Source organism: Trachemys scripta, chromosome 18 (genome assembly GCF_013100865.1).
Source record: "Trachemys scripta elegans isolate TJP31775 chromosome 18, CAS_Tse_1.0, whole genome shotgun sequence".
In the NCBI taxonomy this organism is placed as follows: Eukaryota; Metazoa; Chordata; order Testudines; family Emydidae; genus Trachemys; species Trachemys scripta.
This window is the reverse complement of record NC_048315.1, coordinates 5,422,816-5,530,995: the sequence shown is the minus strand read 5'-3', so window position 1 is coordinate 5,530,995 and position 108,180 is coordinate 5,422,816. Positions and strand designations below refer to the sequence as shown.

Here is a 108,180-nt window from a genome sequence, read left to right as displayed (position 1 = left end):
ATTTGAAATGAGCAATCAATCCATGCAAGTCCATCTGAAGCAGTTTATGAATCCATCCAAAAAATATATGTACATTAGGTTTCTCTTAAAATGTCACTACAGCATATAAAATATTACAATCTTGAGAAAAACAAATAAAATTTAACTTATTTACATACTTTACATCAATACATATGGCAAAAAGTACACCACCTTCCTACTAAAAGTGTATTAACACATGGTTATTGCAGGCTTTGACCAATCAATACGGAGATAATACTGGAATATGGATAGTACATTTGGTTTTGCAATTTCAGTATTAGCTTTTCTGCACTCTGGTCTGATACCTTTGAAGGACAAGCTACACAAAAGTGAAGGCCACTGTTTTTAAGAGAATCAGGTCATTTCTTCATGGGATTAAAAATAGGTTTAATCAAACAGAATATTTTACTTTTTTTCTTTTAGAAAGACCATGGATGCTGTCATTTTAATACAGCAGAAGATCCTCTTAGAATGGTACAGTTTAATAGCAAAATGCCTGCTAGAAGTACTACACTTACCTCACACAACAAAGCCATTTACTTTCCTCTATTTATGGCTTTAGTAGAGACTGTCATCCTGCTACACCAAAAGAGCTTGTGCATGGCTGCAGAAAGGTGTAGCAGGCACAATGCAAGCAAATGCACGCTTTATCCTGCAGTTTTCTTTCATGCAGTAACTACTCACTACTTTCAAAAGTTCTGGGTGTGTGACGGTTTGATCCTTTTAATTCACCAAACTGCACACCGCTCCACCACATGCCTCTTTTCTTAGAACCACTTTGCTATGGCTAAAATCTGCCATTCATCACAAGGCAATTTAGCGTTTATCACTTTGGCCTCAAGACCACTGATTTTTAAATCCTATCCAGATGATAAATCAAGACATCTTTTGCATTTAGTGCTTTAGGCTCCTCTCGTGTTTGTTAAAGTAAGCAATGTTAAAAAAAAAAATACTAAAGATAATTGAGCAGCATTATAAAAATAAAGTTCTTTTAAAGAATGTGCTTTTGCAGTATTAACATTTGTTTAAACTTTTTGACCAATTTCAAGACTTTCAGTCATCCCAAACTTGTTTGTACAATTTTTTAAAAGCCGACTCATTTGCAAATGAATGCCTTAATATTTTGAGAGTTGCTGATCTCATCAACTCAAACCTTGTGCAGTGGTTTGAAAAGTGAGTAAAATGATTTTTAGTCTTTGTCTAGGACTTCATGAAACTGCAGAAGCAATTTAGAGTGTTTTTTCCAGTCTTCTCCATGCTGTTCTTTAGGGAGTTTATTGCATCTTGCTTTGCAAGACACTGTTGCAACTCTCTGTTTGGGTTAATGCTTTTCAATCCCAATTTTCCCTGCATGTTTTTCTCTTGCCCACCATGTCTCTGCAAGATGGGAAGGCTCAACACCTTAAGACAAACGTTAGGCTTACTTCACAGGCTGCTTTTTAAAAGGGTGTTATATGAAAACATTGCGGGTATTCACAACCTAACTCCACTAGAAAGGTCTTCATTTAGGAACATCACTTGAGGCAGACAGGTTTTCAAAGGAAAGCAGTGCAGATCTCCTTAAGAATTCTCCTCTTTGGACAGGATCAGTCCACAATTTTGTGTAGAATCCAACAAGTGAAAGATACTACTGGTTCCAATCCAATTCCTAATTCCACTTTGGCAGTTGTTACCAAAATTAGAAACTGTACATCATACTTGCTGTAGTCCAACTTCATTTCTATTTTTCCTAAACTCCACTAACACTCATGTTAATTATTTCAATGATGGTCCTTTCAATACACTGGCATAACTGAACATCAGGGTCCATGCTTCCTATGTTCTTTAGTCCACTCTTATAAAATGAGTCTTTACAAAGTCCTGATTCTTCATTTGGTTTCTCCTTTAGTTGCTGGAGACCTATGGAAAATTAGATAGAAACAAACATAGTTCAACAAAAACTGTTTCTTCTCCTATGTATATAGACAAGTGTGCATGTTTTCAGATGGTGAACTGGAAATACTGGTACCACCACAGGGACAGATTAGAGCCCAAGTATGCACTGGTTTAAGTCCATCAACCTTTCTGGAGATACTGAGGGAACATTTCTGTTTGGTTTCACTTGGGTCTACCTGTTTATTTTTGGTTGGTTCTTTTCTGACAAAGACAATGGTTTTAATAATTCCTAGGGGAAGGGGCCCGAAGCCTCACAGCACCCTGTGAAATGGGCATTCCGTTTGCTTTAGAAAGGGGAGGAAGCGCAAACCTTGAGTGACTTGCCCAAGATGACATAAGTCAGCAGTACAACTGGGAATAGAACCTAGCTCTCCTGCGCCAGCCATTAGACACTTCTTTACCCCTTAGAGATGCAGCAGACGTCACCCACCAATGACATTCCATTACAGGCGCATATATATTATTTTTTGCCATTTTAGAATGTGAAGTACAGGCACTTGTACTTTAACTCTACACACCTCTTCACTGTGAGTTACAAGCTAGTCGCTACACAGAACCAGACTATCCCTTCTAGTGTCCATCATTCCCCTTCCCCAGACTATTGTAATTGTGATTCCACGTATCCAATAGGACACTCAGTTACAACCCTAACCAACAACTCCTCTCCTGCACAGCACAATAATCTCGCTTAATTTCCAGAAAGATATTCATATTTGCTAGAGATATATAGTAAAACTACTATACATTCTTACCTAATATGTGGATCAGCTTGATTTCAACTCATCTCCACTCTAACACCTCCTCCCCAACCCCTGCCCCAGGAAACACTGTTGCGATGGAACAAGTCAGATAGTGTATTAAGAGCTACAGCTATAATAAGAAAACAAAGCCATCTGAAGTGTCCGTAGGAGATTTTTAAAAGTTTCAAGGCCAATAATTAACAACAACAAAATGCATGGAGTGAACTTTTGCTGTTGCTCGGGTGCATATCAATTGAAGAGAAAAAAAGAAACCAGGACTTTCCACACCTTTTAATTCATGACAATTTAAGTAATAAATCTGCATCAGTCATGGATTCTGTCAGTGAACATCAAGAGCCCAGGGGAACAAATTCCAGCCAGGAATATGAAGATACTTATTCTAAGCCCAATGAACTCCTATAAATACAACAAAATGCACCTGGATAGAGAGGCTCTCTCAACAACAAAAACTAAATTACAGATGCCATGGTAAAAGGAAACAAGGAGATAATTGGTCTTTCTGGTGAAACTGAGTTTTCTTCAGGGGTGCATTTCACAGTGACCTCAAAAATCCACTCTAACCTTTCAAGGTGTTAGAGATACAGTGGTCTTGAATTATACCATTAGTTTTGGAATACGTACTGTCATTACTTACGTGTAATAATTGGATCAAAGTCTCTTGTCTGTGTAGCAACATCAGAGGCACAAACTTGTCCTATCTGTATCAGCAGAGACATAATATCATCATACAGCGGAGGAAAGGCTTGGCAGAAGGAGACCAAACAAGGCAGGGTCGGCATGAAGAAAGCATAGCGCTTTGTCTGGGTTAAAACTGGTAAGGAAGGGAAAAAGTTTAAAAGAATCAAGAGCTGTCACTACATTTATGATTGTAACCTATGTCCTAAAATGCCGTTTCATGTTATGATTAAACATGTTATGAGTATTTCTTAAAGCCAAAAAACCTTAGCAAACATGCAACATTATCCCATGCTACTTCCTGGTGCATTTAAAAAGGCATAAAATGCCAATTACTAGGATTCTTCTGTGACATCAGCAAGATAAATAGGATAAAGTTAGGCAGTAAGTTTCATTCCTGTTTTGTAATTAGGATGGAATCCAGATTTCCTACATGCTAGTCTCTTAAACATTACTTAATTCTAACAACTCATTAGGAACTCATAAGGGATGAGAGAACAGTTAAACTGTTGGTTTGCACGTTTCTTCACTGTGCCCAGCACAACTGTCTAAAACGTACACTTATATAGAGATGAAAAATTAGTATGAATATAAAGAACTTTTTTAATCTTGGTGTTTTCATGAAAAGACAGATTGGGATATCGAAAGAGTGTAGCGGAATGTATATTTCCTCTTAGAGCAGCGGTTCTCAAACTGTGGGTCGGGACCCCAAAGTGGGTTGCAACCCCATTTTAATGGGGTTGCCAGGGTTGGCTTATACTTGCTGAGGCTTGGGGCCAAAGCCCAAACCTGAGGGCTTCAGCCCTGGGCAGCAGGGCTCAGGTTACAGGCCCCCTGCATGGGGACCTGTAGTAATTTTTGTTGTCAGACATGGGTCGGGGTGCAATGAAGTTTGAGAACCCCTGCCTTAGAGCAAAATTACAACCACTTCTCCACAAAAGCATTCTAGTGTTTTGATGTTATCTGGCTGTTCACCTGTTAGCAGTGTTCCCATGACATTGATAGCTAAGCGAGCCACACTGAGAGATTTAGGTAATGCATACTGGATACACAAATATGAAAGCAGCTGGATGGCAAATATCTGTGGGGAAACAGATAAAAAGTTATTTTTAATACAGATTTGCTCTGCACTTCCATCACACTTCCAATCCAAAGATCTTTACAAAATAATTAATTTGTTCCTATTTTACAAATGGGGAAACTAAGGCACAAATGCAGTTACAATGTTTGTAAAAATGTTTTACCAAAGTTAATATTAAGGAAAAAACATGTTTGTGAATTTAACATCAATGGAAAATGTTTTTGAGCATTCCCTTGCAGTACTTTGCAGCCCAGAGAAAGGTTTCTCCAAGGTTAAATACTTCCAATGCCTCTCAGGCTATATGGCCACACAGTACCTGTTTTTCGAGTTCAGGTTGAGCAATGAGCTCTGGTATGAAATCCAGACAGATATGCATGGAAGGAATACCTGCCACTGTCAGTGACAGAAGTTCACATGGATAACCCTATTTGAACAAGAGAAGAAAACTTCATTCAATTTCATAAAGTCATAATAGAAGCTTAACTGCATTAAGTTTTTGGTTTTTTTAAAGCCCTTTGTTTACATTGTTTTCAACATTTTACTCATAACATTTACTCAGAATCTTAACACAGACCAAGATAAAGTGTCATCCAAGCCCTGTTTGCCTCAAGACAATTAATTTGCTTGCCTTTCCAGATTTTAACAAGTACCACCAGCAACTTCTGCAGAGGCAATCCTTCTCCTTCTGTTCCCTCACTCAGCCAAATTCAGGCTTTTAGCACAGGCCTATATTAACAGGCTTAAAAAGCAGCATTAATGTGAGCCAAAATACAGAATGTGGCCCTGAGCACAGATAATTCCTGCAAAGGAACAAGTAATCTGCACAAATTGTGGAACAAGTGGGTTGGTTATGGGCTGAGTACATTATAACATGGATTAGCCCCATTCCCCTCCCCAAAATGCCCACTCCAATACTATTTGTAGTGGTGCATGGATACATATGAACACACTCGAGTGGTGGGGAGCAAAAGTTGCACCTAGCTGTTTCCCCCTGGACCACTGCTTTTTGAGTGCCTGCATGAGCACTGGAAGCTGGGTGTAAAATAACTACTATACTAAGAAAAGCTGTGCCCTTGTTCTCTTTCCAACGCTACATGAGTGCACCGGTTTTGGATTCATTCTGCGTTGCCCTAGCCAACTATCACTTCCTGAAGAGCCATTACAAAAATGTGAAAATAAGACGTAGCCAACAAAAAACTGACCTGGAAGTGAACTAGTTTAACGATGTTGGGATCTGCAATGTACATTTGATGCAGTAGGCAGCAGATGAGACATTGCACTTCTCGAAGATTACACAAAAGGCTATCTTCTTCCTCTTCTAGACCCTTACTCTGAGGTCCAATGGCAGCAGCACTTTGAATATTCTTTAGCAGGCTGTGAGAGTTGCAACCCTGAGCTTTCTCCTCTTCTGTAGGTAAGCAAATCTCTAAAAGGATCTGCACAGCAGCACTGTCCTGGAAAGGAGTCAAGCAGCGCAGAAGTTAGTAAAACAAAATGAAGCATGAAGTATATATGTGTACTCATGGAGTAACTTATATACAAACATACTGTGCCCATGGAAAAAGCAGATTCATGAATGAAACATTTGCTTGTTACGTGCTCTGCTCATTCATCAGATATGGTTAAACAATATAACCGCAGCAAGGCTATTATCCACCGAATGCATGTGTTTTAAATAAGTTATGTATTCCAGGTCTCTCTTCTCGTTGCTATAAGGTTCAGCTTTTGTTCACTGAAACTGGCAGACACTAGGCAGCTATCAGGGACTATTTTATTGTTCCCTAAAATCCTAATGTCAATACCGGACGTACTCAATGCAACTTTACATAACTATATGCTGTCTGACTGTGTCAATTAGTGGCAACATAAGAAACTAAGGCATGAAAAATAGCTACAGTTCCCATACAGAAGCTGTGGATTAGCTTGTTTAAGACTGGAATAAAGGGTAATGAGTTATTAAAAGTTATTTTAAAATCAAGAATTAAAAACTTAAGCAACAAATGCCAAAAACTTTCCCTCCCCCCCCCCCCCCCCCCCCCAAAATCACTAAAGCTTCAATGGGCTATGAATCATTCTCTAGAAATCAAATATTGTTCTATAGTGCACACATATAGACCAAAGAGTTTTAATATTAAAACTTGTACACAGACTATACATGCAAATACATGTGCCTTGTATGCAAAGTATACAAATATCCTGATATAAACTATCCTAGCTAGTGTAAAATTTATCCAAGAGATCTATACTTACAGCACCCACTCTATAAAGAGGGAATCCAATGCTGACCTAAGCTGGTTCTAGATCAGACAAGGATACACCAATGGCCATGCAGTACACTGCATCCAGAGGACAATAAGCTAACCACCCAAGTATGAAAACTTCTTGCTGGCTGATCAAAAACTATAGTGGCTGTGAAACTGACTGCTCCATCACTCTCCCAGCTGGAGGCAAGTTATAAGTGGTTAATTACACTTTGATAAGAGTGAGAGAGAAAAGAAGCATGTGTGTAAAATAAAAAGTACTCACAACAAAAGCTCTGAGACATTAAGGTAACCAAATCAACAATTCCCAGCCTTGCACTTTGTAAAGTTACTTAACAGAAGCAGCTAACATTGAAATGGTCTTCAGGGGCTGTCACATTTGCTCATGCTCTATAATTCCAATGTTGTGAGGGTATAAAAATACTCCTCTGGACAATGGGAGGGAGAAGATAAAAGGGGGAACGTAAGCAGAACTCTTTGCTATTCTACTGACAGAAAGATGCTGTTATAATGGTCAGCCATCAGCATGATGCTCTGGGCTAGAAAAATAGATGAGAGAAAAGAGTTCAGGCCATTAGGTACAATCTGGAAGTTGAACAGTGCCAGTTTTCTACTTACGGTAGGACAAGTCAGTATAAACAGTCTCTCTGCTTTCGCTACAGTTTATAGTGCTTACAAATTTTGGAGCTATTATTGTTAGCTTTGTATCTTCATTACCATCCATTTCATCACTATTACCTGGGCAGCAAGCAATGCATTTTTCAGTTCCTCTCTTGTAACTTCTGGGGCCTCTGGGCCCATCATATTTTGGGATGGCCTAATGTCCTGCTCAGCCGTTTCCTTTAGGTGGGAACTAAGGTAGGCTTTTGAAGCCAGAAGATATCCATTCAGCATGTGCAGAGTAATATCCATCAGAGGAGGACACCTAACAGATGACAAACAAAAGGCAGTTACTGGGTAGAACATGCACACATGCTGGATATAGCTGAGTAAGGAAAGTGTGAAAACCGCTCTGATTGACAAGGCCCCTATAGACTTTAACTCAAGCTGCTAACCCAAGTTAAACCTCAAGTTGCCATGTCTTCACGGCTATTTTAACCCAAGTTAGCTAGTCCAAGGTAAGAACACTTTTTTTCCCCTTTGCGCAGTGAAGACATACCCTTGGTTGCAGGCTGATAATACTACAGCTCTTCCACATGATAAAGAGCAGCATGTTGTCAGCCAGAATTCCCCTTTGGAGGGCTGCCATTCAACTCTGCCTTCCACACACACAAACTAGTATAAGAGTAAATTGCAAAAGAAACTGACCTATGGCAGCCTAGGAATGAAAGGGAGCTGAAAAAACACCTTTCATACGTAAGGCAGCCCAAAGTTTGATGGTGGCAATGCCCTACCTGTATAGGCAAACATGGCTGACATCCAGCTCTCAGCAATTCCTCTCCAAGTGCTTGGGCATTAAATCCAAATTTAACTGAAAATTAATGTAGGCCACTATTCTCCCTTCCATTTTTAGAAATGTGGGATCTTTAAATTGCACCTGGATAGCCAGGTAGACAGAAGGACAGGATTTTAAATATCTCACTCAATGGATGAGATTAAAAAATGATGTCAACCCAAGCTTCAATGCCTGCAGAGAAATATTGAAAAGAGCCTGAAGTTAACTGGAAACTACTTACTCCAGTGGAATAATGGATCAATTACTAGGGAAAGAACTAAAGCTGGAAGAAAGGGGAGAAAAACACATACAAACTAGAGAACATGAAGACGAAACAAAGGTAAGTAAATGATATTTATAAATAAGTGAAATGGGAGGATGGGGAGACAAAGAAAAAAGGTAAAGAACAAATTAAAGCTTGAGAGGATTTTCAATTAGAACATTTTACAGAAGCCATCCATGGAATACCATTCCAAGGTAATACTTTAAGTAAATTCAATGAATAATAATTATTTGTATTACCATAGTGCCCAGTGACCCCAGTCATGCACCAGTACCCTGTTGTGCTAGATGCTGTACAAAGAGATCAAAAAGTCCCTGCCCCAAAGTGCTGACAGCCTCTAAGTATAAGGTAAGAGACAACAGGCAGATGCCGACAGATGGGAGAGTACAAGGAAACAATAAGTCTATTGGTCAGCATGATAGGCGGTGATCTCAGAACACCTGAGTATTATGAAAAGTTAGCTGGAGTTCACTTACCTATGAACTCTCTGATCACATCTCAGTACAATCAGAGGGTCAATCATCAGATCATTCTGAGTGTACTTTTGCTGTCGGACTATCTTTACGGAAGGCTGCAACGCGTTAACAGTCATCACCCACAACCTACAAGGACATTTCTTTTTAAATCTAAAAGCTGCTGCTTAAGTAAAACAGGATCACACAGATTAACAGACAACAGTTGAAATAAATGAGTGCCAGCTAATTACACATTCTCAGCCTACAGTTAAAATCCTCAGTTTACTACACTGATTAATCCTTGAATTAATATTTCATAAACAAGACACCTTCTTACAATATGCATTTTTCTGGAAAGTCATCCATCCAAAATGTATTTTCAGAGCAATACAGAGAATCTACTTGTTCTAAAAAGCAAGGTGTCACTAAATATATTTTTCAGCACCCGGGTCCTAAATTTTATATTCAGCCAGCCACCATAAATGGATGCATTCTTAAAGTGTATGTGAAGACAGTTGTAGGTTTCTACCTTTTTTTTTTTAAATGTGACCTTTGTTCCTTTTTACTTATCTGTGAAGTCTTTTATAACAGTAAGAGGTACTTTTCTTTGGAGAACAGGTACAAGTTTAGCTCCTGCAATGTCATTATAAAAAGGACCTGATCTCACGAGGTGCCAAGCTAATTTCTGGGATCAAATCCATAGCCTACCACCATTCAGAGCAGCAGTGTGTCAAAGCATAGGAAACAGGAGGTGGCATTCTACCACTTTATCTGCTGTGTTAACTGAACAGTAAGCTGAATCTACCTTCTAGGCATCACAGTGTTAAGGACCATCCAAAGCTTATTGACTGTCTGAAGAATTCTTCGTGGGACTCCAGTATTCAGCAGTTGGTTCATATTTGCTGTCAATACCTCTGCATAGGGAATCAGCTCACCAGCAGATAGTAGTGTTAAGTTTTCTAGAATCTGCATCACCTGGGTGTGATTTCCTGGGAGCATGGAAAATGCTACAGAAAAAAAAAAAGCAGTGGGAAATCTGATCATCAAACTAGCCTTCTGCCAATTTCCAAAGCCATGTTTAAAATGAACTATTTATAAACCTCGGTGCTAACCAGCTCGCTGCTGTATACTCAAGTGCAACCTGATGGAGTGGTCAGAAAGAGCAAATAGCTTCCAGCCAGTTGGGTGGTGCAAATCACAAACGCAGTTTGTGTAATGAATAGAATTAGAACCCATACTAAAGAAATGGCATGGCTTTTGTGCCTCCTCTCAAAGGAAAGAGTGAAATTTTCACTGCAACTAAGGAGCTAATATTTCTAGAGTTCAGTGAACTCTATGAAGACCCACTGATGTGGTCTAGGACTGTGATTTCAAATAATTTCTATATCATAGGTAGCAATTCCAAATACCTTCTATGCTGCACATAATAGATCTGAACTGTACAGCATAAAACCATATGCGGGGAGCCATCTTCACTATGTCCATCATGTTATACTGCAGTGAAGCAAACAGATATATCTTCCAGTCTAGTGACAGTATTTGTAGTGGCACATTTGGGAATCTGATCTAGGGGGTGTTTTTCCTATCTAGCTATTATAATCCTCAATTATCATGCACCTACAAACACAAAATGAAGGGAGGGAAGAAACAGCTACATTGTATATCACATGCACATTATTTTCAATGTTTATGTAGGCCAGACAATTAAACTATTAGGAAAGAAACCAGGAACCGCCTAGTTCACAGATGAAGTTATTATTTACCTTCTTGGAGTTGTTTGGAAGAATGGTTTTTGGCAGTGTTGGTAAGAAGCATCCGTCGCAGCAAGGCATCAGTACCCGTGATTTGCTCCTCACAGATCCAATCGTCCACAATACACAAGTGTGGGTAGTTAGTAGCAAGGAGGCGCAGCAACGCAGAATGCAAGCCTTCAAAAGTTAAAAAGAGATCAGAGTCTCCAATCTAAATCCCAATATATTTTTGGCTGAATAAATTGTGTCCCTATCACCTCAATAACAAAGTTTCATTGAATGAGTTCTTGGAATGTACTAAAGTGCATGTAGTTCACCTCATCTGTATTAGATAAGCTCGTGTATTTACAGCCTCAGATTAGAACTCAAGCATCTACAATACCATCATAATTTCCTTTGTATCTTCTACCTTTCCAAAATGTCTCACACTGCAGCAGGTAGATTGAGGGAGACAGTAAATTAAAAACTCAGTCACTTTTGAATGTTTGACTTATGTCAGGATCCACTGAAACAAATGGAAATTTGTTCCACAAGTTTCAGACAGGCGTACGTTACGGTTATTGTTATATGGTAGCTTTCTCCAAATATGGACCTAAGCTCACTCTAAACTGTTGACAGATTTTAACACAGGTAAAAGCAGAAAGACAGCATAAATTTGAGGACCTAAAGATAGGAGAACTGCAAGTTATACAAGTATTAATAAAAACACACCACAAAGCAGGAGAAAGCTACTTTCTTATAGTTCTGCTCAACAAATACAGGACATCAGAAAACAGAGATTATGCTCAGTTTCCTTTCTCATATGTTAGACACTCAGATATACCTCCCAGTTCCTGCTGTAGTCCTTGTGCCTGCCGGATAAGGTACTTGATTGGAATCTGATCCATCAGTGCTGAAGAGTAAGACTTGGGCTTTTTTTGCATGGCAGCTGTAAGGAAAGACGTTTATAACCTAATTAAGAATTCCCACCACTGTTAAAATCTTATGAGTTAGACTAAAAGGCAAAAGCGAATTGAGAGCTCAGGCTGCCAATCTACTTGCTCACATTGCAGTTCATAAGGACAACAGAATCATCCTCTGTTTTAAGGACTACTGATAAGTGGCACTATTTAAATAGCAATATGGAGATACACGGGGATGAAGTCAGAATGAACTTTTGATCCAGCCACATTTTCCTGCTCTTGAACATGAAATCAGGGCCCTACACAAGCTCTCTTAAAAATATATATATATATTTTTAAAGTAATAAACTCACCTCTTCCTTGCATTTTCATAGCATTTCTCCCCCAGCCCCACATCTTGAATGACCACAAAGTGCTGTGCAATTTGTACATATAGAGTTCATTTGACCCACCAATGAAACACAATCACTTCTGAGGCAGCCATTTTGTGCCAGGAATATTACACAACAATTACTGCTAGGAAACTATAAGTTTTGTCAACTGAAGTTGCAATGAGAATGTCAAGAACCAGATTAGAATTATTCAAGATTAATTTTGACTAGGACACTTAAGGTAACACTCAGTCTTGTGAAAAGTATCAGGGGATCCTTAATGACCAGCTCTGCAAAGAGTTTCCCCTACCACCTCTCCCTTCAGTTCATGGATTATCACTGGATTTCTGCCTCACTGGTTTTGACCAGGTCCAACCTTATCTTACGAAATTACAGCCCAAGTCTGAATGTTCTTTATTCAAAGAACAACATGGAAAGATGGTACGGTACTACGTAGAATATATTCTGCCGGCACACACCATATTCTACAGCAGTATGCAAGCTATCAGCATGGGAGGAAGCTTGATGAATTTTAATATGCCATTTTACGCTCACATAATGCTAGGTAGCATAGCACACATTCAGTTGATATGCATATTGATGAATGCTGGAAGATTTGCAAGGTAAAATGGTGGCTGGAAATGCACACCATGCTTACCAGCAGGTTTCCACGGAAATCAAATGTGAGTTCATGAATTATAGAACACTCAAAGTGTTGGTTTAAAGTATTTCATAGGAAGAGAGTTACTTAGCCATATCCACATTTGAAAAAACACCCACAAAGCCAGAAAATAATTGCCAATAATATAAATTCATTGCCATGTGAAAAGAGCATCCAAAGCTACCAAAAATGTTTTGGTATTTTCATCACTTAGAACACAATTTATTATAGAAAAATTTGAGGTAACTTTTCTGCCAAGTTTCACTCTGTCTAGATCCGAAATGGCTGACCTAGAATACAGACAACAGAGCCGTGGGTTTATAATAGAAGCTATGCTGGCTTCTACTCCTGACCTCGAGAGTCTTCTGATCAGCTACATAATATTGTGTTAGATACAAGAGTCAGTGCTAGCTCTGCCAGAGTGAATAGGAACATCAGAAGGTTCTTACTGCTGTGCTCATTACTACGGCAACTGAAACTGAGGTCATGTGATCTGTTTTAGGAAGTCTCAGTTCTTGTTGTAGTCAGATTCTGACATTTGTTCATAAAAGATCTCTTCCGTTTCCATTTGACTTTCAGTCACAATGATTTGCGCAACACTCACCCACACATACCTAATGTCTTTGTGTTAGCCAGGAGGGCCTCTTCATAAGAGAGGACATAATAGAGGACAAGCAGCTGGGCTGTGATACTGTAACGCTGATTAACACGAGCATTTTCTCCCTGCACATAAAACCATACAGAGGTCATGTTGCAATATTGCCCTTATTCTTAAAGGAAATGTTTGGACTCAGCAGAGAACACTGGGGGGAGGCAAGGCAGCCAAGTTGAAGTCAAAGTGACATTGTAAAGCTAAATTTGGCCCCAAGTTTACTGTATTTTTGTTTTTAAAGAAGTAATTTAGAAAAAACTTCAGACCACTAAAAATGTTTTGACATCTTGGACATTTCTACGGTTAGAAGCAAGTGCTGATTTGCCTTGGGAAGCCTGGAACAAACCCCTTATGAAAGATTCAGCCTCCCAGTCTCACTCCACATGTAAACAACTGCTTCCCAGAAATGTAATATAGGGCCCTTCTAATTAAAATTTGATCTTTAACCTGGGCGCATACAAGACAATGCAAGGATTGGTACTGTGAAAGCCAGCTTCATTTGACACTTCAATTTGTTGCTGGAAAGAGAAGTCATTATTTGAAACCCACATATTTAGCAAAGGCAAAGGTTGGTGGTGCTGCAAAGACAGCAAGTTCAGCATTTTCCAGGGAGCAGGACAAAGAGTGGCAACAATAGGATCTGAAGGGAACCTCGTCTGACCATCTTTGGCCAGAAAGGTACAGTTTAGGACATGGGGAGTAAAAGCAGGGAAACATAAAAAGGCAATGGCCAGATTTTCTAGCAAGTTTCCGTTCAACATATTGAAGAAATTTCTGAATTGCCACTTCTGAGAACAGACATGCAAGAATAAAAAAAAATAAATTTACCCCAGTGAGTCCTTGAAAAACATTCAAGATTTCCTGTTCTGTGACTGGCTGATTTGTGGCCTCTGGGTTAGATTTAGAAGCGGGAGTAAGAATAGAGTTAATGTAGACATCAATAAGAGGAAGTAACTGAGGATGAAGTGGTGTGGTGGTTTCACACAGCTGTCTATAAATCCAGTCCTGGAACAAACACATTACACTTAATAGCAGCATGTGAAACTAAAAATACTGTTCCTACTTTTAAGTGCAATTACAACTCTATTTTCCAAAGTGTTAATTTTGCAAGTGTGAATTTAACTGTCTAGTGAATCTAAATTCATTTAGTTAAAATAAAGGAAAAGCATCAGCTCTGGACTGAGCAAGACATCATATCTCAAGGAGTGGGAGAGTTTCCCCATGCTGCATAGCTCTAGTAATACCTCTTGGTCCTATTCAGCAACATTCTTACTCTTCCTTCTTCCTGACTAGGATTTTAACAAGTTTACAAATGGAAGCTGGGATAAATTATGTGTGACTTAATTAGGTTGTGATCACTGGTTTACAGAGCTTAAAGCCTTGCACGCTAACCCAATGTACTCTACAAACCCCAGTTACCAGATAATGGTCACTCACCAGCTCAACAAAGATTTCATTCAGACTGTAAATTTTTATTAAATTGAGAATACACAGAAACAGTAGAAATATGTACCCCTGTAGATTCCAGTTAGCAGCAGGAACTATTAATGGAACCTAAGCCCGATCATCATGCAGTTTTCTGGAATGTGAATGGAACAACTCTCATACCTTTATGGACACTTTGTGTTTGGTGAATGACCGGCTCCTTAGAAGCTGGTAGATACAGTGAATGGGCAAAAACCCAGTGATGTTGGCACTCAGATTTCCTGTTACAGGCACACGAACTGCATGGGCTGTGACAACCTGTGGAAAAAATTATAATATTCAAGAAAAATATTTTCATTCCTTCTTCATTATCAAATGATTTTCTAGAGTACTTGCATAAAACCAGTTTATATAAACATTACATACAAAGAACTCTGTTAAAAGACTACAGAATCAAGCGCTCAACAGTCAGGAAATGCCAGAATTAAAATTGCCTGTGAAACTCTAATTTGTCCACTTGGTGCGTATGCAATACTATCATGTAATTAATGGCAGTTTTATAATGCGTATGCACAAGGGACCCAAATTAAAGTTTCACAGACCATTTTAATTCTGGCATTTCCTAAACTTTGAAGGCTTGATTTTGCAGCCTTAATGTTCTTTAAATGCCCTGTGTTTATGTGTAATTTCCTAGGTTTTTAAAAAGAGCAAACTATTAAAAAAAAAACATGCAGAAATTCCATCATTTGGCGTAATACTGGCACCCACATGATTCATCAGCAGGGCTGGAACCTACAGAGCCACTGCACAGACCTCTGTCACTTCAGCTAATGGAGTAACTGATAGCAATAGTAGTTTGTCATCCTCTTTATGGACCAGCACTAGCAGGGGATGAGACAGGGCCAGTGGGTTTCAAAGATGTGTTTATGGTGGAGTAACGGTCAGATTCAGGAATCTTAGGTTCCATTCCAGGCTTGGAAGGGCGTGTGCTCAAGTGGGCATAAACTCTTAAGTCCATTTCCTTCCTCTGACCCCAAGCTCCAAAGCATGAGAAGCTCTAGCACCTCCAAAATGTCTTAACTATTTTGGCTTAAAGTTTAAAAAAAAAAAAAAGCGCCACCTGAGGCAGAAACCCAGGATATAACATTTTAGTCCGAAGAGTTAATGTTTAGCAAAGTTATAATCATCCAAACACAAGGTCTTACAACGAGAAAAGTTGGACCACGTTATTAATGGTGCAATCAGCTCTGCCTGTGATGTTTCAACCAACAGCCTCCTTTAAAAATGGTTTGCTCTTTGAAGAAAGATATGCTTACAGTCCTTTTTCCCACCTGTGATGCGTTTGTGCAGACATGGATTACCGTAGGTTTGGGGTTTGTTTGTTTTTTTTTTTTTTTAAATCACCATCTCCACAAAAATAAGCAAAAAATGAAAGATCCAATTCTGCCAGTCCCACTCATGGGGAGCAGGGGCACACTGAAATCAGTGGGACTAATGACAAAGTAAGAGACTACTCAACAAGGGTAAGGATGGCAGAAACAGGTCCTAAAAGATCTTCCTTCTCCATTAGATCTGCTACAATAACTCTGCAAAAAGAGTGAATAGTCCCAGGTAAATTTTAAAAAGTTCATATTAACCTTCAGAAGAAAAAGTATAAAAAAGTGTGATAAGACTAAGATACCAAAAGCAAGTGCAATAGTTGTTCTGAACCTTTTAAAGCAGTTGCAGAGTACTACAAACAGAAATTAAAATGAAATGGTTTAAAAAAACCCAAAGATTACCTGTTCAGTGAAAATCTCCTGCGTAAAGATGGTCTTCATTCTGCTCAGTGAACTGGGCTTAATAACAATCTGAAACAAATAATGAGGTGTTTGCTCTTCGGCTTTAAGATGTGGCTTGTTCAAATGTGTAATACATTATAAATAGCTTTTAGTGTTTAACCTATTTCAGCCTGTGACGATTGGAATCTGCCACTGCCTTTGTTAAGGCCATATTTCACACATTAAAGTAATACATCTGCAATTCAGTTTATTTTACATTCCAGTGTCAAGTTCAAGATTATGTGTGTCTTCCCCACTCCGAAAATTCATTGCTACTTTTAAATGAAGTCAAACGCTCCCATAGGGGAAAAAACTGAATCCAAGACTCACCTGATAAGTATAACAGGCCGATTTTCAAATATTGCTTAAGAAGTTTACATGATGATATGAGACTTCTCTACGTTTTTTTAAATGAAAGATTTACAGTGCCTTTTGGAAAGGACTCTGCATTACAACTAGCAAACATGGAGTCTGTTAGAAAAAAACTGTGTGCACTGAGAACACAAAGTTCATTTCAATAGGACAATTCTTTTTGAAAATACTTAGTTTGATATCTTACACACCTTCTAGCATATAGAAGGCTATTATGTTAACAGGCATTCATGTTTCAATTCTACTAGTCGATATGCCTTTTGCTTTTATGCTAAGGAAATCTATTTATGTGAAGATTCTTTATTTAAAAAGTTACATTTGTTCAAGAACAAAGTAGAAACACAGATTTTCAGTTGTCTTTAGGTATCGAAGTCAGATAACACTGGAATAAAATTCACTTATTGATGGCATATTTATAAGAGAAAAAATTCATTTGGAGGAAGGCATTTAGACGTTACCTTCATTCCCAAAGTAGAACAGACCAAGTCAATGATTGCGCTGAGCTGATTGCTGTGGAAATACATGGCAACCAGTAAGAGCATCTCTCCAAAGGAAGCAGAAACCCCAGAAATGCTGTTGGAACACAGATGAACAAGTGAGTTTCCAGAGAGGACACAAAACCTTGGCTGATCGGGTTATTTTGAAAATTAAGCTCTCACCTTTCAAAGTAGGCTTCTTCTTTTATCATCCAACTCAGCCACATTACCATCAGCTGCTCCTGTTCTGGGGTACTAAAAGAAATTCCAAAGCTATTTCATTTCTGGAGCCACACATAATTTTACTAATAATCAGCAGATCCAAGGAGTTAATATTTAAGAACATACAACCAGAGTACAGTGCCAATAAACGAGTACTTTTAAATTTGATAGCACCTACAGCAAAATCTGTATAAAAGTTCACCCTTATTAGGTAATTTCCTGTTTTGAGAGCATACCAAGGGACCCCCAAATACAAGAATTCTTGCTCTACCTTTATTAGAAGGCCACTTCCATTAAATAACTATTTTTGTCAACCCTTTGAGTCGTGGCTTAAGATACTCCCCAAACGCATTCAGTGGAAAAGGAATACAGAAGGCCTAGTCCAGGGGCTTAACTATAACACCCTGCACTATCACAAGGCAACACAGCCTATTGCCTGTACTCCACTTCCCAAAGCACTTTGCACTAGTGAGAGGTGGAGCATCATCAATTTATTAACCCCACCAGTGGTATAACCTCTTTCTGAAGAGGCTCCATGTCCATAGAGAATTAAAAGAGGAAGAACTGGTGGAGAGTCCACATGCTTCTGCCCTGGCCATGCTCCACTAATATCTCTAGAAGGCTCTGCCTCTGTTGTTCTAGGTACCTGACAAGGGTGGAGAAAGCCAGGAGCATGCAGAACGAGAGCGATACAAAACGAACACCAGCTGGAGTCGCAGGAGGACGACTCGTCATTAGTTGAAGTAACTGTTCAGCTTCCTCATCCGTTGGTCTAAACAAGAACAAAATAAGTGAAAGACATTTTTCCCCCTTTAAAAAGATCAATTTATCTTAAGGCAGAATGCATTTCCAACCTGGCTACACTGGTTAGAGACTATTTACATTAGAATTACTACAATATCAATATATGGTTCTAGAAATTACTTGGAAGTTCTCTCTGGACTTAAGAATTCCAAGGTCATTGTTTTAAAGATTTCATTATAAAAATCTCTGCTTTAGAAGTCCTGAATAACCAGATAACATCTTATGTACTCACAATTATTACTATCATATACTCATACAATTAGAAGCCACATTATAAGATACTGTGTTTTCATTAGTCTAGCCATAGAAGCAAACCAATATAAAAAATTAATTCAAAGTGAAAACAATGTATTTTGTGACATGACCCAATATAACCAGGATTTTCAGCAGTTTTCTGCCTTACATACTGCTCCAAAGACAGATCTCTACATTTTAAAATTAATTTATAGGAACTAATTTTATTACAGAAAAGGAACCAAGAGATTTCTCATATGAAACTCACTTTAGACAGTGACTTCTCACAAATGCATTCACCCTCACCAGTGGGTGACAAAGCTTTCCTGCCAAGAATGTAGCAGGAAAGGGAATTACACAGCTGTTTCTGTGGATTTTAAGCTATATATTTGTTCTGTCCAAAACAAAGATAAGGAACCTTTCAACAAGCTGGAAATTTCAACTCCAAAATAGGTAAGGAGACAAAGCAGGACAGAGCAAGCAGAGTATTCTCAGTCCTACGAAGGCAAGTCCCACTAGGTATGGACCAAGGACATTATGGCAGAGAAGGAAAGCCCGGATTGGAACTGCCTGAGGTTCCCAATAGTTGAAAGGTCTTATTTATTTTCAGATGGATAAACAAACAGCTAGTAAGAATACCAATAGCAAGAAAATATTGATTACTTCAGACCAGCGATCCCCATCAAAGCACAATAGAGACGTAACAACGCGCTGGCTTTCACAACATGCTCTTCTTTCAATCCAGAATACACAGATACATTTGGTTCCATGTCAGCATCTGCTTCTTCTACAATGTGTGTGCTGCGCACAGTGGGAAGGATCCCCATTAATTCCAGGAGCAATTGCCTTCTCATTTGCCAAAGCACAGAACTGACATTCTCCTTTTTTCGCTGTTGGAAAAGGTGAAAGAAGCAACAGTAATTCTAGAAAAACACATCAATCTGGCCATTTTACTGCAAGGTACATTCCTAGTAGACAACAATTTTAGTGGAAGTTCATGCAGCCAAGTTAACAACAATCATTTAATTGGGTGGGCTGCGGCCATAGCAAAACTGCATCACGATGCTCTATTTCAGTGAAGTACAGGCATTAAATAATTGCAACAAACCAATGCATGACTTTCTACTGCTGGGTATGAAATAAACTATAGTGAGACTGACAATGGGACTATGGTCTAAAACCATCTATGATCTAAAACCTTATTAGATCTATGGTCCCTCAGTCCACATCTATGAGACTACTGTAAAATCACTGAGACAGCAAAGAGGGACCACCAGATGGCGCTCTTCAGTGATCCTATTCTAGAATTGGCAGACCCAAGGAGTGGCGTCCAGTCCTTTTCAGCTAGAGGAAGGTTTCCCATCAGTCATGCCTTGCAGCAAGGTGTAAAAACAGGATCACTGGGAACAACACACACACACAAAATCCAAACTGTTGAACTTTATTTTTTACCAATTCTCAAGGAATTTTCAGATTCTCACCTGTTGTCCATTTCGGATAAAAGTCCCAAACCACGTCCGAACTTTTGCATTTGTTCCAAGAAGTAATCCACTCACAAAACATACCAGGTCACTTACTCCATCATCCGAAGATTCATTCTTTGTGTGATCCAGTGTCAAAGCCACACCAAGGCCTGGTAGATGGCACTCTTCCACCTAGCACACAGCCAAAGAAAGCCAGTCTCCATTTTACAAGTGATCCTTAATGGAACATTAGGAAAACAATTAGGATTCATGTGCAATTTCATAATGAACCAATCGCAGGCTTACCACCATGCCTCGGATCCTCAGGGCCTGGGAAGGGTTCATTTTACACAGGTGTCGAAGCGCCTCTGTCCTACGACGGCCTCCAAGGCTTTCCTCATCTTGTCGTTCACCATTCTTAATCAAACCTCTACAAACTAAACATTATGGGGGGTCTGAAAAGCCATATTTTGCACTGGACAGTCACTCAGACACAGCTCTGAGGAGCTATTTTGCTCATCATTTACTATATGTATTATGGTAGCACCTAGCAGCCCAAGTCATGGACCAGGACCCCAGTGTGCAGGGTGCCATACAAACAAAGAACAAAGACTGTCCTTGCCCCAAAGAGCTTACGTCACTACAAATTTAGGCATGATCCAACTGACCTCAGCTAATCATACCTGTATCTCCCCCTCTCAAACTGAAATCAAGTGATGTGCAGCAGAACCCTGTTTATCTGGTTTAATCGGGACTGGGGCCAGATCAGATCATCAAAACTCCGAATAAACCGGAGAATGGGAAAACGTGATGCTGCAGCACCATCTAGCAGCCACAGGAGAGATGGCCGACTTCTGGTCCTGGAGTCCTGGTTGTTCAGTAAATGCAGAGACCCGGAGATAAATGGGGTTCTACTATATTTGGCAGTTCTGGAGTCTCCAACAATGTAAGTGATACAGCATGGACAACAGCAGTGTAAGTTTCTCCCCTATTCCCACCTCAGTATGCCTCAGGCTGACCTGGAAGGAAAACTCAGAGGCAAAAGGGAACGACCATACATTCCTTGGCCTCTCTAATCAGCATGAACTTTGATGAGGGCTTTCTGATAGCAATGCTCATATACTAGGAACTGGACCGATGTAGTCTACCACCTACCAGTGGTGTTATTTTTTGGTCACTATTGACTTGGGTCACATTCAAACTGGTGACCTAAAGATAAAAGGCTGCGTTTTAGGAATGCTGTGACAGGCAGAGCAGCGAGTCCCAATTCGGCCTCCTTGGAGAGAAGCAGTGGCCATACCACAGGAGAGCGTGAGCATTAAGTGAGGGAACGTAGCAGGACAGAAATGCCCCTAAGATAGACACAGATGTATCCAAACTAAATTTCTCCATGAAAGTGTCTCTGGGCTACTAGAACGTATACTACTGGGAATGAATTTCAGCCTGGAACCAATTTTTAATGCTCAAGTTATAAACTCCCAGAAAAAATACAGTGAACACCATAAATCACAGCCTACCTTCATTAAAGCTGTCAGGAACGTTGGCCACTAGGAGACACAGGAACCAGGCTCCATTTTTAACATGTAGCAGAGCTTCAGCCACATCCACTATGGGTAATAGCGAAGGTAGTTCTGAATGGAAACAGGGTTTTAGAAGCCATTGCACGCACTCACGCGGTTCTAAGGGTCAATCTCCAGTTAGGATTGGGCTTTTAGGATTAAAAAACAGGCCATTTCTCCTTCAGAAGAGCTAGCCATTAGTTTTAAATCAGTTAAGATGACTCCAGAAATTAGGGTGGACTTTTAAGTCTAAAACCATCTATGAAATTAGAACCAGTTTAGTGTTAGAGTGAAACACTGACAAATTTAAAAATAGCATTACTCAAAGCTTCAGAAATACAGAATAGCGCACCTGCTTGTAAAATACAGAGAACATCTGCTGCTTCCTCCAAATAGACAGGACTTTCGAAGAGTTCAGACGACTTGAAGAAAAACTCACCATTTGTCTCCACAACCTACAGCAAGAAGTTGTTCATCATAGTACAAGCTTAATAAGGTGACTAAATAACATAGCCATTGGTTTCCATCAAATTCACATGGATTTAAACTCAATAGAATGCGTATGTTAAGAATGGTCAAGAATAAACTGAATATTTTGTCAGTAATCAGTTCTGCTTTTACAAAATTTCTCAAGAACCACAGAGTTGCTCATAATATTTGAGCATGTAACTGTAATTACAGTGAACAAAAGCAGCCTCTGAATTTTCACATGACAAAGAAAAAGACCCAACACCCTCAGGGGTTCTTAAACTGGTGGTTCATCTTTTGGGAACAGCTCATTAGTCTAAAAACCATGGCTGTGATTAAAGCCAACAGCTCATCATTAAATCAAAATGACACATAGGGTATTAAAGAACCTCAAATGCCTGAAATCCTGTGTACTGATACTATATATCTATAGATATATCCCCAAAAAAAATAGTTTTCTATTAACTCACTACGCTTTCTGTTAAGTGTTCTTAATACATATACTATAGGAGTAAAATATTTCAATGTGGTCTGGTAGCATAAAAGGTAATTAACCTGCTTATATCATCATCAGTAAGGCTATGATTTTGTCATGGATATTTTTAATAAAAGTCAGGGACCGATCACGGGCAATAAACAAAAAATATCACGGAAGCCGTGACCGGTCCATGACTTTTACTAAAAACATCCATGACAAAATGGGGATAGAAGAGGGTTCAGCATCCTGTCCCACACCCTGCAGCAGCTGGGAGCTGCAGGGACCCCATTGCTCAGTGGCTAGGAGAGGTCCCCTGCCCACGGCCACTGAGCAGCTCCGGGGTCCCTCTGCTGTCGGGAACAGCGGCTGGGAGCTGCGGGGTTGCCCCGGCTGCTCGCAGGGGCTGAGATGCTGAAAGGGGGACCCCTGCCAGCAGCGGCAGCTAAGCAGCTCAGAGGTCACCGCTGGTGGCGACAACTGGTCACTTGCAGGGGGTCCCGCCACCCGCCGTTGCTGGGCAGCTGCAGGAGAGTCCCCTCGCCGCGCATGGAGGCTGGGCCACTGCGGGGCCCCCAATGTCACAGAGGTCACTGGAAGTCACGGATTCCGTGATTGCTGCAACCTGCGAGACATAATCTTAGCCTTAATCATCAGTTACAGCACAACTAGCTGCTAAATTTTGGATCAATCATGCTGTAACGCTATAACAGATGTGTGCATTTTTATGGGGAGAAAGAAGAATTAATTTATAGGAGAAAAATTACTGTTCTAGTTGAAGTAGAGTTATAGAAATAGCAATAATGCCTACTATATATTAAAATTGAAAGTACTTTTTCAAACTTAAGAGCATTGTCCACTGACAGTTGTATAAATCTGATAAATTCCCAGGTGGAAAAGTAAAATAAAGACCAATATGGAGGGTGGAAGGGGTCAGGCAACATTTGTACAAGAAGCTACGAGTAAAATTTTCAGGAGTGCCTACATCACTTAGGAGCCTAACTTCCATTTGCATCCGAAGAAGTGAGGTTTTTACTCACGAAAGCTTATGCCCAAATAAATCTGTTAGTCTTTAAGGTGCCACCAGACTCCTTGTTGTTTCCATTTTCAAAGGTGACTTAGGCACTTAAAAGCCTTCAGGCTTTTGCTGTTAAGTGCCTAAGTCACTTAGAAAAATCTTATCCCTGGCCTTTCAGTTCTAGAAAGCTGGATTCACATGGGGTTTAAATTACCAGCAGAGCTAATCTAGACAATTTAGCATGATTGACCATTTCTGCTTGACAGTGGCCTGGGATTGGAGGTCAGTATTCAGATGCACTGGCAAGGCCAAATGCAACATGCACAACATTAGACTGCTTTTTGCCAGGTTCTCAACACTGCCATCTATCAGAGGTCTTCATTTGCACCAATACCAAATTTACAATCACTAAGGAATTTAAAAGAAAAAGACATTCACCTTATTCATAATTGCCAATAATTCACTAAGCACAAGACGAAGCCGACGAGGTGAATCACTGTGCTCGAACTCCAAGGTCAGACCATGCTGAAGTTGTGACACCAAGATGCTTTCTCCACCACCTCCTCCAAGTTTGTGTCTAACAAATAATTAAAAGGCAAAAACAGCTGTTTAAAAAAATAAGGCATAGAAACCAGTAGCCTTTCTAGTTATTCTGTTCTATATAGTATCAGAGGGGTAGCTGTGTTAGTCTGAATCTGTAAAAAGCAACAGAGGGTCCTGTGGCACCTTTAAGACTAACAGAAGTATTGGGAGCATAAGCTTTTGTGGGTAAGAACCTCACTTCTTCAGATGAAAGACCTCACTTCTTGCATCTGAAGAAGTGAGGTTCTTACCCACGAAAGCTTATGCTCCCAATACTTCTGTTAGTCTTAAAGGTGCCACAGGACCCTCTGTTGCTCTATTCTATATAGGTTCTTATATCATGCTCATCACCATAGTATCTCAGCACTTTAAATATTAAAGAAAGAAATAAGACAACAATCTACACTTGTTTTGCTGATTCTATGAAACTTCCTTGATGGTCTTCTCAGGCCAATAGAAGAGTTATGAGGTTAATGACATTTTCAAATCTCATTCAATAGGGAAAAATGCACATGACAAATGCCCAAACGCACTGTCAAAACACGGGTGCCTTTATCCCCACTCAACACAGAGACCACAGCCAAAGATAACAAGTGCATCCTTATGGTTCCAAGGGATGCCATCCACTTTGAGGATGTCCCTATTTCCCATACACCCTCAGAAGCCTTGAATTCCAACACTTAGTCCTTCTGGTTAAAGGCGATCGGACAGGACTGCCTTTGGAGGACATCAGTGCCTCCTTGTCTAGCTTTGGAGATGGGGAGAGAACATTAAGTTACTGAGAAAAGCAATAAATCCCACCACCATTGCTGCGTGCTGACCTATTAAGCCCAAGGTACAAGAAACTCACATGGGATGTGAAACAGCGTTTTAACACAGTGCCACTTGAGCATCAGGACAGGCCAATGGCAACATTCAGATGAAATAGTCGTGCATACACATTTCTAAACAATCATTAAAAAAAAAAAAAATAAAGGGATACTTTTAGCTACCTAAGCTGCTGTTCTTTGTTTGCATCCTGCTCCAAGGCATGAAAATCCACAGACAACAAGGCAACAATTGAGTTGACAGCTTCCACTCCCGAAAGGAGTCGAAGGATAAGTTTTTTATCCTGAGCCCAGCTTTGGCTCTGATCAGCTGGGGCACAAAGAGCCATTCGCACCAGGCAAGGCAATAAAAGCCTTAGCTCTGGGTCACTTAGTGCTGCCAAGCGCACAACATCCACCTTCTGCATTGCTTCAAATGCATAGGGGCTGACAAACTGAAGGCCAGAACACTCTGCCATTTTTACCACCAGTCCTAAGGACAAAACAAAGATACAATTATCATCAGAAAAAAGATAAATGCTTCATTTGTATAGGGTGCACCACAGCTTTTGACAGCTCTGAGCAGGTAAATGTGGTCTAACAAAGCAAAGAACTAGGAATCAAGATTATTGGGTTCTGTTCCTGTCTCTGAGGGTGTGTCTGGGTCTAGGGGTTGGAAGAGGGAGGCCGCCTCTGAACTCCTGCATTCTATTTGCAGCTCTAGGAGGGGAGGGAGGTCTAGTAATCGGGGCTCCCAGGTGCTATTTTCAACTCTTACTAAGAGCTCACATGAAGTTACGTTTGTGAGCGTCTCCAAGATGGTTTGAGATCCTGGGGCACCAGGTCTCCAGGACGGGACACGCCTCCAACACAGCCAAGAAACCCCTAGGAGCCAAAACAGGGATTTATTATAACTGCATTCATCTCTGCCACTTCTATTACAGCACCCTCACCTCAGACCCAAGGGCAAGGAAAGCAAGAGGCAGCAGTGCCAGTGCTGTGGGAGGGGAAGTAACACGACTGGCCCAAGGCTGCAAAGCGAGACCACAATAGGGCCGGGAACCCTCCTGCAGGGGCTACGGGGCCTCGCTCTTAGCCCTCCACTGAAAGCAGAATCCAGGCGTCCAGACCCCAGCTCTGAACCGCCCTCCTTCCAGAGTGGAAACAGGACCCTTCCCCCTCACGACCAGGACCCAGGCGTCCGGGCCCTTGTGGGGGGGACGGAGGAAGGGGCTCTAACAGCCTTTACCCACGACCAGGACCCAGCCGTCCGGGACCTCCCCAGTGGAGCGGGGAAGAAAATCCCCGACTCCAGCTACCCTGTGACTCGTCCCCCCCCCCCGCACCGAAACCGGCTAGGCTTCGCCCCGCCGCTGCTGCTACTATCTTCTGGCGGGGGAGTGTGACGCTCGTCCCCCATTGATGACATCACACTCACCCACTCCAATTACGTTGTACGGCTCACAGGCGCTCCTGGCTCACGTCAGGACGTAGGAGGCGGAGCCATGGGCGGGAAAATATTGAAACCAGCGGCGGGGCTGAGACGCAGCGACTAGGCGGGACAACTGGCAGGCGCTCAGGAAGTGACGTCAGGCGGCAGCGGCTGCTTTCGCTCGGGTGGGGGCGTGAGCGTGGAAAGCCGTTGGTGGTGACGTCCGCAGAGGGCGTTTGGGTGGATGCGGTCTCAGAAAGGGCTCGAGCCCAACTGGCGGATTTCCGGGGTCAGTCAGAAAACGCGTCTCCCCCCCTGGCGTGAAGCCCGGCTCAGAGTTCGCCTGGTACGCGAGCAGGCCGGGAGCGCGGCCAGGGGAAAAGAGCGTTTGACGCGTAACCTAGGACAAGAATGAAGTGGCGTCAAAGCCCACGTCGTGGGGGGGAAGTTATAAAACGACTCAGGTGTAAAGGGTCGGCCTTGGCGACGCAGGGGCTGCTCCCACGCACGTGCTAAATGTTAAAAACGTAGTGAAGTACGTCACTCCTCCAGCCCCAAAGGAAGCATGGGGTCAGGAATAAAGTGACTAGCACCTGTGTCACCTTAGCCTCGGTGCCGCAGGTTGGCTACACCCTTTTTAACCTCGATCTTAAACGCTAAAGATCAAATGTTTTGTAAGTGAAGTGGGGTGGTAGTAGAGCAGAACCGCGGAGTTACAAACAGCTCGTCCAGGGGCGTTTCAAGAGCTCTCCAACCTTTACAACTGAACACTGACTTAATATAGTTCTGAAACTTCATTATGCAGAAGAAAAATGGTACTTTTAACCCTCTTAATTTAAATTTGAAACAAGCACAAAAACAGTTTCCTTACCTGGGCCATTTTTTAAATTTAGTTTTCCCTTTATTGTTCTAGTCGTTTACATTTAACTCAGTACTACACTGTAGTTGTTGGTTTTTTTGGCCTCGGCTGCTGCCACGTTCTGGTTCGAAATGAGGAGGCAGTTGACCGGTCAGGTTGTAATGCTGAGATTCTACTGTATAATCTGTCTCTGCTACATGTCAAAAGGGCCATTAGTTTGGTCATTTTCAACCCAAATAATAAGCTACAGCTCTTTTCTGTTGTATAAAGAAAGGTGAGTGTTGGAAATAAAGAGACGCCACAATCAAGGCTTCATGAATAATTTATTCCATTTGAATTTTTTTTTTTTAAAAGTATAAACTTTTTCATTTCCTCAATCACAATTTGTACAACTCAGTGTTTATGGCATTCGGCAGCAATAGTGTTTGTTCCTTATTTGATTTTATGTCATATTAAATAAGACGACTTGGACCATTAAATGTCACTGCTGAGTGAGACCTTAAAAACTCCCCTTAAAGTGACCCAGCTGTTTTGAGATTTATGAAACTGACATGTCCAGTAATGATGCCACAATTTGCAATTTAAACCCAATAGCTTTTCAAGGTCCTCAAATCCAGTTCATTTGGATAACCTAAAGCTACATTAAAACTTCCTGAAAAAGTGACCCTGAGGATTATTGTAGGTCCCAAATCCAGTTTTACTGTAAATGAAGTTTCACTCCATTGAAAATAAAGAGTACACCACAAATAAGATTTTCTAAATATAAGACATAGTTCTGAATCCTTCAGTTAAGATGGAGAAAATTAATTTTTCCACCTTAGAATTTGTGTCAAAATAGTTTGTCATACAATTTCACGTAAACTGAGAAACTGAGTTCTCAGAGGAAACCCAGACCAAAACATTGTTTCATGTAACATTACATGGATATTAACAGACTGATATGCTATACCATAGACTGTTGCGCAGCAAATTATATGGTGCAATAGCATTTAAAAAACCTTTTCATCTATTAAATTTGAATGTTTTTAAATAATGCAACATAATATTTTGATAGTACAGTATTAACCAATAGTGCTTGATTAAAGAGATCTGCAAATCTTTGTAGCAACAAATGAAGTTAAAAGTCACCATAGAAGGTAAATATGAAGATGAAAAGAATATAGTAATAGAGTGATCTGTGCCATACTGACAGCTGAGCAAGAATATAGCTGAGGATTTTAGTGATAACTTTAATTTTAGCCATTTCAGAAAATGTTAGAAAGTTTTAAAAATTACAACTACTTAAAAATTTAAGGATTGTAAGTAAGTACACTTGGTGGCCCACTGGCCAAACAATAATGTGTACAAGAATCTAATTCATACAGTGTTAAGTCCAGATGAGTGAATGGCTTGCATAAAGAGAACATGGCTAGATTTTTTTGACTGGCTGGAAGGATACCATATGTGGCTATCATTTGAAAACCAAAATACTTAATAGGTGAACTTCCACAAAATACTACTAAACAGAGAGCTGCACAGACCAACACTAGGAACAAGCATTTTGAGAAGTTGCTGCCCAAACTGTCAATGATCTGTATAAACTCTGCTATGAAGCTTGCACCTTCTGATCAACTCTGCTGTTAACAGGCTGTAACAATATAATTGTTGTCAGTAATTAGTCATGTCCACTTTAAGAGAGGAAGGGTTAATCATTACAAAGGAATTTGATTTATAAAGGTGAAAGTAACTTATTTAGAAGTAAGCCAAATAGGAAAGTTAGCTCCTTGGCGCTGGCAGTTTTGATATGTACACTGCTGGCAATGAATGCCACTAGGAAGACACAGTCTCCCAGTACAAATGGTTTCTAAAAACACTTCAAAAGGGGGCTTCTGATATTTTCTAGTGGTTAATTTATCAGTTTATATTTCTGACTGCATTGGAAAAACTTATGGGCAGTTTTTCTATACAGTTGGGGAATTTCAGAGTACATTAATTTAACTATATAGTATGAACTGGACCTCAGCATTCAGGCAGCTGGCTCACTTATTGAATACAAGTCACAGTCAGATTTTAAAACAGCCCACTTCCAACAAGTTCCAAACTAAAGAGGTGTGTTAACATTAAGACAGGTTTTGAAATCAGCCATCTGGCAACACTGAGCTAAAAATATTGGATGTAAGTTTTGAAAATTCCAGGCTTAGGAGCATCTTCTTCCTCAAAAATCTCAGCCACACTGAAAAGAAAAAGCTGCTATTGAACAAAATATGCTAGTCAACATGTGGTGTTGTTTTTGCATAATCAAAAATTAATGCAGAGACCCAATTTAACTTTAATATCAAAATAGGCTGACATCTGATTGCAGTACTGTTATTTTGAAGAAATGATTGAAAAAAATCTGTTACCAATTGTACATTTTCTTTATACAAAATAAGACTGCTAATATTGTATATATAGAATATTAGCAAAGAGGTTATGTTTGTTCACATGAAGTGATATTTCAGGAAAATATTTTGTAGTTACAAAACATGATTTTTAGTAAGATACCAAATTTAGTTTTGTAAATACAAGTGATTTTTTATCCTTGTAGAGGATTAACAGTGGGTGCACAAAGGGATTTTAAAACTGGCTCCTTAAAGACTTTATGCGCAGGATGGATAGTTCAAGTTGTCCAGTGAGACCCAGGTGCTAGGCTAATGTGGGTTCTCACATCAGATTGACAAGGGCACCGCAAGAGTAAGTTTTCTGTCCGGCAGTCAGGAGGTGAGGAACAAAGGAAGGAATTGCTCACGAGCACCCGTAGGGGCCATTTTAGAGCATTACAGATTTGGCATGTGCAAGTCAAGGAAGGAAGTGTTAGGTGAGGGGAAAATGGTGATTGTAGAGGAAGAGGCATACGAAAGTCCCATGACTCCCGAGTCCCTTCCTTAGGGAGGCTTGAGCCTCATTGGCACATGCCCTGGCTGGAATCTGGAGGGGAAAGTCCATACACTGGTGCCTGGGACCCTTACCACAGTGCCAACAATAGATTAAAAAGGAAAAGGAAAATGCTTCTTTCACCAGTGGAATAAAATCTGAATACCAGAATTCACTGAAAATCTATATACACCACATTTTAGTCAAACACACACCAATCTTAAAGTCAAGATTGCCTGGTTTTGCATTTGTAAAATGGCTAGAGCTGGGCGAAATTTCAGCCTATAGGAAGAGTCTTTGGGGCAATTTCATTATAATGTTTTTCTATACCTACATGTTCCATCTGATTTGTGATGAACACAAGTCTTACAGAACATGATGTAATTCCCACTATGCCAAAAATTCCTGGTTACCTACACTGGGTAGCAGAGATTCTTGTAGTAATAAATCTTTCCACAGTAAATGGAAAAGGTCTGAAAAATTGGCCACAGCCCTGAGCCATAACACAAAATTAAATTGACGAGTTTATTCATTTTATTCTCACTACAAGTTAAACCACCTACAATATCACTTATATATTGCCATTATGTTACTCTGTAAAGGTGTGATATAAAATGCTGTAAGACCCGGTACCTTTTCAATTTATATAAACACAGTGAACTTCATTACTGTACATGTACTCTGCAACTACAGCTTAGCTGTAAATCCCCCACACACAATGGTATGGACATTAACCCCTCTATCCCCATTAAACTGTACATCAAGACAATACAAATTTACTGTCCCCACCCACCCCCTTACAAAAAAATAATACTCTAAAAGCAACCTACTGCAACTTTTAATTAAGACGATTACATATATTTTAGACCAATTGCTTTAAAGCAAGAAGGCAGTATAAACCTTCTAGGAAAATTTTTATAAAAGAGGTTAAGAAATATAAGACAATTTATACATTTAAAAACTTACAATAAATAAGAGATGCAGGCATTTTCTGAATACTAGGTACTATAATCCGATACAAGAACATCTTGATGTTCTGAAGCCATAGGTTGAAACCTATTGTTCCTCACGTCTCTTCTCGTCTCCATGCTTTTAATATTCATTAAACATGACTGGGTACTATGGCTCATTACTTTTCACAAATACTGTGACTGGGAAAAAAGGGTCAATTTTGCCACTAAAATGTTATAATACATTTTGACTGATCAATCATCATTCTAAAAAGAGTCCTGTAGAGTCAATGAAACAAAGACAGCAGGATTATGTGCCCCTCAGAAGTCAAAACAATATTTGTTGGAAGTAACAAGAATTATACCCCATCACAAATAACTTGAACTGAGAAGAATTATAACTTAGTCCTGCAGTGAAATATCCCTTTTCCTTGTTCTCTTCTTGCAAAGTTCAGATGAAGATCACAGCATATTCATGATAAAGTTATACAACTGATTCAGCACCACAAAATGAACTGGGAGACATGACCGTCTGTCCTGGGTTGCGGGATCACAGGTTAGCCAGGAGAGTGCATTGTACTGTTCCAAAACAAACCTGTAAAGCAAAAAGACTTCCATCAAGCTATACATTTTCCATTACCATAATTTTCAGACCATGTTCGACACACAATCTCACAACAAACCAACTTCTCCAACAGCTAAACATTTATGCTGTTAAGAGTTAAACTAGCCAGACTTATGAAACAGCTAGCCTTCAGAGTCATTGTTCTCGGAAAAAAGAACAGGAGTACTTGTGGCACCTTACTTACTTGTGTTCTCGAAGCAGGTCAACAAGGCTAGGCAAAACGTTTTTTGTCTGCGTGGCAAACAATCATGCTACCCAGATGTTCACGTCATTAGGTTTAAAAAAAAAATCCAACAAAACTAGTTTATCTTCTATAGATGTCTTACTTCTATAGGATTACATGCCTGCTCATCTCTAGGCTGGTCTACACTTAGTCCGGACTTCGGACTAAGGTACGCAAATTCAGCTACGTTAATAACGTAGCTGAATTCGAAGTACCTTACTCCGGACTTACCACGGTCCAGACGCGGCCGGAAGTCTCCCCCCGTCGACGCCGCGTACTCCTCTCGGCGAGCTGGAGTACCGGCGTCGATTGTGAGCACTTCCGGGATCGATCCCAGAACATCGATGGCGTGCCTCCGGACCAGCCGGTAAGTGAAGACTAGGCCTCTGTTCTGAACTCTTCCTACTCCTGCAGCACCTCCAAGCCTCTGGCCTAATTGCTTCCTTGTATCCCTCTTCCATTCATCAATGGATCTTCTTCCACCAGGACCCGTACACCTGGAACTCCCTTCCTCTTTTGTTGCATCCAACATTCAGCCTCTTCCCATTAAAATCTCACTTCTTCTAATCAGCCTACCTACAATATGCTAAAAAGTGATGCTATTTAAAAAAAAAAAAAAAAAGCACTACTTCATGACATGCATCTTTTAGCCACGCAGAGCGCTGCGTCTATTTGTGTTGTCCTTCATGAAGTACTAAGCATACTCAGCATTCAATTAATAATGAATAAACCTTACAGAAAGAGCCAAGTTGATATGCTGCAATAAAATGTGGTTCTGCAGTTATATTATTAAAAATATTCTGTTTCATTTTTAAGTAATAAAGCATCAATACCTGAGAACATCAGAAGTTTGATTAGAGTCAAGTGGGTGGGAGTGTTTACTGTGGAGTAGCTCGTCTGATTGCACTGAAGGCACATGGAGGTGCAAAGAGGCCTAAAAAGAGAACAGGCACATTATCAGACACCCTTGCATTAGTTCCAATTTAGACATCCCTGTTCCTTTACAATATAACCGCACCTTCCTTGTAATTACTTCCTAACACCTGACACAAAGCGAAACAGTGCTTTAATCCTATGCATTCAGCTAGAACAGGCATCAGAAGAACCTACATATATTCTGATATGTTTTATTTTTTTGATTAATGCAGTCTGCTAAAATTATATAAGTATCTTAAGATAGGATGTAAGGAATCTCTTCCCCAACCCCATTTCATTGGGTTGGGAGATACGGCCAAGATCACCATTTAAAACAAAAAAAGGGACTGAAGTGGATGAGACTCCACTAAGTTTATCCACTTACACCAGGGAAGTACTTGGCCCAGGATTTCTAATTAACATCTTACCAAGATTTTCCATTACTGTTGCTACCAGTAAAGTACCAAATATCTTTGTAAATTCTAGCAAACTGAAAGTAGCGCAATTTACCATAGAAAACAACTACACAAATTAGGAGGTGCAAAAAAAAAGCCACAAAATATTCTAACCTTCAGAGTTCTCATTAGATCATATTTTGGTACAAGTACAAAGTTTTGCATATTCAAGTCTTAAATCAAAAGTGATACTAGCCTATTAGTAGCCTTCGAAATCCAACTGTTTTTTTATTAGTATACCACACAATGTCTGTGAAAGAAAACAGCAGCAGCAGAAGCATCCATATAATATAATGGAACTTTTGCTTAACACGTGGCATGGGGGAGAGCTACTTTTATTCATCTTTGTTTCGGGTTAGACATATCTGTGTCATAACAAAATTATATGTATAATCCTAGATTTGAGCAAATCAAAGTTTGAAAGTACAGCAGAACTGACTTGATTGTGCCAGACAAGAAAATGGAAGTGACAACATACACATGATGCGAGAACCTCTTCTGGATAGATGAGTCAATGTCTACCTCAGACTATTCCCCACTTAAACTCTTCCTTGAGGAAGACCAAAACAGAACAGATGGATAAAGCAGAACATCTGTCTCTGTACTAGACTACATTTTCCAAGTTTAACCAGGTAGTTACACTAGATCTTTCCTTTTTGCATTGTTTCCAAGTAAGAGGCAGAGGCAAATTTGAGCCAGTAATCTGGAGAAGTCTAGCCAAACACTTAGTGTAACACAACCCCTTGCAAGATACAGCAGCATACACCTATTAAGGGTAAGCAAAGCTTCAGTTGTAAGAGGAGGAGGAGGAACATTATTCTTGTGAAACAAATATGTGAAGAGGCTGTTCAGAAGAGAACACCACTTCTGAACTTTTCCTGCTCCGGTTAAAAATGTCTCATTTTTGTAGAAAGGGAACAAAAATATGCAAACTGGACTGGTTTCTAAGGAAACCAGAAATTGTGCATGTCTCTTGGAACGATGTTAAAATTACTGTATTCATTTGCTTTAAAAAAAAAAAAAAAAAGAGAGAGAGTTCGGAAGTCTAAAATGTTGCTATTCAGATCCCACATTACACATTTATCCTAAATGCCCACTGAATGCTCAGGAAAAACACTATACAAGTTGCTGAAGTACAGTACCTTAAGAAACAGGGGACACTGATTTTGTGCTTGAGGACATGCTGACCAAAACCACTCAGGCAATGGACCGGCTTTGGCAGTTGATACAAAGTAACCAAGGGCCAATGGTTGTTGCAGGATATTTGTTACTTCATCATGAGATTCTGTTGAAAGCAATCTATCTGTACCTTGACCCTAAAAGTTGACAAATATCAGGAAGAAGCAGAGTTAGTGACAATATGGAACATTTAGTTATGCTATTAAATCTGCAGCTTTCCAAATTCTTGGATCAAATTGGATTGATTAGATGAAGGGCAAGAGGTCATAAGAACCTGGTATTCTACAAATGAAATCTTAATCTGAGAAACCTAAATTGGTAAATTCTGGTATTTACTTCATAATAGTTACCTTGCCCATTTCACCTCCATGGGGGTAATGGGATCCTGGTGAATGTACAGGGGATCCAGTAGGGGATGCAGGAAGGATATTAATAATATCAGGATCAAGGTCATCTCCAGTGTCTAACAAATCAAAGATACCCATTCCATCTGCTCCATCTTGAAAAAATGAAGAACACAGTCAATTTCTATACCTCCATAAACATATAATATAAATAGATCTTGTTTTGAAGTCAATAGATTTGCATTTAGTAACCTTATTCCCCAACATACATACACACACACACACCACTAACCATTGTTTGTATTGAAGGCCAAGTCCAAATTTTCAGTGGTATAGGTCGACGATGCTACTTGCACAGAGGCAGATGTAGGGAACACAAGTATATGAGTGCATGATGTGTCCTGTGGGGTATTCAGCTGAGATGTCTGCATATTTAAAGTAGTGCTGCGTCCAAATACAGAACCTGTTGACACGGAATCTTTAAAGAGGGGAAAGAAGAAAGAAAGAAAAAAATATGTATTTTTCTTGAACTTCATATTGTTAAGAGGAACAAGTCCCAATAACCAAAAGAAAGGAATAGTTTTTCAAATACCTGGCATAATAACAAAAGACCCTTGTGGTTCCATTGCCACCAAGCAAGCACTGAGAATGCTGGGAGAATCTGCAGCAGATATACCACACATCCTACACATATCTTTCAGTCTCTTGCTGAGGGACTGGAGGTTTCGGCGACTCAGCAAACAGCTCCAATCTAGGGATATTAAGTCATTAATTTAGCTACCCAGAAAATAGTTTGTTTTGAACTTTGTTTCATTAGTAGAAAACATAAGATATTCAAAATAATTCATTTGCATAATGACTTTTCATTTATACTAATCTTCAAAACCATTCAGCTGCAAATTTATGAAGGAAATGTCAAAAGATGTAGTTATGTTTGTTTCAAAGGGTGGAAAAGCCAAATTATCAAACTACTTTATCAATCTTTGTGAGTTAAACAAAAGTTAAAGCTTTTAAACCAAGTTTCTACACTCAACAGCTCTTATTACCTTTTAATTCTCCATGACCTATCCTTCCTAAACGGCCTATTACAACTCTCCAGGGCAATGAACTCATCTGTACAAGTCCCAAGCACCATTCCCAGAGTTTTTGGAGACCAAGTCTGCGGGCAGAACCTTTTTTCCTACGAGCTCTAGGATTGTGAAGGGGGGGGGGGGGGGGGGGGGGGAGGGGAGGGGGGGGGGGGGGAGGAGAGAGAGAGAGAAAGGAGAAAAAAAACCAGTAAATGAAAGATTTCTACTCACACTTGGAGTTAAAATGTTTATACACCTAAAAGACTACTACTTATTTAGTGTTGGCCTGAATATTATCAGCAGACACAGGAATGGTGGTGTTCAGCCAGAAGTTTATTTTTTTGTATATCCTAAAACATTAGGCAAAGTTTACCTACTGAATGACGTAAATATTAAATGCCAGTATAGTATATAGTTTCTTTATTAGATCAGTGTTATAATACTGAAATCAAAGTGAGAGAAAGCTTGCTCTTGCTTTCCTGTATGATCAGCCTTCTCTTTATATGCCAGTAAAAAACAAACAAACCAGAAAAATTGCATTAAATTCTTCCAGAAATGTAGTTCCACAACAATACCCAGATAATACTGCTTATATTCAGCTGCTTGAGTTAGTTTTGCTAGATACTGGCTCCACAAAATTAATCAGAAGTATCTATACAGAACCACTATACTAGAAGAACTTTGATTCAGGAGAGAGGTGTGAAAGTTCTGGATATATTCAAGATACAGGTGCTGAGTGAACAGAAAAGCTTTGCTTCTTACCTGTTTGGTACATCGATATTAATTATGCAAGTTTCCAGCAGTTCTCCATAGAGATCTGTGCATGATGCAAGAAGCCATCTTTGATCATGAGATAAACAATAGCCCACAAAAAGCACATTATACTTCTGTCCAGCCTCTCCAAAAGTTTCTCCTAACTCGGTTTGCTTGTCCTTTACAGGAGCCAATATAAAAGGGGGTGTATAGAGTCGAATACACTCTGGTCTCTGTAAGAAATGCAACAGAAAATTTAAGTACCAAAGGATAGCTAATCATTAAGAACTACGATTCTTTAAATTATTAAAAACAAAGACCATTTACCTAAAAAAAGATAAACAAGTCATGGAACTGTACATGCAATTCTGCCATTATTCCCTAAATGTTTACCAAAAGATCAGGTTAATCTTTAGCACTTTTTGTAACCTCCAGATACTCACATCAGGGCTCTTGAGAGCAGTTTCCATTGCTAAACCTGGGCCAAAACCAGTCAATGTTTTCACATTGGTTGAAGTTGGAAGTGGTCTCCGACACTGGGTAAATGCTGAAAATGCCAGAGATTTTAAGTGTTGGGTGTAGATTTGCCTATCTTCATGTTTCACAGGTTGTAACAGGTACTGACAGGGGACAATCTAAAAAAGGGATTGAAAAATAAAACATTACCACCAGTGTATAATTTACACTGGTAAATTCTTACCATCTCCTCTTCAGATTTTAAGTGCTTTTTAAAAAAGTTCTTTGGCTAATGTTTTTAAAATTACTCTCCATAATCTGGCCTGTCCAGTTCCATACAACTTTCTAGCTTTCCTCTCTCCATTCGATGTGAGGCCCTTTCAAGCAGTCATCTAACTGGAGGACTCAGACCAGGAGTGTAAGTGCCTTCACAATAAAAGTCTCTCTCCATCTACAAGCTTCCCAGCTGCCTAAGGTCTTTTATCACTACAAATGTCTAATGTCTGGAAGTCAGAAGTGCTGGATAAAGCTTCTTAATACTGTCAGTCTGGGAGGTAGGAATTAATAATGAAGGGACATCCCAAGGCTACCTTTCTCCCCATTACCATTAGCAGAATGGAGCACAAACTCCACGGTCTAATGCCAGACTGAAGTTTAAGGAGACTGTTACAGGATTAACTTTTGATCAGTGCTGCTGTAAGATACTAAAATGCTCTTGAAAATTTTATTGATGACACTTCCCACAATTTAAACAGCAGAACAATGATAAATACTGAATCCAAAGGATTCAATTCACCATGAGGAAAATACTATCTCCTCCAAACCCAGCTGAAACGAACAGTAATTTTTACCTTAATTTTTTAGTAAATATGTTAAACTACTTACCTGCACAGAAACTGTACTCCTGATGTTAGGAGGAAGAATCTGAACCATCTCTAGAAAGCAACGAAGAAGCCCAAGGGTCCACACGTTGGATGAGTTGCTATGCTCATCCTTCTTTTCATACGTAAAAGGATCAATTATATAAACTACAATTGCAGGTGGATAGGAGACAGCATGTGAATCTCCATCTGTAGGGACTCCAACTTTATCACGATCCATAGTGCTGGAAGTTAATTTGAAACAAATTGCTATAAAAATTTTCTGTTTTATATGAAGTATATCAGATTACACAATATGCATTACATTAAAAATGGAATTTGATGGCACCCTCTGATTAAGTGAAAAGAGCTTCTTTGCCTTGAGTAAGATGCAAGGAATGATACTATCACATATTTACTGACTTTACAACTCATCAGCTTGTCAGTACCATTAACTTTAATTTTGTTATTTAGCTCTGCAGTTCACCCCTCTCCATCACATGAGTTCATGTGAAGCAATTTGCCCCATTGCTTCAACTGGCAGAAGGAGCAAGGTATCAACCAGTTCCCAATAAAAGCAGTCTTATCAGTACAGCTTTAACACCAAAACCATACTTTATTCAACAATGCAAGTTTTATTCTCTACTTTCTTCCTTCTTGAACATATAAAAAAACTCTGCTTATTAATTTGGTTGGAAGTAAACTTTGTGAACATAGCTGCAGGGTACAGGGGTTGCTATTTTTTGCATCCCAGCAAAAAAGCTATTCAAACTTCTTACAAGTTATTTTTAGAGTTGGGACCCAACCTGAAAAACTGGGTTCCAAACCTTCCGAGTATTAGGGTTGTAGTTCAGGCCAACCTTTATGTAATAGGTCAGGCCAATCTTTCTACAATACCTGGCATCTGAAAGACAGAAGCTTACATCTAACTCGATCATCTTCAATTTTTGAAGTGAAGATGTGAAAAAGATTAAAATAAAAACAGCACTGTGCTCAGTTGTGTGGGCTGCTTTTTTTTTTTTTTTTTTTTTTTGGATGAGTATTGCACATTAAGTACAACACGTTACCTTTCAGAGACTTCTGGGTGTGGCTGTGGAGGGGCAGATGAAGTTTCCCCAGATATCCCAGATGCCTGAAGAGCTGGTTGTTGCTGCTGTCCCCCTGTCTGTCCATTCGGGGCTGTTGTAGCCTGTGTAGGCAGGGAGGCAGAAGTAGTACTGTTCATGCCGCTAAAAGGTGGAAACGAAGGTTTGTTTGTTGATATCCCACTGCCTATGTTGGTGGAAGAAGATGAGGGGGCAGTAGTGGTCAAAGTTGAATTAGTTGTAGTAGCTGCAGAAGACATGGCACTGTTTGACGTCACCGTCATGGTACTACTGGTAGCAGCTGCAGCACTGGACGATGATGGAGTGTTGGAATTTCCAGTGTTACCTGTGACCAGTGGCTGAGTGGATGCAGACTGACTTGTGAGGGGAACTAGATTTGGCTGACAAAGTAAAGAATTGTCTAATGGCTGAGAAGCAAGATAAGGACCTAAAACAGAAGAAGTAGAAGTTAATTAAAAAGTTGGAATTTAATTCTTTCAACCTGATATAAAAGACCAATAAGAAAAATCTAATAATTTTAGCATTGACTTTTCTTTGTATCTTACCCAAAACAAATGAGAACACCAACACTTAGTTTTCAGATTCAATTTCTAGAACAGGTTCACTCCACTCATCCCCTTTTCATAGATAATTCACTAACAGACTTCGGGGACTAATACAGAACTCTGCTTGCAGCTACATTAGAATTGATCCGATAGCTGGGCAGCAAGTCTAAATGAATTACCATACAAATGGTCAGCAGGATTTATCGTGAAGTAGTCTGACAGACTTGCCCTGAAGACTTTACCAGTGGCCAAGAAGTCATTTTGAGTGTGTGTCTATATGAATTTTTGTCCAGGATTTTTGCAGACAATATTTGGACAATGTGCTACATATATGCTTTCTCACCTTTCACCTCTATAATATTCCTATAAATAACAGAATTAGATGAAATAAGGAGAACTAAAAATATTCAGTACCCAGGTCATATCTGCAAACTTGAGCATAGAGCTTGAGTTTGGAAAATGCTTCATTGTTGGCATTAGCTGCCTGAGAGAACCAGTCTGTGACCGACTTTTCAGAAAGTTTCTTTGAAGCAGTGGATCCAACTCTCATGATCCCATCAGAGAGCAGTTTACAGATAGGTCTATGCTGACCAAGTCTGCAAGCCTGAAAAAAAAAAAAAAAAAAGGAAGTTAAAGATAAGATAGAAATAAGACACAGACTTTCAAAGTTGCAAGGTATGACGCATGGAATTCACCACAAAGAATGCTTTATATTTGTTTTGGGGTTTTTTGCATGTTCAAAAACACACACTACAATTTGGTTATCACATAAATTGAAATGCTGCTTTATAATTCTAGAAAGCTAAATAGTTCTGCAATAAGCATACCCTGTTGTTTTAAGGTTATCAACAGGTTTATTTAAGTGTAAGAAAAAACAGGGTACATCATATCTAGCCTAATCTTCTTAACCACAGCTCAAGGAACGCAAGTGTTTAACTGCAATGAATTAATATTTGGTTGCACTTATTAAAAATGGTAGTACACAGTTTTACCACTTGATGGCATTGATAAAATAAGAAAATAGCCGCTTGAAAAAAGCTACATCCAAATAACATATTGATGAGCACCAGGATGTGCCTTTATCTTCCAAATGTCTATTTCTAACATCCATTTTAGAGGCCTCATTGAGATGGTACTCTGTGCAGGAGTTTCAACAGAATTTGGGATCCAAGCTTGACAAATGACTGACTATATACTAATAATATTCTTTATACTATCCCATTACATTGCTGTCTCTCACACATATTGTACCTCATATACCGCAGTCAGATCTCTAAAGAAGCTTTTTGCTCCATTCAGCAGGGCCTCATTCTCAGGACACACCACAACATAAGCAATGTCTCTTTGAGATCCATAAGGTTCCAACATCAGCCTCTCCCAGTATGGCAAGGCAAATGGAGACAGCACCAGAAAATCAAAATCATATCCCAGCAAAAATGTTGGAATTGGCAGTGGTTCTGGGGACTCATCAGTTCCTAGATAAAGAAAAATACATTTTCCAATATATTAAAAGGAAAACAGGAATCTGGCAGAATCAATATCTTGCTTTTGGCAAACAGGAGTGTCCTCAAGCACAAAATCAGTGTCCCCTGTTTCTTAAGGTACTCATTTTCATCACTATCAAGAGTGAAGCCAGTATTGATAATAAATCAAGTTCTCTTTGCCTTAATAAGCATGTGTAAGGCATGCATGATCTAGCCCTATATATGAGTCAACAATTTTTTATTGCTAGCTCCCAGGTCCACAAGAATGGCTTTTATATTATTAAATATTTGTATTATTGTCAGGGTGGATAAAAATCAATGATTTTTGTAAAGAAATTGAAAATGGATTTTTTGATTATTTAAATACATTTCTTCTTTTAAAAAATAAGCCTATATAAAATTAAATTTAAATTTATGACAACCTATGTTAAGACCTCAACTTACCATAATCTATTAAAATAATTTAAATTAAATAAAAATGATATTAAGCAGTACATGTTTGCAGCCAAAGTCAAAGCCACTGAACTGATGGTTACTGAATAAGCACCTGAAGTATGTTGAAGTGCTAACCCAGTCTTTGACAGCACCAGCTTCTCCTGCAGGTGCAGAGGGAATATTTTTGTCATTTCACTTTATTCAACTAGTTCAGTTCAATGACTAGTTCATTCAAAAGTTAAGAAACTGACTGGGAGTTGGGGGGGAGGGAGGGAAAGAGAACAGGAAAGCTTGTTTTCCTCTTCCAATCTATGAATAAGAACTATATGTGAGTGGAAGAGATCTACTAATTCTAAAATCTTGAAGGACATGATGACCACAAACGAATCAGTTCAGTTTAGTAACTACAGACAGCACATCCTTTGTTTAATAAATCAATTAGTTTTAAATGCAAAACGTGTTTTGACAAACTTCTTATTAAGTATCCAGCACACTTCATTAGTTAAAACTGCTGTAAGTTACAATGCTTTTTTTACATTTAATTTAAATACAATTTCTCTCCAAATACAGCTTGACAAATCAAAAGTTAAAAAAAATCTAATATCAATCCACCCATTTTAGAATCTTTATATACATTAAGTTATATAATTGCTTAAATAAATGTGTACAAATAGTGTATTTTCCTAATTAGAAAAAGTACCACCAAATTTAGCATAAAAGCTATATTTAGTTGCAAATCAGTATGTTTTAATGGTTACCAACCACTGAGAACCAACTTTTCTTTATGGAAGTACAAATGCAAAACAAGATTAAAATCACTGACTTTAATCAGAGGTTTCTTGCCACTTTAAATCTTAATTAAAATTGGTTATTTAAAATCACTTTAAATTTTAATCAATCCACCCTGATTATGGTACTTAATAGAGGACCTTATCAGGAGCAGTCTTCTATCCAGCAAGGCATTCTAGAAACCATTAAAAGCAGCCCACACCTCAAACAGTTTAGAATCTAATTAAGACATGATGCAACAATGGTGTGTGTATAAGTCAGAGAGAATGGGAGAAAGAGGACAGGAGTGCAAAGCACATATGATATCTAACCATGCACATATGAATATCAAAAGTCTCTTGATAAAAGGCCATCCCTCTTCCTTGTTAATGAATACAGTACTGTCTGATGTATCATGGTAACATACTAATATCCAATGGACATTAATAAAGCCACCAGAACTAAGATACTGAGTTGAATTCTTAACATATATAGTATCTCTGTACATATGATTTCAAAGCGAAGCTGTTCTGCGCGTTTGTAATTGATACAACTGGTCTATTTCTGACCTTCCGTCCATAACTCTACCGCCATTGATAAGATTCAGTGGGTTTAGAACAAAAACACCACAGAATTACTTTAAACATTCTGGTTTCTTCATGTCAACTGTTCATTCCAGCTCCAATCCCATCATCAGTTTAAATAATAATTTCATGTAATCCTTCATTCATAAACATTACAATTAAAGCAACTAAGTGAATCCAAATATATTGCTATTTTAAAATCATTCCTTGTATATTAGAAAAGTAAATATTTTGTGTGTGTTGTAAAGGAAATACCACCTCTAAGCAATGGTTCTCCCTATTTTAAATCTCTTTTGATTGAATCACATCTAAACATTCAGGTTTGGTAACCTATACCAAGGACAAATTAACAAATGGGAATCTATACAAGTAGTTTACCATAAGAGCCTCGGCCAGCCATTTTGTGAAACTGCTGCCATGTGAGGGGGCCCTGCACACCCCAAGATCGGACTATTCGCTTTTTCTGAATAGCATCCTGAAGAACTGGCTGGAGTGACAGAAGCATGCGAAGGATGTCCTGTGAACACTGCATGCTCACATCCACAACTGAAAGAGAACAAGAGAAATGTAGTCACAGCTTAAATAAAATTATCTAAGAAAAAATTGCAAAGAATTTAAAAGGTCCTAAGTTTAGGTGAATTTGGGGGTTTAAACAAAAAGTCACTTTCTTGAAACATATATTCTGTTCATGTAGGCCATACAACTATTATCTTCAAGTCTTTCACATAGTTAAGGGATAGCAATTAAAACCAGAGTAGCAGTTCCACTGTGCTTTGATTTTCCAGTCTGTACAATAGTCGCTTCCTTGAAAACTTCAGCTCTCCATCTTTTATCTTTGTCTAAACTATAAAATTAAAATCCGCCTATAACTCAATTGTTAAAGTATTCAAAATATCAGTACTTCTCCCTCCACATACATGTGTAGCAGGAATGCCAACCATCACTGCTTTCACAAAGTCTTGGGGGAAATCCTGTAAGCAGTATTAATTATTTCGCCAAATTTGTCAAACTTATTAGCTGTCTGTGACATTCTAATAAGCACAGTTTAAGAGGAAAAAAAAAATAACCCTAAAGCTTTTAAGATGAGGGTTAGAATCTTGTAGCCTCCTTTTAGAGAAACGTCTCATCCCCTCCCCCTTTATCAATATTTCCCAAGGGAACATAAGCCTCAGTATTACTATGTGCCTCAAAAATATTTTGATTTGTCTACAGGAAAGCTTCCCAAACTTCAACCACCAGTGATCACACAGCACCTGGTGGTGGTCTGTAGAAAGTTGGCTGTCTATGAGGCTGGTGGTCTTCCTCATTACTAGCTACTTTAAACTGCATCCAATACTGCCAGTATACCACTTTTCTATATGAAAAATTGCTGTAGTCACCACAGAGACGTTGCAAGATCATTAATGGAAGGAGAGGTGGGTCGCATTATGAATGTGAGGAGAGGTGGTCCATGAGACAGTGGATTAACATGAGATCTACTCTTGGAAAAAGCTTCATGATCTATTATATAAAAGCTGCATTATGTTTGAAGAAAATGAGTATTTCACAACAGACACTAAGTTTGTTACTGAATTTTCAATATTAATGTTAAGGGGATATGAAAAGAAAGTAGGTAGCAGAAATGATAGCAGCGCCACATATTAACAGTTTTGCTACTGACCAATGGCAGCATGCAGATTAGCTTGTGTGAATGGGTTGAAACAAAACCAAGCTTTCGTTAAAAATAATTTCTGTAGGAAGGGTCATGAGTAGAAAGCAATGTATCTTGATCTCTAGCATATGCAAGTTATTCAAAACTCAGGCTGCACAGAAAGCAAAACAAAAATGTCTGTGCCATAGGGAAACAGAGTATAGGACTTAAGTGTTCAAAATAGGCAGAAATGTTGTGATATTGTGACCTCTAAGTATAAGCAGACCTCAAATTTCTTTATGATTATTAATCATGCCACTAGAAATGAATGAAAAAAGATGCAAAATAAAGTTAGATATTTTTTACCACTGCAGATAGAAATGAACATTCTTTTGAGAGCAATTGTTTGATTCTTTACAGATGCCATTTAATTTTTGCAAATTCAAATTCTCCTACATTACTTTAACTTCAGAAGCCTCTCACCTCCCTCTCTCCACCTTCAAAAGTGAGATTAAAATACCATATTTCCTTGTTATTTCTATTTATGTAGCCTTTCATTCAGTTTCTACAGAAATTAATATAATGCACAGAACCTGTAAAGTATCCATCATATGTATCCCACATGTACCTAAAAAAAGAAAGACTTTAAATTCCAATGAATCACAGATACTGCATATTCCAAGCAGGGGTAGTATTAATACTACAACAACAACTGCTCAGTATTACCTAGGTTTCCTAAGATTCTTCTCAGTACTTCATAGGAAAGTTCCCAGAACACCAAATAGAAGACTACACTATATAAAATGCCTACAGTATGGATACCCAGACTATGGGCTTGAGCAACATTTCAAATCCATACGGCACGTATATGGTTCTTTAAAGCTGGGCAAAGAAACCCTAATTAGTATATTGATTTAGTACCTAAAAGGCCAGAGGCTAGGAACAGAGCAGCAATGGAAATTCACTCAAGTGTATATGTAACAGAAATAAGTCAACTGGCAATCTTAACTCCCCCTACTCTTCATGCTATTAGATGCTTAGAAGCAAGACAAGAAACACATTTGCAGAGAAAAACAAGTATATTTACCATTTCTTTTTGACCAATGATGCAAGCAAGTACTTTTCACGAGTGCTTCATCAACTTTTCCTCCTGACATATTGTCCATGAACTGGCGCCCATGTTCTAACGCTAGATAGCAGTCATTGCAACAATCCCTTTCTTCTACACGTACCAGGTTGTTAACGGCACCAAATTTGGGTATAGGGTCTTGATCTGCCGCTCCAAAGGGCGAAAACAAGCTGGTGCACTGATCTTGCAGCAACAGTATTAACTCATCAGGCAATTTCTCAGGTTCTTTCAGTCCTCGCTCAACAGAAGTTGCTCTAAGAGCTTCAAAACGTTTCTCTGCTTCTTTGCCACACTCTGTATTACGCCCCAGGATATCCAATTCATCTTCAAGAAACAATCCAGAGTTGTTGCCAAACTTCCTATTCATGACAGCACTGAAGCCACAGGTACACCTATATTGAGCCTCTTGTGTTGGATCTGGAATGTAAACTCCAACATCAGCACCTTTGATGTTCATGTTGCAGACACAGATGCAGCAGCTATCGAAGTTACAGTCTTTGAACAGATTCATTACGGACTCCGAAAGGATGAGATTCACATAAAGACTGTGCGCCTCCGGGATGGATGGTACAGTTGCAGGTTCAACTGAATTTAGTGGTCTACATGTTGAGGGTGTGGACGCTGGTGAATACAAATCAGAATTTTCATATTTGACTGAACCTTGAGCGCTGGCAGGTCCACCAGCTCCACGAGGGGTACGAGGCGTCCTTGGTGTTCTAGGAGTTGGGAACCGAGGAGTGGAAGGAGATGGGAGAATTCCTGCCCCACTGTTGCTGGGAGGTGCACTACTGGGCGGCATCCCAAATGGAGTATGAGTTTGTGGCGTGTAGGCAGGGCCATACTCTTGATCCATAGTGCTTCCATCACTAAGAAAAGCAATAAGGAAAATATTTTTCAATGGCGTATGTTTTTGAAATACAAGACTATCAAATTTTAAGTAAGCACTTTTCAGATTCACATTTTAAAACAAAAGTTAGTAAATATTTGTGCAAAAATTGTGCAATCAAAATAAAGAAGTTTGGGCCTATTTGTTCTAAATGACTATGCAGAACTGTTCTATATATTAACAGCAGTGCTAAAAACTCAAATAATTAAAAAAAGCTTCTGGAAAGTAATTCTGGTTGTAGCCAATATTTTCTAAATACATGCACAGTGTGAAGAGCACCTTTTCCTTTTCACGCTTTGTTAATATTAAACAATATGGTGACATGTATCACTAAGAAAATACACTGGCTTTACCAGCAGCAAACTCTGCTGGATCAGTGAGGGAAGTATCACTCGGAAACCTTTCAAATTTTCCTTCCTAGTCACTGAAACGTCTCCAAAGACTTATCAGGCTAATGAGACCGGAAAACATTGCTTCTACACAGATCTGACCCAAAGAGAAGCAGCCTGTTGTACTCATGCTGTGGTTTAAATTATAGTTTGTGAACCAACAACAAGCTTATAAATATACAGCCCATGTTTCCTAATCCACCTGCAGAAGGCGCACATGCAGAGGAGCAGGGCAGAATAAATATTCCTCAAGGAGGAGAGAAATAAAACGTGGTTTTCTAAACGACCAGTCAGTACTGAACGCACTTTATAGGGATGCTCATTTCGATACAACTACTGCTACTAGGGATATGTCTACACTGCAGTTAGACACCCATGGCTTGCTGTGCCGGCTGACTTGGGCTCAGGCTAAAGGGCTGTTTAATTGTGGTGTAGATGTTTGGACTTGGGCTGCAATCTGAGCCCGGGGACCCTCCCAATGTGCAGGGTCCCAGAGCCCGAGCCTGAATCAGCTAGCACGGGCCAGCTGAGGGTTTTTAATTGCAGTGTAGACATACCCTCTGTCATCACCAGCAGATGTCATATCAGGCACTGGTTTCTAATTGTAAAGGACAAAGAAATGAACATGGGAAGGGAAAGTTTTAAAAAACCCAAATGGCCTGCCCATCACTAGAAAAGCTGAATTGAATTCTAGGAAACAGCAAGAAAAGCACCTGCTAAGCCCTTGTAGTAACTATGATACCACCAAAGGAACATGGAGTCCCAGGCTTGTATTTAATTCAATTGTTGCAATCTTCATTGCTCATTACAATTAGATTTATACCATCAGGCTTCCCTAAGAAACCCTTAAATGAGACATGAATAACATTTACATAGTTAAGTAGCTATTTAAAAAAAAAGAATTTTCTCTATTTAGATACAGTTTTTAGTCACAATTTTCTTTAGTTTATCAGTAAAATTTAACGAGTGATTTTAAATGTTTTTCACTATACTTTCTAAATGGAAAAACTATTCATTTCATTAAAAGATATTCTAGAATGTGGATAATTTTGATCATTTTATACAACTTAAAAAAATGAAAATCTATTTATCATTCACTGGCGCAAAAGCATACCCCTCTTTGATGAATGGCATGGTGGGTCCTGGAGGAAGTAACTCCAGTTTTCCAACAGTCCAACTCTGACGGTAAATGCAGTCCTCTGGCAGCTTGATAGGAGGGAGACATTGGCTGGGGAGAGTCTTTAGTGGAGCAAACATGGAACACCCCACAAAAGCCTGACTATTCTCAGGCTTATAGACATAGGAATAATCCTAGAAATTAAATAAAGAAAACACTAACCAGTAAATATAGTAGATTATATAAATCCGGCAACAAAAATGCTACTAAGATTAAAGTAATCAATTAAAAACTTGTTACTAATTTGATCAATATTATTCTACATTTAGTGCATGCAATTTACATTTCTACACTTAAAAAGTAAGTACAGCATTGGTACTGCAACTGATTACATGCTGACATACACAAAAAGGCCAGGGCCTATAATTTTAATATATTTCTTTAGTTTACTAGTGACTAAACAAAAGAACAGCTCAGTGTAATTCAGTATATTTCAGAAGCGAAATAATGGGTTTCACTTAACAAGATACTTCATCCACTTCTATGTCATATAATAAACAATTAGTAATACAGGAAATATGGTGAAAATTCTAGAAATATTCAGTTTATTGCTTGAATTTGGAAAAGGCATTTATCAAAGTTACGCAACATTGCTTACCTTGATTTCAGAAGGTTTTGGACTGCAGAATCCCTCATCTACTTCAATTCTGAACTGAATCCCTACACTAGAGCTATTCCCTTCAAGTATAGTTCCTCCAAGTGTAGCATCCATATTGCCATATTCCTTATTGTTCATATTCATTGGTGAAAACCCCATAATATGTTGTTCCAATGATGGTGGTGTTGGATACATTTTATGAAGATCTGCAGTACCTGTTTCAGATTAAAAATGTACTTCAGAGGGTACTCCAGGAACACATTTGTTTATTATATATTTCTTTCATTTTCATTTGTCTTATACAAATGTCAAAACTTAAATTTGCAACTGTACACAACAAATAATTTAAATGTGCCATTGCTGATATTAAGTAACCTAATTAAGGGATAAAACGGGGAGGACGACTTACTTATGCATGACAATGGGTCCAAATTTCCTGCTTTTGACTCTTTGCAGTTAGATTTGTCATCTGAGCCATTCACTGTTCTTTTAGATCCAGGCTATAAGAGAGGGGGAAAAAAAAAAAAAAAAAAAAAAAAAGTTAAAATTCCCATCTGAAGCATTTTAACTAGATAGAAACAAAACTAAACAGTAACAATACAGTCTAATCATAATACCTCAAGATTGAAAAATAAAAAGTATAAATTTCCCCTCTTATTGAACGCCTACTGTTTGAACTTAAATCTTACTTAAGGACTCAGTCTAGTATTTCATTTGTTACAAGAATGAGCATTGACCCAATAGTTAGAGGCAAGCACTTACAAGAAAATGCACTATATTTCCTTATCTTTGCCAAGAAAATAAGCAAAAAATGCCAGTTAAAGTTTTCCTAATTGTAATGTTTAAATGTAATTAAAAAAAAAAAAAACACCAAACAAACAAAAAAACAGGACTATGCTGAAACCCTTATTTGAGAAGTGATATATTTAAACAGCTGCTTACATCTTTATGCTCCTAATACTAGTTAATAACCAACTGCACTTTTCATTATGACCCTTTATTTTCAAGAGATTTTCTCAAACTTATCCATGTTCTCAGACAAGCAACATTTTTTCCCTCCCCACAAAAATGTTACAAAGCACTCTCCAGTTTAAGATAAAGCTTGTACTAGTTTCAAATGCTTTTAGAGGTTACTGAGATCTAGTCTACACAAAGACTTTGTACTAGTACATGTCAAATAGGGGGGTGATTTTTCTATAAAAGATTCAAGTGCCACCTGAAACTGCAATAAAATTATTCTAAGATATTAACAGCTATACTAAAATGATTTGATAGAAGAAAGCCCACTTTAAAATTCCCCAAATTTTTCATTGTTTTAAATATTAAAAAAAGATATATTAGTGGGTATGTTGGCTAAACAAGTAGAGTCTAGGCTGTAATAAGAATATAGCACTGGTAATAATTATAATGTCATAGGTTTAGCTCTATGTCAAAGGCAAGTACATTCTCATTGCCCAATAAGGATGCAAAAGTGAAAATGTCAGTCAAAAGTCTTATTATATATTATACTATTATATAATAGACTTATTAGATTAGCAAAAGTCTATACATTATATACCAGTCAGTCACCAGGGAAAAGTGTATTTTAAAAGTACACTCATTTAAAAAAAAAACAAAAAAAAAAAAAAACTTTTTCTCCGCCACAAAATGTACAAGTCTGAACAATTTTTATCTAGCAGCTGCTTTTACTTTTGCAAACCACTTACTGTTAGTTCATCTTCATCAGAGTTGAAGAGATTGTCAAGGTCAGTATAAGAGACTACCAGGTCTGTTTCATGAAACAGGCTAGTTGATGCAGTGCGAGCGTGAGCAGCAATACGTTGTGCATCTATAAAGAATATGAACATTTATGCTCACCTTAGCATTGTAGATACTATACATTAATTTAAATTGGGTATTTCTTTTTAAATATTATTCAACTGGAGAAACCCAGATGCTATCAGCTCTTACTAAACTAGCATATGCATAAGTGAGGCTCCTTCACTTTTTACTAACTTATTTTAAAATTTTATATCCAACATATTTTTGCAAGGTTCAATACTGAAAGTTACCTTCCTAAGTAGCTTCTGAATTCTGAAAAGATAAATACACTTTGAAAGTTGCATGAGATGTTACTAAAAACTGCTTTGAATTCTGTTATCCATTCCGTAAGTCATTAATATATTGCATTTTGAAACAAACATTTACCTTGCTTGACAGAAGGACTAAACAGTGACATAGCATCTTCTCCTTCATGGGATAAAACTGTAACATTAGAGGTCCCATCGTCAGCCTGCAAAAAGCAGCACAGGTGATGTATGGAGGAGGAGGAGGAGTTGTTTTTAAACACAAACAACTACCACCACCACCACCACCTATATTACTGTATGTTTCTCAAAACAAAAGCTCTCTGTTGTAAGGATTATTGTTTTGTTTTTGATATTAACATGGCAAGGATCTGTAAACTTGTTAAAACTTCCTAAATAGTTCTTTTTAAATCTACTGCAGATAAAGTATTGAAAATATTATAAAAAGTACCAGTACTATATAATATAGTTCTATCTAACGAATACCAAAAGACACAGGACAGATATCAATCCAGTTAATGAACTCTTACAGTATTAAAATGTGTTCAGGTAAATAAGCAGTCCTATAAGCCATTCAAGCTTTACCTCAAAAAGCAAAAAACTTACAAATCAGGGTTTTTTCTGTACTGTGTACTTTTACTGATCATTTCTGCTTGAATGCAAGCATTTTTAATTATAAAGGATTTGCTAGAGAAAAATTATATACCACCACCTATCCTCAGCATAGTTTCAGTACCATTTCATTATTAAAATTAAAGCAATTTGTTTTCATCCAATTATTGATTTATGCCATCATTCCTTTACTCACCTTGTGTTTTCTCCCAGCTTCTCTTTCACTGTTTTGCCTATCCTTTTTGTTATCAGGAAAAAGGAATTCCACGTCACCATCAACAAATGCATAAGGATCAATTTCAGGTTCTTGGTCAGCTTCAGACACTACTGCTACTAGGTATTGGTTTTTACTCTGATATTGCTGCACCAGTTCATCGGAAACCTTTAAAGGCTTCCTACACTGCACCATTAATCTGCACAGAAGAAAAAATACAATTACAAAGCTGTATCAACCATCTATTGCCTAGGTTAAAGTATGAAATATCATCTGCTTTTACACAATTCCAAAGAACTTTTTAGCTAACATGGAGTCTCAAAAGTTTTCTGGGAGAAGGGTTAAGCAATCACTTGCACAACTTAAAGTCTCTTTATGAACAGGTCATACATAGTACTGCAGCCAGTGTAATTTCTTCATTGTCCTTTCCAGAAACCTTAACCCAGACAAAAATGAGAGATGGTTCAAAGTCTCACAGCAGGATTAAATGTTTGCCATTTCTTGAACAAGTACAAAAATTACCAAACCAACTACAGTAGCGTGTGCTGAACTGCAGTCTACTAACAAAGACCAAGATGAAATTATCAGAATAATTCACTAAATTGGTTTAGCAAAACTGTATGTTTTTATTAGAGTCTAAAGTTCCTGAGCACTTCACTCAAATCACACAGAATTGGGAATTTAACCTCTCTTCGGGACATGGGTGGATCTGAAGAGTAACACATGCAATTACCGTATGCAAACAGTCACAGCTGGCTAGTCTTGGCTTGTTTTATGAAGACATTTGGGTATTCAAAAAAGTGAAGACTCTTACAGCATGCATGTGCCACTGGGTTATTAATTTAAATAATAATGGAGCTTACAAAGCACGTAGAGAACACATCTAAATTTGTGATAGGAGTAGCTCAGGAAACATTAAAATGTTCGGTTTCAGAACATTTATTAAAATGTTCAACATTCTATTGCGTTTATACACAGTAGTGACATTATTAGCAATTTTTTTGCTGGCAAAACAAACAGTTAAACCTATGAAATTCATATTCCTGAAGACAGAGAGTAAATAATCCTAACCTCGGAAATTGAAATTCATGAGCACAGAAAACTTCTTTCTTGAACTTAAGAAAAAAAGGTAGAAAAAGTAGGAAACAAACAAATCTATGGTATGGTTATATACCCATTCCCTTCTTTGCACTGTCTGCCCCAAAACAGGTGACAAACTTAATCTGGCAACCTTTGACCAAAGACGGGAGAGGATGTGAGCAAAATACAACCTTCAAAACGGCAGGAAAGTACCAATAACCTCAGTACCAATGTAGCTATATTACATCTGCGCCAAACTCCGATACCTTTTCTGCTTGAAAGTTGTTTCTTCTCCAAAACTCAATATAATGGCCAGTGAGAAAAGTGGATGCATCTTCAACAACAGGTTTGCATAAACCTCTATTATGTCCCAGGATGCACGAAGATCACGGAGATATGCCTTGTTGCTGAATTCATGCATGCCATAAGCTCAAATGGTACATGAGCTGACAAGGATATTCATGGTATATAGTTTCAGAGCAAAATCACAGCCCCGTCTGTAAAAATCTTCAATGGACTTCTATTCTTCCCATTTTTCAGCCAATGCTGTCACATAAGAGAAGCCAAAGAGACCCCACAACTACCATTGCTTGTTTTGATAGCCTAGGTTAAGAGTAATTGGAGTGTGGAATAGAATAAATTTGTGAGACACCACAAAGAGGCCTACAGAAATGAGTAGAGGATAGCACAAGCCATTTCAGGAATTACATTTATTTAAGGGAGGAACTACCTCAACCTCTGTACCTGAGAAGACACACTGATATTCTCAGGCTTCCCTCAGCACCTTAAACATCTTCTCAGCATAAGACAAACAGTAGATTGGATGCAAAAGCATAACTTAACAATTTTGTTTCAGTCAAGACCACTTTGAAATAGAGCGCACTCCAACCTGACTCTCAATCCCATAACCCTGGCATTATTTAGAATACTTCTGTGCAGCATCTTACAGCTAACAGGGACTTCAACCCATCCTTCTCAGGCAACGATGATATGCTTGATCAGATCTTGTATCTCCAGGATTATCCCCAGGCAGGCAATGAACTTGCTGTGATTGTGCGTCAGACAGCTGGCATTTACAATTGGAGCAACCTTGATACAGCTGGAGTGCTTTTCCCTTTTCCAACATCCTATATAAACTAATACAACAAAAAGACTTGGAAAACTAACTCGTTAGAAACAAGCAATTTGAGTAACAAGACAAACAGCTAGAAGAAAGATTTTAAGTATTTGCTTTCTTTTTTAATTATCCAGTGGGGGAAAAAAAAATATAATAGCAAACTATTCTGGAATAATTATAGTCAATAAATTGTTAAACTAAACTAGAGGCTATAAAAAAGGAAAGATCAAACTTCTTACTCTGACAAGAGTAAACCTTGTATCAGAATATATATTTCTTTACTGTCTGGAAGGGTAGAAGAAACTGACAATTGAATGCTGTAACACTACACACACTACATCTTGAAATAATTACCAGACCCTGCTAGCTGGAAAACTAAAACGATCAGCCAAAGGCCAATATATAAGATAGAGAGAAGAAAAGCTCGAGTACCTCTGCTGCTGCTCTCAGCGTTCCAAAATAGTTATGATAGTTGTCAGTTTGACTATTACACAAAGGGTTGTGAATGGCCAGTGAAACTGACAGTCTTAAAAAGAACAGGAGTACTTGTGGCACCTTAGAGACTAACAAATTTATTAGAGCATAAGCTTTCGTGGACTACAGCCCACTTCTTCGGATGCATCCGAAGAAGTGGGCTGTAGTCCACGAAAGCTTATGCTCTAATAAATTTGTTAGTCTCTAAGGTGCCACAAGTACTCCTGTTCTTTTTAAGACTGTCAGTTTCACTGGCCATTCACAACCCTTTGTGTAATAGTCAAACTGACAACTATCATAACTATTTTGGAACGCTGAGAGCAGCAGCAGAGGTACTCGAGCTTTTCTTCTCTCTATCTTATATATTGGCCTTTGGCTGATCGTTTTAGTTTTCCAGCTAGCAGGGTCTGGTAATTATTTCAAGATGTAGTGTGTGTAGTGTTACAGCATTCAATTGTCAGTTTCTTCTACCCTTCCAGACAGTAAAGAAATATATATTCTNAAGCTTATGCTCTAATAAATTTGTTAGTCTCTAAGGTGCCACAAGTACTCCTGTTCTTTTTGTGGATACAGACTAACACGGCTGCTACTCTGAAACCTGACAGTCTTAATTTCACTCTGCTGCTGTGGTAGAAAGCTATAAGCAGCAGACTTAAACTGACTACAGTAACTCCTCACTTAAAGTTGTCCCAGTTAATGTTGTTTCGTTATTACGTTGCTGATCAATTAGGGAACATGCTCGTTTAAAGTTGTGTAATGCTCCCTTCTAATGTCGTTTCGCAGCCGCCTGCTTTGTCTACTGCTTGCAGGAAGAGCAGCCCATTGCAGCTAGCTGCTGGGGGCTTGGAACCAGGGTGGACCGGCAGCCCCCTAACAGCTCCCTGCTCCCCTAAGTTCCCTGTGCAGCAGCTACCTGCAGTTCAGCTGTGTCCCTCCCCCAACTGCCATGTGCTGCTCCCCGAGACTCCTGCTTGCTGTGCCGGCAAGGAAGAGGGGGGCTAATGTCAGGGGGTCCCCCTGCCCCCTGCTCCTGCACCCCACTTACCCCATCTTCCATAGAGCAGGGCTCAGGACAGAGGGAACTTGTAGCAGCTGCAGTCTCAGCAAGCTGATCTAATTAACAAGGCAGTGTACTTAAGGGAAATGTGCATATCTCCCTCCATTCCTGCTGCCTTGCAGAGTGAGAGAGTTAACCCTTGAGGGCTCAGCCAATTGCTAGTTCATCATTTAGCAGTAAGGGAAATATCCCACCCTCTGACTCCTCCACCTCAACCAAGCTTCACAATCATCATCACTGTGTACCGGTATTAAATTGTTAGTTTAAAACTTATATTGCGGGTGTATAAACACACACAGAGTATAAGTTTTGTGTATGTGTATTATATATATATATTATACACACACACACACACACACTCATTTACGTTAATTCTTATGGGGAAATTGGATTCGCTTAACATCATTTTGCTTAAAGTCACACACATTTTTCAGGAACGTAACTACAACATTAAGTGAGGAGTTACTGTATTTACAATCTCAGCAAAGAACACTGCAATTGTTCGCATGCAGTTCACATTTGGAAGGTTCTCTTTTCAACTATATGGGCTATAATTTGAAAATATATATATACATAAATAAAAGCTTAAATTTTGCTGACATGGATGGATCAGGCACCTTCTTTCACCAGGAGAAGCTTCCTACAAAGTGGTGAATATGTTTTCAAGGTGTGGTGTGGTGTGGTGCGTATATAAAAATAAAACTTGTAGTTTACGGCTGCTGCCTTGACAGAGTATAACAATTAGAATAAAAAAAAAGTTTCAAGAAGATTAGTTTAAGTCCTTTTGATGGTTTATTTCCTGGTAATACTTCCTTTTGTACGTTCCAATACCTACCCTTTTTTAGGAATCCAAAGACAAAATGCTTGAATGATTGCACATCAAGAAATTGGTACATTTCTATCAAATTAACACTTCACATAGTAGTAAACATTGGAAGAATATGGTTTATACTGGAAATAATACACAATCAATAGGGCTGTTCCTCAAACACATTTCTCTACTGTGAAAGTCATCGATACTTTCTAGAGTCAGTTTTTGCTGCTACATAAAAACTTGTAGCTACTGAGTTTACAGGAAGAAAACATTTCTCTTTCTGCAGCATTCTTATACCAATCTAGGAGTGTTTCTGAAAGAAGCAGGTCCACAAAAGAAAAACTGGCATAAGAATATGTAAATATATCCAGAGGACTAGTTTAATATATAAAGAGCAGAGATGCTATTACTTTGACTCAATCAAATTAACTTTAAAACTAAAAGCTATTGCCTCTAACTCATTCCATAATTTATCAAAACTATGAAGATCTTTAAAGGGGGGGGGGGGCGCACAGAAGAAAGGTTTCTCTTTTGGCTGATGAAGTGAGCTGCAGAGAGACTCAAATTAACATTTTGGGCAAAATGATAAAATCTCACTGCAGCTAAACTTCTAAACCAATTTATATAATCTGAAAGAATCTGAACCCTTTTATCCATTTGGAACTGAACACAGTGTTTCTTTAAAAACCCACACAGCTCAAGCTTTCTTACAGTGCTAAAATACTACAAGGAGGTAACTTATGGTGGCTTGAGGATCATTTCGACAGAGGGCTGAAAAACCAGTTTCCAAAAGAAACCTAGACTGAGTCTTATCCAAATAAGTTTGTCTGCCCTGAAGAAAGATTATTTAAAAGTAAGCATTTCCGTGAGATTTGAGAGCTATTAGCACCAACAACAGACATTTCAATAGTTAGTTTTCTTTGACTGATAACCTCAATCTCTTTATTAAGGCACTTCTGCAAGACACAAAAGAAGTGTCACATTGAATATAAAGCACTGATTGGAGCACTGCAACAGTGATAACTGAACAGTCCCTTGACCTCAACAACCAGGCCAACAAGCAGATTCCAGATATTTTACAGTAGTTGCGACCCCTCTTAAAAACTGAGGTCTTCCAGGCAGCATGACTGACGACTCCTCTGCTCCCAGTAATAATACCTAGTATGTACTTCCTAAAGGTCACTCAAATCAATTGCTTTTTCTCACCACAGCTTCTGAAACACTTGAAACAAAAGGTAGAACCTTCGTATAGTCTGTTTGAGTTTAACAGAATGAGTCCAATCATCATTATCTTCTATGAACCTAAAGAGGTCTTCTTTATTTTATACATAAAAAAGACTCAATATGAGGGGGAGGGAGGAAAGCAGTCTCTGACTCACTTTTTCTTTGAAAATGGAATCAAATGTCCTCAGACAAAAATTCCCAGTTTCCAAAGACTGTACATACTAAGCAAGTCTGATCTGAAGCAGAGCTGATCTGCCAAGCTGAACTGCCATTAAAATCTTTCAGATATTTTCCTGTCCAGTACAAGAGTTTCCATTGCTGGCTTCTTGCTCTATATCCCTTCAACGTGTAATACGGGCTAATGCAGCTATGTTGCTACCTGAGACTAATATTTTTAGCCCCCCAAAAAATCTTCTAGCATTTTAGATAAAACACTAGTTTAAGGTTAAGGTAGCAGCACGGAGCAAAAGCTTTCTTCAGCATGGTCCTCTGATCGAGTCTTTCTAATTATACGAACAGTGGTACCAGCCTGGATCTCCACCTAGAAAAGGACTATCAAAGCAGTCCTACTTGCAATATAACTGACTAGAATTCTAGCTTACAGACAGATCCAACTATCAAGGACATGTTTTCCTCTTCTGTGCCAGGTTCTTCTGATCACAGGGGAAGAGGCAGAAGAACACAGAAGGGTAGCCCACTATGAAAAAAGAACCAACGCTAGAACACAGGCTGGGGTTGCTCTGAAAATGTTCCTGCAGACATTTATATTGAAAAAATTTGAGCTTTTCAAAGAGTCAAACAAGAGGGAGAATTAAACAGGTATTCAAAGGAACATACATTACCGCATATAAAAGCTAGTCAGACATATGGACAAACATATACCGTTTCTATGTATTCATCTATTAAAACTGGAACTACAAGCACCTTCCCACACCAACAGGATTCTCTGGGTCTGAGACCTTCTACAATGCATATGGTGGAAGTGGGGGCGGAGGAGGGTGTGTGTGAATGGGACTTACAGAGGACCTGAATCAGAGACTTGAAGAAACCATGACCAAGGGACAGAACTCTTATCCTGTGTTCACTTAGAAGCAGCAGATGCCTTTCTGTCTAACAGCCTAACTTTTACTAATGTGCCTTCAAGTGGCCTGGATCACATGCAGCTAAATTCAGCAATGTGAAAAATAATCAATCCAATTTTAAAGGAGAATTTGACCAAATAGGAAAGTCAAGTTTCAGTTCAGCCTCTTAAATCATGAAATATTAATTGAGATTTGAAAGTTGTAGAAAACTCAAGTCTGACAGAGAGATACCAATCCTTCTTCTGGACAACTAGGGATCTATTTTGTGTCCACTGGGTGGGAAGGGGTAAATACACTTTACAGTCCCAAACAGGCACAAGTCAACTGCAGAAGAGAGATTAATGATGGAAACATGAACAGTACCCCTTGACTGTGCTCTTCAATTCCTCCTAATTTAAGCTGTGAATTAGCAAGGTCCTTACCCATGTGCCTAACTTTATACAAGCAAGTAGTTGTATTAAAGTCAATAGGACTACTCACACTCCTATGTTTAAAATTAGCTGTGACTTTAAGGCCATTATATTTTGGGCCCCAGGTCAGACGACAAACTTACAGTACCAATTCTGTTTCATGACATATTTCCACATGGTAAAAAACTCTTGACTTTTGATAACAAATGAACACCAAGCTTTCATTTTGGAGATTCAGCTCTGTGATTAAGAATCTCATAAATTATTACAATGCACTTTTAATGGTTTTTCTCTAAGGACACCAACATTTTCCAAACTCAGACAAATGAATGCTGTGTCTATTGCATGACTGGAGTTCTAAAGGGTTACTGTGAAACTCAAATGTCCTTTCATAAAAATCATTGACATTTTGAATGAGATTGCAGTTCAAATACCACATACTGTATTAAAGAAATGACATACTATTCTGGTTTAAAAAAAAAAAAAAAAAAAAGACTCAGTTTGGCAATTTTATAGTGAGTTACATTATTGAGTGCTTTAAAAAAAAAAATACCTACTCTGTAACTGATGTTATGTTGTCCTGTCCAGTTGGTCCTACTGGATCATCTCTGAATTTATCACTTGGAAGTTGTGGTGGTAAGAATTCCACATCCTTTTTCTTTGGAACTTTGTAAAACTTCCAAGTGGTGTTAGCATCATCTTCCTCCAAATTCATTGCAGTACCAACATACATTGTAGGTTCTATAACTTCTGGGAATTGAGGTGGGAAAGGCTGAGACAAGGGGTCTATCCTGTCTTCCATTGTTTTTGTGGGAACCAAGGGATCTGGTGTTGGCATCTGATAGAAATGCTGGCTCTGAGGAGTAGAAGGAGTTTTAGTTACCCCTTCATCAACTACATCACATGGGTGAGGACTAAGTGGTGGTGGTTGAGGTGAATTTGCCATTTCATTGCCATGCATCTGAGGAGTCTTTGCTACATCATTAGTTCTGATATTTGAAAATCTCACTTGACTGTCTGGTGCTGTGATCACAAGCCTCTGACTTGCTGAATCTGCCTCCATGGCAACATCGTCACTAATAGATGCACGATGGTGAAAAGGAGTCAAAGGGCGTTTTTGTGGCTTATCCCCCTTCTCTGGCTTCTCAGTTGTCTTGTGCTTTGGAGCTGCTTGTTGTTGTTGGCCTACAGGTGGTGCCTGCCCCTGCTGACCCGAACTTCTTGGTTTAAGATTTTTGTGCCTGGAAAACAAATGGAGAATAATATTTCAGTGAATCCCTGAAGCATATCTACACTAGTATTTCATTTTATATGAACTAGATTTTTCTTTAAAAATAAATACATCAATTAGAATTTTTCAAAGTATTCTAGAACAGTGCTTTTCAAAGCCGGTCCGCCGCTTGTTCAGGGAAAGGCCCTGGCGGTCCAGGCGGTTTGTTTACCTGCCGCATCCGCAGGTTTGGCCGATCGCGGCTCCCACTGGCCGCGGTTCGCCGCTCCAGGCCCAGGGGGGCTGCGGGAAGCGGGGCAGGCCGCGGGATGTGCTGGCCTCCCTTCCCGGAGCCCCCCTTGGCCTGAAGCAGTGAACCACGGCCAGTGGGAGCCGTGACCTGTCGAACCTGTGGACGCGGCCGGTAAACAAACCGGTCCGGACTGCCAGGGGCTTTCCCTGAACAAGCGGTGGACCGGCTTTGAAAAGCTCTGTTCTAGAAGGTATTAAATAGTGAAGCAGGAAAAATATGGTTGCCTAGTTTTGAGAGAGAGACAAGTTGGGTGAGGTAATATCTTTTATTGGACCAACTTCTGTTGGTGAAAGACAAGGCTTGTGAACCACACACACACACTCTTCTTCAGGTCTGGAACATACAATTATGAAAACCCAAGTAATCCACTTTTAATTCACACTTTTAGTTAATTCAGATTAACTTTCCTTTGTGCCTGTGCAGATAAGCTCTTAAATTCAATCATTAACATCACAGCCACATAACATTTGATATTCTATGTGGTGTAACAACAACAAAAAGTCCAAAAAGCCCCAACCTCGGCTACCACTGGGATTAACGGTACTTCAATTAAATTTGAAACACAACTGTTAGTGTGTTCTCAGAAACCTTTTCCCCCACACTTTTCAAAAGCAAAAAACTAGAATAGAAATCTGGAAATTAGAACAAAGTTTTTCCAGTGGTCTCTAGTTATTGTGGGCCATTCACTGGAAGCAAGTACTGCTTAATGCTGTTAATCGGCCGTAACAGGGGTTTCAAATCCACCCACCTTTCTAGAGAATGCAGATACTGCCCCACCAAAGGGAAAAGTATCTCCTTCCCAAATCCTCAAGGCCCCACACCAGCTCTCTTTCTGGCTTCTTCCTCCTATGCCTGCCAACACCACATTGCACTAGCCAAAGAATCCTAAAGATTATGAATCTATATTGCCTCTATAGTCCCAGGCCTTACGTGCCCTCAGAACGCCACACCTGAATTCAGAAATCCACATTGAGCTGCCATTAGATCACTGTGCTGATCCATGCAAACAAAGAAAAATCCACTTGTTAGTCTAATTGTAGGTATGAGCCCTTCACCAAGAGTCTATAATGGAGTTCAGGACTCAGGATACACAACCTAATAATTTATCATGTAGATCCCCCCACAGTACAAACAGTTATGGTTTAGTATTCCCAAGTCTGTCATTAAAACCATTCCTGCATACTTCACTTTGTCTACATTATTGGACACGTCTACTGGGTACTGTACCTTGAGCAATTGCAATTTGTCCTCTGTGTGGCTTCAACAAAATCCCAGGATGCTACTTTGTCAGCTGTCTCTTCAACACATAAGCCATTTGATGTAGCAGAATACTTTCTCCTAGGATTCAATATTGGCGAGTTATTGTTAACTAGAATGTATGTGATCTCTTAGTTTTTACCCTCTGCTAAATGTTAATAGAGCACAAGAGTCAGGAAAGATAACAAACATTATACTGAAGAAATAAGTAATGTGAACTAGCATTCGCAGTAAGTTACTTTAAAGTGTTTCAAAAGTAACACACACTTTGCTGATTAACAGGCTTTAGCGGCCTTGCTTCAAACCATTTTGTGCAGCAAGAAGCTGTACAATATTTATATATAATTAAGGCATATACAGCTTTAATTTCACTTTCAGAAAGGAGTACATACTTGTTCTGTGCTCTGTTCATATTGCATTCTTGCCAAACTCGATCCACCACCTGATTGGCTAGTTTTCTAGGGATTTTGCCACCATGGTGACTAGTACTGTCAGAGCTAAATCCATCAGAAACAGAAGAAAATTTCACCCACTTCTGGGCTGACTGAGCATCAACTGAAAATAGAAAAGCAGCATAAAAGTTAAAAAAATAATAATAATAATTTTTAGCCAACCAGGCAACATGACTATAGAGGTCCATACAACTCAAAAAAACTGTTCCAGCCAATGTGCAAAACAAAACACCATCCTTTGAGGGATGTATTTTGTTACATATTTTAAAATTAGGAACAAAAAAGTAGAAAAAAAAATGTAGGTATACATGGTGTACAGTGAGATAGTGTCAGGTCATACAGAAAAACAGCATACAAATTTAAATTGAAGTGAGTTCCCGTGCCACCTCAAATTTCTTTAGAAGCTACATTGAGTGTTTAATAGACTCTCACTCCTGCAATAGGAACACTATCAAACCTATGCAAGAACAAATATATTTTGCATTCTGTGATCAAATTAAACAAACAATCCCTGCTATTTTCCCTCTTTCATGTGTTACCACAAGTTGAATGACTTTCTCTCTCCCCACCCCCTAAGAAGGTGTATTACTCTGCAGTCTCTGGTCAATATTTTTCTGCATAAGCCCAATATTAGAAAGTAAGACCCCCTTCTCCTAGAAGAGAATATATCCCTAGGAATACTGCACCTCTTTTCTCAAGGAACAAATTTAAATACACATTTCAAACTAAAAATGTTCCAGCACCAACAGGACTTCTTAAGCATATATTTGTGTAACTTTGTGTGTACGCTCGCATTTTATATAGAGATAAAAACACCTAAAAATATGTAAATTGTATAAAATAATTCTTAATCCTTCACCATATACCGTTTGATCATGAAAAGTTGATTTACAGTTTGATCCAAAGGCCACTGAAGTCAACAGGAATCTTTACAGTAACTTCAGTGGGTTTTAGAGCCATCCCTTAACATGGCCTTCGGCAATTCCTATTGCATTTTGATATTCCCCAATTATCTAATACGTTATTCATTGGGGACACAGATGCATAATTAAGTACAGGTATATACCGTAAGCATTTTGCAGGATGTAAACTCCAAAGGAAGAAGACTTATGCAGAATGGTACAAAGGGCAAATCAGAGGTTTTTTAAAAAAATAAATGAAAATTTAACATATACACATATGACAGACATGACATGCCCCCTTGGTTGAGATATTTAAAACTAGACAAGGCAGCAATACAGTATTATACATATAGACAATTCTAATTGGCAGGAAGAGGGAGTAAATTGATGATCAATCCAACATTATGTAAAATCGCCAATTTGAGTCATGTAGGAAAATTTTATTACAATTAATTTTAACGTTATTTCAAATTTGTACTTCTTAGTTATTTTCCTACATAATGGTTCATTCTTTTTGGTTGGTATAACCACTACAAAATGTTAATTTGCAAAAAAAGAAATTTTGAAAAATATATATATATAGGCTTTACATTAAATTTAGTACTTTTCACTAACCAGGATACACTATTATACACATTTATTTAAGCAATGCTTAAGAACTTCACATTTAATTTTTAATGTTAGAAAATGGAAAATTATGCCTTCTACACTTACTAAATGATATTTTTACTTGTGATGTGTGTCGTACTGCATTTGGATGAAAAATTGGAATTTAATTAAAAATGCACAAACACACCAATATTTTATTAATTAAATACTTACATATCCAGCACATCTAAGATATCAAAAACTTTATTCATGTGTTGTATTTAAAACTGATTTATTGAAACAAGAATTATTAGTTGGGAGTTAGTAAATTGACTGATTAAGAATCTAGCCCATGACAACCCAAAACAAAGGTATTTAGGTATCCAAAGATGCAATAGGATTTTTGAAAGTGCCTAATGCCCACCGGAATCAATGGGAAAGAGACTCAAACTTGTTTAGTGAGATTTTCAAAAGACCTTAGACACCTATCTGCATCTTTAGGCACCTAAATATTTTTGATATATCTGTCCCTATGTGCTTCAAGTTTTTCAAATTAATAGACCTCATCGCCTGGTTTTTATTCACAGATTGGAAGAGGAAAAACAAGCTCTCCAGCTTTCTCGATTCCTCATCGGTTTCTCAATTCTGAATGAATTAGTCCAAAAGAAAATATTCTCTCTGCACCTGCTAGCTAGATTGAAACCAAAAGTAATGAATGCAGAAGCTTTTCTGCCCAACAAAAACTCTCAGTACTCACATTTGGAAAAAAGTTAATATCAGCATTTCCACAACCGTAAAAACTGAAAATACAGATGCTTAATGCAGTACATAATAGTGAAATTTATAAAGCTTGAGCGGACCTCAAAAACGAAATGTTTTCCTCTAATTCTGTATGCAATTAAAAAAGCAACACTAACTCATTAAAAGATGAAGAGGTTTCATTGGCATAGCATATTTTTTTATTTGTTGTTTAAATTATGTTCATAGTAAATCTAGGCCCTTAATATAGGCTAAAATTAAGTTTGAAATTATGATAAACAGCTTTATTTTTAAAAAGAAAAATACAGAACTTTAATTAAAAAAAATCTGTCTTTTTAAAATCATTGATTTTTATCCACCCTCGGTAAGGAGGTATTCAAAAGTTTCAAGGCAGTGACTAGACTTTCATTAGAAGAGCTCCAGTGCTAACACTAAGACTTTCCCGACCCTTGAATTCTGAGATTTTTATCCTGATACAGATTGACAACTGAAAACGACACCTGTGATTGCTCACAGATGAGAAAGTAGGCAGCCTTCTCCAACATTATAAAAATGCTCTGGAATCAGCCTTTAAGCATTGTAAAGAGGCTGGGAGTGTCACCTTTTCACTCCCAAACCAGAGTTTCTGCATAACACTTACAAGTACTGTCCAGCCAAACCAAAATCCAGGTTTTAAATTACAACCATTTTGCAAATACCATTCTTGTGCTAAATTAATTTTTTTATAAAAAAATTCAAAAAAGTGTTAATGATAAAAATCTAGAATATTATTACAATTCAAACAGTTTTAGGATTACAGTGACAATTAAAGGACAACATACTGGAGGTTACCAATCAATTGCACAGAGTGCTCTGAATACTATCTAAACATTCTGAGAGTTTATGTTAAGCAGAAACCTCAAGACAGTTTTCTTTTTGGAAAAGGGAATATTGACTATACCTGTCTGAACTTCCTCCGGGGACGTAGGTGGAGTCAAAGTTACAGAGGACATGACAGGATCCCTTGTGGAAACAGGCACTTGGTGGACACCCAAGCAAGTAGTTGAACAGTGAGAAACCCCCACAGTGCTAGGAGCAGGAACGTCTGTCTGAGGAACTAGAACAAAGCATGCTGGGTAGACCATTCGCACACCAGCTGAAAAAGAAGCATATAGTCATTATATATTCAACTCAGTCATTGAGTACCAGCTACATGACCAAATATGAGATTCTCTCTCTCTCCAGTAGTTTGGTGTTTTGTTTTGTTTTTAAATCACATTGCAATATTATCTATTGCCTTATAAATTATATGAGAGAACTAAAGCAAGCCAGAAAACTAGATAACTTGAGGCAATTATGTAGCTCCTTTCACTGTTTCATAAATAATGACTGAATAGCAGTCATTCTGAGAGGTTTGGTTTAATTATGTTAATATATTATAAGTGCTGCAGCACTATGACAGTTCTTGTTCAGAGGCATTCTGATAAAGTCTAAAACCATTTTTCTATACAAAGTATTCCAACATATAAATGGCTATTACGCCACCAGTTACTGTGATGAGCTTCAATACCATTACAAGCTCCCCTTTCTTGTAATTATCCCCCTGTCCACTGCTATTCTAAATGTGTTACTTGTCAGTCATTCAATACAGTTTACCCTACTTTTTCAGTTTCTCCTATAAAGCAATTTCCTTCAACAGCAGAATTCCTTGTCAATTAATTCATACTTGGTATTGTGGCAACTCTACTCTGGTGGAAGTTTCTTCATTTTAATCTTTCCCACCCCCAAGTATTTTCTTCTTTGCTACTATTAAAAAACAACAGAGGGTCCTGTGGCACCTTTGAGACTAACAGAAGTATTGGGAGCATAAGCTTTCAGATGCAATTGCATCTGAAGAAGTGAGGTTCTTACCCACGAAAGCTTATGCTCCCAATACTTCTGTTAGTCTCAAAGGTGCCACAGGACCCTCTGTTGCTTTTTACAGATTCAGACTAACACGGCTACCCCTCTGATACTATTAAAAAACAGTTAGCTACAGTAAAATTAAGGCATTTCCAATAATTTAGCCTAGCAAATAAAGGTCACGTATTTGTGCTGCTTAATAGTGAAGTCAGGTTTTCTTTTTTCGCATTTCCTTCCATTATTCTTTTTAAACAAGTGTGGGGAAAAGATTACCTTGTATGTCTTACTTATAGATTAAAAATTAAGCTGTTAATTATAGAAATAACTTGTATAATTAAGATTGTAATACAGATGACATACAGTACAATCTCTTTTCTGTAAAAATTCAGTCTCCTATGAAACTTTCGGTACAGGATCTCAGCTCAGGATAGGATACATTTTAGGGTGGGAGAGTGCAGACATAGGCTTTGTATAAGTTACTTGGCTGAAAGAGGAGGGGGCAGGTGAAACTGGCAGATAAAGTCAACAATTTCCAATATTTTAAACTTCCTAAAAAACTGAAAATATATGCTGGGTTTCCTTAAATAGAAATTTCACATGACAGACGAAAGGTGTCTGGGTATTCAAGTAAAGAAATTCAGAGATTCCAATTATGTTTACTACAGTAAGAACTCTGTCCTGCCTAATAGGACCTCCTATTTGATGCCCAGTTTTTTATTCCAGTTCAACAAGGGCTGTGAGTACAGTGGGAACAAAAATGGAAATGTCTTAGATCATTCAATGATGAACTCTCTGGTCAGTTGAAGAGCACTGTTGACTGGCTGTTATGGAAAGAAGTTCTCCTTGGTCTCGTGTATGAAATCCAGAAGCTCAATGCTAATGTTTATGAAAGCACTCTTTACAATGCTGACCAGTTCAGCTCATTGCTCCCTTGTAGTCTCACCTGTTTGTTGTATCTACCTGTTTTCTAAAGTCTTATACTTAGACTGTGTAAACTCTTGGGGGCAGGGACCATCTCTATTATATTTATAGAGCTATTAGCACAAAGGAAGCCCATGCCTCTAAATCCTACCTCAATTATACATCCATAATGGGAAACTTGGGAAGGAGAAAACATAGGGTTCTAAGAGACACAAGAAAAGAAACCTTTCCCAAAATCCATCTCCAAAAAACTAATTTAGAAGATTTAGAAAAGGGTGATCATGCATGTAGGTTAGTTTTCCCACAATTACAATTATATTACATACAAAACAGTAAAAGGCCATTTAGATTACAAAGTCAAGCACTCAAATATTAGCAAATGCCAGATTTTAAATCAGCCCCCTTGTGTGTCTAGCCTGTGCACAAATGAGGCTGCAGTCCTGTGGAAAAAGACAGTATGCCATCATATGATTAAAGATTATGATGCACAAGCCAACAAATTAAGCTTGCATGGCTCATCATGAATCTGGCATTTCTTAACTCTTCCAGATTTTTTTTTTTTTTTTTAAACACAACTGAAAGCAAAAATATTCTAATATGTACAACAAACAACATTCCCATCATGCATCATCATCAGGGTTTAAACCCCGAGCCTTCACATTGCAACACTTGAGGTGCACAAATAACTGCATTAGGTGGCAACATTCCAAAAGCTCTTGGCCCACAGGGCTCTGCTGGGTCAAAAGGTTTCTGGTCAGAGTTTAGCTTTGGAGGATGGGGGAGGACACAGTGGACAGGCCTTAATTGTTTTCTAATGCCTTGGCCTTCATTTTAAAGCTTCTAGCAGCCATAGTTGTGAAGAAAACCATGAAGATGTGACTCAAGTACTGTATAACAAATGCCAGATTTTAATTCAGCCCCCTTGTGTGTCTAGCCTGGGCAACAAAATGATTAGGGGTCTGGAGCACACGACTTATGAGGAGAGGCTGAGGGAACTGGGATTGTTTAGTCTCCAGAAGGGAAGAATGAGGGGGGATTTGATAGCAGCCTTCAACTATCTGAAGGAGGTTCCAAAGAGGATGGAGCTCGGCTGTTCTCAGTGGCGGCAGATGACAGAACAAGGATCAATGGTCTCAAGTTGCAGTGGGGGAGGTCCAGGTTGGATATTAGGAAACACTATTTCACTAGGAGGGTGGTGAAGCACTGGAATGCGTTACCTAGGGAGGTGGTGGAGTCTCCTTCCTTGGAGGTTTTTAAGGCCCGGCTTGACAAAGCCCTGGCTGGGATGATTTAGTTGGGAATTGGTCCTGCTTTGAGCAGGGGGTTGGACTAGATGAACTCTTGAGGTCCCTTCCAACCCTGATATTCTATGATTCTATGATAACCAATGCAACCAGGTCTGCCCAAGTTTGCACAGAACCTGAAGCAGTAGCTCGGAGAAGTGAAACACCCCATTCACCTCACTGGGTTTAAACTCAGATGCCAACACTGTTACTTTAAAATGTCAACATTGTTAACTATTCCAGTCCCCAACTCGCATAAGAAAAAGTATATTACGAAGATCAACACAATCTACTGTGAATGAACACTCATTTTGCATAGGCCTTGAGCATCACATAGTGAGACTGAAGGGGAGATTAAACTGATTTCATTTTTCTGAAGGAGCCTTAGCTTTCAAAAGTTTGGGAAGAAATACTATTATATCACTCCTAGAGCAGATTTCAGGACTGAAATTTTCAATTGCCATTTATGTTCTAGCTATAAAAATGTTCTATAGGACCCAAAATAAGCTTCCCTTCTTAGCTGCACCAGGTAATTGACAAGGATTTGTCACTTATAGAATAATTTTGGCTGGTACAGCAAAATAAAGGCAGCTAAACTATTCTTCAAAACAGTGTGTAACATACAGCAAAGAATAAAAGTCAGATTCAGGAATCTCTTACATTCAAAAGGTTTACAAGATCACGGTTTACCTTTAAAATAAGCTAGCTCCTACTTGGCCAGAGAATTTCAGTAAAGAAGCAACATGCATTAAGATTACATACCTACAAGGACTTCCACAGCAGCCAGAGAGTCATCTTCCCAATCCATCTCTTCTTGTTTTTCCTCAGAACCCTCCTTCAGGTTAGATGTGATAGGATAGAATTGTTTCCATTCACCAATCAGCTTTTTTGTAGATGAATCTGAGAGCTTGAATGACTGTCCTGTGAGTGTGCCATTTAATCCAAATGGACTTAGGATAACTGGATATACAAACAAATAATTTTAGGATACAGCTAGAGAATGATTTGCATCCCCTCCATGACTAGGATTTCAGCCAACACCTACTACCAAATAATCCATTTTAAATGACAGGTTAGACTGCACCTCACTACAGTACAGTATAATAAAAAGAACCCTGCACTCACATCTTAGAACAAGAATTTATTATACCTCATTAAAATGTATATGTACTGAAAGAAGATGAGTTATGTAAGAATTAATGTACCATAACAGCAGTTAGAAGTTAATCCACCTGAACATCTGTGACAGAAAGTTGCATCATGGATAGAAAGGAGTATGCAGTTGTCTGTGCACATGAACAGGTGAAGATAAAAAATGAATTTGTGGCATTTAAGAGTCTGGTATCGCTTTCTTTGTGACAGTGTTAACTTGCTGCTCAATGGTCTACATGTAGTCATCTCCTCATTCTGTTTGTTACAATTAAATTATGATAGACATAGGTCAGACTGACTACACGTAAGGAAATATGATAGTCTTGCATACATTAGGAAAGTTACCTGTTATCAATGGGCATCAGCAGCAGTGCAGTTAAACTGTTTCTGAACACAGTTTAACCGCAAACAGAACAGGACAACCCACAGACAGCGCCATTTCTGGAACAGTATTAATAGACAAGGCTAATGTGTTCCCATATAGAACAATTTGTTAGAGTAGCCAGTATGGGAGCCCATTCTCTAGGACAGGGGTGTCAACCATACAGCATACTGATCAGATCCAGTCCCCAAGCTCTCTCTTCCCATCTTCCAGCCTGCGTTACAGCTCAAGCTGGGACTGGAGAGGGAACTCATGGGAAAAGCGGCACAGACGCCGGAGCGTCTCCTCCTCCTTCTTGTTCACTTTCTGACCCTATTGCCATGCAACAGCTTTTTGAGATGTCACTAGACAGCTACCAAGTTTACTGAGTCCCATATGTGATGTTTTATGCAATTATTAATTAGCTAGTTTACATATGACCATAAATTTAATGATCTACTTAATGCATGACATTTAGGCTGAGCTGTAGGAATGCAGACAGGGCTCCCAAAATGTAGGCGTGTCACAGGAAATGTGCACCATAAGGCAGCCCTGTCACTGCTGCCAGAAGGCACCAGATGGACCAAGAAAGGGCTTTTTTCTTGACAAGCTTGCCTTGCTAACACTGCTGAGTCTGCAGGACCGGGCTCCTGCTCTTCCGTCACCCAGCACACTCACTGCTGCCACCGATGTTGATCCCCATGGCACCAAGCTTAGACATTCTTCACATCTTCACCCCTCTAAAGTGCCAAAAGTGAAGGAGTTCCCAAAGGGGAAGACAAATGTTTGTTTTGGGGGTGGGGAAGCAGATAGGTGGAGCAGGAATGCCCAACTAAGAATGGGAATTCCTGAAGTGTTGGGGGGCAGGGGGATTACAGGGAGTGATGTATGTACAGAAAGTTAATGGACAGGAAAGGAAAGTCTTATAGATTTATTTACTTTTCCAACAAGGTCTTTAATGCAATATCTAACCAGCATTAGGTAAGGATTCTGCAGTTGGACTAGACCAGAACGTTAGTTGTCTGACCACACTACAGAATGAGTTTGACACCCCTGCTTTAGGCCAGCTGATACACAAGAAAATCGCCTTCATTAACCTTTAGGAAAAAGGATGACGACTTAGCTGCTTCTGATCAGCTTTATCACAAAGTTTAAGTTATGAGAGAACCAGTGGCCAAAAATGAATGGCGCAGCATAGTGTCATACAAATCCATAAACGTACTTTTCATTGCTGCTCCCTCTCCCCCCTTTTTGGCATCAACATTTCTTTGGATCAGCTGATGAAGGATTGCTCAAGAACAAAAGTATTAAAATAAGTCACAGAAACCTACCTTGAAAAGGGCTGTTAGACTGCTGGGCAAGGGTAAGGTGTTCTTCACTAAGAAGATATACAGGTTGGTGCTGGTTGATTTCCACACTGGTACAAACATTGCTGTCCCCATGCAAGAAAAAGGTGAAAGAGCAGGACAAGTGCTCACTGGAAAAAGAGAAAGAGGGTAAAACAAATACGTAGTATATTTACACTGAAGCCTTAAGGAGAATTGCTAAAGATATTAAATTGATTGTTTTGTTAACACCTATTTATCTTCACTGACTAAAAGATTCTTTGTTAAGGATTCAACACTCTTTCCATCAACGAAGTTGCAAAAGAGTTCACACTAAACATGTTCTTAAACATCCAGAAGGTCATCAAACAAAGGGAAGATCACGTTCTTGATTTCACTCTATAAGTGAACAGAAAGAAAGAAAGAAAGAAACCCCCCAAAAAAACATGTGTCATCATCTTTGGATGTCAAAGCAGTTTAAAAAAAAAAAGTACAAGCTCAGTCTTAAATGCAAATCTTTTGAAGATCATCTTTAAAAAAAAATGTAAAAATTCTGAATATAAAGTTCTAATGCTGAAATAGAAAACAGGAAAAGTTTATAGTCACTTGATTGAGAACTACTAACTAGGAAAAAATGATTATGTTTTAGAATATTGAATTCAGATCACCTAAAAATTTTCTTGCAGATTCTATTGGACAATGCTCTTAAAATTTAGGGCTTATGTATAAATATTCTCAATTGAATAACACTTTAGAAACTTCACTTCAAAGTTTCTACACTTTCAACATTTTCTGTTGGACTGTGCCTTATGTGGCATGCAGCAAAGTTCTTTCAGAAAATTTATTTTTCAGTTTCCTGAACTCTCACTCTACTGATTTAAATTTAATTTGTATATTATAAACAAAAGAGGAGGGTCCTACCAATGAAAAAGTATAAATCACAATAAGATTCCCAGTGATAAAAGAAAATGAATTCAAAACAGGTCTCCGAGTTTCTGATGCATCATGGGTCTACCACGCTCCTTCAAAGGAAGTTGAAAGTGTTAACATGAAGGTTCTTTATAGATTAATTTAAGATACTCAATTCTGTAAAGATGAGATAAAACATTTAAATGCCTCCTCAATACAACTCAAATAAATTAAGACATGATTTACAGAGTGTAAATACAGTGAATTAAAAAGAAAAAAAAAACCCCAAGCATTAGAGAGAGTCAGCAATGAAACAGAAGTTTTTCGCCCACACAGATCAGACTTCAGAAGCATTTCTCAATTTTTACAGTTTTGTTTCTTTATAACCACACAACGAAATCTTGAAACTAAAACTTATTTCCTTGGATCATTTTTCATCTACATACAACTACACCTCAACCTCGTTATAACGCTGTCCTCCGGAGCCAAAAAAAAAAAAAAAAAAAAAAAAATATCTCTTCACACTTTATAGGGAAACCCATTATTTTGAACTTGCTTTGATCCACTGGAGTGCACAGCCCCCCCCCGGAGCGCTGCTTTACCGTGTTATATCCGAATGTGTGTTATAATCGGGTTGCGTTATAGCAGGGTAGAGGTGTACTCAGTCACTATTTAGCAGGATTGATAATAAAAGAGCTGAACTGGACACTTTTTTGTTTGTTTTGCTTTTAATTATGAAATACACTAAAACCTAGCATGTAATTACTCTAGTTCAAAAAGGTCTACCTTCTTACAATCACATGAGAGTTATGTGGGATAAACCACTCCTTTGAGGTGGGGTGTATGTGAGATATACTTATCTGATCTTAATTCACAAGGAAAGAGAGACAACTCAAGATCCCTGCCAACATGCCAGAGGGAGAACATTTTTCCCTGATCTGGGAAACTGAAGAATCTCTGATAAGGTAGATTTAAAACAAAAACACAAAAAAACATGATACAGGCAGGCCAACTTGTGAGCCTCCCAAGCACCAACTTGAAGTGAAAGCAACCAGGGCAGTCACTTCTGATGCCAAAGTGAAAAGCAGGACAATCATATGTTCTGAGAGATACATTTTATCCTGTGCAAATTTAGGGTGTCTAAGTCCCATTAAGCTGTTCAAGTCCACATGGAGAATAGAAGTCAAGGAGACCGTTTAGAACCCACCTCCTAAGCAACTAAATGAGGGTGTAAAGCCCATCCAAAAGGAAGGTGATACCAAGCATCTGCTAAGTCTTCATTCAAGAAAACACAAGCAAGAAAAAGTAATTCAAAATGGTGCTTTACTGAAAATCCAAATGGAAAACTGAATTACAATATTCTAAAGATGGCCTGATGAACCTCATTTAACAACTCTGCAGCTCAGATGTGGCTAAGAGAAAGAAAGCAGAGTAACTCCTGCAACTCTCTCCAAGAGAGAAATTGCATGTCGCTAAGTCAGTGAGACAATGCCTGCACAAGAGCCAGGTGATCGGAATACCTGAACTGGCAAGCCCATGAAGGAGGTCTGGGCATAGCGTGCATTCTTTCCTCACCTCAGGAGATACTTTCATCTGTTAGCCTGGAGCGAGGGAATAAAAAGGAAGTTATGTCTTCTAGTTGAGAAGGCAAGCATTGAAGCACAGACACTTGGAATCTCTACATGGGAAAGAGGAAGATGTCTGGAAAGCCCTACTCGAATAGAGTCTCCAACATGCATTGTTGCAGTAAACACTCTTTCTTCACCTCTTCCTTTATTAACTGTCATTTTCCGAAGTTTCTCTCATGGAAAGTAGATAGTAGAACAGGAGACCCAGGATAGATTCTTTCAGAAACTGAAAGTTTGAAGCGGTTGCTACAAGTAACTGCACATGGCACAGCTGAAGACTAGATTGGACAAGCCTTCTTTTTACCATGTCACCCATACTGGAAGGGTGAGGAAAAAGTGAAAAATTTCCAACAGGAAATTACTACGTGTTATTGCAACAATGCAAGACTGAAGGGGGGGTGGGGAGAAGAGAGGGAGGGAGTTAGTTTAAACAGCTACTGTGCACCTTCAATGTGCCACATTCTTGAAAGGAGAACACCACAAACTAATGCACTTCTGCAATTGAATATTGCACAAAACTTTAGGTCACATGTTTCATTTAACGGAATACTGTATCATGTATTTAGTGGGGGAAGAGGTTTGTAAATGCAGTTGTCCTGCAATTCTGAAGCATTACTAGGGGAGCTGAATGCCAGACTGAGAAGTACACATCTTTTAGAGGCAAATATTAGCCTACTTAAAAATGCATTTCTATCTTTAATAGCAAAACTACAAATTTTATAAAGCTAAATATACTAGAAAACTCCTCACTACCTGATTAGCCACAACCAGAGAACAATTGCATACCCTTAGGCTGGGCAGCTTGAAGGGCCCAACGATTAGTCAAAGGCCACAGGGGCTGAAGCAGGCATTTTGGCTACCTCCATCCATGAGATGCTTGTTTGAGGCCCAACCAAGTTAAAATAAATAAATAAAATGTCTGGTGGGGAAGATAGTTACTTTACAATTTAGCAAGAAATTTGATGACTTTTCTAAGATGAAGCTAAGGTTTGTATTTTCTCTAGCGTTCCAAAAAGAAGAATTTTAAAGTAAAAAACAAATGAAAGTGCTAGCTACTATAATATTTTCTTCACATATTTATGATTTTAAAAAGATATGAATCTCTGCATGTTTTGAGCAAAAATTCCAGTGCATGCAGTTATACAGAGAATAGAGTTACAGAATTTTAGCAGATTTGAATGAAGTGGGTTCAGTTTATATTTCTTTTTTTACAGAAAAATAAGCCTTTAATGTTGTCAATATCAAAATGTGACCCATTTCTTATGTCAATTATTGGGTTAATTCTACTGAAGTTCTCATCCCCAAGCTTGGATAGTATTGGGTCAGTCCTGAACACCGTAGACAAATATGACTGACTAAGCTGAGCTTGACTTGGTTTAATGTTAAACCTTACCCGAGGCCCACCCACAATCTTGAAGAGTGCAAGATTAACTAAAAACAGCACATGAATTACCAAATTTATTATTAAAATAGTAGGTAATCAACACTGAAGTCAACTGAGTGTTTTAAAGTTCTCTATAAAGTATATTTAAAAATATTCTGTTTAAATTATTTGTCTGTATTTCTCCTTCCCTGCTACTAATAGGAATTTGCACAAAACTGGATCTTTGTTTCCCAAGAGTTTATATGTTCCTGGTACATTCCCACCACCACCTGAAGTCATAATCCCATAAAAAAGTGGCATCAACTAGTTAGTGTGGAAATGATATAGTGTCATAAACAAAGGATTATGATTTCACCTGGGATGAAGGAGGACAGGAAAAGATGTCCACATAGTATATAAAGGTCCTGCGCTTTTACAGAAATCTTAGTAAAGACTAAAGGGCAGGATGGCAAATCTAGAATTTTCGTATACATGATGTTTCTTCATCTCCAATACACCAATTTTGAAGTATCCTCCTTGATAGAAAGGTAATTTGTTCAACTATTTCTTTACATTTATTAGCTTTATAACTTCAAAGTGCTTCACAAACATCAGATGCATTGGAACCTTTAATCCACACTTCACTAAATTGCCCACTTCAAATCTGCACCAAAAGATTGAAGTCACTCCCAGCATCAATTTAATATCAAGTGCTATAATGAGGTCTTTAACTTTATGTACAATATACATACACACATAATAGCACATTTACCAGTAATCCATGAATATCAAAAAAATACAACTAAATCACAGCTGACAAAATAAACCAACTACATTTTATCATATATCCTTGCTTTATTTATTTGAATTGTTTAGTCACAAAATTGAGTAATTTGCAATGGGTCTCCCCATCATATGAGGTTTAAAGGGGTTCCACTGAAATTAAGTTTACCAGTAATCTTATATGGGATGTAATTATCATCCCCATTTTACAGAAGCAGGAAGCAAACACAGCAAGATTAAGTCATTTTCCGATCTCAGTAATTGGCAGAGCTAGGATCAGAAGTCAAGAGGTTCCTGTCTTCCAAGCCCATGCTCAAATCCCTAGAACATTCTGCCTATTTAGGGATAGGAACTCTAGCTGATATGTTTAGGCTCTCCCATTAACATACCTCTGTTTCTGAATGCTATGGAATTGCCATCAGAGTAATTTGGGAGACACTGGCCAAGACCTAAAATCCTCAGCACCAAAAGCTTTGGGGCACTTTGACTGACAAGCAAAGCCATCATTCACTGACCACAACAAGCGACCAGCAGTTCCACAATGGAGTATCAGACACTGGCACAAGTGTCTCAAAATAGTTATTTTTAAAAGGGTCTACAAGTCAGCTGCTTTTTAAATACACCAAGGAAATTCTTTAAATAAAATAAAAAGATCAATTAGGCTTGGGTGAGATTCTATTTAAATAGCCATCTCCATGGAGGACGGAGAGAACATCTAAACACTCCTACAATAGGAGAGATTAGGATTTTATTTTTTTTTTTATTTTTTTTTAGGCAAGAAGTGAGGGGGGGGGAAACATTTTTTTTCTAATACAAACAACCCAAAACATACAGAAAGTACATTATCAGGGTTTCCAAATGACAGGAAGAGATTACATTAGTCTGTAACATAAGCGTCAGAGAAAAATAAGTCTATAGGAATTATACACCTGGCCACATGCTCAACATCATATTATCCCCTCCATTCTCTTCTTGTCAGCAAAACCACAGGAGGTTTGTTGAGCTAACAGAAGAGGAGCAGATTCCTCAAGACCACCTGCTTACCTATTCCTCCCTAGAGGAGCATTTGTGGAGAAGGACATATGGCTTACAAACCTCACCCAAGAAGATCCATGAATAGGTGCTTTCACGCCCTGCCGAACTGATGAGGATTAGTAGCAGGGCAATGACCCCTTTGGACAGCAGCTTTCTGTGGCCACCCACATCTGTACAGCTCTGGGAGCACTTTTTAACATCTAACTTGGCAGCTCCACTCCATTTCTACTCCATGATAACAGCCTGGCAGCAAGAAACTCCATGGCCTTTATTTGGGGTGGGAAGAAGCAGGATTTTACCATTTTTTAAATTTTCTTAAGAGCAGTTAGTATATGAATATGAAGTTGGATTGTGTGGATCAGAAGCTTACTGGATTTGTATTGTGTTTTCTTTTGCCAATTAAAAATTCTCAGCAATCATTTAGATGTGTTTGTTTTGGGGGGGGGGGGTTAAGTCTGGGTTGGCAACCCTGAATTATGGTTCAAATTTTTTATTTATTGTAAAAGCTAATGCACCATCTAGTTCTCTAGGAAGAGAACACCAAGTATGAACATCCTACAATACTGCAGTACCACTTACCATGCTAATTCAATCAATTCACAATCATGCCTTTTCTTGCCCTCCGCTAGCAGCTTCTCTATCAGATCAGGCTTCATAGGATCTCTACCACAAGGCCTGCTGTCCACAAGGACACAGTGACTATTAATTATCAGTAAGCTTTTAAAACTACTATACTTTAATAAAATATATGTAAATTGTGAATATATGTATTTTTCTTATGTCCAAATGATTTTTAAAAATGTGGTATGCCTTCTCATAAATAAATACTATATTTTTTAAATGTGAGATGCAAATATACCCAAATACTTGCAATTATAAGCAATACTTAAAAACAGTGGTTTCATGGCCCTGTATCTCAAAGTCCAAAAACCAATATTAAAGCATGTATTTATATTAGAGCCTTCTTTAATTATTCAGAATATAAATCTCAATTATCTCTTGATGTTCTAAATTACAGCTTTCAATGTGGAATTTACTTTTGCTATACAAAATAAAATTGCCTGGATAGGAACACAGTTTTGGAAGACATAAACAGACATTGTTCTATCTGAGGATAAATATACCAACCTTCATTAAGTGCTTTGGCCTATTCTGGAACAAGTAAATACATTTAGTAAGGCAAGAACTATCTGTTCAAATAAGAAAATTCAGTATACACTGCCTTTTGACACACTGGAAATTAAGGTAATTAATATCCTTTATATGTTTATTGTAGAATATTACATCATAAAACAAAGACTAAAACATGAACTCACTGAAGCAAACTAAAATCCAGAGCCATCTCATTTTTAGATTTTCCAAGTGAAGTCACAACCATTTTAACTTCTGTAATTCAGACAAGGAAAAACTGCTTTCTTATGTTAAGTACTAAATTTGTCTGCTAGCGGTCTCTGTAGCAACCCAATATTCCAAAGAGACAATCATGTGATCAATGCCCTCAGCTCCTGCTGTTTATCCTGCACTGTCCTACTTACAGCAGTTCTCAACTCCAGCTGTCTACAGTAAAAGGAAAAACATCACCTGCTCTCCTGCCAGTACAGTCTCAGAGTTGCTGTAAAATTTGTGGACATTGTTTGATTTGAAGATAAACATTGTAAAAGGATTTGCATAGTAAGAAAAGAGAAATTATTTTTGATACAGGGTATATTCTAAGAGTATAGAAACAAGTGAGTAATTTGGTTTCAAAACTCCAAATATTGAAGCACTAAATAAAAGATACCCATAGGATTGGATTTAGCTATCTGTGTGTAGTCCTAACTCCCTCCGTTAGGATGTGGAAGGGAAGAAGAGTCAGTCCTTTGATCCCCTTGGCACTGAGATGAACTAATCCACCTACAGCCCCAACACCCCAAAGGTATCATTCAGAGTAACCTTTCTGAAGATGGCAGCTATCTTGGAGCTATTCCATATCTGCCAGAGGCATGTTGGTAGTAGACAGCAACAAGGTACACAGCCTCAGGAGTTGCAGGAATGTGTGTTCAAGACCCAAACTGCGACACTCCCTCCATTAAAAAGGTAGTTAAGATGAACATTGCAAAAATAATTTCCCTCTAGAGTAACTGCTATTACACTGCAAATGTAATTTCTCAGCTAGGCAGCCAGACAAAACACAACATACCATAATGGGGTTCACCATGGCTGTAGGTGTGCGAACATAGCCACAAACAAGGCTATCCCTTCAGCTGGTACATCTGCCCTCTTCTTTTGAGCAAGAACAGGGTGGTGAAGTAAGTTAGTTTCAGAAAGTTAGGACATGAACACCTTGAAATCAAGATGTAGCCTAATTTTAAGCCTATGAGCCTTCGTAATGTTTACATCTAGAATACTTTTTTCAAAGACTACTTATGGTTGTACAATTATGAACTTCTCTATTCTTTAGATTATATGATGCAAAACATATTTTTGTAAAAATTGTATTTTATTAATATCCAGTTTCCTGCATTCAGACAGTACCTGTTGACCTTGTGCAGCTAATTTTGTTTTCCATCAAAAGAAACTGTAGTTATATTATGTCCTACTGCTAATTTACACACATAGTTATTTTAAGCCTGCAGTCTGTTTTCATTTTCCTGTGCCTTACAACTGAGCAGCATATAGGTAGTCTCATTTTAATCAGAACTGCTCAGTTTAAAAAAAAAAAAAAAAAAAAAAGCAACATTTAATGATGTTGCAGTTTGTGCTGTAAAATTCAGCAAATTGTATTTATTCCTAATATTTAACAAGACCCATATCACTATACATCAGCACTTGTTTTTAAGTTTTATTTAATAAATCAAGTTAGTCCTCAATGAAGAATCATACTTGGGGTAACATTTAACTAATAATTACTCCAATCTGATTTATTCTATGATTATGTTAAGTACCATACAATAATAATTAACAGAAAGGCAGACCCAAAAAAATGACAAGTTTCAGAGCATTCCAACCAGAGGGAAGTAACAGTTGTGGATTTGGAATATTTAACTCTTTTTCCCCTCAAGTCCTTCATAAGGACACAGGAACTTTTACATTTATAAAGTATACATATGGCTACTTGGTTTTCTGATGGAGAAAGACAGGGAGGCACTGTACCCTAGTAGCATAGAAATTCTCACTTGTACCTCTGGCAAGACTAAAGTGGTTAAACTACGCACAAGTGCCACCCAGAGGAAAGTTGGGTCACTTCAGTGTGTTTGTTTGGGGGGTTTCTTGGGAGAACATAAAGCCTATTGCCTTAAGGCTATGTCAACAGGAGATTTGAAGGACACAAAAGTAAAGGGAAGGATATTTAAAAGGCTAATCATTTTAGGTGTTTTCAGTGGTAAGACTTTTAATGAATTATTAACTTACCTAATAAAAACTATCCAATGATAGCCTTTCAAAAGGTTTATTCATTTTAGAAGTCAGGTCATAACACTTAATTTGGCAGAGAGAGTATAAGCCATGCAACTGTTATTTCCTTTACCACCTACTCATTTACAACCATAGCATCAGCAGCATAGGACCTTAAGGGATATATTATAAAGAGATCAATCTTTATTTGGTGTTAGTTTAAACTGATTTTACTACAATTACACTCTGGGAATACGTACATCAGGACGCAATCATGTACAAAACTAAGAATTTGCCTAGTCAACACAAGAACCACCCCATCTATTTAAAGTAGATCTTCAAGGGGGGCGGGGGGGTGGGAGGGGAGGAGAAACAGTGAAAAGAGGAGCTTGGTTCCTTGTTAGTCAGTCGACTATGATTGCCAGACCTACACGAGAAGACAGTTCCAGAGTCTAGAGGTCTTCACTGAATACTCCTGACATTTAAATCTAAGGACTGTCAGCAAAAGCAATCAGGCTAATCTTAAACTGCCATTACAGTACACAGAAAAATCTGTCACCTAAGCTAGGCCCCAAGCCACATAGGGTTTTACAGATCCTATGCAACAACCTGAATTGCATTTGGAAACAACTGGTAGCAAATGTATTCTATGGAGCATAGATGCTCAATTCAAGAAGTACCACTAAGTTAGGCAGGCAGCTAAATCCCAAACTGAGGTTTCTCAATGATCTTCAAAAAGGTTTCCCCATGTAAAGCATGGAGCAGTAGGCCAATCTGGAAGTCAACTGTATGGTAACTGGCAAGGTCTGGAACAGAATCACCGTCAAAAAACTGCCTAGCCAGGTACTCCGGTGGGGAGGGGGGGAGAAACTATGCATGGCTTATCCTTTTCCCAGGTACAGTCTTTACAATGCTCCCCAGGCCCAGAAGCTACTTGCACATAGAAAAAGGCATCAGTGTTGTCCTTAACTCTGAAACAGTCCAGTTATGTTATTTGTATACCTTACCACCCCTTTTTTCTATTCTTTTCTGGGAGTCTCTGCTTCACCTTTATCTACTCTCTTCCTGATTGCCCAGAAATCCATTCATGGTGAGGGAAAGAAAAGCAGTACAGGAGAGATCTGCTGCTGCTTTGAGAGGGTAGGCAAACATCAAGACATCATCTTCTCTTTTGAGAATGAAACCTGATATCCAGCATGCAAGAACAGCAACACAGGCAGAATTCTCTTGTAAGGAAATTTCAATGAATGTGTAGAAGTGGAGTCCAGGAAGACAGGACCCATTGTCCCATACCAAGTTTATACCGCAGAGCATGCACAGAAAGTATGAGACCATGCCAAATGAACCATTTTCTTCTCAGCATATAGTTAAAAATCACCACCCTGAGCAGTAAATTAAGCAGGTGAAACAAAACTGAGAGATAAGGTAGCCTACCTTTTATTTATAGGTTTTTCATCTTTCTCATAAGGCTTCACAAACCACTTCCCAATGCGCACAAAATTCCGGTTCATTAGACACCTCTCCAGCAGGTTGTGAACTGCTTTGAAAAGCAGAGTGCGACATTCGTAAGACAGTCCATTCTCCCATATGCCATCTTCCTCTTCTATAATGCAAAAGAAAAAGGAAAGCCTTTATGGTGATGTTTAATTTTTAAATCTATTAACCTTTTATTCTTTAAATATGCCAACTCCAGGGTTCATTTAAAGTTCATTTACAGCATAAATGACATTCATTCCACTATGAGTTTCTAGAATGTCATAATATGCAGTTTAAGGGGAGGAAAGGAAAGGAAAGGAAAGGAAAAAACCCAACCACTTACAGTTAATCCAAGAAGCATGAGGCCTAAAAGTAGTGGACATCTATTAAGTAACATTCACTGCATCTTTATTTTATTAGCATAGCCAATATAATTATCTAGGGAAACAATATTAATCTTGGTGGTTTTTTCCCCCCTTTCCAGCATAAACAAATTAAAAGATCTTCGTATACACAAGAGAAATACTTAACACCGTTACATTACGAATCGTAACACCGGCTTGCAAGATGGCTCAGACTTTGGCTAGCATGCGCTGCTTACCCCAACAACGAACAGGCAGTTGAAAATTATGCTTATAATTAAATAAATAATAATAGCCTTAATGTTTATCACGATGTTGTCCAATAATTGCACTACAAAATTAAGAGCTGGAAAGAAAAACAAGCTTTGGAAAACACAGCCTATCACTATTACCTGTTTTCCCCTTCTTTAACAGCAAACCTTAAAGTCTAGTCTCACAGCACAGCAAAGTAAAGAAACTTATTTGGGAAGGAAAAGTATTTACCATCAGAGAACAGTAAGTCAGTCTTCCTATCCACAAAAAAGCAAGATATTTAGTGGACAAATTCTGCTGTCAGACATGTGCTTGGAAGCTGTAAGCATCTAAACACTATCTGGCTCACGTAGCCGATAATATAATTGTTCAATGCTCAATTCTTCAAAATCTTATGTAACCTCCTGCCTATCTTATAAATTTATTGGAAACCAAATTATTATTTGTTCTTCAAACAGAAGGAAGAAAAAAAAAATCCACACCTTACTTTACAGACAAACCAAAAGGCAAGGATCACTACCAAAAGACTAAATTTAAAACTCTTGTCTGGTCACTGTCCATTATGATCCAGAATCAGTGCATGAAAATACTAACTGACCCTAGAAGTTTTTGCATTGGTCTGCAGTTTCTAAATCTGGCTGGCCACAAGATACCGAGCCATAATTATCACAATACATTTATTACAAGCATTTTCAAGTGGCCCTCACTGTCTCAGCACATGGATAAGATTAAGAGAAAAAAATATTTCCCAGGTAAAGGTAGCAAAAATACATCATAACCTCCAACAGCATGATGATAATAGACAACAGACAGAGCATCTAGATTTTTTTTCCCTGTTCGCAACTGTTAGAGAGTCCAGACAAGACAACTGGCATAGAAAAGGACAAGGAAATACATCTGGCTGTGCTTTCACAACATAGCTAGGCTTGGGTTTAGATTAGTTAATTCCTAGTTAGAAGGCTAACAAGCGAGAACAGTCTATCCATCCATCCCTTTTGCACTCTTCGGTTAGCTTACCAGTGAAAATGTACCTTGCATGACAGTCAACAGAGGTCTGCTATGCAGCTGGGCCCCTGAGTTGGGTGTTTTTTGTTTTTTCCTTCTCCCTTTTTAAGCCTGGGATCAGCCCCTTCAGTTTCATCTTGAGCCTATTAACAACCACTTCCGAGTACATAGAAAAATGCACTCAGAAAGGCAGTAGGAGTCCCCTTCACAATTAATCTCAGGGACAGCATGTGAAGAAGCTACAGAGGTGGCAAAATGAGGGATGACTATGGTCAACAACTGTTTTTGAGCATAAGGGCACAATGTTTCAGCCACAGAGGAAAAGAAAGAAACTGTGTCCAGAAATTCAGAGAAACTGAAACAATGACAAATCTAATCAGATCTAGATATGGCAAGTAAATGAAGGCATCTTCCCATCTCAAAATTATCAGAACAGAACCACTTTTTCTTTTTCTGGTAGGAGTTTAAGGTAGCTACATTTAATCCAGATCCTGTTCTCTGCCAAATAAACTCTCTCCCTTAGAGCCCCCATAACTGATAAAGATGAACATAAACATACTGATGACACTGAAGCATGTGATCTCACACCAATTAGGACGAGAAGTGACAAGGGGGACTGAGAGCCCTCTGGGAAGGAAAAAAAAAAGTTACCTATCACCCTGTTCTGGGATCCCTCCAACTGAAATAAGTAGAGCTACTTTAAAATATTTCTTCTCAGTCATACCATGATAAAAGCATCTCAGGGTCAACAGTATCAAAGGCTACTGAAAGATCTAGTAATATTCACTACCAACAAACTTTGTTAGATCAGTATTAAGGTTACCTAATCCTGCCACGTGCCATTCCAGAATTGGTGGGAGGCTAAGCATAAATCTCTGAAACCCAGGAAAGAGAGTTAAGGTAATGTCTCCTTAACTCAGCCCTGTTTGAGCAATGCAGCCCAACAAGTCCCTGTGAGAGCTCACAGGACTGTACCCTCCCCAAGCATGTGGAAGACAGCAGTGAGAGTGAAGAGTTGTGAGGGGAAAACCACTTAGACCTTGCACTCAATAGGATAAAGTCCAAATTTAGGTCATGCTTAGTGAACACAAGCTAGCTAAGGCTAAACTATGCCACTTGATCTATTGAGAACAAACCAATGACTTGCCATATAAACATCTATTAGTCTCTATCCTTAGCATTTCCTCTGAAGGCCTTCAGTTAGCTCTGACACACTTGTGGTACACTGTGATGTATGTGCCAGCAAACAGTTGGAACTCCCACAGCAACAGTGAAGCACATGTGGCAGAGAAGGTGCACAGCAACAAGTGAATGAGCACAGATGTGAAGTTCTGTTGTGCACTGAGAATATGCAAGAGTGTGAACAGGATAAGGCAATTTTCTGTTCCCTTATCTTCTTCACACACTTGGTCTGTGTTTGTACAGCACCTACCACAGTGGAGTCCTGGTCCATCACTAGTGCTCCTAGATACTATAGTACGTACTAACCAACTAGTCTCTGGAGGCAATAGTGGCAGCCATGAAAGTACAGATGTTTAAAAATAAAAATAAAAAAAAACCCACACCTTTCAGACATTCTTAGATTTTTAGACCCAATAGGGCCATTGTGATCATCTATGCAAGCCTCCTGCATAACAATTAGGAGGGGGAGAGATCCCCACTTACACCTCTCCTCAGATGGCAACATGAGCTCTGGCAACTTGCTGCAATGACTCTCTTGATCAATACAACTCAACCTAACATAGTTAGGGTCAGTGAACATATAAGAAGAGGAATGACAAGAGAATTGTGTTGGATACTACACAGCACACCACTGGAAGTAGCTGATTTTGTTAGGGACAGGTCAGGTTTGTTTCTTCCCCGACTCTCCCACAAATGACTGTAGCTCCAGGGAGCAGGTATATTTATGGTTGTGGGAGACTGTTGTTTGAGAGCCATTACTTTAACTCTGTATTTCCTAGTTTTCAGAGGATTAAGTTTATTAGTAACTGCTGTGTAAAGAATTTCAAAACACATATTTGCTTTAAAAGCCAATTAGAAAATACAGTAATTCACTAAAGAAACCAGGGTGGATAAAAATCAATGATTTAAAAACACAACAACAGATTTTTATTTAAAAATCTGTGGGTTTTTTTGGTTGTGTTTTTTTTTTTAAAATACACAAAATGCATCCAGCAATCATTCCTCCGGAATGCCAACTATCAAACTTCAGAGCTAAGGGTGAACCATTCAAGAAATATGTTTGCTGCTGCTGCTTTAAAGAAAGTCACATCAATAAACTGGTGGAAGTCAATAAGCACTTGGATTCCGAGACTGTTGAAGTGATAATCTCACTTTTAACAGCAGTAGCTTTTTCTCCCGGAGTAGAAAGAATATTTTCTTCCTTTGACTAATTCATTCCAAATTGAGAAATTGTTTGGGACCTGAAGGCAGGAAAGCTTGTTTTTCTTTTCCAGATTATGAACAAACAGGAAAATGAAGGTGAAGACGACTGAGTTAGCTGCAGAAGCCAATATTTTAAGTTTCTCATGTTGACCTGGATGACAATCGATATAATTTTTGTTTTTTTAATATTTCATTATGTTAGTTAAACAAAAACAATCTTGATTTTAAAAAACTTTGTTTAACTAAATTCAAATGCTTGCTTTGTTCATTATAATATGTTTGCTGTTGAAGAAAAGAAATCCAGAATACATAACGTCGTTGTTTTAGTTAAATAAAACGATTTAAATGTCTGTCTGGTGATGTTCTCCTCCTAATACAGAATGGCAAGAAAATCCTCCAAATATTAATGATTAACCTGTTGAATTTGAGATATTTATGAAGTCATTGGGAGGTGAACTATCTGCTTCAATTACCTTTGGTAAATGAAATAACCAATCAATCATTCATTTTCTGATATAGCTGGAAAACTAATCTGAAAAGTTTCCAAAATAAATCACTTTAAAATGTATAGTGTGTACCTTCTAAAAATGAAACCTACATCTATCTCTGAATTGTGAAGAATATGTATTTAGGTTATAGCCACCACCAAGAATGCACTTTTATGTAGAAATCCACAATTAAATCGAGTCTTCCTTACTAGTGATTTAAATCAATTTGCTTTAATTCAAATCCACCCTGAAAGAAACAATTTACAAGTATTGGTCTGGAATAAGGGCACTGCAGTTGTTGCTCTTTACAAGTTTAACAACCATATGTTATGAAAATGTTTGAGCTAAGGAGATTCTTGTTTTCCTGTGTTCAGAAATATGCAAATACACTCGGGAATGAACATCTTATCATACATGCAGCTTTGCAGTTCAAAACAGACTGATCAAACCGTGGCAAACACAGGCAACACTACAGAACAAACATTAACCACAAACCTTAATGGTATTGGACTTTAACTGCACAATAAACTCTGCACCATTTCAAAGGTTAAATGGCTGATTTCTATATAGCTCTTTAAGTGATCTCAAATTTACAATAAAATCTCGTGCATCAATTAGCTTTTTTTTTAAATGGTGCTTCTAAGAACAGGTATTTCCAGTCTTTATGCCCAATTTTGTTTTGGGGTAGTAATCTACAAATAGGGGAAGGAAAGGTACAGAAATGAATTTTTGCAGCTATTGCAATAATTCAGGGTCTGCATTTCAAATGGTTAAAAAAGTGTGCACTTGAGAAAAGGAGTCCCCCCCCCCCCCAACGACTTATTTTCCTACACATAACCACTGTCTCTTATTTTCCTGCAAAGCCACTAGAAAAATGTTAGTCTATCAACCAATGTTACTGGCTTAAAAGTACAAATGTATCCATAAGCAGAGAGTTTGTCAATATCAAAATTTAGCATGCTATCAGGATTATACAAGTATTCATAACTAATCTAGTCTGCATCAACTCAGTCTTGATGAGACCTTTGTTCCTTAAGGGCTGTGCCTAAAGGACAGATATCCACTAAGATCCAATCTCAAATGAATACTGGTATATACTAAAGTCATAAAAAGAAGACTAGAGTTATGAAAGTTTATAGCAAGTTTATTTATAACAACACTAGCCAAATTCTAACATACAATCATTTCAATAGCAATTTTAGACAGCTTCGGTGTGACCAGACAGCCATATGCTGCTGCGAGAACATTTAATTTCACCTACCACATTAAAAAATGAAGTCTGAAGACCTTCATTACAACAGACTGGATGTTACAGGCACTCTGAATCAGACTAGGATCTATTTTAAATATTCTTTCCCTTGATCTCAAATCTTTGGCTCCTGAGAACCATTTTGCATAAAGTGGTTACTTTATTATTACTGAATAGCATGTGCAATCTTAAACCAGGTTAATCAGGTATTTGTGTTATTAAAAGGTAGCCCCTTCTCCACCCCACACCTCAGTGCAATCTTGTTTGTCAATTAATGAAAATAATTCTCCCTGACAGGAACAAACCTAGAAGATAGATGGTGTCTGAATTATCCCAATGTTCTAATATGGTATACGCTAGTAAACTGGATTTTGAAATTCAGAAAGGAATGCCTGTGGGATACTTACAAACATTGATTACGACATGCAAGAATGAATACACTTTTAGTCCAATTCAAAATTCCAATATCCAAATGTTTCTATTCTTAGAAAAGTGGTTTCTAAATTGTACCACAAGTGTTCAATTCCCCAGAAATCAGAATGCAAGTCATCTTTAAAAGGCTTGGGATAAGTTTAATATAAATCTTTCTAAATAAAAGGCATTGTACAAAATTTGGAGGGGGGAGTACTTCAGCCATATGTAAAATTTCATCTTTAAATTAAAATAAACAAAAACAAAAAACCCACAAGAGAGACTTCTGGCTGAACTTAATGTCCAGAACAATTTAGAGTAAAGGAGAAGAAGGTGGATGACATTTAATTACCTGGAGAATACTGGGTAAAACTTGATGCTTTCTGTGGGGGGTCTGTTCTGCCCTCAATGGGCATGCAACTCATTAACATTAATGGGAGTTTATGCACAGAGGGAGAATAGACTCCTCAGTTAGGGAGATCTGGAGACAGTCTCCCAAGTCTAACTACATAGTAATAATCAAATGCAAGACATATGTATCTTGCAAAATAAAGGCAAGTTTACATCATCTTGAAGGCACAGGGAGGACTTAATGGGTTTAAATTCAAACAGCTTCAAAAGTCCCATACATACTCAGTTTAATACACCATTATATTTGTACAAATGAATGAGAAGTTTGACAGAGATTGTGGCATTAACATTGATCATTTTCATTCTAGCTTCAACAGTGCCAGGCTTGTCCTTAACAGTTCTTAAGGCAAGGCTACAACACAGATCTGAACTCTGTTTACTGCATAGCCTCCACTGTTGCTGTCTTTGGTGGAGCAATACAGGTCCCAGTTTTCATAGTTTAGGCACATTCTGGAAGAGCACTTATTTGTGGAAAGAGATTAACAAGTTGCTAATGTTTGCCCAGACAACAGCAGGTTGCAATTTTAGAAATGCTCCAATAGATATCGCCTTCTCCATGCCAAGAGAACAAAAGCCACACATACAGTCCTGTGCGTTTTCATTAAGTTTTGAGTAATTGGGGCATTTACAATGTGATTGTACAGTGCCTAGAACAATGGGGGCCAAATCTAGCTAAGACCTTTAGGAGCTACCACAAGACAAACAGCAGTAACAGGAAGACAAGCTAGCACAGACACCAGAAAATCTCAACCCCAAGTACTTAGAGCACTCAAGTCAAATTCCAATGATGTTCTCTGTACAGAACAGGGATCAGCAACCTTTGGCACGCGGCTCGCCAGGGTAAGCATTCTGGTGGGCCGGTTTGTTTACCTGCCCGCGGCCGCAGGTTCAGCCAATTGTGGCTCCAATGGCCACGGTTCGCCATCCCAGGCCAATGGGGGCGGCGGGAAGTGGCAGCCAGCACATCCCTCAGCCCGTGCTGCTTCCCGCCACCCTCATTGGCCTGGAGCGGCAAACCACGGCCAATGGGAGCCGCGATCGGCCGAATCTGCGGACACGGCAGGTAAACAAACCGGCCCGGCCCACCAGGATGCCATAGGTTGCCAACCCCTGGTATAGAGGAACTGCTCAGCTGATTTAAGTTTCTAGAATTTATGTTTTATGGGGATACAAAGTTCTGTTCTGCCATGAAACAAATTTCTTCAATTAAAAATAGTCATAACTATAAATTGCTGAAATATTTCCTTTTTAAAACTTTAATGTAGTTGTTTGGACTGGCTGCCTTCCTTCTTCATCAGGCAATCAGTGTGACATTCTCAGATGCAAATAGTTCAAGGCACTAACAACCTTGCGAGACGTTCCATAGATCCTAATAAAAAAGTTATTTAATCTCTGCACCTGCAGTCATCTTTGGAAACAAACAAAAAAGTGGTTCTTTGAAAGAAGTGACCCTCATTGATGGAATAAGCACAGAAAGAAGCGAAGCACGGAGCAGCAGCCTCTGCCAGAACAATAGCAAAACTTGGAAAGACTTTGCTTGAAGGAAACCTGCAGCAAATCCTTTACCAAAATCACCAATCTCAAAAATCATGAATCAGGCCCCCAAATCTCCTGAGAGTGTCTTTAAAAACCTCAAACATTCAACGTTTATTTGCCTTCTGGTTTTTGAGCCTTTGAGGTGCACTCATCACAATTTCAAGCTTTTCACTGCAACCAAGAGGGCAAGAAACAAACCCTTTTTCTCCTTAAATGAATGCTGAGATCACCACATCACCTGTCACCAGGAACTGTGGCTTTAAGTAATAAAATATGATGAGGGCTGGCAACACTGCTTTGCTGGAGGTTTTTTTAAACTGATCTTACCCTTCTACTCTCAGAAGCACAGCATGAAGAAAAAGAACCTCAAGCCCAAGGCCAGATATGAAAACTGCCATCCAGCAGACTACAGCCTGAAAGGACGCTGATTTCCAGGATGATAGACGCAAAGCAAAATTTTAAGTATAGAATTTTCAGGCTTTAAAATGAGTGGGCTTGAGATAAAAATCTCTCTCTAGGCAGTAAATATCTAGAAAAAGTCTGTTTACTTAGTCTGAATGAACTGTATATCCCTACAAAAAAGGAGGGCTAAATAGCATAAAAGGTTTTTACCCCCCTCCCCCCCCCACTTTTTTTTTAAATAAAGCATACTCAAAGTTATATATACGATCAGGTTAACCAGCGTAAATAAAAAACTAATTCACATTTACAAATGTGCTTGAAGTCCATGTGAAAAAACAAACAACTTGAACTCAAGTTTCCAAAAAACAAAAACAAAAGAACAGTTTTAAGCACACCACCAGCCCAAGTCTCCCTGGCAACCTTTTTTACATTGGTTTAAGTTTCTCTTCCAGGTTGCTCTGTGTCTCACAGCAACAGGGGAAGCCAAGTAACAAGGAAAGAGTGAAACTGACTGTACACAGTCAATCACATGAAATGCACAAAGTAAGCCAACTGTGGGGGAAGGGGGAGAGAAAATTTTTGTCCTCCCATCGATTTCAGTTAGTATAATCTTACACGTTACTAGTAATTTAAATTTAAGGGTGAACAAAACAAACAAAACAAAAAACAAAAACGGAGAGAGGAGGGAGTGTTTTTAAAAGAAGCCTTGATGTCCCTTTAATCCTACTGACAACACTCATCTGAAGTGCTGTGTGTGTACACAATCAAGTACAGCATCAAGAACCATATCAGGGGTGGCCAAATTTAATGGCCCTCCAAGCTGCATATGACAATCTTCAGAAGTTTGAGAGTCGCCGGGGCTCAGGGCTTCAGCCCACAGGAAGTGCCTGATGGGACTCGGGGCTTCAGTCCTGCTGAAGTGCTGAGCCCTGGCAGGTGAGCCCCATAGGGATGAAGCCCTGAGACCCCAGCTCACCACTGGGCAGAAGCCCCTGCTGCACCACCCCGCAGCAAGACAGAGGTCCTGAGCTTCCCCCTCCCCCCCAGCCCTGTAGGTGGAGAATGGGGGAAGTGGCCTGGGGGAGCTCCATGAGCCACCCTTTAATGGTAAAAGAGCCGCATGTGGCTCGCGAACCACAGTTTGGCCACCCCGAACTATACTGTTGCAATACAGGTACTCAGTGTGCTATAAAAATAGATAAACAGCACAAGCAGTGGCAGTATAATGTTCCAGAATAATTATGTAGCATACATAATGTGTAGGGCCCTACCAAATTCATGTCCATTTTGGTCAATTTCAGTGTCATAGGATTTTTAAAAAATTTTAAAATTTCATGATTTCAGCTATTTAAATCTGAAATTTCAGGGTCTTGTAACTGTAGGAGTCCTGACCCAAAAAGGAATTGTGGGAGGTGGCGAGGGGGTTGTGGTACAGCTGCCCTTACTTCTGTGCTGCTGCAGGTAGCAGCGGCGCTGCCTTCAGAGCTGGGCAGCTGGAGAGGGGCAGCTGCTGGCCAGGAGTCTAGCTCTGAAGGCAGAGCCACTGCCAGCAGCAGCACAGAAAGATGGCGTGGTATGGTACTGCCACCCTTACTTCTGTGCTGCTGCCTGTAGAGCTGAGCCCTCAGTCAGCAGCCGCCACTCTGTGGCCGCCAAGCTCTGAAGGCAGCAGTACAGAAGTAAGGGAGGCATGGTATGGCACTGCCACCCTTACTTCTGCGCTGGAGCTGGCAGGCGCTGCCTTCAGAGCTGGGCACCCAGTCAATAGCTGCCACTCAGAAGTAAGGGTGGCAATATCACAACCCCCCCAAAAAATAACCTTGTGACCCCCCTACAACTCCCTTTTGGATCAGGACCCCCAATTTGAGAAACTCTGGTCTCCCCCATAAGATCAGTATAGCATAGGGTAAAAGCACACAAAAGTCCAGATTTCACGGTCCATGACACGTTTTTCATAGCCATGAATTTGGTAGGGCCCTAATAATGTGGTGGTGAGGATAATATAAGCACCTGTCTACTGGGACCTGGACTGAGACCATCACTTAACATAATCCATTGAAAAGTCTTCAGATGGTAAGCCTTCAAATAGCTACTGACCTAACTGGATGTTTTCTGGCAACCCTGAGGTTAACACACACCTTATCACTTTTACCAGTCCTCTAGCCTTTCTCCTCCCTCTCCCAACAATGGTGTATGCCATAATCCACGAAACAAGATTAACTTTCATTTTGCTTTCATTTCCCCATCCCTGCATTAATAATACTTCATTCCCAACAGTGTTGCATTTAACTTTGCCCCACTCTGAACATATTCATTTTAAATTAAAAAAAAAAAAAAAAAAATCTAAAGTCTTAAGTGAAATTAAAATATATTATAAAATGGAGAGAAGTGTTACTGAAAGTAATGGCCAGGACAAAATAGTTCATATTTAAGTAAACTACTTACTCAAGTTCCACCACCAGAAACTGAACTGAAACCATTTTAAAAGTCTAGTTTGCTTTCATTGGATTTGTTATTGACTCTCTTTTTCCTCGGTCTAGACCCCACCCAATGAAAGTCAGTTTCATTTTTGTTTACAGTCCATTTTTCTTTTGGGTACTCTAGAATCAGCATATTGCTGCAGAGTGTAGAAGTATGGTTTGATTAATGCAAAAACTTGTAGCAAGTTTTGAAGAAAGCTGTCATGAAGTGTTTCTGACTCAGATTCTGTAAAACATTATTTGCTACCAAAAAAAAAAAAAAAAATCTAGATTTCTGGCCAAACTGTTACTGTCAGCATCCTTTTACTGTAAACCATCCTTTGCTTAATGTATACTTAGAGTAATACAAAACAGGTTTGAAACTTTCAAAACCAGTAACATGAGACTGAAATATTCAACATGTTAAAAGTATACATTTCCAAGAACCCATCAAAATCCAAGAGCTTTATTTCCTCCAGTATGTCAGGACTTGTCTACACTCACTGTGCTGCTGTAGCACTTAGTGAAGATGCTACCTATGCTAACTGGAGAGCTTCTCTTGTTGGCATAGATACTCCACCACACCAAGAGGCGGTGGCTACGTTGATAGAAGCCCTCCCGTTGACACAGCGCTGTCTACACTAGGAGTTTGGTCGGTATAAGTGCATTGCTCAGGGGTGTAGAAAATCCGTAATTATACAGACATAAGTTTGTAATGCAAACCAGGGCTCAGAAACAACACCAATAGCCATAGTTGTTGCGACCCCAGCTACGAAGAGGATAAATAAATCAGGAAGATATTTTTTAAATTATATTCAACATTCACTAAACTTTTAACACGTATTGAGAGAGAACTCAAAGTGTTTTAAGCAACAGCAAACTACGCATATCACAAACAAATTCACGCCGCACTTTGAACGACCATTTTAACATCACTTTAATTATATGAAAATCAAATCACTTCTCAGCGTGTAAATTTTCTTGCATTTACTTTCTTGTATCAGGTTTTACGCATAGGCTTTAAAAAGCCTATTGCTCACCTTCCCTCTCCACATGCTCCCCCAAAAAACAAACTTCCTTTAAGACAGTGGTGGGCAACCTGCGGCCCGTCAGGGTAATCCACTGGCGGGCCACGAGACAGTGTTTACGTTGACCATCCGCAGAACCGCGGCCACTGGGAGCTGCGGGCAGCAGTGTTTATACTGATTGTCCGCAGGCACGGCCGCCCGCAGCTCCCAGTGGCCACGGTTCTGTGGATGGTCAGTGTAAACACTGTCTCGTGGCCCGCCAGCAGATTACCCTGACGGGCCGCAGGTTGCCCACCACTGTTTTAAGAGCTCTCATTTAATAGCCCAGTCATAAATATAGCCTGTATAAATCAAAGTTTTGCCTTAAATCAAACCACACACCATACTGAAAACTCAACTTTGGTGGTGGAGGGGATAGGAGGGGCTGTCAGCTGATACGCTTACTACAATTTCATACTGTATCAATATACAATAAAGCCTTAAGCCAAGTGTTACAATTAAAGAAGAAAAAAGTATTCTAAAATTAAATCAAAGCTTAATTTACATTAAAGGACTAAATTTTGGAAGATACTGACCATTATTGGATTTTAAAAAGTAATAATCATCTAGTTAACTTGAGTGACAAAGAGTTCAAGATTCTACTACTATTCAAAAAAGTGGCAATAACCTCTTGTCTGCCCCACTTCTTTCTGTCCTCTTCTCTTTTTCCCCTCCTCTAAAGGTCACTTCTGTTCTTTATCTTATTCTAATAATTTTTTTTCAATCTCTCTGTATATGAAATAAGGCAGAATAAGATTTGAAACTAATTGGATTAACTATGTAATACAAATTGATTTATATTTTAAATGTTCATATTACATATAATCAAATGTTTCAACTATAGTTAAGGTAGCAAATGGTTAACACAAGACTATTATTATGTATTATACGTAGTTTCTGTTTGTGGGGGGTTGTGTTTGTGTATTTTTTTTTTAAGTAAAATATTAATAGGGAAAGAAAAAATTACGGTACATCATTCACTTATTATGAAAATGGTAATTACTATGTATTACACAGAGTAGATGTTTCACATGTAAGAACAAGTTCTAATTATGCCCAAATGCAGCAGACCCATTTAAAAAAAATGCATTTAACAACACACTTTAATCCTATTTCTAGGAAAAAAGTATTTGTGTTCCACAGAACAGCCTCTGGGCATCCACACTTTTTGGACAGTTTCCTTGACTGAGAACCAGTTCAGATATGAGCTACAGTCCAAGATCACATATTCTACTAAACTATATCATACCATATCTACTGTCACTATATTTGCAACAAGACACAAACTAGACTTTTCTTTAGAAGTGTTAAGTCTTTGCAAAATAGTGTATACATCAATGTTTTACCTTCCCTACCCATCCTCCCAGAGGAAAATAAAAGCAGAATATTTACACTTCTGGAGTATATATTGTGCTTGCTTATAGGGATTTTAAGATTGCTTCAGTTCTTTGTAACTTTTTCATGAAGATCAAGTTTAGCTTGTCAAGCCAGACATGGCAACATTGTGTTTTGACACTGTGCAGAACACACATATGCCACAATGAAGAGAAAACTGCAAGCAAGTGTAAAATATAAACTGGGACATTTAACCACATTAAATTTGGAGAATAATTATGCATACAGATGGATTTCACTTACACTGGAGGAGTTTTGACAAACACCATCCTCAACGATCAAGGAATTTTTCCCTGAATTTCTAAAGGCACATTCTGCATAGGATATTCAATCTGGAACAAGTATATCACCACCTGAGCCGAAAGTCCACGTTTGCAATGCAGTAGCAATTTTCACCTTACTCCACAGATGTGAAACATAGACATGTTATCGCCGGCACAGCAAAGAACTGGAAAGATTTATATCAAACAGCACCTTCAAGCTATTATGTATATCAAGTACAAAGATACAAAACACAAATAAATATGTTCTGTAAAGAGAATGCACAAACAGCACTGAGCAATGCTTATTAGCAGAGTTTTGCTGGAATGGACATGCCTCCACATGGAGGATACCAAAATGACTAAGAACATATTGTACAGTGAACTTTAATGGGCAAAAGATCTAGAAGCAGGCAGAGGATGAGAAAGATTTATTGCTACCTACTGTAACATACAGACACTTAGGCTCACTATATTGACACCTGGTGCAAAGTTTTGTAGTGTGACATTTATCAAACACAAGAGTATACGTCAAAAATCAAGCACTGCCAACAAAGTGAGTAAACCATTAGTGAAGTGATTCTCAAACTGTTTAGTGGACCACTTGCTAGGAGCCTGTAGAACAGTGGTTGGTCACATGTTGTTGGTTTTTACACTGGTTTCTGTATTAGAAGCTAAAGATACCTTAGTACTTAACAGGTCCACATGATTTGGAAGTGGAGAGGAAAGGATCCATGGGACATACTGTTACAACACTGTCCCCATTATGAAAAAGTTTGAGAATCTCTGCACTATGCACTTCCCTGCCTAATATACAGAAATATCTGCTGCCATTTGGAATCCAAAATAGCTCAAGACTGCTTGTCATTTTTAACATAAAGGACAAACAAATATGCATGCCTGTATAGACTTCTGAAAACTTTAAGATATCAACCATTACTTTTCCTTCTTATAGCTTGCACCTTCCTGTAAGTCTAATGCAGAGCCAAGACTAACATTAATTTATAAATTACTCCCCCATCAAAGCATGCTGGGAGCTGTACAAACAAACAAGGAGTCTAGTACAAAAAAAGATGAAGTTAGTAAATATAGGGCCAAAAGTAGTGAAGCACACGCAAATTAAAAGGATATTTTTAGAAGTTAAAAAGAGATGAACAGAGAGAGGGAGGGGAAAAAAGAGTTCCACATTATACAGCTCACCACAATAAAGGTATAACTTGCTGGCCAAAGACACAATGATGGAATCCTTAAAATGTGGGTGAAAGTCAAAGTACAACTATTGCCTCAGAATTAGGTCTTGAACACAATCTGGACCTATATAACATTTAAAACCCAACCTTACCGACTTCAACCCCCATATTTTATATAGTCAGACACTTTGAAGAGCACAGAAAAGGTGTAATACAACTATGGTTGCTCAAGCCAGTGAGATACTGTGCTGCAGCATTCTGAACAAGCTTATGTAGTGGAGACGTTCTACTTTAAGCCTTGCAAGGAGGGATTTACTATGATCATGCCTCACTGTTGCTACAAGACGATACCATTGCAAAATTGCCACAGGTACAGCAGATTAAGTAGTTTTCCTAGAACATTTGATAAATAGCACTCTTCATGTCTTTCAGTCACACCTTTTCTAAAATTCTTAACGAGAGTAACTACCTCTGAATAAATCCCCTCATAAATTGGGGAAACAAGAAGTAGAGCCCCTCACATCAACAACCTCTATCAGCAACAAGACTTATACCCAAGGCTCAATGAAGAGTTCAGATACAGCCAGCTGGCAAAATCATTCAAACATTCTGCCAGCGCAGAGAATGAACTTCCACAGGGCAAGAGACATACAATTGCATGTCATATAAAAAAAACCACTGATACTCTACTATGTTTAGACATTATCTTGCCAGGAGACCCTGTAGGTTATAAGAAAGATCCTTGAGGGATATGACACATGGCATCCTTCAGCAAGTTGTTCATCACCAAGAGCACTTCCAAAACACAAGCAATGTTAAGCTACAACTCATGGCAAATCAAAAGCTGCCAAGAAATCTCACATGCCCAATGATTTATGGCCCCTTAACAAGCAGTTTCAACTCCAAAGGGAGGCCAGAATCTAGACTGTTACTGCTATCCAAGCAGGACTGGAACTGAATAACTGCTGTCTTTTCAAATCACTTTCCCTAAAAGAGGATTGTTACTCAGCAATAAGTGGCATACTCTCTAGCAGTAGGAGGATGTTTCTTAAACATAATGGTGTTCCCCATCTCTCCTTAAGGATGGTTAACACCCTCAGTTTGCTAAGCAATAGCATTGATAATGCCTATTAATTCATTATAGCCACACTCTGTTTTCACCAAACAGATAGCAGGCCACAGCCTGGAAACAATTTATCTTTTCCAGGAGCAGTGTAACAAGGATGGAGCAGAATGGATTAATAAAAACTGTCTGCTAACCAATAATTCATTACTATGTCTATGGATGAAGCCAAGCAATATTGTTTGGGCTCAGTTATAACACACACACACACACAAGTTTTTGCATAGAAAAAGGACAGGGTTCAGGCAACTTCCCAGCTACCTCCTCCCCAACCTAGCTGCTTCATTTCCTATAGATCACCTACGTAACTGCTTCTGGTTATAAGGATCCAAGCTGACTAGAACCTTGTAACAGCTGATAATGGCTTTTGGAGGCTAACTTCCTTATTGGAATGAGAGATCAGGCACATTTAACCACCAGGAAGATCAAAAAGTCATGAGCTGTTCGCCTCAGAATCTGTGTGGAAACCAAAAATCTCTTGTGCTGAAACTGGTATGGAATAGAACCTGTACTGAAATGCAGACATCAATGATCAAACATCCCCAACCCAAACAAATTAAATATCCAAAACAGACCCAAAAAGATCAGATTGAGCAAACAACCAATCTGTATGAGCGCCTCACTAATTCTAGATAAGACAACTCAGAAGTTCACTTCCAGGAAGACATATGCCGGCCCATCTACTCTGAAGTCCCAAAGACAATCTGTGAGCAGACATTAGCTCAGAGAATTCAGCTACAAGATATCCCCCCAGAGGCTGATGGTATCTTTTACCAGGTTTCTCCTGATTACTACTTTAAGTGATTTTGGGGGGGGGCGGCAAAAAAAGCTAGATACTGACCAAATAAAATGTATCACACTAAATACAGCAAACAAGTTTAGAAACTTGGGCTCAGTCCTATGTGAACCTGTGGTTTAACTTCATGCTCATTATCTATTAAAAAAAAAATCTAATATTCTTGTCTCACCCTATGCCATAACAGACAACAGCATACCAAAACTTACACTGAAACTTCTACACAAGTGTTGGTCTTTACTCAGGAGTAGCCCCAGGCAAAAACAGCATGGAATCTAAGTTACATCTCACCCTACAAAAGATGATCCCTGCAGGTCTGGACAGAGGACATTCATAGGGCAAACTACAGAAGCTGTAGCTGACTACTCCATAAGAGAAGTTTCCATTTCCAGGGTTGTTAGTAGTAGCAGCAGTATTGCCATTCCTGCTAACTCAAATACAATATCAGAAACATCTGTAATTTTAGTACTTGAGTCTTTTCCAGTACAGAATATATTTGTTGCATAAAACATGAAATTCCTTATAAACTTGCTGTACATATGGAAATCCTACAGATTACAAGACTGTTTCAAATCAGATTGCTCAGTGACATTTCAGCTTCATATTTGCTTTTTGGTATGTCCACAATTACATAGAGACTATTAATGTATTCTAGTTCTCTCAAGTACCATTTATTCATCCAACAGAAAACGTTTCCCTGAAAAGAACAAGTACTCAGACTTCCATTTTCATCAAAAGCATTACATACCAAAACTAAACTTCATTTTACAATTCTGCAATATGAATGCTTTTCATTATTCTAAAGTATAAGTATACAACAATATGACTTCTTAATATTATTGTATAAAAATAAGTATCCGTAAGCCTACTGGGGAGACTGTATACAAACGTAGTGCTTTAAAAATTAGCTCTCCAAGCAAAACACAAAACAGAAAGCAGTCATCTGTCAACAAGATTATATTAAAAAATGGTATGTGTGATTTTGTTTTCTAAACCAAAATTTTCAAAATAAGATACCTAAAGTTAGGCACCAAAATCTAAATTCAGACACCCAAAGAAGAATGGTCTGACTTTCAGAAGTGTAAGCCATCATCACCTTTAATGGTGACAGTAACCTACTTTAACAGACACTCAGCACTTCTGAAAGAAAACAAAGAGAGTCTTAATGCACAAGATTCTCAGGATTCCCTGCTCCCTGAGGTGCCTTATTTAGGCACCTTTATTTTGAAAATTTTGGCCATGTTTATACTTCCAGAGACAACTCCATCTGGTTCCCTAATTTTTTCCCCCCATACCTTAAAAATGGCATGGAGATTTAAGATGAATTCTGATCACCTACAAATGAGTTTATACCAAAACATTTTAATAATATTAAATCATCCCACACCTAAAGCCACTACCACAGAGTCTTGCATTTCTTTGTTTTAAAGAGAAAATTCTATCCAAATTTGAGAGACTCACTTTAGTTTTCAAAAAGCATAGGATTAAAAAAAAAAAAAAAAAAGGGGGGGGGGGGGCAAAATTGATCCTTGAATATCAAGCCCCATTTCTCTCAGTAGAAACAGCCACCCCTAAATACAGAGAGACACTCAACTATATCAGTACACAACTCAAGACAGAAGTTCAGTTTTGATAAGATTCCACGATCATAGGAATTCGGTTTCCTAGGAGGCCACCACCCACCACCATAAACTCAAGGTGATGGAAGTTGTAAGTATGACAAATCACTATAGATAATAAACTGTATGTCATTATCCATTGTAGTGTTTATAAAGTGGGAACTTTTTAAGTATGGAAGACAGCATCCCTTTGTTGACTGATTGATTAGATTTTGTTCAGTCCATTCTCTTTTACCTGAGAGGTCATGATGAATAAGATCAGTAAAGTTGGGGTCATCGCCCCACCAAAATATCCACAACTCTCTGCGTCCAGGTCTCTGATCGCGCCGCCAAACACTCAGTACATCGGCTTTCAGACAGCGACTGAAACTGCTCAAAATGGGATCCTCCTCCGTTACCGGAAAGAGAATTGGGGCAGATGTTGGACCCTGCCATACGTATCGTTTCCATTTAATCCCAGTTAAATCAGCCTGTGGAAGAGGAACAGAAAAAAAAAGTTAGGTGAAAGACATTTGGGGAAAAACAAAGTTTACTAAATCCTGAAGTTATTTCTAGTTCCTTCATTAGAAGGAAGTTGCAAATAGGACTCTTGGCAAAAAGCTATCAGAAATAAACCCTAGTTCTGTGATTTTAAAAAGAGAAAAGAAAAGAAAAATCCATGATCCTATGCTTTTAAGCGAAACTTACCAAAATAATTTCTAAAATATATTGTACTCTGTTAAATATGAGGCTGAAGAAGACAGCTTATATCCTAAACCAGGGGTAAGCAACCTATGGCACACATGCCGAAGGCAGCACGCGAGCTGATTTTCAGTGGCACTCACACTGCCAGGGTCCTGGCCACCAACCTAGGGGGCTCTGCATTTTAATTTAATTTTAAATGAAGCTTCTTAAACATTTTAAAAACTTTATTTACTTTACATACAATAGTTTAGTTATATATTATAGACTTATAGAAAGAGACCTTCTAAAAACCTTAAAATGTATTACTGGCACGCGATTCTTAAATTAGAGTGAATAAATGAAGACTCGGCACACCACTTCTGAAAGGTTGCCGACCCCTGTCCTAAACTATGACCTGCACCTTGCTTTACCTCTATCAACCTCTATCTTTAAATAATTGCTGTAAGTATTAATACTAGAAGCAAAGTTGCAATAAAACTGACTGTTCTTAAATGTTTGCACAGTTGTGTTTTGGTTTATGCAGAAGAGACCTGAAGAAGAGCTCTATGTAGCTTGTCTCTTTCACCAACAGAAGTTGGTCCAGTAAAAGATATTACCTCACCCAGTACCTCACTGATCATGTATCTTGGCAAACACTTTTTTCCTTAACCTTGATCTTACGCATGTATGCTCCCTCTGTACATTTTAAATTACACAACGCTTTCAGGAAAACTGATAGATCTACAATAGATCTAACTTCAGTGAACACCCTTAACTACCAGTGCTTTGAAAGATCTACTGGTAATAACAGAATTCTTTATTTTACAGACAGGGAATACGTCAAGTTGCAACTTTTCAAGTGCACCCACTGTACCCAATACCATCATATGCTCCCCTTCTCCCACTCCCAAAATTAAATCATAAGTTATTTTTCTGCAAAAAAATGCATTTAACTTTAGTCTGAAATTGAAGTTATTATCCTGTTAGCCACAACAATTTGTTTTGCTCTATATCTTCCTATTAGCACAGATAATCTCTATTCTTGAACTATTATTTACAAAGCAACACTGTACCAAAAAGAGACCAAGGTTTAAACCCTGACCACTTCTTAAATGGAACAGTGACTCAAGATGCATGGCAGGAGGTGTCAAATGGATTCAGCCTTATAAATGAGCATATACAACGGGGGTCCTTGCACTTGCTAACACCATCCCCCCCTTCTCCCACATGGTTCTAATCTCTCCTCTTCCCCCAGGTCTGACACAATAATTAAGATTATTGCACAGTTTTATCTAATAGGTAGCCTCCACCTCCCAGTAGGAAGATGAGACTTCGGACTAAGTGTTGCTAAGGAATTTGCAACAGTTGGTACTTCTGAAAGACTTACAAGATGTTGCTCATACTGAGCTGCAGACCTGATGCAGCCTTCATACTGGTGTCCTGCAGACATGCTCAAGCTGCCCAGATTCCCCTCCCCCAAAATACACCAGCAAGAACAGCCAGACACAGGGTTTACTTAAAACAGCCTCCACAATAATAAATACCAGTCAACCTGATCCAAATTAATTTGCATTAAAAAGGAAAATTAAAACAGGTCAGCAATCCCCAGAGCCACAAAAAAGTGCACTATATTCCAATCCAAATCAAGTTGTCTTTCGGAGCTGTCAAAAGTGAAGATTAACAGTTTAATGGTAAAAAAAATAAGGATGTGAAATGGTGCACAACACAAGTATAGAATAGCATGTGCCTTTGTAAAAATATATATCTCACCAAAACCAGTTTAAGAGAAAAAATGATAGACAAAAGAAAGCAAGGAAAAAGAGGGGATTTAGTTGAGATTTTTCTGGGGCATCACTACAGGGGAGAGGAAAGAGAGAAAGTTTGCCAGAGGAAAAGGGAGTAGTGGAGCTACATCTCATATCTTTATTTTAGCCCTGGCAGGAGATGGTAAGGTATAGCTAAAAAGATTAATAGGAAGCAGAAAAAGTTGGGGAGAAGGAAACAGAAGGGGAAAGCAAAGTGTTGGGGTAATATTGGTCAGAAAAGACAAGGGAAGGAGGGAAGGACAATATTACACAGGCAATGATGTGGGTGGAAGGGGGGGGGGGAGAAAAACAGAGGGACATAGAAAAGCTGGCTGGTTCCAGGCAAGGCCTACTCTGAGCACTCATCCAGCAGAAGCTATGCTAAAAATGGCTGCTTTGCTTCCACTACCCCTTCCACCCCCCACCTCAAAAAAAAAAAAAAAAAAAAAAAAAATCTTTCCCTCTGTGAATAGTGTGTCTGCAGCTGGTGGACACTTACCAGACAGAAAAGGTTGGAATGGCAATCCTCCAGGCTGGCCCCGTTCGGCACGAAGCAGGAACTCATCCTCACAGCCACAACCCACACGCCATTATCCCACAGCCTCCGACAAGAAAGAAAGAGACAGACAGAGAAAGAGAAAGAGAGAGAGAGAGACACACACACACACACAGAGAGACAGAGGGGAGGGAGAGACACAGAAGGAAGGGAGGGGGAGATTGGTTACACACGCACAAATAACACAATTAAATGAGGGATTTTACACACAGACAAACAGGAGGGGAGGGAAACAGGAGGGGAGCAGTGAAAAGTGGGCAAAAAAAGAGTCAGAACCTTTCCGCCTCTTCTGCCAAAACTGGGGTAAAGACAACAACAAGGGGAGAAAAGAAGGAAAGGGTCAATAATCCAACGATGGAAGATTAAGATACACAATCCTCCCTGCTTCTCTTGTCTACTCAATCGAAGACCAAGGGGAGAGAAGACAGTAGCTGATCCAACAAGGGGGGAGAAGTGGGGTAATTAATCCAATGGGGCAGGAGATAAAATGGGTTCACGACCCCTCCCTCTTATCTCAGTCGCCAAACGAGGGAGTTGAGGAATAAATAATCCAACAGGGGAAATTAATCCAGCAACCTCCCTGCTCTTCCTCTTGTTTCTTAATCGCCAGATGAGAGGGGCAAATAGTGGAATGACTGGGGCTGAGCAGTCATGGGTCGATAAGAGTCTGAGGGGAAGAGAGTAAAGCGGGGGTGTCAGATTCTTCTCCCTCTCAAAATATATTCCAAATAAATTAAAAATTAGATCAGACAAAAACTTCAGGTGTCAGAAGCCAGATAAATTTTAAGAATTCCCAAGGGTGGGGTGAAATTCTCCCGGGGTGTACCCCAAAATCCGCCCGGGGGGGGGTCTTGAGTGAGAAGGGGACCCCGAACGCCCCCTCAGCAGCAGCCCAGCGAGGTATGTTTTCTTGTGAGCATAACCCCTCTCAACAATCCTCTTCTCTGAAGGGTGAGACCCAAATATTCTCCGTTGTGCGTGAAGATCCTTCGCTGGGGGGGGCGGAAGAGAGAAACTGTGGCGACCCTCAAAGTCTCTTCGGGGGCAGATCTTCTCAAGGGGGTGAGCCCCAGTTTTTTCAGAGAGGCGGATGAATCCCACGAAGTCTCTCGTCAGCAGGGGCCTACCCCAAAGTTGAGCCGACCCCCACCAAATCCCCACAGATGAGTGGCTCTCCGAACCCCACCAAGTGGCCGCGGCCGGGGGGGTTCCCTCCGCCGGTGCGAACCCCGCAAATCTTCCGATGGAGCCGTCTCTTGTGATGGGGGCTGAACCCCACAATCTCCCTAGCTGGGGAGGGACTGCAGGGTCTCTTCGGGGGAGGGGCCTCCCAAAGGGCGGGCTGAACCCCCAATCCGCTCCACTGGGGAACCTCCGCGGACGGGGGGCCGAACCCCCAGATCCCCCCAGCTAGGAGCCGAACCCCGAGTTCTCCTCAGCCGGGGGCCGAATCCCACACGCTCCGGCCCCGCCGCCAAGCGCGGAGACAGAGGGACGCGGCGGCCGCAGTCGGTGCCCCGAAGCCCCCGCTGGCGGGCCTCCTCTCTCAGCGGTGCCTCTGTCGGCGGCTGCCCGGCCGCGGCATCCTGAGCGCCCGGCTACTGTCAGCGGGTCGCCCCCATGTCGCGTCCCGGCCGGAGGGGGGAGAGAGGGGGGTTCTTCTCCCGTCTAGTTCCGAGCCCCTTTTTCTTTAATGGCGGCCACAGGGACAAGAGTCCGGGCCCCCTTCCGCGCCCTGATTGGTCGCCGCCGCGTCACGTGGGCTTGAACAACGATGGCCGCCGTCGAGGTTCAGGGAAAGAGGCTGCAGTGGCGGAGCCCGGCCATTAGGGTCCCCGGCAGCGCTAGGGAGCTGGGAAAGTGGGGCTCGCTGCTCGTTGAGAGAGCGCCATCTAGTGGGTCTTTGTGGGGCGAGCTGAATGTTTGAAATTAATTTAAACATCAAAGTCCTGGTTCGAATCCCACTTTACCACAAGGCCTCACATTTGACACAGGGTTGAATTGTGTCTCCCCAGCTCGGACCATGCTGGGGTTTGAATCCCCACTCAAAGCACTCGTTCAAATCTCCAACAGGAGTAATCCATTTCTGCATCCCAGCAGCCTCCAAACAAAGGCCAACTGGGTTCAGATTCTAGCCCCAGGTACATCACTCAACCAACATATCCACCTATAGCTAGGGTTGCCGGTTTTGGTTGGCTGTATACCTAGAGATTTCATCACAGGACATAATCTTTAATTAAAGATTAATCTTTAATTTCTGGAGAGTCCAGGCCAATCCTGGAGGGTTGGCAACCCTACCTGTAGCATCTGTCAGTGACCCAGCGATGAGGCCCAAAATCCAAGCCTTATCAACTGCTCCTGAACACTGGAAAGAAGTGTTAGTCTCTAAGGTGCCACCAGACTCCTTGTTTTTACTGGAAAGAAGGACTCGAGTCTTTTCCAAATCTTGGCACAGGCTGATAGAGGTCAATGCACAAGAGCAAATCAGCACTTTGCACTTATAGAGTGGGTTTTGCATCTTAAAGTTCTTTAGAAAAGATAGGTATGAACAGCTCTCTATGTATTCCATAGCCATCAAATCTACCCTGCTGCAGAACTGTGCTCCATTTTGAGAAAAATATTATGCAGCATGCATGGTACAATCGGTTTGTTCCTATGGTAGTGGATGTATGTAATTGCAGAAGCAGTATGAATTCAGAGTTCAGAAGTGGAGGTACTATAGTAACATAACATTTCTTTAAAAAATAACTTTACCTTTTAAATTTTTTTTTAATAGTCAACATTTTATTAGGCCTGTCATGGGGGGATCTATTATATCACATTCAATAGGTTGCAGGTAGAATACAAACTTTAAAGCTTTATTATTTTATGTAACTCCATATATATTGTTGCTAGTAGTTGTATTTTAAATTTGAAAAAGTGGTTCTGGCAAAGGAAAGATACCTTCAAATAGTTTGGCTAGCATAACATTTACATTCAAATATGATATTTTCATGGTACCCCAGCACATTAGATCAAAGCTACGCAACATGATATTTCACAAGCCCTGAAAATTATTTCAGGACCCATGAATGTGCTGAGTGTCTGCCTTCTGCACATCTTGAGTAGGAGCTGGAGGAAAGGACATTCTATAAATAAGTTTATAATAAAAAAAAAAAAGACAATGAGCAGTTGTAGATTTATCTGTTTCTAAGGCAGATAAACTTTGTAGATTTACTTCTCACACAAAGACTATTTTTGTATGTCTGTATGCAAGCAGGATTTTCATTTATTTATTTTAATTAGAACTAAACTGGAATGTTTTTAACCCAAGAGATTCATTCCCTCACTGCTCTTGTAAATACAGCAGCTAGAGACAGGGATGGGCTGTGGGGGGAGGGTACTTTGAAACACAAGCCCCTTTCCAACTCAAAGCAGAAGCAGATGGTTTTCTCCATAGTGACTGAAGATGAGGACAGCAGTAGCAAGATCTGTGCTGCTGCAGTACTCAGAACTGACTCCTCTGGGCTGCTTTGGGTACTTAGATGCAGGCAAAAGACCTCCAAAGTTTCAATGTAGCACTTTGGTCGTTAGAGTAATTATCTCCCTGCACAGAGATAAAGAGTTGTTTGCAATGTTATTAAGTCACACATCCCCAAGGAGAAATTCAACACTTTGAAGGAGCTAAAAGAAAGAAGAGTTCAGCATTAATACAGAAGTACTGTTGTGTTTTCTATCAAACAGCATCTTTAGGAAAAGATAGGATTTGATTGAGGGAATGGAAACATGGGAATACTACACACTGTAGGGCAGATTTTCAACTGGTGTAAGTAGACCTCTATTGATTTCACTAGAGTTATATCAGCTTCCATCAGCTGAGAATATGGCCCTGTCTCCTTAAACAGCACATACTAGTAGAGCAAATCTAGAATAGAATACTAGCTTTGCCACTGATTCACTATATAGTCTTGGGCAACTCACTTAAGTTCTATGCCTCAGTTTACTTATCTGTAAAATGAAACTAATAATTGTATTTAACTATTTCATGTCATGTTAGTTAATATTTGTAAATACTTTGCTATCCTTATCTAAAAGGTGTGTTATAGATGCAAAGTATCTGTCCAATAATATTGATAGAAACATGCCACCTTCATAAGAGGAGGGAGAAAGAAAATGTATTTAAAAATCTTGATCTGAAGTACTAGTTGATATATTTCTTCTCTTTTTCTTTCTTTTTTTAATTTGCCATCCTCCTCCTATATTTTATCTGAATTACATTATAAAATCATCAAGCCACTAACTGACTTATTTGTTCTATGAAGAGTCATGCACACAAATGGGGTTGCATAAACAATATTAAGATTCGCTGGATAATAGTCCATGTTTTCCTAATCATGTATGGTCAATTTTGTATCTTCTTAGGTAGCTTTAAGTTGGATTTAGTAAATACAATTTGAAAACAAAGCCTCCCAAAACAAGCAAGAAACAAAACAAAAAAAGCCCAACCATTTTGTGAAATACTGGTGCTGGAGATTCATTCTATTTTAGACAGCCCTCATCACTGTAGTATCTGAGCAACTTCCAGAAATGCATTAAGGAACATGATTAGCATCTGTCACATGTGCTCTTTCTTTCTCTTCCTCTCCCAAGAGGGAAACTGTATGGGATTTTTTATGTTTAATGTAATATCTTATATGTACACAGTACACTGTGCTTTGTGCTAGCAAAGGCAAGGTCAAAGAAACACATCTTGCATTTAGAGCAGAAGGGAGTGAGGTTTGTGGTGGTTCTAAGGCTCAACTTTGTATAATATAAACTTCAAGAGTTAAGAGAATGTTGATGATCCAATTTAAAAATTAACCAGTCTTCAGAAAGGAGATAATGGGGGAAATGTTCAACATTGCACAAGATTGACGCCAATGAAACTGATAGCAG

At 39.0% G+C, this 108,180-nt stretch overlaps 2 protein-coding genes across 2 annotated transcripts; both read right to left on the bottom strand.

The window, feature by feature from the left end:
• Window positions 1–23: 23 nt before the first annotated feature.
• INTS2 (integrator complex subunit 2) lies at window positions 24–26,314 on the bottom strand. Its single transcript, XM_034752583.1, has 24 exons — window positions 25,155–26,314; window positions 24,019–24,157; window positions 21,972–22,074; window positions 21,578–21,691; window positions 20,367–20,497; window positions 20,079–20,252; window positions 19,261–19,487; window positions 18,206–18,331; window positions 17,521–17,592; window positions 17,320–17,434; window positions 16,451–16,519; window positions 14,853–14,987; window positions 14,073–14,249; window positions 13,207–13,315; window positions 11,482–11,586; window positions 10,671–10,835; window positions 9,713–9,914; window positions 8,929–9,054; window positions 7,473–7,659; window positions 5,676–5,927; window positions 4,790–4,897; window positions 4,368–4,473; window positions 3,352–3,528; window positions 24–1,920 (listed from the first exon to the last, which is right to left on the bottom strand). The coding sequence occupies exons 1-24, from the start codon at window positions 25,445–25,447 to the stop codon at window positions 1,751–1,753; spliced, it is 3,582 nt and encodes a 1,193-aa protein (XP_034608474.1). The 5' UTR covers window positions 25,448–26,314; the 3' UTR covers window positions 24–1,750.
• A 3,403-nt stretch (window positions 26,315–29,717) lies between these two features.
• MED13 (mediator complex subunit 13) lies at window positions 29,718–104,985 on the bottom strand. Its single transcript, XM_034752202.1, has 30 exons — window positions 103,210–104,985; window positions 100,478–100,712; window positions 81,791–81,959; window positions 71,273–71,418; window positions 69,191–69,388; window positions 65,284–65,478; window positions 62,035–62,197; window positions 61,613–61,723; window positions 59,420–60,103; window positions 51,587–51,803; window positions 50,900–50,984; window positions 50,419–50,540; window positions 49,122–49,212; window positions 48,713–48,927; window positions 48,052–48,248; window positions 45,621–46,528; window positions 43,282–43,449; window positions 40,884–41,107; window positions 40,047–40,236; window positions 39,049–39,514; window positions 38,007–38,226; window positions 37,109–37,300; window positions 36,675–36,898; window positions 35,889–36,031; window positions 35,435–35,593; window positions 35,135–35,320; window positions 34,849–34,997; window positions 34,462–34,635; window positions 32,783–32,883; window positions 29,718–31,696 (listed from the first exon to the last, which is right to left on the bottom strand). The coding sequence occupies exons 1-30, from the start codon at window positions 103,273–103,275 to the stop codon at window positions 31,564–31,566; spliced, it is 6,531 nt and encodes a 2,176-aa protein (XP_034608093.1). The 5' UTR covers window positions 103,276–104,985; the 3' UTR covers window positions 29,718–31,563.
• Between the last annotated feature and the right edge of the window lie 3,195 nt (window positions 104,986–108,180).

Bases quoted from the DNA above. Each gene is read 5' to 3' on its own strand.
- INTS2 (XM_034752583.1), bottom strand. From the start codon at position 25,447: ATGGCAGAGTGTTCTGGCCTTCAGTTTGTCAGCCCCTATGCATTTGAA. The intron at 21,692-21,971 runs GTGCGCTATTCT...GTTTCCATTCAG, and splicing joins TCTCTGTATTTTACAAGCAG to AACTACCTTCGCTATTACCC. The intron at 11,587-13,206 runs GTATGTGTGGGT...CTTTCCTTACAG, and splicing joins GGCTAACACAAAGACATTAG to CTGCCATGCAAAAAAAGCCC.
- MED13 (XM_034752202.1), bottom strand. From the start codon at position 103,275: ATGAGTTCCTGCTTCGTGCCGAACGGGGCCAGCCTGGAGGATTGCCAT. The intron at 43,450-45,620 runs GTAAATATACTT...GTTCTCTTTCAG, and splicing joins TCATTGGTCAAAAAGAAATG to TTGTGGATGTGAGCATGCAG. The intron at 35,594-35,888 runs GTAATAAGAGCT...TAATATCCCTAG, and splicing joins AGGTCATGGAGAATTAAAAG to ATTGGAGCTGTTTGCTGAGT.